General features: G+C 43.4%; 1 protein-coding gene across 3 annotated transcripts; it reads left to right on the plus strand.

Annotated features, from left to right (window-relative positions):
- The first annotated feature begins 466 nt into the window (after positions 1-466).
- Positions 467-78347, plus strand: LOC142027204 (metalloprotease TIKI1-like). Of its 3 annotated transcripts, none has more exons than XM_075020921.1 (7): positions 467-607; positions 7524-8084; positions 51492-51638; positions 53821-53995; positions 68754-68844; positions 74155-74424; positions 78057-78347. In XM_075020921.1, exons 1-7 carry the CDS (start codon positions 503-505, stop codon positions 78235-78237), a joined length of 1530 nt encoding a protein of 509 aa, XP_074877022.1. In that variant the 5' UTR covers positions 467-502; the 3' UTR covers positions 78238-78347. The 3 variants fall into 3 exon arrangements, with proteins under 3 accessions (XP_074877022.1, XP_074877023.1, XP_074877024.1); XM_075020922.1 differs by having other exon boundaries at positions 74158-74424; XM_075020923.1 differs by having other exon boundaries at positions 51525-51638.
- The last annotated feature ends 65832 nt before the right edge of the window (positions 78348-144179 follow it).

Genomic DNA, 144179 nt, shown 5'->3' on the forward strand with positions numbered 1-144179 from the left:
CGGGGGGCGCAGCCGCCCCAGCCCCCTGGGGCCAGGTCGGGGTCTCGCCCCTATGCGCGGCGCCCGCCGCCCCGCCGCCGTCTGCCTCAGCCAGGCGGCGGCGGCGGTGGGGCGCGGGGGACACCACCCCCCCCCCCGCCGCCGCCGCCGCCGCCGCCGCCGCTGCCGCTGCCGGGCCATCGCCCGCCCCCGGTGCGGCGGGCCCCGCGCCCTCCCCTTCCTCCCCCCACCGCCCGGCACGGGACCCTTTAAGAGGAGGGGGCAGCGGCTGGAGGGCTTGGCCAGGGGACGGGCCCACTCCTGCGAGGGCTCTAGGACTGGGTCGGCCGGGGAAAAAAAAATGTGGGGGGGGAGAGAGGAAAAAAAAAGGCAAAAGAGGAGGAATTAAAAAAAAAGGGGGAGGCGAAGAAGGTGTGGAAGCAGGACAAGGGGGGGGGGGAATAGAAAAAAAAAGCGAAGGGAAGCCGTCCCCAAATTGTGCCAAGTGTGGGAGCGAGCAGGGATGGTGCACCCCGGCTGGCTTTGCCTGCTTCAGGGCTCCCTCCTCCTGCTGGCCAGAGCGCGGCAGAGCCGTGGCCCCGCCGGCGCCTGCCCGCTCCGCGGAAAGGTAAGCGCCGGCGCGCGGGGGGGGGCTCTGCCGCCCGCCGCGCCGCACCGCACCGGCCGCCGGGACCAGCAGCGCGGGGGCTGCCGCGTCTCCGCGGGAGTTGCGTGGGGCGGGGCGGGGACACGGCGCGGACGTCGCTTTCCCCCGGGGGGCGGTGGCGAGAGGGTGGGGTGGGGTGCGCCGGGCCGGGCCGGGCCGCCCCGATTGCGAGTGAGACCGGTCTGCGGCGGGCGCTGGGTGCGGAGCTCGGGCAGCGGCCGCCCGGGCACGGGTGGCTGGCGGGAGCGGGGAGGGGAGGGTGGTTTGTCGGGGCCGTGCTCCAGGTGGGACGACCACCGCTGGGTGCTGACGGAGGAGGAAGACCCCGCGATGAGCCCCAGCAGGACCTTTTGGCTGCGCCGTGCGGGACCAGCTACGCCGCTCGCAACAGGACAGGCTCGCCTGGAGTGACTTGCTGTCAGCATCCCCCGCTGGGGGTAGCCTCTTGCCTTACTGCTGAACGCCGAGCATGTCGGAGCTGGTTCCGACCAGCAAACGGCCGTGCCCCTGGAGTGGAAACATGTTTCTAAGTTGTGTTACATTTTGCTCATCAGCCTGACTGTGGTAACCAGGAGCAGCATCGGCTGTCCTGGCTCCGGTGGGTGGTAAGCACAGCTGAGGGTCCCTGCTGCAAGTTAGGGTTGATGATGTTCTGGCCAGTGTGAAACTTGTGAGCAGGATGTAATTTCCATTAAAAATCAGACACTGAGATAAAACAGTTGTCACTGAAGTTTCTGAGATAAAAGTACTGAAAATCATGTAGGGAAAGCCTTCCTGAACTTACTTCGTGTTAATGTGTCTGTTAGTGTTAACAGACCATCTGTGCTGTCTGTTGGCATCTGCTTGGACTTAGAAGCAGCCTGACTGGAGGTGCTGTGTGCCCAGGACGCTCCTGGGACATATGTCTTGCCATTTGTGTTCATCTCCTGCCCCAGGCACTGTTATTTCCCCCAGCACAGCTGTTAAGGGAACTGGAAGACCTTAGAAGTTAATGCAGAGCTGCTGCACTGGGGAGGTGCCAAAGCCACAGTGGGCTCACTGCAGGGTCAGTGTGCAGGGGTAGGTGTGAGAACTATCAAGAAAGTCTGCTCTGTGACCTTTCTCTCTCTCACCTACACATGCACCTACAGGTAGCCCCTGGTCTAGGGGCCTTGCTACCTCCAGCTGAGCATGCTGGCCCCCCTGCTGCCGTTGAGGCTGAGATGTCTTCTAGGATTTAGGGCACTGCTGATTCAATGGTATGCCAAGCAACATGTGCCTTGCTGGAGGCGTCTGCCTGAGCTTGGGTTAGAAGGCTTAACCCTACGCTGGGGGACAGTGCCTCACAAATTTGCTTGTGCCTGGAACCAGTTTGTCAACTGGAATTTTAAGTGTCTGGCCGTGATGCTGCCATAAAGCCAGGTCAAGCCTCTGGAGTGGGTGCCCCCTTCCCCTTGAGGGCAAGTGCAAAATCTGTGAGCTGGCGTTGAATCTACTGCAAGGAGCTAGTGAGAGCAAGAAGGACGGGGACAGCCCCTGAGAGCCTGAACAGCAGAAGTCCTGCTTACGGAAATGGGTAATTCACTGATTTGGTGGGACATGCAGGGAGTTTTCCGCAGGAGCCATTGACTGGACTTCTGCCAGTTACCAGGAAAACTGGGGGTGAAACGTGTTAATGGTAGCTCATTATCTGTTAATTACTCTGTCATTAAAATGTAAGACCACCTGTAGTTCTGGTATTGGCAGGCTGTTTCCTAGGGTCATTAGGACAGTGATGGTAACCACACTGTCTAGGAATGGCATCGTCTGCCTTACTTGCAAAGCTGTTGAGTGTATCCTTTTGAATAATTACACCAACCCCTTGGGAAAAAATATTTTGTCCCTGCATCATCTGGGAAGGCTTTTTTGTTTGTTTTTATGGGATCTCTTTTCTTACCTCTCTAGATTACAGGTATACCTTTCTTCTTTTTGTCAGGTTGCCTAAAGCTTCTGTCATGAAAGAAATATATGTATCAGTGCCTGAAAGAGAGAAGCTGCTATTTTAAGGAATGTGTGTACAATACTTCTGAGGGCTTTCTCATCACTCCAAATTACAGTTAAAGCTGCAACCGATAATGTGCCCCATCATTCTTTTTTTTAATAGGAAAAAAGAAAGGCTTTGAAAACAGTTAATCTAAAATAAAGTGTGCTGGAGTCCTTTGGGTTATATTCCTGTTACTAAGTAATGTGGTCTGGTGGTGCTTTCTTTTTGCTTAACATAGTAGTGTACTGGTAAATTTAAAGTCAGAATCCAGGGATTAACAGCAGAATGCTTGTGGTTGTAGCTGGTTGGTATTTTATGAGGCATTACTCCTGACAGCAGGCCAATTAATTTAGATGGCTACCTTTCCCCATATATGCACTTCAGCAGAGCAAGTAATCTGTCTACTCTCAACCCTTGCCTTTTTAGTTAAAAATTTAATTTTTATTTTTCATTTCTGGCAAACAGAGACTGAATGTGTGTTCTTTTAATAGTTGGAGCCAGTACCGTGTTTATTCCCAGGCAAGTTCTGCTTACAGTCTTAAGCCGAGTTTGAGAGTGTCAGTAATGCAGGTGGGCAAAATCTCAAGAGAATGGCTATTAAAAGTGTTCCTAGTATTTCTCTGTGTGTTACTGTAGATGCATGGGACACTTCACATGGTGAGTAAAGGCACAATCTTTGCCTCTATTAGGTATAAATGAACATGACAAGATTCGACACCAGGATAGATAAGAGGGAGGGAGAAAGCCATATAGGGAGGGTTATAGGGCTGCCTGCCTGGGTGAAATATTGCATGCCACATGCTCTGGCTTCTGTAGCAAGCAAAAGAATTTTAAGAGAATATTGTGGATTGAGAATCAGTGCAATCCTGGGCTGAGGTTTGGAAGATGTGGTTGTGGGACCAAGTAGTGAGTATGAGGGTTAGGGGTCAGACAAGGCACAGAGGGCATCTACCTGCACAGTGAGTTATACACTTTGTGCTGGAAAATGTATCGTCTACATCCGTGAGACAGATAGAAGATGGAAGGAAGCAGACCAGGTGTAGGTTTCCCACGTCTGGAGTTCACATCCAGTTCCTCAGTCTTTGGACAGCAGTTTTGCTTCCCCTCTGAGCCTTCTTTCTCTTTCTCCTTTTTTGTTCCAAGCAATTTTTTGGCTGGGCTGATACTCTGAATCAGTTCACAGCCAGCTGTCATTCACCTAGGGAGGTGAGGTGGGGGAGAATGCACTGTGTCATAGTGCTGAGCATTCAGAAATACCTTGATCTGGGACTACATAGTGGGAGATTAAACTTGAGGGACAGAGGAGGTGTGGTATGGCTAGTATGATGCTGTCTTAGATCTTTGTGTGGCAGCAAACTGGAAGACCTGTGTTCTCATCTGGGACTGCTGTTCTCTTCCTTAGGCTACCCCTCCATTTTTTCCTCTTGCTCCTAGTTTCTCCCATCATGACTAATGCATTAAGTACCACCTGTAAATTGGAGAGTGGAGACAGAAATATGCATCTTGATCTATACGTGAACCTGACTTTTTGTTGTTATGGTGCTGAAAGTGAAATTCCTGGAGCTATACAACCCAGCTCTCTTAAGCCTCCAGGACACCACTTGTGACTGTAATTTATGCTGGTTTTAAAGCACCCCTTTCCGATGTAACAGCTGTGTAGAAGGATCCTACTGCAAAGGAAAATTGGGTTGTAGCACCTTTATCTACTGTACACTCTCAGGGAAGTGAGGTGAGAGAGAGGCACTGCCAGTGACGGCATATACTGCGATGCTGAACAAGTCTCTGCACTGCTACTGTGCTATCTCACAGCCACCTAGAGCATTGTTTAACAGTTTCCCTTTTACAGTGTTAGGGAGAGATTATACCCTTGCTTTTCCCTCTTTGAAACCGCGGTGAAACATGCTTGAACTCCAGGAGGTGCACAGGGATGTGAAAGTGCCCGAAGGTACAGCAGGGGATGCACAGAACTGCTCAGACACACCAAGGACTTTGGCCCATTCCCTTTCATGCACAGCAGTAGCAGGCTGTTTGCAGGGGTCTGTCATGGAAGCAAAGCAGTGCTGGGACTCCAGTCTTCACCTCCTGAAGGAAAAGGAGATGCCAAAGGAATGTGAGGCACTAGCATGTCCTGAGCAGCTGTCATGCTGCCTTTTGGAGGGAAACTGAGCTTTGTGAGCTGTGGTTGTAGCATCACCTGGTGATGATACCCAGCTGCTGGTGCTCAGAAGCTGGCTCTGCAGGGTTTGGGGAGGTTTCCTATCAATGGTGGGGGACAGGCTTGTTTGCTGGCCCCTCGTGCTGGCTCCAAGGAATTCTGAGAAGGGAGGTCTGAGTGGCACTTGGGTGGCTTGCCAACTTCATGACTGCTCCTTTTGGCATGGAAGTGCCAGCAAGGGTGCTCAGCTGCTCCGCTTTGTAAGGTCTCAGTCTCTAGGACTGTGTGAGAAGTTTTGCTAGGTCTCAGGCTGCTTTCTTCTGCCTGTGCTGCAGACTTTTTAAAGGAAAGCTTTATTTACTCTGTGCCTGATGGCCTGTGTGATTTCCTCAGTGGTACTACTAATAACTGGCAGTATTACTCTGCTTTCAGTATCCGAATGTGAAAGCTGGGGGGATTTGCAGAGCAAAAAAAGTGAGAGTGCAATGACAAACACCTTTCTAGCTGGACTGTGTGCAGTAGTCTAGAGCAGTGCTGATCTGTGTTAAAGCCTGGTACCATCAATCTGGGCTTGAGCCTTCTGGCTGGGTTTATTCAGGAGCTGAACTGAAGTTTTAAGCTGGCTGGTGAACGCTTGTTCCTCACAATTCCCTGCAGTCATAGCTGTTCTTGTGCACTGCCATGTACATGATCAGACTTGTGTGAAGTGAAGGGAGTGTTGACCTCCCGACCTCGTGCCTGTCCCAGGTGCCTCTTTTGTCTTTTCACTTGCTTGTAGATAGAAAGCAGCACTTCTGGTCCTTCCTCCTTGCTGGCTGAGGACTAATTCTAGTTCATTTCTCACCACAGGGGTGTGTCCTTCCATTCCCCCCCCCCACCCCCGACTAATGACAGGAGGGAACCCTGTCTTGTTTTCCCTTGTTTTACTTTGTGTATTCATTTTCCTATGTTCTTTGTGGGTCTATGTAAAATTTGTACTTATCTGTTGCCCTGTATCTTCTTTACCTCTCAGTGCTCCATCATGTTTGTTCTTCCTTCTTCCCATGGTCTTCAGGAGAGTTTTTATGGTCTGTAATTCAGCAGTGCATTCCAGGACTGTCCTATAGGATCCAGAGTTGTAGTATGGTATTACCAAGGTCTGGGGTATCCTTCAGACTCTCGATGTGCTGCAGAAGCATCTGAAGACCTCTTTGGAGTATACCTGGTTTGTCAGTCCATGCTAGTAAGCTGGACTGGTGGTTGTACTTTGCTGATGTGCTGCCTGATCTGTGGCCTGGGTTTGACATAGAGAGCTGCTAAAGATGGTTGTCTGGGATGAGCCATTGCAGAGCAATCTTTAAGATTAACCTTTCTGACCCTGGGTCTTTAGTATCAGAAATTTATAGGCAATGTGCTTCCCATAAATTCCTCCAAGCAGCCTGTTCTGCATTTGGCAGTCAGGCAGGCTTCTTAGATCAGCACATATGCACACTTAGCCTCAGAGCTGAAGCTAGAGTTATCTGCTGGCTAGAGGCTGACCAGATGTTTGAGTGCATCTGGAAGCCTGTCCTCTTACTTAGACATGCAAAGGTTACCTCTTCCTGTTTGTGCAGATGGATAGAAACTGCTTGTGTCCATTGCTCCAGTAAGGACCACTGCACCAGCAGGGTCCATGTTGTAGGTGATGAAGGTCATGAGTGCTGCTGGTGTAAAGTGACTTGGCAGGATCGATGCAGGATCCATTTTACCCCATCTGCTCTCCTGTCCTGCGGGATTGCTTAGGGCTTGAGCACAGCCTTGTACTCTGGTATTCCTGGGTATGCTGCAAGGCACATTTTGCAGCAGAACAAATTTCAAGTCTGATTCTGACTTCCTGATGGCTGTGGTTTTTGAGAGGTTTTAAAAGCTAATCTAAAGAAAGAAACTTTTTTGTCCTCTGTGTTTAAAAGAGTATGCCCTGGAACCACAGGCAGAGTTTGGCCTGCAGAATTTCTTTCCTTATTTTCCAACGTATTGCATGCACCTCTCTGGTCCTTAAGAAAGATGAGAACTGGGCTGTGAGGGGTCTTGACTGTGTGTCTGTCTGCCATGTGCTACATCCCTGTAAAACTGTACTTCTACCTGCTCCAGCAAGTCTGCCTGCAAGCTTTTTTTTGTGTTACTCATTAGTTTGGTGTCTTGCTCGGAGCGGAAAGTTTTCCTGAGATGCTGCGGCACCGTCTGACTAAGTGTCGCAGCAGTTTCTTTGACGAAAGGTGCCTTGCTGTGCTGAAGTGAGAGGTGTCAAGGTGAAGGTGATTGAAACCCTGCTGTCCTGCTCTGCTTCAGCAAAGTGATGCCAGCTTTTGACTTGATAAAAGGCAAAAGCTGGGTAAGTGTCTTGCCTGGAGCACAGCCTGCTTGGGCTGTGCTCCGCTGCTAGTTTTGGCAGATAGCTGGGTAATGAGCCGGTGTAGCGTTACTGTTGAGAAGACCCAGTGTTGGCTTTCAGGAGGAGATAGCCAAGGACAATCTTCTTGTGTTTTTAATTAGCGAAAATTGAATTTTGACCTCAAGACCTGAGAAAAAGGGTGGTCAACGAGGACTTTGTGTGAGCGAAGCAACTTTAGGAAAAGTCCATGCTGGCAAGCTGCTGAGCCAGGTTACATGTTGGCTTGGCACCATGTTTTCCTTAAGCCCTGTACTGCAGTGGCCCAGCATAAATGTCTGTACTTACTCAGCTGTGTCTCCCTCTCCCCCAGCAAAGCAAGCTGAACTCTTTCCTGTGGACCATCAAGAGAGATCCCCCATCTTACTTCTTTGGCACCATCCATGTCCCTTACACACGTGTCTGGGATTTCATCCCAGAGAACTCCAAGAAGGCGTTCCAGCAAAGCCACATCGTGTACTTTGAGCTGGACCTAACTGACCCCTATACCATCTCAGCTCTCACCAGCTGCCAGCTCCTGCCACAGGGGGAGAACCTCCAGGATGTGCTGCCCCGTGACATCTACCGCCGGCTCAAACGGCACCTGGAGTACGTCAAGCTCATGATGCCGTCCTGGATGACCCCAGACCAGCGGGGCAAAGGGCTGTATGCAGACTACCTCTTCAATGCCATTGCTGGCAACTGGGAGCGGAAGAGGCCGGTGTGGGTGATGCTGATGGTGAACTCTCTGACGGAGGTAGACATCAAGTCGCGAGGTGTGCCTGTCCTGGATCTGTACCTGGCCCAGGAAGCAGAGCGGCTGAGGAAGCAAACAGGCGCTGTGGAAAAGGTGGAGGAACAGTGCCACCCGCTCAATGGGCTGAACTTCTCCCAGGTGAGACGGCGTGGTGTGCAGGGTGCCAGGCTTGTTGCCTGGGTGGATGTTGCAGCAGCAAGAGGATGGGCTGGGGTGTGGGTAAGTGGTCCCTACCCAGAGGCTTGTATTTACTCCCTGCAGCCCATGCCTTTAGCTATGCCTTCAGGGGAGTTTGCTGGCCATAAGAGTTCAGGCCACGTCCTAAATTCGTTTAGGCTTGGCCTGGGGAGACCCTGTCCTCTTCCCTGGGCAGCTTTTGGCAGGCTCCACCCTAAGAGGCACTGGACCTTTGGATGTCTGCTCTCTGACCCTGGATGGGCTGCCCTGCAGGAGCCCCTGGCAGGCTGGGCCTGGGTGTCTGAACTTGCATTGGTAATAGCTAGTTAAGAAAGGTGTGATCTTCTGGGGAAGTAGGGGTGCTGTGAGTAAAGCTGAGAAGTAAGTACTGGTTGGAAAAGTATCCTGGTGGACCTCTCAGTGCCCTCAGAAATAGAGGCCCATCCTCTGCATTGGGAAAAGTGGGTTTTGGGGTTGGTTGTTTTTGTTTGGTTTTTTTTTCCCCTTCCTTTGAGACCAGATGAGGGTCAGCACAGCACAGCTTCCTGCAGGGAGCTCCACAGGCTAGGGCAGGCCCCTGTGCAAGTGCCTTTGTGTTTGCAAACCAGCTGGACTTTAGAACCGTTGTTCAGGCAGTGTCATAACCAGGCAAGTAGAATGACTTCTGTGTTGTCCATGTGTTGGATGGGGGCAGTCGTGGGCTCTCCTCTCTGAACCAAATACACCAAGGAGCAGCAACTGTTGCTGTCTTTGCCTGTCCAGCGGGATCACAAGCAGGCATAAGGTTGCTCTCTGGCCTGGGGTACCTTTGCTGCAGGTAGGTGCTAGTTTGGGAGGAGGAAGTGGCGTTTGCTTAGGAATAGATGAGATCTGCTGTTGCACCATGCCCTGGTAGTCCAAGGTGGGAGGACCTTTGGTCACAGGGCTGGGGAGTTTTGACTGATGCCTGACCCTTTCCCCTGCCTTCTGAAGCCTGTCCCATCACTGATGCAGAGTTTCCTGTGCTGGAAAGGAACGAGAAGACGGGGAGGTGCAGCCCAGCAAGGGCGATGACAGCAGTTCGGGGTAGATGTCAGAAGTGCTGTTACCCCAGCCAGTCTTGGTGGGGGACCACAGTGCAGGGAATAGCATGGCAGCCCAGGGTGGATCACCTGTGCAGTCCTTAGCTGCAGGCAGGGCATCTGCACTCCTCTCTTCCCTTGTTTGGAGCTGGTCAGCCTCTTTCGCATCTCCAGTCTTTTACTTAGCTGCTTTGAATCCTTGTGCTGTCCCTGTTTGCTTGCAGTCACGCTAGGAATAGGCTGGGAAGGCCCATCTCCTCCTCCTCTTATCTGGTTGAAGCTTTGTTAATGTTATTGCATGAATTTTTCTTTTGCCAATGCTGCCCCTCTAGTTTAGCATGATAGAAGTGCTGGGGGGAGCATGTGCTTTCTCCACTGCCTTGTAAGAAATTGGTAGGGAGGCTGTGAAATATAGGTCCTATTAAGCTCATGCAACTGTTGATGCTTACTTTAGGCCTTCACGCAGCTTGCTTCACAGAGTGGCTGTTGCTGTGCTCCTTTGCAGGTGACATAACTGTGAGCTGGGAAGCTGCATGGGGTGTGGACATAGAGCTGCAACATCCAGAGTTGCCCAGCCTGGCGACATTTATTGTGAGAGCCCAGCTGAGGTGGTCAGGCTAACCAGAACTGCTGGACAAACTTAGCTTTAGTCAGGGCAATCACAGCCCGTGATTACCCCATGGTGGGTGGACATGTGCTTGTGCATCATGCAAGCTGTGGCTCCTGCCATGTCTGCTCACTTCCAGGGGGAAGAAGCACACTGTCCCTTGTGGTAGCAGGTCTGGAGCAGCTACTGCACCACAAATTCACACCCTCACTTCTGCCCATTGCAGATTTCCAATACAGGCAGCTCGAGGAAAAGGAGAACCAGAGGCACGTGATTTTTATGTTTCTAAGCCAATTTCGTGGTTGTTTCAGAACCTGACTTGTGAACTCTCATGGTTGGCAGTTCTGTAGATCTTTGATTTCAGAGCTTTCTTCTCAGTTTGTTCAGGCAGTTGAGTTAATTATGTGCTTAATGTAAACCAAACAAAGACTTTAAAATAGGCTCTTTGAAAATTATTTCCTTTGGTATTGTGCTGCTGCCTGGGAACCCCCAGTGTCAGACCACTGCTGTGTTTGCCTTTCAAGAGAGCAAACACACGGGAAGGACTTACAAACTTACGCTGGGGAAAATGGGGACACAAAGCCATAAGGAATGGTCTAATCCTGTGCAAGAAGTGCTTTTTTGTTGCAGCAGAGTCACAGAGAGATGATTTATTTGGTAGAGAAGCAAGTTTAGTGCTCTCAGTTTATGTTTCTGCATAGGGTTTGCTCTTTCTTTCTCTTAGGACATGGTTGTACTACCTGCTGAGGAGGACTCCCGGGCCACTTACAAGCAATACATTGTTATTAGCTAGGTCCTTCTTTTGATCCATACTATGGGACAAGGCCTGGCTGGTGTGGGTATGTTATTGCAGGTGAAGGTCTGGAACAGTTTATCATTGTCTCTATGGGGTTGCACAATATTCAGTAACTGCAAAGTGCAGACAAACCCAAACTAGAGACTTTCTTTTTCTCCTTTTGAGGAGAGAGAAGAAGAAAACAAACACCCCCCCACACACACATACAACAGCTAATGCTGCCTGTCATAGCGCTCATTTTCTTTGACTCTATTGGTTCCAGTTACCTCTATCTTTTGTTTTATGACTTATTTTACCTGCCAAATCTCTCTGTTCTTGCTCAACTCAGGCTGGCTGCCCACATAGCTGGGCCATGAAAGTATCATTTCTATATGGTACACAATGATGTGTACACAATCTGTGAAATACTTTACTGCCTCCTCAATCCCCCTCTCTTGTTCCAAGATATATGCAACTTTAGGGAGTATGGGAAGATCAGTCTGTCTTCATGCCAGGGCTATGGTGTGTATTTTCCTGTTTCATGCTGTTTCTATCCTAGTTTGTCTTAAAGACTTTTTTCTCCCACTTTTTTTCTTTCATGGGTAGTGCCTTTCCTGTTGCAATACCCTATAAGGATGCAAATCTCATTCCTAGTAGCATCTGGGCTTCTAGAAGATAAAAGGCTTTCTAGATATACCCAGTCTGCCACTGCTGACTTCCAGTGCTGGAGTCAGTCCCTCAGACCTCCCAGCTCTTCCTTTCAAGTTATGGATGTGCGTATATGTTTGCTGGATTGGAGGCATTAGTGCTCCAGCCTAAAGCCTGTGCAGCTTTGCTGTTGGCTCCTGCTGTTGTGTCATGAACATCAGTTTGGTATTGGCTCAGAAAATGAGCTGGCCTTGGCCTGACCTGTGCCATGCACTCGTAAACAGGCTGTGCTTTGGCACGCTTGGGTGGTGTCCAGCCTGTGTTTCCCACAGACCTGTTTGAGCTTGAACACAAGTTTGGACTTGTGTCTACCCTCTGTGTGGGACTGAGGCTTAAATGTGTAAACACTGTCCAGCCATCACCACTTCCTAGCCAAGAGCCTGGCCAGTTTGACTTCTCCAAGCTTGGGACACTTGATGGAAGACTCCACCTGTTAGCTGTTCTTGATTTGAGAGTTATTTTCCCCACATGGCTTTCCTGTGTCCAGACCTTGCCACAACACTTTGTTCCTACCTGAGCATCTGAATACATGGCTACATCTTCAAAAGTAGTCTTCAAAGCTGCCTTGGGTGGCAGTAGAAAGCAGGGAGCCACTAAGGACTGTCTGCTCCTGAAATCCTGGCTTCAGCTCTGGGACTGAGCACTTGAAAGTTTTATCTTTTGCATGTTTCAGCCACTTCCTCATACAATTAGTTGCAGATAGAAAATGAAGCAAAGGCTTCTAGGGTTGATCATTTTGCCATTAATTAGGATATTAATTGTCCATGTTTCTACTCAAAGAGCAACCTCTGCAAGCAACAAAGCGCTGAAAGATTCCTGCTTTTCTCTAAAGGGTTCTGGACTCTTCTAAGTTCTGGACCACTAACAGGACTCTGTGAGAGCTGTAGACTCCTGCTTAGCAAATACAACCCTCCTGACATAACAGCGACATCATTTTTCTTGCTTGATCTGTGTACGTACTTGGGTGAGAGGGCCACCCTTGATAGCCCCTGGTATAAAACTACTACTTAGGAGCAGCCCACATCTGTGGGGAAAGTAGGAAGCCAAGACACTACTGCCTTGTTACGTGTGGAGAGAGCAGTTGGTTGGTTTGGTTTTTCCCCTTCTAAGGAAGTTAGAGAAACAGCAGTGATGGCTTGATATTAGGCCCAAAAGATATGATATGAAATCGGAGAGAATTGTGCTAGTCTCTTCATTTCAAATAAAGGGCTTTTTTTCTACATTGAGTTGATAAATTATAATGTTTGTTAAATTTTGGGGATGATGAGGTCAAATCTGGCAGTGTTTCCATTCACAAGACCCCAGTTCAGGTTCACTTTTGACAACAGCAGTGACAGAGAACCTTGGAGAAAGAAAGTGCCCAGAGAGGCATGCAGTGGGAGCTCTGCAAGGAGTAGTTCAGATTCAAACTTGAAGCAAAGCGAAGAGCAAATTGGATGGAACACTACTTGCGGTAACCTTGATTGCATATTCTGCCCCTGATTGCATCTTCTGCCCCAAGGGTGTAACTTCAAGATGTACTGTCAGGAACAGCCCTCTCTCAGGTGATGGGAACATCAGGGTTTTCTGCACATGAGCTAGAGCTGAAACGACTGAACTGATCTTATTTGCATCTTTGGCTGCTGGAGTCTGTGATCTAGATTTGGTTTTGTTTTCTGTTTGTGTGTAGGCACACCTGCAGCCTCCAAGTCTAGACATCAGGAATGGGGAACGGGCTGGCCGTTGGGAACCAAAATAGCTAAGGTTTTGCCTTTCTATTGGCATAATTAGAGTTTAATTAAGATCTTATTAACTACCTGGGAAGTTCAGGATTCTTCCCTCCAAGAGAGTGAAAGGGGAATTCAGTTGCTGATCTGCTGTCTCTGCATTCAGAAAGGCGGGGATTTTGTTTCAAACAGACTGGACTCTGGAGTAGAGCTTCGAAATCTCAGCTATAGATTTTGCTGTGTCACCAGCTTGCACTGGTCATATGTGCCATTATAAGCTCCTTGCATCTGCAGTCTGCACGTGTATCAAATAGCTGGATTTTCCCATTAAAAATGCCCTTTGGTCAGCATATTACATAGCAGAAGCAGAAGATGTCAGGCAGTAAATGTGGCTTCGTTTCTCCTCGCAGCTCCCATGGACTGCCCCTTGCCTGTGGCTGGCTCCCTGTGTTACAGTGTGAGCATGCTGATACACTTTCCTCTTTTCCCGGTTATTGAGGGCTGGGCGATGAGTTGCATACACTGCTCTGAGAGTGCTCGTGACTGGGTTAACCCGCTGTCTTCTGACAAGTCAGCAATAGGCTGGTGGGTTGGTTGGCAGACACACTCTGTGACACTTGAGATCCTCTAGCTTTGGGTGAGAGTACTGTTGCTGTGGAAGAGCATAGCACTGTCAGTGGGCTGAGAGGAGTCCTGGGCATCAGAGGCCACTCAAGGTGTTGTTGCAAAACGGGGTTCTTCACCTGGTGTATGAAGAGCCAATAACATGCAGAGTTGAGATTTTGTTTATTTCATGTCTGTGTAGAGATGAGTGCTAGGTGGTATCTCCACAAAGCTAGCACACACTTGAAAGGCAAACAGAGTCTTATATACACATCAGGATGAAAGAAAAAGTGGTAACAAAATACATGCTTGGTTGCAATTTATGTAACAAAAGTACTTCTATGCCTGTCTAGGTAATTACCGAACTCATAAGGTGGTCTTACATTTACATGCTCATTATGCACAAGTGGGTGTCATTTTTAATATTAAAATCAAACTAACTTAGCTAGGATCACACTTTTTTCTTGACACTACTCCAGAACTGGGCACCTGTGATATAAATCAGGAGTAAGGCAATAGTGTTGACAGAACCTCATTGTTTCACCTCTTTGCTTCAGTAGATTCAATGCAGGGACCTTCCATTCTTGTTCCTACAGTTTCAATAACAGATTGTCCTTCTGACATCAAAGGGAGCACACAGAAGCTCTGGGCTGGATGCTTTTTGCAGCAACTCAGCTGACAGTGAGGAGTTGGAGGGGATGTGGGCTTGACTCATTCAGCTGGGTGCCTCTGTGCTAAGCTTTGGTCTGCATGTTCTCAGGTGTTGGTGCAGACATATGGTGATCAGCCTGATGCTGCGGCTCCATCTGACACTTGATCCTGAGGGTTCGCTACTTACTGCCCATTACTAAACCCAAAATGTGGGACTGTAGCTGCCAGCTTTTCCCTTGGACAGCAAGGTTGCAACCAGTCTGGACAAACTAAAGGCACATGCCTGTAGAGTTGTAGAAGACATCTTCCTTTCCAATGTAAGAACTGGACTGCGCTGCTGTCACCCTCCCATCTAGAAGCTGTAGGATGGTTCCTTTTTGGCCCAGACTGGATTGCCAGGTCCATGGGGATCCCACTTGGCTCCTGCATCCCAGTGACAGGGTTTCTGTCCCATGGCAGTGGTTCTGAAGACTAATTTTTAGTTTTATTCAGCAAACCTGGACACATTTAGCCCAAGAATACAGCCCAGCTTCAGCTTTCAACCGTTTAATTTTGTGAGAGTTTGTATTCCACCAAAGAGCCTCAGCTATCAACTTTCTCTGCCTTGTGCAGGTACTGCAACTGTAATCAGTTTGTCCTTTAATGTTCTTTTTGTTAAATGAAGCAAAGGGAACCTGTTGAGCCTTTCCCAGCAGGGCACATTTTCTACATGTTAACTATTCCCTCAGCTCTTCCCAGGCCTAGCAGCGTCTGTCTTGCATCATGGCAGTCACGCATGTGCTTGGTGCAGTGGTATTGTCACTATCCTCATCTTTCTTTGTTTATGCATCTGAGTTTGTCTGTGGTTCTTTCAGGCACAGTGGTTTTCTGAGAGCTCATGCTTGGGAGATTCAAAGTCCTTTTTACTCTCACTGCTTCCCAGGAAAGAGAGTGTTACCCTTGTTGTTGTGGTCCAGTCCCTGTCTGCTCTGTGGAGAAGATGAATTGCAAGCCAGCAGACAATATTTGTTTTAACAAGAGATCCAGATTACACAGCACCTCTGCTCTTTTGCCCTAATTATTTTGCTCCCCTGACCTTTGTTTTAGCTGCAAAATCCATTAATGATAAAGTTGGGGTTTGCTGGTGGTTTTTTTCCCTCTGGGTTGTTGACATGTATGTTGAATGCTGTATGGCAAAGAACTTCCCCTGCAGAGGTCTTCAGTAGCTTACACAGTTGTTTCTCATCTGCATTTACATTTTCAGGTCTACTAACTACCATTTCTCTTTCCCATGTCTTCAGTATGTGATGTGTTGGTTTTGTATTTCTCTAAATTCCTACTGCCATACACTCTATTCAGAAGTTTGTTCACTGATGCTATTGCCTTTACCAAGTAAACTTGAAAGCTGGCAAAAAGCTATCAGGATTTTTGGGAAGGATATGGTTTCCATTACCCTTGTTGACTTGGAATTTTCTGTAATCCTGTAATTATTTCCTATAATCTTTATGAAGGCTCATATTAGCTAGTAAGAAAGGTTGATTGCAAGTAGGATGAGGAGGCTGAAACACCATTTGAAGATGTCTATTGCTTTATCTGGCCTATGCAGAAAGGGAGCAGCAGGAACAATTCTTCGTTGTTTTTGAGAACAGAGGAAAGATTGGGCCCCTCAATCGACTTATTATCATGCAGCAGGCTTAGCAGATAGATGCACATCCACACAAGACATCAGTCATTTCCAGTGTGCCTGGATAAAGGATGCTTGGACACCAAGACACGCGAACAGTTTCAAAGGGAGTAGACAGATGGATGAAGGATAGTCACACCAGGGAGTCTCATCCATGTCCCAAGTGCCATGTCTGGCTCGGAACATCCCTCAGCCCCTGACAGCTTGAACTGGGGGCAGGTGCCAGGGGAAGATCCACTCTGTAGGTGCTCTGCCTTCGTTGGAGATAAGGTGCTGGACTTCTACCCCAAGGGGCAGGTGTGGAAGGTTGTTCCCAAAACGTAACGGAGGCTGCATTTCCCAGAGGGGTAGCTGAAGTGGGCACCTGAAACAAAGGACATGACTTCTCTCTGGAGATGCTGAGCTATGCCAGCAGCGCCAGTGGGAACAGAGCGTGTACATCCACCTGGACCTAGCTAGGTGTCCTGTGCAGGACTTGCCGGCTGAGAGCGCTGGTAGCCGGCTGCCCACTCTCCTTCCTCCTGGTTCTCCCACTCGCTTTTGGAAGAGAGATGCCAGGGCAGGCTGGCCTTCTGGGTTAGTGTTGCTTTCACCCCTGCATGTGCTGTGCCCTCGGAAGGCAGCAACTCTTCCTGCCTGGCAACCTGGCAGTTGGTTGATTGCAACCTGGGGATGGTACTCCTGGGGATGCAACAGCACTTTTCCTTCCAAAGCCTGACCCTGGCACGTGTGATGGTCCTGCACACAGCGCCTGCAGTCTGGGTTATGCTCTGGGTTATGGTGCATCTGTCCAGTCTCCTGGAGCATGCAGTCTGTGGGTGGACGCTTGGAGACTTGACCTGAGACAAGTGTCAGTAAAGGTTGGTGCTCAGACACAACAGCTTTCAACATCCATCGGCTCGCTGGGAATGGGGGGTGGGCCTTGAGGTTGATAAGGGACAGGTCAGCTGACCTAAGCTTGACAGTGTCCCTGCTGGAGCACTCAGATGTTCACATTTCCTTCCTTTTCATGAGGCTTATCTTTTTTGAGCATGCAGAGGTCAAATGGGGAGCAGTTGGCTGTGCAGTCTGAAACCAAGGAGGGGTTTATGAAGGGATCCATCCATGCAATTTAAGAACAGTCCTGTCAGTTAAAACCAAATGTGTAATAGTGTTTAGTCTGTGATTTATTGTGATGACAATCTTGTCATGTAACTGTGTAAGGGAAGATTCAGGTAGCTGGCCATGTGCATTTCTCAGACTTTGCTCTAACAAGATTAGCAGGATTGCTAGCTTTGGCCATAATCTTTAGCAAAAAAAAGATACACTGTTTCAGACTTGACTTATATGAAGCAAGGAATGTTCTAGCAAATAATTTTATTTTTTTTTAATGGCAGCTTTTACCTGTTTTTCTGTTGACCTATTTTGCTTTCTGAGCACGGTTCTTTTTGCACAGAGGCTGCATCATCAGTGGACTCAGTGCTAGAGTCTGATTTTCATCTTATTTACTCAAACGCTTAATTTCTGTGTGGATTACTTATAATCTATCAGTGTGTCCCACTCCCCTTGTGTCCCCCAAACAGTACCATGTGAGAAAAATGTTTATACATCTTTATGGACCATCAGGCTGTCAAAGCTCAAATCAACTGGGTTTGCAACTGTGCATCAACTCTGGCTGATCTTGCTGCAAATAAATTGGTGCTACCAGGTGCTACTTGAGCCAAACAGCAAGCATCATCCCATGGATGTTTCTTTCTCCCAGAGGTAAAAGCTGCGGTGCTGACTGCCTGTGCTGGGTATGTCTGGCAGTGAGGTATCCTCACACTGGCTGCTTGCAATAGCTGTAGTGAGAGACCTCACTGAGAAGCGTGGCTTATGGGGAGAGCATCATGTCTTGTTGCTGTCTTGAGAGCACCCCAAGTATGGTTAGCCCCCTTCACCTTTCAGAAGTGGCACTTGTTGGCTTACTGGGATGTCACGCAGGATAAGCCATCCTACCCCCACCAAGGAGATGGGTTTCATGTGCTGCACTTGGCTGAGCAAGGAGCCTGCTCCAAGCACAGCTCAAGCCTATTTTCGTTCACACTTGAGGCAAGACAGCTTGGGACTGCATCACTACAGCTCCCTGGCTTTGCTTTTCTGGCACCTTGTGGCATTTTGAAGAGCTTTCTGCAAGCTCAGAGGAAGTGTTTGGAGTTCTTGTGGGAACGAATTACATAAATAACACCAGAAGCTCTCAACTAGCAGGAGAGCTGCAGTCCTGCAGTGATGTGCTGCTGGATGTGTCCCAGCACAGGTTGTTGTTGAGGAACCTGCTACTGATGCTACAGCCCTGGATTCCTTTGATTCAGTGTAGCCCAAATTTTCAGTTGTTTCAGGTAAAAGCTTTACCTTTGCTGGGTGTCCTGGATTAACTGCTTGAAGATGATTTTAACTGCTGAGAAAATCTGAACTTTCATCTAGACATTGTCCTAAGCATCTTCCTGCCTCTCCGCTTGCAAACCTTTCATCAGACCATTGAGTCCTGGCTTCTTGGTACCCCTGAAGAAACAGGGTGAAAAGCAGGTTTTGTTACTGCTTTGGGCTTCTTTTCTACTTGTTTTGCAGCGGGGAGCTGTCTAAATCACTCAGGTACTCAAAATCCACTGGTCTCTTTCTACAGTTTTACCCCTCTGACGAGCACCCAGAAGGACAGGTAAGTTATGTCAGAATCTAATGCTAAAGAAGGCTAAAGCAGCTTATCTTTCCACAGTTGCACAGGATCAGCACAAAACTAATTCTCCCAGGTTTTTCAGTAGGCATCTCAGGGCTGTGCAGCTTTGGGAAGATTTGACACTGTGGTTGCTAGCCCACTTGCCCAGGGCTGTCCCAGCAGGGAAGGCATGCCCTGAGCCAGCACTAGATAGTCAGAGGTTTGCTGTTGATGTTCTGAGTTCCGTTTTAAAGCTCTTGCCTTACTCTGGCCAAAGCAACCCATTCTGCTAGGAATGTGCAGCAGTTTGACCACCTGTGTGTATTGATTAACCGTAGCTTTGTGATATCCCATGCCTGTAATCATACAAGAGCCCCCCCCGACTTCCCTGTATGCCTGGGGAAGTTCCTGGCTGTGGAGTTTCAGGAAATCCACCAAAGTGCAAACATACCAAATTCCTCTGTAGGTCTTTGAGAGAGGAAGTGAAGGCCTGTCACTGTTGGTATGTCTGGTAAAATGGTGTCTGGGGATTTTTAGGACTGAGTTTTCTGTACTCAAGCAGTTGCAGACATCCTGAGGCGAGGTATATCTATATTCTTATTAAGACCATGGTGGGTACCTGGTAGACAGGTAGTGTACCTTCCAGTCTTTCACTGGTGAGAGGTGACTAAGCAGACCCATTCCTTCCAGTCTGGCTGCTTGCTCCCAGCGTCTCGCCAGTCAGTCTGTGACAGCTTGAGTGTTTCAGCAAATTGCACTGGGCACTGCATTTCCAGTTTCCTAAGTGCATTTCCAGCTTCCCGAGTGCCTGCACAAAGGCTTCACCCTGCAAAATGCAGGCATGTAAGGAGTGGTTGGGAGGTGCTGGTGGAGGCATTACTGCTGAAACAATTCCTACAGCACGGCCTAAGTCTGGGCTCCTGGACAGTCTCTGCTGCTCAGCCAGTGTACAGTGACCTGCTAGGCTAGGGTAATTTGATTACAAGTTCCATCCCTGTGTGAATTTATAAGGCATTTTTATTAAGATAAATGGGCTATTGTTACAGCTGGAGTCCAGAGGGATGAGTTGCCTGTTTGGAATGTTTAAAAATAAAGTAGCTACAGCCATGCTTTCTAGGAAGGATGAAGTGGAGAAAGAAAAGAGGGTGACACCACATATCTTTTTATTTGCTGTCAAGCTGTTGGTAAGTCAAAAGAAGACATGGAAATCTCAAGGTTGTAGCTGATCAACAGTAACATGGGGGATGGAAGTACTTCTTCGCAGTAATGCACAATGCCTGGGTGAGCAGCTCCTTGAAACTATGTCAGAGGAGAAGAAAGATGAAAATTACACTTCCATGTAGGTGTTTCAGGTATGTTTTTGCAGCACTGGAAGAAACATATTCACCTAAAACACACAGGTGAATAACGCTCTATCTAGAAGGTATCACAGCTGGCTTGGAGTAATGCAATTTCAGGCCTCATCCAGGTTAATAAAAAAGAATTAAGCACTGAACTGAAAAGGATGTTTGCTTAGGTACAAGTAATCATGACTGAACTTAGTTTGCGATGTGAAAAGGGAATATATAGTCCCAACCAGTAATATGTATGATTGGTGCTTTAAGGGGGCCTAGTTTCCCCAAACTGAGAATAATTATAGGCCAAATAAAGTGGGAGGAAGAACTTAAGCATAAAAATGTGAATAATAATTGGGATTTGTTCAAGAATCCTATATTAGGTCCCTGAGAAACCACAATTCTGCATTTGTGAAGATGAATTCTTTAGTTACAAAAAGCTGTTTTGGTTAACAGAGGAGACAAAAGCAGCAATAAAACCCCCAAAATACAATGAATGGAAAAATAGAGGAAGCAATGTGGACAAGTAATCTGCAAGGAAATGCAGACAATTGATGAGAGAATTGAAGGGTACCAATGAAGAGCCTTTGGGCAGCGGGTTTGGAATAATAAGAAGGCATTCTTTAAAATGTATCAGGGATTCATGAAATCCTAGCAGTGGTACAGGCTCCATACTGAACAGGGTTGCAAAATTGTTGCTTATGAGGAAAAAAAAGGCAGAAATAATCAATAACTATTTCTTGGTGTTTGGAAAGGAGAAGACTGTGTATTCATAGCTTGGTCATAAGGGAATATTTTCTGCTCCAGTAAGAAATTACTTCCAGTAATTAGGACAAATGTTAAATGTCAGTGTTTTTAAATGTACAAAACATTAACAATGGTTAGCTTACAGTCCAGAATATTTAGAGGCTAAGCCAAGGAGCTCTTTGAATCATTAATATAGGCACTTGAAAAACTTAAGGGGAGTGGAAAAAACCTACTGTATCAGCATTATTCTGGGACAATGAGTGGGAAGCTTGTCAGGCTACCCAAACTTCAGTTTGCTCAAAGCACAAAAAGGCTGATAGGCTCTGCAGCTGGTAAAGAGCTGAGAGAAGGCAGGGTGATGCTAGCCAATTTCCCTTGAATGGGAAACTGGCCTTGTCAGACAAACGTGATCCCACTTCTTGATAAGAGTATGACTTTTTTGGTGATGAAAATCATCGTGTTGACATAATTATACATAGGTTTGAAGGCTACTGACTTTGTTCCTGGTGATAGTCTGATACAGGCATACACATGAGACAAAATCAAAGTGGCTTGATGTAAACAGCCCAGGGGAAGTGATCATTCTCATAAAATGGCTGCAGATGGAGAGTCATCCTCCACTGGGGAGGAGGGAAGCTACAAGATGCTCGTAAAGTACTGATCTGCTTCTGGCCCTGCAATACCTGGTGATTTTGTCAGTGATGTAAATACCAAATAATTGTTTGCACAAACATGAAGATTCTGCAGATGGAGGGGAGGTAAACAATGGGTCAGTTGTGGGAGCACAGCTGAGTCACCTGGAAAGCTGGGCTTGTCTAGTGCTGTTAAATGCAAAGCTGTGCATCTAGGAGCAAAGCATGGAGGTCAAGCTAGTATGGCTGGAGGCCTTATCTGGAATACATTGATGGCGCAAAGGGCTTGGAAGATAACTAGCTAACGTGACCGCCAAGCCCAGTACTGCAGCTAAGAGAGAGATTGCAGTCCTCAAGTGAGTGGTAGGAGCAGGGGAGAAATGTGCTGGGGAGCCCAGTGCTGGAACACTGCTTAGTCCTGGTGTCAGCACTTCAGAGAGTGTTGAAGAATTGGAGCGGGGTCAGAAAAGACAATTAATTTGGGACCTGAAGACCATGCCTGTAGGACAGGAGAGTAAAGAAACTTGATCTACAAAGTTTTTTATAGAGAAACTGACAAGTCATTTCATGGGCATGCTCGGGTATCTGTCTGAGGAAGAGGGACAATGCAGCAAAACCCCAAGTCCAATGGCATAGCTGTTGTGGATACACACTATCAGAATCAATATAATTGGTTTCTAGTGAAGGCAATTAGGCCGTTGAACAAATTTCCTTAGGACCTGGTGGAATTGCCATCATTCAGGATTTAAATTGCCACCAAATAGCTCTCTGAAACAGAAAAGATTGCTAGGTAGTGTTCAAGGGCTGCTGATTCATGCATGGAATCAATGTACATTTTGTTCTGTCTTACAAAATACCAATTTGGGGCATTTAGACATCTTCAATTAAGGCTAGACAAGCAGTTTCAGGCAGCTTCCAGGTTCTCTTTTTTGTAGATCTTTTTTATAGATTTGTAACTTTGTTGTCAGTGCCAATATGAATTTCTTTATGCTAATCTGAAACCAGGCTATTTTTTTTTTTTTGACAATGAGACATAGGACAAGAAATTATTCTAAAACAGAAGTACTGTGATAGGCAGGGGCAGACAGGAGTGGGGGGCAGCTGCAGGTCAAAGCTGTGTGCTTTCTGCTGCACATCCTCTGCAAATGGGCTGAGTTCTTAGAAGCAGTGAAACACCACCACCAAGCAGAGGGGTCTACTGTCTGATTGAGGTACTAGAGGCCTTTGCTAGCCAGTACCAAATGCCTTCAGGCATCAGCCAAATGTGTGTGTGCATGTGAGAGTGACCAAAAGACTTGTAGGGCTGCATTCAGTGCTACAATACCTGCAGAGGAAGATCCCTACGAGTAGGCACCAGCTCTTCTGGACTCTGTTTACCTGCTTAACAAGGAATGAAGTGGGACCACAAAGCCATAATGCTGCCTGGAAGCCACATTCCTGCTCAGGCTAGTCAGGGGTGAGTTGTGAGTTCAATGCCTCCTTCATTTTGCTAAGCCCCTGCCTTAACCTCAGTGGTTTACATCTGTTCCAGGTGACTGTAAAGGGCAGGGACTGCTGTCCCTGCCTGGGGCAGGGCAGGGGATGGTCCCCAGGCTGTGGCTGGTGTGGAGTTGCATGCCAGGTGGCACTGAGTGCCCTGGCCTGTGAGTGTACAGCATGGCACTGCTCCCCTTACGTTCACAAAAGCCCTCGCCATACCCTGTGCTGTCAAGTGGAGGGCTGGGATTTTGGTAAGTGCTGTTGGCTCCGTTGGCTTGCCATTGATTGTGCTACTGAGCACAGGGAGCAACAGGCAGATGAAGAGTGATTTCAAAAGCACTTGTGTTGCTAGGTCCCTTTAGTCTGAGGCTATCCTGGAACACAAGACACTTTTCCTCAGCACTCCTGTGAAGATGGCTTGAGTTGGTCCCCAGAGCAGTGTTTTGAAGTAGTTGCTGCGCCAGCAACAGTGGCAAGGAGCCTGGGATGCATACAGTGGGAAACTGAGACATCAGTGATGCTGGTAAGTAGCAGAAGTCGCTCCTCTTGTTCATACTGCCTGGGAAAGCTACAGCATGTCTGCACAGTAGCATTGTAATGAATCCTCTGGGAATAATCCAGTTTCCCTTGCCTAAAATTTGGTTGTTATTTTGGGCGAGTCCAGTTTGAAACTAAGAGCTAAAATTTCCAAGCTGGATTCTTCAGTCTGCACTGAATCCTGGGCAGCTGGCCAAAGCAAGAGCTAGAGCTCATTACGGCTATTGCAAAACTGTTTCCAAAATGTCATTGTGGTGCCACTGTTACAGATAACATCACAGATAGGTGGGCATGTCTCTTCTGTCCTCCCCGTGTTCAGTGAGGATTGGGAATCTGGCCAAATGCATTGCCTTGCTCAGACAATTTTCAGCTGGTAGCATTTCCAGGCCCTTATAGTCTTTTGAAGACCTGTCTTGAACATATCTGTTCCCTGTCGTGGTGGATTAGGGAAGCCAGGTCACCTGCATAGCAACCTGTTGTCTGTGGCTGCTGGAGCGTAATGTTTTTCCAGTAGTTATGGGCTCACTGGGGAAATGTGAGAAGAGATGCCTTGAGAGAAGGCACTATTTCCTTTTTGCAGTGCCATCATATGTGATTGTGCACATGCAGTAGGTACGCAGACATCTAAAATTTAGAGGAATTGCATCCTTTGGCAGCTCAGGAACCTAAGTGAATCAGAGGCTGTGTGACTGTGAGACAGGAGAAACAGGTGTTTCCAGACACTGTTGTTTTTAAGAGATGAGTGTGGGTCCATAATTGATGCTTCTATATATACTTCTGCTAGTGATGTCTCTCTGGAAGGAGGCTCCCTGCAGGCTCTAAGGGGTTGTGTAGGACTCTATGCTGGCATAAAGCCAGTTCCCAGGCAATGTAGTGGAGTGATCGATGGTGGTGACTTGATGGTATCTGCCTCACCAGCACAGTTGTGATCCCATGTGCTGCATGCTTTTCTGATCTTGCTTTTAAGATAGGTGCTGGAGATCTCTTGAGAGGCTCTTTGTCCACGTCTGTAGAAAATGATGAATTGGCTGTAGAGCTGCTGCGTGATGCTAGATCTCCCTAAATAAGGGAGTTTGCGATGTGATGGTAGAGCCAGAGTGGTGGATCCAGAATGCGTCCCCCAAGCCAAAATAAGCTTGGCTTAGGAAAGACTCTGAAAAAGGAGTCCTGCAGCTTTCAGGCAGTCCTTGGAGGGTCCTGTGTAGCCAGACAGAAGGTGAGCTGCTTCAGATCTATTCCAAATTTTGCAGGGAAGCTGCCCTAGCTTGTGGTGCCATTTTCCTTTTCCTCCTCTGTGACTAGAGCCTGGCAAAGAGCTCCCTCTGCATGCAGACCAAGTTGGCCAAGGGTGAGGCAGGTAGACTGTGGAAATTGGAAAGGTACTGATAGTCTTGTCTTAATGGATTTTGTGAAAAGTCAGCTGCTGTTTCTTGATGCAAAACAAAGCTTGTGTAAGTCAGGAAAGGATCTTCTGGAGACATCAGTGGATTTCTGCTCCAGTCCCTTTAGAAGAAACGGGAAAACTCCTAGGAATAAATTCTGATGTTAGATCTCTTTATACAAACATGGGACCCATTGGCCTCATGGAGAGTATCTCTCTGGAAAACACAGTTGGTGTACACTGAGTTTACAGCTACTCCTCTGTGCAGGTAGTCAGGCTGATTTTTATCCCTCCCTGCACACTGCTTTCTCGAGATGTGTCCTGGCCAGGGAAAGCACCAATTCCCTATATCAAGCATGTTTTACACGTTTCTGTAGTACAACATTGCAGGATACTAGTTCTGTAGTGACATGCCGTAGTCACACTGGCTTACATCCTGAAATCTGCTGACTCATTCACATGCTCAGTGGTTGCAAATCAGCAGTGATTCATTGATTTTATTAGAAATACACAAGTTTTTCACACTCAGCTCTCACTTTTTAGTCCTTATATGGGTACCCATGCGTACAGTGCCTGAGTTTTGAATGAGCACTGAATGACTGCATTACAATGGCTAGAACCAGCTCAAATGATCTCAGCTCATTAGGAAACTTGTAAGTGACCCTCCTGTGTTCCTTCTGTTTCAGGTCAATCAGCTTTTCCCTGCTGTCCCTAAAACTTTACTCCTTCACCAGTTTATGTTGTCAAGAGCCTTAGACATAGCGTTAAGAAAAACACTATATGCTTAGTTCTGCTTTCTGTTGGCTTGCTTTTTTTCCTCCTTCCTCTCTCCCCATCTTAACATAAATGCGGTCTAGGGCAGACTTTGCTGCTGAAGCAGAAGCTAAATGAAATGTTACTTTGCACTCACATGGTTGCAGGCACAGCACCAGCCCACAAGGTGTGTGTGCAGCAGAAGGGGAAAGGCAAAGGGGTGGGGATTTGAGTTACTCCCAGTCTCTGCCTCGGGCTGTCATTCTGCCCATATTTCCACGTCCAGGGCTTGGTTTTCTAGAAACTCTCAGCCAGGTCTGACTTGCCTGGCACCCTGGTGCTATGGCACTATGTACACCCACTGCCTCTGAGCTCCACAGGCACTGGGAAATTCAGTCCTGTTCCCCTTCAGGGTGAGCAGACTTCTTTTTTTTCTCTTTCCCCCCCAAATACTGGGCTCATGCCCTTTTTTGGAGTAAGCACACAGGGGCAGAGCTAGAACTGAGTTTTAACTGCATTTCTGCCTGGCTCCTTTTCCAGTTTAATATCAACACTTGGCCAGAATTTGTTTGGGTTTTTTTTCCTTTTATTTCTTTTATCCTGGAATACACAGACAGATTTATTCCCAAGACTGTCAGACAGGTCTAACGCAAACCGGTAGTGTGCCTGAGAACTGACTCTTAAGCAAGCAAGCACTTTGACCTCCACCAGGGTTCATGTTTAAAAACAAAGGCAACCGTTAAGTGAACTTTCCTGGACCAGTGAGTGACAGCCATCAGCTCTGCAAGAGCATCACTGCTTGCGTCAAGATACTTCAGCTTTGTGCTGGAGCACTGCAGGCCTCCTGGGAGTCGGTGTCTGTTAGAGGTTTCCTTCTCCAGCATCAGGTGCAAGCGTGTGTGGTGTCCTGGGAGATGGGCGCAGAGCTGCGGGCAGCAGGTCTCCCCACTGTGCTCCAGCCGTCAGCATGCGTGCACTGGGTGGTGTGGTTCTACCTGCGAGGAGATGACTGAGAAGGAAGCCTAGATTCCTGCCCATCCAACTGCCCGTCTCCCACGACCTTGTTACACACTACATGGAAAATGGTCCCCCGGCAGGACTGCCTTCCTGGCCCGATTCATACATCTGCATGCTCTGCAGGTTGCACAGCCAGAGCTGCCGGGAGGCATCAAGAGGACGCAGGGAGGGGCGGGATGAGGCTTAGGTTTCCACTCACTGACACCCCCTTGTGAGGTAAAAAGGAATGCTCTTTCCTCCAGCTGGGAAACAGAGGTGAGGACAAGAGCATGAGCAGGTGAAATGGGTTCACCAGGGCTTATGCTGTATATAGTCAATCCCATCCCACAGAGGGTTAAAGAGCTTCCCAGGGTCTGCAGTGGTGGGAGCTGCAGGGACAGCTATCAACTTTTACCTCCTAGAGAGAGCAAAAACATAACCTGTTGCAAGGCTGGGGAAGGTAGTTGCTCTGGTGCTGCTGAGTTTCCTCTGCATTTCCTCCCCAGCTGAGGTTCCTGCTTTCTAGGCTCACCTACCTTTCTCAGGGACTTCCACAATGAGCCGCAGGTTGTCCACATGGCCTTTTTGTCCCAGGGAACAATGTAGTGCTTCTGTTCAGAGCCTGTCTGTAGGCTTTTGATAAAGAGCACTTTTCTTCCTTCCTTTCTTCTCATGTCTCCCATGCCAGGCAGAGGTGCAGCATGGCTGAATTAGGAGGAACATCTGCTTTGAAGCTGGGATCTCACACTAATTGAGCAAGATCCTCTTCAGCTCCAGCATCTCTGCTTGCAAATGCCTACCTCTGCACTGCCAGAGTGTGAGTGTGTGTTTTGGCACTGCTGATCTGCTTGAACTCTGGTTTGTTTTCTGTTCCCACTGCTTCTTAATCCAAATTGGCTTCCCTAGAAACTAGTCAGTTTATGATCCAGGGTCTAGCCATAGGTCATGTAATGGAAACCTGGAGACCCACCAATGCATGAGTCTTCACCTTAGGTATTGTAAGCGTATTATGTGGGGCTTTCAAACATCCTGTAGATAACTTACTCTGTTTCTAATTGCATTTGCCCTGGCCAAGGTGCTTTCTTCCATCCACTTCAGTCCCTAGAGGAGAGTAACTGCAGATAAGTTAGCTGATAACAAGAACTTTATCTTGGCCACAGAAGGTTCCAACAGAGGATTTTATTGATGGGCTTTCATAGCTGAGAGTTAATGCTGTTGGGAAAGCATCTTTCTGAAAGCTGTGCTGCATTTACTTTTAACGAGGGCAGAAATTGTACTGATTTAAGTAGAAGGAGTTGTCCCTTATCTCTTCTATGATTTCTAATAAGAGTGGCAGGGGAAAATTAAGGTACTATCTTTTTGCTAAGACTCACAGGAATGAAAATTGGGTCAAGTTTCTAGGTCTTAGATAGTGGTACCTGAAGACAATCTATTTCTCAGCCTTAGCTCCTACCAGGAAGATGATTTTATTTTCAGTCACATGTCATCTTATTTATTGAGGAGCGGCAGAACTGTGGTAGGAAACAGTTCTGTCCCAGCATGAGTCAAACAGCAAAGGGATTGCTGGATTAGGCTTCAAAACTGCACAGTATGAGCAGCCATGGGAAGATGGGTTATGAAATGGTTGGTGCAGGAGTGGAGAAGGCTGAAGTAAAATTTCTCAATAACAGAGACTACTAAGCCTCAGAGGTATTGCAGAGTCATGTAGTAAGGGAAAGAGTGGGCATGGAAAATAGCACAAGAGACCAGCTCCTAGTTTTGGCATCACTGCTTTTCCCTCTACCTCTCCAGACTATGCCAATAGCAGTCACTTAGAATGTCCTGTAGGGGTCTCGTTGCTCTTAAGTGTTTACACTTCGTGCAGATCTGCTCATACTATTTTTATCTAATTTTCAAGCAGTGTGTAAGCTTGTAGACTTTGGCTCCAAGGCATTTCAAGGTGGTGGCTGGTCTTGGCTTACACCAGGCTTTGCCACTGAAATGTTGTAGAGGTGAGTCACTTGTAATGCTGTGCATTATCTGGCAAATGGAGTGGCAACTAGAGAAAGCAATGCTAAACTGCAGACTTGAAAGACACAGGGTACAATTTAAGAGATACGTGCTTGATGTTCTTATCACTCTTCATTTATCCCTTAAGGTTTCAGATGTCCAGGTCTTTTGAGGGCCCCTATGGGGAGCCTCACAACTTGTCCTAGTGAGACACTGAGGATACCATGTCGCTTTGCTAGCTAATGGCTCCCTGTGCTAGGCAGGGCTTTGTAGATTCAGTGCATCAAGAGAGGGGTGTGTTGGGAAGAAGCAGTCTGGTGGTGTTGTGAGGCAGGGATGGGTCATACAGCAGAAACAGATGCAGAGGCAGCCTGTTACGGGTTGTGTTTGAGTGCAAGCTTATAATGCTAAACAGCAAGCTGGCTGGAGAAGTGTGCCAAAGATAGCCTAGCTTTGCATCAGTAATTATTAGCAGTGTGGTCTATGACAGCAGAGAGTCCTCTTACTGTGTAGCTGTTGAAAGTCTTTCTCACCTTTCATTCTCTTGTTTTGTGCTGAAACAACTTGTCCAGCTGTCCCTGATTTGCAGCCTGCTACTCTGTAGACTGCTGAATTTAACATGCACTTCTGTGTTCCATCTGATCAGGTGTGGCAAGGGACACTCCTGTTCTGCTTTGCAGATCAGTTCCCCTCTTCTGGGCTAGGGAGTGCTTGTAACTGCAAATTGTGCAACAAGACAAATTTTATTCACTTATGTTCTTTTTGGTGAGCAGTGAAACATGGAATTCCTGGACAGAGAGTGAACATAGCAGTTCCCACTGTCTCAGCTCAGCCTGACTCTTTTTAATGACAGCTTTGCATTCACTGCTTAACTATAAAAATTAGGAGTCATGGTTCCAGCTAGATTTCACCCACAGGGTACTCGGGGAATGAGCATAAGAAACACAACATACATAAATTTACTTGCCCCTGCATGATCTCCCAGTTTCTGGTTATCAGAGGCATAGATAGGGGTTGCCTGAACTAGAGGTACATTATTGCTGAGGGATGGTGAATGCGTTACAGCTGTTCTGCTGAACTTGGCTAGCACAGAGAAGATGCTGACCAGGCAGGTACAGAGATTAAGGAATTTCTTTGTTTTACTGCCTTCTAATAGGAATTAGAGGAAGCTAGCCTCCATTAGCAAGGTAGGAACAGATAACCTTTCTGGAGCCACATATCAAAAGCACTCTGGGTTTGGAGGTACAAAACACAGGCTGGAATTTTTAACCACAGGAGAAGTCCTGAGAGGAGGTTATAGGCAGAAGACAGTATGTGGGCGCAGCAGAGAACTGTGGGATGCAGCGTACCACTGGGTTGCAGGGTAGCCCAGCAGTTAATGGCCTTGAAATCCTTGCTGGCTTGTCATTTCCAAATCTAAGGTTTGGATTACTCAGAAAACCTTGCAACCATCTAGCCCTGTTGCTGCTTTTGTAGAAAGCCACACTTCAGTGGCGTACAAATCAGAAAAGGGTCCAGTGGTGACAGACAGCATGGTGGAAAACACATACAGGAAAATGCAGTCAGGAGCAAGGGAAGAAGAAGGGATGAGAGGAAGAGCCAGATATACTCTTATCAGTGGTCTACTGTTAAAATAGATCATCAAATATTCTACAGGAGAACGAGGTGTGTAACAGACTGACCCCTTCATCTGTTGTCTCCATTAATCTTTCAAACTGGAAGTGGAAAACTTCACTAGAAATGAGAAACCAGCCCATGAAAAGGGGCTGGTTTGGGACTGCATCTACAGGAGAAGAGTTTCCATTCAACTATCTTGCTTGTAATGTGATTTTTGAGGCTGCTGATCCGGACCTGCTGATAAATAGTGTTACCTGTTCAAACAAGTCAAAGCATGTGAATCAGGTCAGCTGAATTAAATAAGTGTTGGCCTTTTCTTAAATGTCTTCCAGGTTTAGTATCCTCTAAGGTGGCTGTTTTCTACCTTTTATTTTGTCTGCTGCAGGCAAGCAGTGTAGCATTTCACTAGCCAGCTGGGATGCAATGTGGTTGCACAAGAGCAGCAAGTAGGCTTTGAATTCCCAGCAGCAGGTGAGCTGGTAGCACAGTTGGTGCATCCAGCCGAGGCCTGGCTAGCAACTTTTCCTCCTGTGTAACCAGGACAAGATGACAAAGATGCAGTCCCATAAAGGAGTGAATCAAAGTGTAACAAATGCTATTGGATAATTAGCTCACTGTAATACTGTCAGAGGAACAGCATGCTGACATATCCAGCTTAACTATTCACTTATAATCTAGGCTGGCCTGGGCCTGGCACTGCAATGTGGCATGTTTTGCAAGTGCCCTACTGTTGCAAAATGCATCTGCCCTTGAAAAGAGAAGAGCATAGAGCACCTATGCTGTCATAGGACTGGAGTGTGTGAAGTAGGAGAGGAAGGATCAAATGCTCCAAACACATACTTTGGGTGTCAGGACATCTGGTTGCGTGGTCTCTTCTCCCTTACCTCTCTCTGTGTTTGTCTCCTCCGAGTGATTAGTTCTGACACATACCAGAGAGTGGCCACCAGATAAAAATGAAAGGAGGCTGAGCCCAGAGGAGGTGTACAAGGATGCCAAGCAGAGCTTGCAAGACAAGGTCTAGAGGCTTTGGTAATCAGGAGAAACATGGAGAGCTTTACTTGCAAGTGGTGGCTGGAAGCAGGTTTCTGCAAACAGGTAGCCCACAGCCCCTCTGTGGGCTAGAGGGGAAGCAGATGCTGTTGTGCTCCTGTGGACTTCCATGTATCTTGTTCAGGATGACAACGTGGTGTAGTGCCCTCCACGACTCACCCATCTTTTTTTTGTGGGCCAGCTCTGTGGCAGCACTATAATTCCTCACTGGCAGTTCTGTAGAGGGCTTTGACTAGGTTTGCTCTGAGGATTTGAGATGGACTCTTTTCTACTATAAGTTTTGTCAAAAGGTCAGGGAGCCCTCAGATTGAAAAAAATCCTGTTAAATGTAGTCTTGGTAATGGTTTGGAAGAGACAATTTCTAGGACTATCATTTGGGGTTTTTTGGCAAAAGCATTCTTTTCCTTTGAAGGATGCCATGGCATGGTATGTGATGGAAAAAGAGCCTAGTGTCTCTAGGCTGAAACCTTATAATAGGAGGACTGGGCTTTAACTCCCAGCCCTGCCACTACCTTCCTGCTTCTTCTGTGTCTTCTGTTCCTTGTATAACATCAGGATTAATAGTGCTGTGCAGAGCTGTTATGAAGGTGGTCCAATGAATACACTGTTCCAGTACTTGGAAATAGCAGTAGCAAAAGAGCTCACAGGAACAGAGAGGGTGATAGCATGCTGCTTCTGGTTGGCTTTCCAAAATGGATATAGCCTGTCCTCATGCTTTAGTCACAGTCTGCGTTCAGTGTTTTTTAAGGACTCCTGAGAAGCTGATCCTTTCTAGCTTGAGAATCCAGTTTCCTGAGTAGTAACAAGCCATTTCAGTAGCCTTTTAGAGAGGTGGAAGTGGGGTTGTTACTGCAAAGCAAGCTGAGGAGATATATGAGGTAGCAGACAGCTTTGAATGAAGGTGGATTTAGCCCCCCAGTATTTTCACATGCAGTGAAGCTATGTTACTAAAATAGATTTCAAATGTTCTTTTAGGAGGTAAGAATGTCTTTTTGAAGTGGCAAAAAGTATAAAACATGCATTAGGATTACAACAGATGTGCTTTTGTGGATGGGTACAAAATCTGTTCTGTAAGCAACAACTGAATAAGTGCCTAGGAGAAAAGGAAATACCAGAATAGGGTTGTTTTCCTTACTCGCTCCACTATTCTGTTAATGTGTCTGTTAACCTCAGGTAATGTTGCTCTTGTTTGTGATCTCTTACATTTTAAAAAATGTTTTGCCATTAAATGATTTAGTGAAGGTGGATTTTGTTAATTTACGTTGGTTTTATTTTAGCACAGATTTTATTAGGACTGACAGTAGCCCACCATTGCAGACACCCAGCTGTAGCATGTATTTATTGTGGTTTGCCTCTTAATAGATCTCTGTTCCTCTAGCAGGAATTAGATTGTCATGTTTGAGGAGATTATCTGCTAAAACATAATTACTTTAGAGCATAGTGCTGCACCACAGTGACTCTCTATATACTTGTGGTGGGGGGAGAGGGGTAGGTGATGTCCCAGGATTTCTCTATTTTCAGGGCTGTGATTAGCATAAATTATTTTGGAGTATGGAACAGCATTTCACACTTCTATCACCAATGGGCATGTTGAAAAATAGCAGGAAGGTACCTCCCTTCAGATTAGGGTGGCTTCTGGCAGATGCTCCTATATGGTCTGAACCTAATGTTCCTGAGTGATTTGTCTCCCATGGTTAAATGAGTGGCACTGGCTAATGGTAACTTTTAGTTCAAGCCTATGGGTTGTGTTGGTTGGTTTGTGCTTAGTGCAGGGAGTGATGCCGAGTGAATGCTGGTACTGTAGCAGATGCAAAACTGAAGAGAGGAGGATTTGACAATGTGTGCTAAACACCAGCTTGCAAATCAGTGCAGATGTCACCTGAGAAGTAACTTGTAAGTGCTTCTGAAATTCCTGTACATATTCCTATAGGCTTCTTGCAGTATGAAGGCAGAACACACCCTTTGCTCCTGGATGTGAAGTTTGCCAGATAAGTAAATATGTTTTGGCTGAAGCAGATTTTGGAAAGTGCGAAGTGGATTAGAAGAACAAGTCCTATTAGTCTCAATGGGATTTGGACTCCTATGTCCTCTGTCTGTGTCTGAAAACCTTTGCTTATTACGGTTGTCTGGGATAGACCAAAATCTGTATAATGCTGGATTTTGAAGCAGCTATTTAAAGCGCCCTTGTTCTTTCCAGTGATACAGTTTGTAAGAGGACGTTAGGTCTGAATCTTCTTACAGTTACTTTGCCTGTGTTGTGACAGCCCCATCATCAGTGTCACTGCAGAAGGAGCTGTGAATGAGTGATTTTTCCAGCTGTTAGGAAAGTGCAGTGTATCTGCTCAGATTCCTGGGGGTGAGAAGACTCTATGCTTCTTGTTGGTTTGGTTTTGCTCTCAGCTGTGTTGCTATGTAACAAGGATGCAAAGGAAAAGCATCAGCATACTTTTTGGCCTAGAACAGAGGTGAAGGTCGTGGATGGGAAAGCAAGTGCTTTGCTGAGTATCTTTTCCATGGATTATGATTACAGCAGAGACAGCAGGATGGACAGAGACAGATGCCAACATCTTCCAGTGATCCTGGGTGGTGGGGTTTTTTTTTGCTTTTTGAAAACGTGGGCTTGGTGTAACTCAGATCAAGGGAAATTTGAACCTTTTGCACATACAGTTCATGCTTTTTGTTATGATGTAGCATTGTCCTTACAGGAAATAAAACAGGAGGGAGCCTGAATTGGAGAAGGCAAACCATGTCCTTGAGTTCTGCAACTTAAATGGTCCTTCAGCAGTCCTGGTAGCTGATGCTTATTCTCTCTTCCTACTGGATTGTTCATAGCCCCAGGCCAAGGAATCATATTTTCTCAGCTATGGCTTTTAATGTTACAAGGGAAAGTGTGTGGGAAAGGGTTTCTTTTTGCATCAGAATTTTCCAGGCTATGGAAAGATCTCTCTGTTTTGAATAGCAGTGTGTGGCTGTAATCTCAATTTTATGAGAATTGGAGACCTAGAAGGACTTCAACTTAGCTGAAAATCCTTTTGGTAGATCCAGAATGATTTATTTTTAACTTGTTATCCCATTATATTTGTTTGTAAAAGTTAAATTTTCTTATAGAGGTACTGACTCCCAATGATTTGAATTGGGCTGAAAGAGATGCAGATTTTTGAAATGCAGTCTCTTCATATACAGAAACTTAATCATAGGTTGACTTTGGAGAACCAGTTTTGAAAAATCTCACTATGACTTTCAGAAAGCTGGCTGGATATGCCTTGTGCTGACTTCCTGGGCTTGTTCTGCAACTCTAATAGCTTTGAATTCCTTTGGTGCAGCATTTCCGAGAGCACCTGTTTGCTTGCTGTCTTGGCAGTCATTAAAAGATGCAGCTGTTGTATGCAAATTTCTTCTGGGCTTTCAAGTCATTGGTTGTGTAAGGCAGTAGGGAAAGACTGGAAGTGTCTACCTGTGAATTGCACTGAAAGTTAGTATTGAGGAAGGCAATGTGAAGTTTATCGTCTATACTGAAAGAAGGCTAGTGGATATGTCTGGAAGTTGCAAGCAATTTTGGGGAGAATTTGAAATCTGTGTAAATGCTATGGCACAGAATCCTTTTCTGTCTGTTTTTTTTCTCCCACAATAATGTGACTTCTATGATTCAGGGAAGGGTAAGAGTGGCTGATGCCATTCCAGTCAAGGGAAGCACACACATGTGGTAAGACTAAGCATGCCTACTAAATCCCATCTGCCACCAAGATTTAAACTTGAATTTTGCTTCTGCTCTGCAGCCTCTCCTGCCAGTCCCCTCCAGCAAGAGCCTTTCCTCCTGCAGCCTGCTAATTGCTGCTGACAGTGTCAAGCTTCTGGCTACCAAGCTTCTTGCATGTGGGAGCTGGCTTTGTGGCAGCATGGCAAAATGTGGGCAAATTGCTGGTTACCATTATCCTTCTGATGTTCAACCTGCTGCCCAGGTTCCGTGCAACATGGCAACACTGGCATCTAAGTGCTTGCATGGTGCACACATTCTCATCTTGCTTTTTAGCTGTCTCCAAGTAAAAACCTCAGGCAGTCTGTGCTAGGGATGCAGCTTCAGGTGCTGCTGCTGCAGTTGTGGCTTATGTGTGTGTGCATGTAAATGTAAGCTTGCCAGCATGGGTGAAGTCTTGCAGCTGCTGTTCTGCCTCAGCAGTGTTAGGACTGGCTGTTAGTGCTGGGTGCATTGCCTACCACATCTGAGTCTCAGGGGGTAGGTGAATGCGCTATATCCACCTCTGTTGGAGCTGTCCCGTGCTGGGGAGCAGCCTTAGCTGCTCCGTAACACTGCTCTGAAACGGCATTCAGACTTCTTTTGGTGGTACACGTTTGTGTTCAAGTGGAGCGTGCGAGTGCACGTGAGCATGAGTACGAGGTCAAATGTGTGAAGAGGATCAGAGAAAGACATGGAGTTGAGGGGCAGGGCTTGGCAGAGGTGATTTATCAGGAAGGATTGGAGTACTGGGAAATAATAACTCTTCTTGTGAGACTTGGTTTTTTTTGGGTTTTTGGTGTTTTTTTTTTTCTTCTGCCATAAAGACTTGTGGATGGGACCCAAGTGTGGCAGAGACCAATGCAGTTCCTTGACTGCAATCACGCTCTCAGCAACCTTTTCTGGTTGCTGGAAATACATTGTCAGTCTGTCTGTGCTATAGGAACAAGTTGGGTGGCCTATGAGCTCTGTGGATATGCACGAATGGTTTCTGTTCAGTAACTAAATTAACAGCTAATTTAACAACAATACTCGATATGTTAAGTAGGTTTATCAGTAAACTGATTTATTTAATTAATTTAATGAAATTGAAGGACCAATTAACTTCCTGCAGTTGGCAGTTATTAAAATTCCTGACTGAGCTGGTTTGCAGACCGCTTCTGTGGGTACTGAGCTCATATGATGTGGATGATTTTATTGTCACCAGGTGTCATGATCCGGAGAAAATGCTCACCACCACTATGTAGACAATCTCCAAGATGAAATTATTCTTTCATGTAACAAACAGAAACATTTCAGATCTTGTGGGTTTACCAATTTTTAACAAATTTACCAGGGAAAGTATGCTTCTCCATAGCCTGTCTTCTCAGAAATTAATCTTCAGGAAGATTATTTTATTATTTTGGACACTGACTTTTCCTCTGCATACATTTATTTCCCCCATACTAGATGGGTCTTAATTATTGTGCGTACAATATTCTGTTCTTTAGCCAGTGTCAGTTTCGTCATACAGCAGCATCTGGAACTTTTTGAATAGGGAGACACAAATATACAAAAAACCCTAGAGATTGGAGCAACCTGTAAGTTAGTACGACTGTTGGCTTCATTTCAGTTCTCAGTTTTCCAATGCTGGAAAGATCCAATATTCAGGTATCACTTGAAACAAGAAAGTTCTGGGCAAAGTAGCTAGGTCTAGAAGATGGGGAACATTGCAGAGATAACTGGGAAAGTAAGGCAACAAACATTTTAAAAAGAGAAAATCTTCAAGTATTATGTCAGTTCAAAATGGAGATGGACTTGAACAATTCAACTGATACTACTATAGCAGGAAATGCCAGTTTGAGGCGCCTTGCTTGTTTTTTGTCTGCGCTTTCTAATGCAGTTTATAAAAACAGAGCTTGCTTCCTTTTTGCCTTTGATTGGCTGGACACAGGTAGTACCTAGTATTTTACTTACTGTACTGTCCGAAATGAGCCATTTTTTGAGCATCCTTTCCTTAAAAATACAGCCTGAGGAGGATGGTAAGCAGATGATGGTTTAGGCATTAAAGCCTGAAAAACTATCACATGTATGTTGCAACACAGAAGTGTACAGTAGAAAACATTAGCAGGCCAAGTCAAGGCATCCCCTATGCATGGGGTCCTAAAGACAGGAGACAGCCTTAACCTCGTGGCTATCAGGGAAACCATTTGAGTGGCTGATAGGGAGTTACAAGGTGTGGTGGGAGCTCAGTGGCAGGAGGACTAGGTGTGTTCTGCATCCAGGCTCTGCTGAGCACACTCAGCCTTTCCTAACAGCAGTGTGTCTCTGCAGTTATTGTCTTACCTGAAGAAGCAGTTATTTGTAGCATGTGAGCATTTGGTTATGACAGCTAAAAAGACTTGCTGAAGCTGCAGAAACCTAATCCATCTTATTGTCCCAAGGCAGAAGTACACCAAAAAGATGCCTGGGAAATGAGGCTAATGGTGTCTTAAATCCAGTAGTAGAGACTGTACAGTGACTCTGGAGAATCCATTCCTGCTTCATTCCTTCCCATCTTAGTTTCCCCCAGTACCTAAAACACTTGCTGTTGCAAGCTGTACCGATGTCTTCTTGTCGTCCCCAAGCTGTGGACCACAACTTGATGTCCTTTTCTTTTGTTAACCACCTTTTTGTAGGCAGGGTGAACTATGATGACTCCTGTCTCCTTCCTCGGGCTTCTCTTTTCTGAATTGATTAAGCCAGTTTCTTCATCCTTTCCTGTAGCTCCTGTACTGAGGTAGAGTCAGGAGTTCTCAATCAATTTTATTACTTTGAGCTCCTTAGCCTATTACAGAGAGGCACATTCAGTTTGCAGCAGGAACCCCTATCCTTGGAAGACATCATGAATTAGCTTGCTTAAACATATTGCCTGTTTGTAAGTATGAAAACTCCATTGACTTCAGTGCCCTTTTGGTTTGGAAGCTCAAGGGATACAACAGACTTGAGGCCAAATTTGCCAGAAATGTGGAAATGAATTGTAATTACACATTCATTCCATTAATGTAGTAAATCCCAGAAGCTTTATTTCATGATTGCTTGGGTCTAGTTTTTGATGATGGCTTTAAAATGTGCAGTCGTTTCCATGGACCATCATCTGATGTCCTTGGATGACTGGTCTGTCTGACCAAAATTTAAATAAACACTGAGCTGCACCAAATACATCCTTGACACAATGTACTGAGGGTTGGCCCAGTGGCTTTTGAGTATCATGAGGTCATTCAAGATAAAAGATTGTGCTGACAAAACTTTGACGGCCTCTGGAGCAGAATTATGTGATCGCTGAGTGAACTGAAAACACAGGGCTGTATTAACTGGACTGTAAGTAAAATTGTCTGTATGTTCCTTCCTAGATGCAAAATAAAGGTGCTTACAATATTTCTTAAGGGCCACGGCAGAGGGGTGAGATAGTCCCAGCAGAAGCTGGATATCTCTAGCAGACAGACTTAAAATGGAACTATGATTTGGATTGACATTTGATTATCTTAATTGCAAAAGAGAACTTGGGAGAAGTCCCATGACCCAGAGCTGGGGTGGCTTTTCAGTTCCCATAGCCAAGGATAGGGAATGGGGGAGTTATTTGCCAGAATATACAGCCTTCAAGTTTTGGTTTGAAATGTTTAGGAATGTACATGCAATTTGACTTACTAGCTGTGAGCCCGGTGTATGACTCAGGTTTGCACCTCTGGACCAGTGGTTCTGCTATTTTTATGTTTATAAACTCACACTTTCCTGGTGTGTACATTAGACAAGCAGGACACTCATCAGGTAGCAGTGCTGTCTGCTTCATCTGAAAGGTCTACCGGAAGGGTTTGTAGAAGGAGGTTGCAGTAGAGGCTGCAAAGGATTAGGGTTCTGGGTTTGTTACTAAGCTTTGATGCTGACCAGAGGACATACCAAGGGAGTGAGTTGTCTCCCTTGGATCTCAGTCTCACCATTTACAGTTGGGTGTGGAAGCACTTCACTTCTCAATACTTCTTGTCAACTGGCAGAGCATCAGTACTGTCATGTTAGAAGAATCTGATGCATCACCGTTGCAACTTGAATTTGATACTGAAATACTGATGCCTGTTGCCATTGCATCTGGGAGGTACAGATAGCCTGATTATGAAAAGCAAATGTGACGACACTTAGCATATAAGGTTGAGCACTGAGCCTGTGACCATCAGGAATGGATCCTACCCTTCTCCTCCCCACCTTTGGAGCAGCAAAAACTGGGAGCGGTTAACTGAGTGAGTTCTGGCTGAGCTTGTCAGGTCTCCAGCCCACCAAGGGCACTTTGACTCAGGGGCTTATTTGGATAGTTATGCAATCAAGTTGAATGCCAGCAGGTAGCACACAAACAAGCAGAAGTGGAAGACTAAGTCTGGAAGAGGGGGCTTGGAACAGTAAAGGAAGGGAACTTATGTAGAGCTCAGGTTTGTGCAGTAGGAAGAGAGGCTTCAGCCAGTGTATCAGAACCAGCGCAATGTGCTCATACAATGCAAAATTCTATTTCTGAGTGCAAGAAGGAGAGTAGAAACAATGAAGTGAGACGCTGGCAAGAGTGTTACACATAATTTGCAGCACTGCTCAGCTGGAAGACTGTAGCTGGTTAGGACTGAATTTTTTTGACAGTAGTGTGCATGCACATGATAAAACGCTTTAATGTCCTCTATCCTTGGAATTCATGTGTGTACTCACAGTAGTTTATAGATCTCCACTGGGCTCACAAAGATCACAGTGGGGTTGATGTGCAAAACTTCCAGGGGCTTCCAAACCCTCTTAGGAAACTTAAATTTCCTTTTTGCATTAATTCCAATTAAACTGCTCAGCAGTTTCTGGAGGTTTGACTGCATTTCAGTTTTTTGGGAATTTATACAAGAGTTTGAAACGCTGTTTTTGAGGGATGGTGATTTCATTCCTTGTTTTATCAGTCACAAACAGATGTTCTTCTGTGTAAGGTTCCCTAACAAAATGTTTGTTTGATGTGAATTTACTTTTCAACACCAAGTGTGTTTAACAACATAATAAATATGACATGTTCTGAACAGGAAATCTCTGTTGTCCTGGTAGGTTTGTGTTTAGGTGTGTTTAATCATCAATGGTGCAAAGCCTGGAAAAATGGCATCATTGGGAGCAACTCATGTCTGGTATTGATTGATGAATGTTTTTGGATGGGTGTTCTTAGGGCAATGTCTAGGAAGATTCCTATACCAGCAGGGCTCTCATGGTCTTTGTCAGTGAGTTCCCTATCCTGCTTATGTGTAAGGAGGCAAAAAAAACCCCAAAGATGAGCTCAAGTAAAAAAGCAAGCTAATGCCCCTGGGAAAAGAGTAGCTACTAGAAAGGAGGGGGAGATTTGGAGCTAGGGTTGCTTTGAAAGGCAAATGAGCACCAATTTAGAAACAGAATCCTGATAGGGTGTGGTGGAAAAACACACCAACATAAGGATGCATTGTGTATCATGGCATACTAGTGTGCGTAGTCTTTGAGAAGGGCTGGGTTGAGCTGCCATTGAGCTGCAACACGAGGTAGTCCAGTGGGGTCCCTCACTGTTAATGACTGCGGTAAAAGAGTGTTGCTTCCTAATTTGGGGATCATACATTGCAGGGTAGCAAATACCAGATGTCCTGTTCTAAGGAGGCAACTTTGTCTTAAGAATTGTTTCTAGTTAGAAAGGTTAAAGATGAAGACTGATCAGAAATACCAACAGGGCAGCATTTTTCCCAAGGTGATAAAATGGGGAATTTGTAGGAGTTCATGAATATAAGAGATTGTTTCTTCTGTCTGTTCGATTTTGACACAAGATTCTCAATGCCAAGTTTATTTTCCATATATATGGGTTTGGGGATAGCATTTTAGTCCTTTCATGAATATTTAAAAAAAACCTGTAGGAGCTTTATGGGGGAGATATGTAGTGTATTTGAAGGGATGGATAGCTTCTTTTTGTTATCTGTTCTGTGTCACAATCCAGAGTGAGGTAATCGCTGAACTCTTTTAATCCTTAACCCAGTGTCACAACACTGCATAGATACATGGCTTGTGGAGCTGCATCTCAGATTTTGACTGAAGAGACATGAGCATAAAGAGTTCCAGTAGATGTTGCTTGACATAGAGAAGATGGACATTAATAACAATGTGTAATGATGCAAGAGGGAGGTGTAATCATGCATGAGGGAGGCATCCTGCTGCAGATATTTGGGGTGGATACTAGAAATGTAGCTTAACCCAAGACCTTGTATATGGTGTGCTCTCATTCAAGCTTAAGTTTTCAGACTAGACGTTTTGGAGTGCAAGCCTCATGCCTGTGCTGTACAGGCCTTCTAGAGGGTTTGTTGTCCAAAAAATGGAACTAAATTACTCGGGAGTCCCTGGGAAAGATCCCATTAGTCTTAAAGTACAGCTTAGCAGAATTTACCTTCTTGGGGAGTATGAACAGTTCAGCCACTTGAATTTTATTGCCCTGGTTACCTGCTTATTGTTTTGTTTCTGTCACAGTTTTAGCAGATACTCACCAAGCAACTGCTGTTGTACAATATTGTTTGTCTGTTATTTCCAAAACTGGATTTGGAGAATGGTGATTCACATCCCATTATGCCTTTAAAATTTTTTGCACAATTCTGAGTGCACCAGAGCTTTTTGCTTTGGTGCTGAAAGTTACAGACCTTAAGCCAATATGTTCTTGCAATTTCCATACATGGAGTTGCTGGTTGAGTTGCTACCAGTTGCATTGCAGATTTTCCACATAACTTCTGAAAAAGAATTGCCCTCTCTAGCCTAGGAAAACCACCCAGGTGTTCCCTTCCAAGGCCAAAGTATAACATGACCATGAGATAAATCTTGCCATGCTTTGTTCTTGTTTTACTACCACATTTCATCACACCCCAGAGCCTTCCTGCTTATCTTAGGCCTTTTTAATCTTAACAGTGAGACTTTTGTAAACCTGGTGACTTTGTGAAAATGATGAGCTCTTGGCAGATACTTCCGCTTTCTCAGGACTCCTTGAGCAAATGTTTATCCAGGACACTTATTGTGACAGTGAGTGTGTGTGACCTTGTGCTGGAACTGCTGTGGGGACAGTGACCTGCCCTGGCCATTAACAAAATGATTTGACTATCTAGGGCTCAAAAGCCCTAAAGGCGACCGGGTTAGCTCATTGTTGGGACTGCTGTCTACCCTGTTGACTGAGATGATTAAGAAATCTCTGTTCAGTTGATCTGAAGGGTATGAGTTCAGAGGTACTCCATGGCTTTCTTGCCTGACAAAATCTTCAGCTAATATTTCTGTTACACTTTTTGTTCCAATCAGTTCCAGGTGGCAGTGTTGGTAGATGCCTATTACAAAGCTACAGCAATCCAATTTGAGCTAGCATCCTTCTGACTTCATATTTTGATGGACTGCAGTTACTTTTTGGTGATTTAATACCTTTTTAAAAAATGTAGTCAGCAGGGTAAGGAAAATAATAAAGGCCTGTTGTACAGTGGCTAAGTCTTGGGGTTAGTAGGGGAAATGAGAATCCTTTCTTCTAGCTCTGGATGCATTGAAACTGGCACAGAAGTCCACGAGTTAAAATATTCCATACTTTCAAAGCAATAGCTTACCTGATCTGTGAGATTTCTTGTGAAGCAGTTGAACTTAGGCAGTCACTTAAAATTCCTGAGGGGTCCTTGTTGGCATGCAGCAATCCCTTTCAAGAACAAAACTGAAACAGAAAAACAAAATAAAACAAAACTCCCAGTTTCTTTTTAACAATAAATAGCCTATCTTTCAGAAGTGCCAAACGCCCAGCAGTTTCCTGATTGCATTGGCAGCAGGTGGGTTTTCATGGGTCTGAAAATCAGAGTATTTCAGATTTTTCCACAAAGGCAGCTTGGTGTGTTGGCTAAAGTAGGACATGACCAGTGGTCCCAATGTGGACAGCCTGGGAGGTGAGGGGACGTGCTGTCTGGCAGTGGAGCCAGCTGGCTCATTTCCAGAACATCCTCTCAGGAGGTATGCATAGAACAGCTGGTGGCTTGTAAATTCTCACACTACCTTGGGATACACTAATTTTTCTGTGTGGCTGAGCTCACGGTTACTGTGAACAGCACAGATTTAGGCCTGCGTTTCACTATGTGAAAATTTTGTCAGCTATTCCTCTTGGAAAGCTTTTTTCACTGAGAACTTCCAGCCTCTGGTCTGCCTGAAACCAGCTACAGCCCATTTCAGCAGTTCTTGTTTCAGGTTTTTCTTGGCAAGTCTACCACTAATATAAACTCTCCCTTTCACCCCTGTACCTTGAAAAGGTCATCTTGCTCTGCTGTGCTCCATTTGGAAGCCAGAAGCTTCTCTTAAAGATGCTCCAAGTTGCTTTTGACATAAACACTGGTTCAAAGTTGTTGTTCTGTTTAGAACAGCAGCCAGAGTCCTGGCCAAATTGTTCTGTTGAGTGGAAAAATGTTTTATCAATGTTGAGTGTTTTATACAGAACATGCTTTCCCAGCTGGCAGGACTTCAAGAAAATCCAAAGTACCTTGTTGCATGGTTACCAGAAGGCATATGATAACTGTCTGACCTTGTTCATCACATTGCAAGGCTAGATTGTTTACTCTAATAACTTTGTAGTCTTGATTTGCTCATGCTTACATGAATTATGCAAGTAATGTACATCAGTTTTACAGAAGGAGAGGGAAGCACTCAAGCCAATGAAAAGTTTATTTTCTGAATTATTCCATTCCACCAAAAAAGGTGCACAAGATCTAGTGAGAGTTGTTTCAAACTTCAGTATTCTGCTTTTCTAAGACATGCTACTTCTAGTAATCTCCCAAACTGCTGTCAAGTTTAGTCCTAAGCTATGCATAGCCTGTGGTAGAGAGGACGAGTGAAAAAATAATCAGTGCAGGCAAGAGGGGACCTGTAAGGCTTTTTCTTTCATCTAGCAGCATTCCAACAAGCATCTGTGGTTGAGTGAAAGAAAACTGGAGGCCAAATCCCAGGTCATCAATACCAAGTTTGTTTACTTTCAGTGATTGTGTTTTAGGAAGCTAAAAATTACTACTAAATGTTGTCCTTGAAGCTGTGGAGGTAGGTTGGGCTTTGGCTGTGTTACTAGCTTACTCCTTACAGTGGCAGACACAGTGATGTCTTCATAGTTTCTAATTTTTTTACATAATTTCTACAGTTTGGACAGCCAAATTGTTTCCTTTCTAAGAGAATTTTCCTGTATGGTTGTTTAAAAGTTTAAAAAAAAAAAAAACAAACCAAAAAAACCCCCCAAAACTGTTTGCTTTGGTAACATCAGCATTTTAGTTTTGCTTCCACTAAATTTAATAAGAGTATCCAGTGGAAAAGAATGAAGAGGAGGTGGACTAAAGCAACTCATATTTTAGTAGAAGCTGTTGTGTTTTTTTTTAAACAAAACAAACAAAACATTAATTGCAGGTGTTGAATTTTAAAAGTATAGCCAATTGCAGCCCAAGAAACCCTAATTTCAGATTTTTTGCTTTGCAACTCTGTTATTTTAATACAATTTTGAGATGGCTGTGTTAAGTGTCTTGTAAAATAAATAATTATGCAAAAGAAAGAAACCCTTACTACTAGTATACTGGTTAGACAGTGCTGTAAATTGGAAAGTGGGCATACCTTAGGAGAAATCTGGATTGCTAGTAACTCTTTTTCATTTGGTTAACTGTTCCCAAGTCTGGTCTTGACCTGAGTTTAGGAGCTACATCGGAATGCTAATCCAAAACAAGCTGGACATTGCTAACTGAAGAAATGCTGAGTAGGAGACAGGCAGGACTTCTAAGTATAATGTGTTGAAAGTCCACTTTTTGCTTTGAACTTCGATTCAGGACTGTAGAAACCTGAAAATTACACAAAAGGCTAGTCCCTAGTTCTGTTTGATGAGGTAAAAATGTATCTGATGAAGGTTTGATTTGTGAAGGTTTTAAAATAAGCTTTGCTAATGTTTACAAAATCCTTAACAAAGGTCGAATTAAAAAGTTTAATCCTTCTCTAGTAACATGCAAATGTGCATCACCAGTTCATTTCTAGCACAGAGCGAAGATTTTCCACACAAGGATGAACTTCACAAAAGCTTCAGGCATTCCTGTAGCACGAGGAAGAACCCCAGTGAGCGCTTAGATTGAGAGCTCTGAGGGATGAGGTGCAGCAGCAGGTTCATAGCCACACTATTAGCCCTGCAGAAAGACAGTAGCAAGTCCCAGTGAGGTCGTGGAGGTGTCCAGCTGCAAACTGCAAGCTGACCTGTGAAATGGGAACAATCTATTCAACTCCTGGTCTTATTCCACATTAGCACCTTGTGGGGTGTTTATTTCTCCTGCTGTCAGTGGAAACATAAAAGCCTGTAAATCAGTGTAAATTAATCAGGCAAAAGGCTACATATTAATGCAGTCTGCTACAAGTAAATGAGTTGCACTTCTTCCAGCAGTGCTGTAAGCAGAGTTTGTCTGATTCAGCATTATCTACCATCCTCCTGCATCAAGAGGAGGATGATAAATTTATTCACTGCTTCAGAAGTGCCTGATAAGTTATTGGAAATCCCTTGTTTTTATAGCTCCTAGTTGGAGAAGGGTTGGCTTGTGAATTCGCATACAAATATTTTACATTTCCTTTTGTTTCAGTGACTTCTTGTAATGTTCGTCTCTTGTACTTAGGGTGAGTCCCTCAGATAACCTGTCTCTTCTAGTCATCTGAATCCAATCTTTCTCACAAAAGTGGTCCAAGTTTGGGAATTTGTTTCCTTTTTTCCTCTCTTTACAAAAGCTTGCTGCAGGGGCTACAGAGAGCATCTCATCTGGTGCAACAGCCCTGAAAGTGGCTTAGGCTCCACCGAAGGCTGCAGATGGTGGGTTAAATCTCCTATTGGTACCCTCGGCACCTGCCAAAATCAGACTTGTCCTGCGTGTGTGCTCAGGCTGGTGTTTGCAGGGCTTCTCATGGCAGGTGGGTTCAGGTTTCCAGGCTCTGAGAATGCCAGGCCCAACTTTCTGCCTCGAAGGCAGCTGAGGCACGGGCACCAGACATCTAAGGAGCTGCGTCACTTTGGAGTGGGAATCCCGCTTTCTTCTCAGCACTTGGCCTGCTGGACCATTACCATGACAAAGGAGGATTATTGACTTTCATAGTCATGATGCCTTTGATTTGAGGCTCGCTTTGATTTGGGGCAGTAGTGTTCGCTGGCCTGGAGAAGCAATGGTCTCCTCCAGGTGAAGAGCAAGGAGGGAAACATGCTTTTGAGCAGGAGGATGAAGAGCAAAAGAATTGGCTGAAGAGGCTGAATGGATGCAGTTAGTTGCTGGGAAGGGCCCAAAGCAGCCTATGATTCCTTGAGACAATTAAAAGCAAATTGTCCGGCTGAGCGATCCCAGAGCAAGGAAGATGCTCCCCCAGACTATAATTCAAGGGGCTGAATGGCCCTCAAAAACTGAGAGCTGAGAGAAAAAAAACCAGAAGATGAGGCAAATGATGGAACAGATGTGAGGGCTTTTGTTGGGAAGACTTGGAGGCTAGCGGGATGGCGATAGGCTAATTTGAGGTGCATAATGCCAGGTTCCTTTCATATGCAGAATAGCTCTTTGATCCAATGTGGATGAAAGTGCTGAAAAGTGGAGAGGATGGCAGGGGGTCTTTTGTCTTTGACAAAAAAGGCATCTGCCGGGCTCTAACCCCCTTTTCCCTACCCCCTCAGCCTAGCAGGCCACTCCAACAATGCTAGCAAAGGGGACAAGTGTCTCCTGACAGCTGAAGAAATCTCCAGGAGGAGAATGAGGCTTGCAGCAATATGTATACCAGAGAGCTTAATCGATTTTTTCCACAGTACAAAAAGGGAGAGGGTTGGGGGAAGACGGAGAGATCACAGTGGAAATAGGAGGTGGGAGGAAAAAAATCCCTTTCTAATAAACTTGTTACTTTTGTTCTCCGAATACATCTTTTCAGGAGATGCTTTGATGCTAGTATGAATACACTTAATGGAGCAGAGTAGGGTAGAGTTGCTGGGGGGGAGAGGCAGGGGCAGGGAGGTGTGAGGTAAGTAAGAACAGTTTTGCAAGGAGGATGAATGTGGAGTGATTTCTGTGGATTCCAACATAGGAAAGATTTTGGAATTAGTAAAAGAGTGCAGTGCAAGAGATACATGGAAGACAGATGCATACTTTCTGTACCACCTGTTGGAGAAGCTCAGCTCAGCACAAATTCTTGATTTTGATTTCTAAGCAAAACTGAAAATTTCTCATGAACCTTTCCTCCTTTTCTGTGATCTTAACTCCATGGACTTACTAGAAACGAAAGGACTGCAGGACTCAATGGGGAGCTAGGAAGGCAAGCAGTATTAGTGCCAAGCAAATAGAGCAGCTGCAGATCAACTGCTGATCTGGTCCCTGCTTCTCATGCTCTGTCGACTTTCTTCAGCTTTTCACATCTGGTAAACAAGACTGGGATCCAGTCTGCAGAGTCTGATGGCTGTGATCTTTCTTAAATATCACTTTGCACCTAGTCTAATGTTTTCTTTGAGAAATAATGACAGATAAGTTATCAACCTGTGAGCAAGACCCACCTCAGCAAACGAAATCCTTTAAGAACAGTAGGTTCAGGAATCATCCTGCTCTTGAGATCCTGACAGTGTTTATCCATTACTGTTTACTGAAGATAACCTTCTTACCAGGGCATACCCTTAAGCAACACCTGGTACTGCAAACAGCTTTTTACCCCCACACCCCTTCTGTTTCTGCTGGGGAGTTACAGTTCCCCTAAGAACGTACAAGAGATACAGAAATGGAGAGAAACTATCATGTTCGTTTGACAGCCTCTACACACACATCGATGCCAAATCATAATGCTGTGTAGTTGTTCAGTAGGTGTGCCATGATCCCCTTCCAGCAGATGGATCCCCTTCCAGCAGATGGATCCCCTTCCAGCAGATGGATCCCCTTCCAGCAGATGGATCCCCTTCCAGCAGATGCCACCATTCTGTTCAGACCAGCTGATGCGGAGAGTATTTTTGGCAACAGCATCTCCTGCCCTCCAGCTGTGCAAAGCCCAATAACATGAGTTACTGTAACTCATTAGAGAGCGCTAATCGTCAAGGACATTGATGCTCTTTTGATTTCTGCCCATTTGTTGTATCTTGACTTTTCTTGCTCCCAGTGCTTGGGCTGTGGTTGAGAATGGTGCAAAGAGACTTGAACTGCTGCTGCTACTGTTATCAAAGGAGCTGAGAAAACTTCTGTCACTCACAATGCCAAGGTGAAAGTCTCCTTTCTGGGTGGGCTTCAGGTGGTTCTTGTGTGACTTCTCTCTCAGGTGCTATGCACAGTGATAGGGTGCAGGTCTAGATCCAAATCAGGAAAGACGTTGCTCATGGGGAAGTCTGACCTGGCAGGGAACAGCCCTCTGTAGTCCGTGCCAAAAGAAAACAGCCCATGCAGTGCCATGCAAACCCACCAACTGGGCTATGGGGTCCATGGCAGCCTGCTGGATGCTCCGTCCCCAGGCAGCTGTGGTTGGAATGGGGTATATGAGTCTTGGACAGTGAACTTGCAGACTGTTTGTTCTTTGCAGTGAAACATGAACCACCTCATTGTGAAAGGTCTTGTGCTTCCTCAGCTGGGCAGGCAAGTCCTTCAGCTGCTGCCATCCTGAGATTTCTTCACATGTCCCGTATCAACTCTCCCACCTCCACACCAGAAAGATATACTCTTAGCAAAGACCAGACAGCTGCTAAAGCTTCCTCATGAGGACAGCTTTGTGTCATGCCAGCAGTGAGGTTAAAGATATGAGGGGGCAGGGCATGAGTTGCCTGTATTTCTGTGTAAACGTGTGTGGTAATCCTCCATAAATGCAGGTAGTCATTGTGGTTTTAAACCATGCTCTTGAGATAGATTTATTTAGCTGTTTGCAGTTTACTGTGTGCTAGTTTCTCATGGCCAGTGGGTGGGCACAAGGAAGGAAGATGCCTGTGTGGCTTGACCCTGCTGCTATGGTCCAGGCCAGAATCTGTTTGGAGGAGAGACTGAATCTGTTTCACCTGAAGCACACTGCAAGGGAGGAGGGAAGAGATGTGCATGGAGCAGTGGGTAGCATGCAGAGCAAGTGACAGCAGGAGTGCAGGCTGTGGGAGTACAGCAGAAAGAGGAAGATTTGCTTTGTTAACACGTCTCACCCAGCAGGCTGGTGTTTTCTCCATGGAAGCCGGTTACCCTCCGCTAGTTTGTCTTTGGATGACAATCAAATGGTAAAAATTGTAAAGCCTCTTTTATGTGCTTATTCTACCTTGAGTCAGAGCTACCTGACCAGCTCAGGAGACCGTCGCAAGTCTTATTCCTGCTCTGTGGACAGGGACTGCTGGTCATTGTTTCAGAGGCTGCAGTGTCTAGAAAGGGCCATATTGCTGTAATGGTAAATTGTCCAAGTGGATGCCAATATGGTAGTCAACTTACAAAATAATCCATTCCCATGTAAGTGCTTTTGACTGAACTGATTGTACATACGAGAATTTCCTGGCATAACCTATCAGTCCTGGCAGTAGAAATCCCACATTTTCAGCATAGATTTGGCTTGTCTCCCAGTGAATCTTGTCTGGTCATTAACATTCATTAGGGCTTCTCTGTGTCGGAAGTGAAGCCAAACAAATGGAAAACAATGGCTTTGGAGTGCAATAAACCGCAGCCTGCATGCAAACTTTTGTTCAGACATAAAGTAGTTTCAATTTGTTTTTGTTCAATTTACTTCCAAATTAAACAGAGTTCCTTTGCAAGATGGCCATTGGTTAGTTTGATGTAACTGTCCCGAGTGTCTACCTGAAGGTATTCTTCTAATCCGGTGTAGTTAGTACCAACAAAGTGAATTCTTGCCCTTTTAAAAAACATGAGATGGCAGTGAATGTTTCTATTCATGAACACCCTTCCAAAACTAATGCTAAGTTATGTGCTTTCATATTTGGTTAAATATGCAGTGGTTTGGATCCAGACAGGTAGCTCTAGCTATAGTGGGGATGGCGTGATTTCAAGTTTAGTGGGACCTGCACCTTTCAGCAGGAGACAGATTGGTGTGCTGGAGGACGGCAAACTGTTTGTTCCCACATCTGCCCTGTCCTGTAATCCCAAGATTTGGTTCACATAATCTCTGTACATTAAGAGTATGCTTATTTATGTGTGAGTTTCATGGTGTTGGTGAATACCTCCAGTTCCAGAGTGCTTTTAATGGTGTTCGAGGCAAATATCCAGGAGGAGTTAATGACAGAGAGCCCTCATCAGGCTGCAGAGTCACCAGAGCTTGGAAAATAACCGTCCCTGGAATAACTTTTGAAATGTGTTTCAAGACCTCAGCAATATCTCATGGCTTACTGCCTTTAGAAATAAAAAAACCAAGCCAGTAGGTACTAGGAAGGCATGTTGCAGTTGTCTAGTCTTGCTGTGCAAACCAGTGGTAGCTTGAGTGTGCGTTCAGGAGAGATGGTAGTGTTTTACTTGCCACATGCTGACTGAGAGCTGCTGTCTGCACAGGCAAGTAGCCAGCTCCACGCCCCACCAGTGTGCCCACTGCATCCCATGCTCAGCCTGGGGGGTTTTTGCCCCAATTGCTTCCTTAGCTCCCTGCCTTTCTGGGGCTTGGTGGCTGCCTGCTGCAGCTGCTGGAGCAGTGAGGGAGAGGTACAGAGGTCCTGCATTGTCTGTTTGGCTCCAGAGGCCTCTGTCAACTGTTGCTCCAAATGGCTCTCCTGTGCCTTTTAAGTGGCAGTCATCCTCATGGAGTGGGTGTTCACTGCCCCAGGCAGGAGGCAGCTGGAGCTGCAGCTCTCTCTGGGTCAGGTCCTGAGGCTGCCACCCTGGAGAGCCATGCTGTGCTGGAGGTGGGGAAGCAGCAACACCTGGAGGACACCTCAGCTGATCTTCTCCCTTTCCGGTCAAGGGAGAGGCTCCCTGGGGGTAGGAGCTGTGGCAGCCACACTGGTTCAGCTTGAGGCAAAAGGAATGGGAGTGTTTGCATTCCCAGGTGAAGGTCGAGGAGGAGAGGAGGCAGGGGCAGTGGCAACCCTGTGCCTGCGGAGGCAGTCAGTAGGGGAGAGTGCTGAGCAGCTGCGGGGCTGCTGCCCTCAGACTTCACCTGCAGGGAGGGTGGCTGCCTATGTCCCCTGGCAGCTGCCATGCTTCCCTGTCCTGCTCCAGAGAGCCATTCCTGCCTGAAATAAGCTGGGTGTGTGGGAGAAGGAGACACAAAGCAGGAGATGACAGCGTTAATGTTCTTTGTGGGTGAGGAAGAAAGGGCAAAATAAGCCGTGCTTAATTTAGTTAGGTAGGTGGCTGAGGAGCTGTGGGGATAGGAGCCCATCAGGCCCTATGGCTCTATGGTGGTCAGGCAAACTGTCGTCTAGGGGAGCAAGATTGCCCCTGTTTCAGTCTGCCCCTTTGTATCTCCTGTATTAATCACATCAGGGGCAAAACCTCCTGGAGTTACGTGTGGTGAGTCAGTTCCCTATGAGCAGGCCCGTGGGACCTGAGGTGTGAGTATCTGCAGACCTGGCAGAGGTGCGGGTTGGCAACATGTGGACTGGTGTGCTTGGAGCGGGAGCAGCTTCAGAGAGCCCTTGGCAGGCAATTATTTGTCTGTGACCTTCTCAAGGGGCGAGACGAGAACTCACCAGGAACTCTGTCTTTTCCTCCCTCTCCCCCTCCCTCAGGTGGTCTTTGCTTTGAATCAGACTCTCTTCCAGCAGGAGAGCCTCCGAGCAGGCAGTTTCCAGATCCCCTATACGACAGAAGACCTTATCAAGCATTACAACTGTGGGGACCTCAGCTCCATAATCTTCAACCATGACACTTCTCAAGTGAGTCTTGCCACTGCAGCCCTTTACTACGCACATGTCCCCGTAGTGCTAATCCCTGTCTCACTCACACTTGTCTCTCCTCAGGTAGGCCCTTTGCAGGTGAGGGCCAAGGGCACGTTGCTGGCTTTCTGGTGCATCTGCTTTCCGGCGCCTCCTGTCCCAGGAGTCTGCACCACCTTACCCCTGTCTTGCTGCATGCAAGCAGCAAAGGCACACCTGGCTTTTGCTTTTGGACAAGTGCCGTGTTTGCCTTAGCGTCAAAGCTCTATGACTTAATCCTTTATTTTCTTAAGGATCCTGTGGAATTACGCTAGCTTAGGTATGAGTAACCTTAGCACCAACAGAGAGCAGCAGCAGGCTCTTTTGTCCAAGTAGTGACAGAGAAATGCACTCGTGACTTGGACGCTTGTGTAAGGCTGGGCAAGTTGCAAGCTTTTTAATCTCCCCTATCACTATGATTGTGTACTGTGGTCAAGGCCTAAAGAAGAGAAATCGAGTGAAACAAAGATCAGATAGATTTAGACTGAATGTTAAGGAAAAGAAAACCTTCTGAGGCCTCACAGACTTGGTTTATGGAGACGGTTTCCTAAGCAGCACAGTGGAATGCAATGCTCTGATCTTTAAACCACGAGAAAATGCCCAGCAGGGACCAATTTGGCCTGTTTGGGCTGTTAGATTAGCTAACCTCAGACTGAGACATCAGGCCTCTCTATTCTTGCCCGTGGGGTACTGCCTGGCAATTCATGCACATCAATGAAAACATAGGCTCTAGCCTCACAGTGCTGAACAAGTGGGTGTTGGTACCTGAGCTTTCCCTGATGAATAACCATTTTCCTATGGCCTTTTGATATATATGGTGCAGTGCTGCAGAGCTGGGAATACTGTTGTACTAACCCTAGCTTCTCCGGCACTGAGCTTTGCGTGCGTGTTGTTACCTTCCCGTCCTGCACACCCCTCAGCCTGCACACGCAGGCAACCTGGTCATTAACACTGCTTAGCTCCTACACAGTGCAATTCATTTGTAGATTTCAAAGGGCTTCTCAAAAGAGGCCAGCACTATAAGAGCATACAGATGCCGCATCACTATTCTGCTGAGGTGTTACAGACTGCAGACAGCTGGCATTGCTTTAAGGTCCTTGGAGAGAGCAGCTCTTGCTGAGACTTGCATGTCTCTGAGGGAGCAACTGCCCTTTACTCACATGAGGAACTCCACTGCAGAGCACTCTCCCTCACAGCAGAGCTGAGTAGTAATAGTCTGCAACACTATCAGCTTATGTTTTTAAGCAGAGCTTCTCTGTAAATTATATTTGACCCCATACTTGCCCAGTAGATGACCCACTGTGGGCTAAGAACACTTTGGAAACAGGCGGTAATAGTTTCTGAGTGGCTCCAGAGCCTCTTCAGCTGCTGCAGCCTTGCAAGGGAAAGCACCTGGTGTAGTGGCTCTGCTCCCCAGAAACCACTGCTTGTAGGCCCTTTCCTTAGCAGTCCCCATAGCTGCAATGCCCAAAGATACTTGTCAAGAAACCAGGATGGCTGCAACTCCAGACCCACGTTTCCTTCCAGTAGCAAGAGCTCAGGGTAGCGTGCAGCCACAGCTGTCCTGGGGGCCCCAGGGGAGGAAGCCAGTATTTTGAAAGATACCTTGAGGACAGGGGAATTGGAGATGGTAATACTTTCTGCCCTGACAAAATCTGGCCCTCTTTCTTCTGGAAAGTTTGGGGAAGTTTTTGTTAACTAGTTCAAATTGCAGTTATTCTTTGACAGCCAGTGTCAAACTCTCTTAGAAGAGTGCAATTATCATTATAGTTATGTCATACCTATCGCAATTTATGGAAGGCTTATGTAGCTAAAGATAGCCAGGACAAACATTTACTTTCTTCAGCTGAGCAATCAGGACTGGGGATCTACCATGTGGCAAACTGAGAGTATTTGTTAACTTTGCACCAAAAAAAATTCAGCTGGCTGGCTTATGAATTATATGTTGAGAGGAAAGAAGCACTATGCATATCTGAAGTTTGCTGAGTAATTTTTTAGCTTTCTTTGGGTTTTGTCATACTGGATGTGCCGTGAGGGACAAAGGCAATTGCCACATTCAGTGATGGAGCAAAATGCCTGTGCATGATGGCTGCCTGTGAAATAAATGCCCCTTTCATGAAGACATTTTTTTTTCCTACCTTAGGTCCCAAATTTCATTAATGCTACACTTCCAGCCCATGAACGCATTACTGCCCAAGAGATAGACAGCTACTTCCGTCAGGAGCTCATCTACAAGCGAAATGAGCGAATGGGCAGGAGGGTGAAGGACCTGCTGGAAGACTACCCAGACAAGAGTTTCTTCTTTGCATTTGGAGCTGGTATGTGATTGAGGTGTTCTACAACCTGAACACATTCTTCCCATGGCTATTAGAAACTTTTTACAAATGTTTGCCTCAGTACTGACTCTTCTTTAAACTTTTTACCATGGTGGACACAGAACACAGCTTTGCCCTCATGTAGGAAGACTTTTTCAGTGTACAAGACTGTTTTTCTTCAGTATGCAAAAAACTCACAGTGTATGCATTGATTGCAATATTTATTAGTTACAGACTTATTTGTTATATGCATAGCCAAAGATACTGAACCAACTACAGTGCATACACAAAAGGAACAGTTCTTAGACATACGTGTTTATGGTGTGGTCAACCAAGACAGAAAGATGGGAGAAATAGGGAGCTGAGATGAAATGTAGCAAGTCACAGGTTGCACCAGTGCTTGAATAAACCTTTCAAGAACGCATCCAAAAGAATAATATGCCAAATTGTGTGAATCTAAGGGGTTCAATAAATGCAAAGGGAGGGGAAGGCACACTATTCACCTTTCTATTCCTGTTGCAGCACCTTCCCTCTTTCACTGTGCTTCCACAACTACTAGGAAATTGTGTCTTGCCACTATTTTAGAGCAGAGTATTGGGCCCAGCTGGGGAAAACCTACTCTATTTTCTGCCCCTCAGTAGCCAGCAGAAATCTATAGGCACATCAAGCAGCTCATCAAACTCATTGAGGTTAACACCCACACTTCAGACTAGAGCTGGATCAAGGGTGTAAACAGGATTGGTTTGCCATGACTCCCATCCTTTGTTCTAGCTCCAGGGAAAGGAATAAGTGAGGACTGGTGTTTGAAAAGACAGGTGTTGATTCCCAGTGAAGTATTGCATCCCCACCACCATAAGCCATATGGGCCTTGGGAAGGGGGAGAGCTGAAACTGGTGTCAGGATCCATGTGATGTTTTCCAGTCTCAGTGGTTACTGCCTTAGTGATGATGGAAGATCTAGTCAAGGCAAGGAAAATATTTACTTAAACTCTAAAAGCATTGGTATTCGAAGTCTGAGAATCTCCTCACTTGCAGCAGGGAGTTGTGGTTACAAACTTATCATAACAAGGGTCCTGTGTGTGAGGGCAGAAAGGTAATGAAAGGTGGCTGTTAATGTCTGTTCAGGCATGTGAGAAGATTGTAAGGTGTTATCTTCCTGCAGTATCACTGCTCTGTGCAACTCCCTGTTATGAAGGACAGTGAAGCCAGTGTAGGTTATGTAGACACTGGTCATGTCTGTCTGTCTCTAAGCCAAGATCAGGGCTTTGCTGTACTCCACTGCTGTTGTTGTTCTGATCACCCTTGTCCCTGCCGGACTGATGTTCCTGACCAGTGTGTATGTAAGCCCTCAGTGCCAGCTGCGTCAGTTGCAGGTAGCTAGTCTTCTGTCAGGAGGCTAGTCACAGATGTTGGGGCTCCAGTAACTGGGTCACAACTCAGTAATGAGCAGCCCGTGCAAATGGACAGATGCAGGTGCAAGTGTCACTTTGAGTCTGCCCTGTCCCAGGAGCAGGATCCTTTGAGAGAGGAGAGCCTCTTCTCCTCCTTGTGCACACACCCTGCATCCCATTGGATAGCTGCATTGGACAAATCACATGTGTTTAAAATGCTTTTGTGTCATTTGTCTCCTCTCCCATCAATTTCCTTCTCTTCCCACTTTTCTGCCCCACACTGTCTTCATTGTCATTAGTGTGCACAGGTCTGTCCCAGAGCCCAGAATCACTGCAGGAGCAGGACAGATCCCTGCCCTTCACAATCTCTCTTGTTCTCAACCTTCATGACAGTACTGAAATCCTTCCCAGGTTTTCTGGATTCTTGTTTTCCTCCTTCTTATTATTTTCCTTTTCCGAGTTGCCCCCTTCTTTGTCTCCTAATTGCCTCTTCCAGTAGAGCAGGGTTAGGATTCACCCAACACTGTTGCACTGCAGAATTGCCTGGAGCCCTGGGCCTGTATGAATACCCTTGATCTGTGGCTTCTGTGCACATGGCTTGATCTCCAAGCACCAGGCGTGCTCTTCTCCTGCTTTTCCATCATACTTTTGAATCCAGACAGGTTCCCTGTCTTCTCTGGGGATTCAAGATCGACTTCGAAAATCTCTCTAATTACACTCTGGCTTTGATACCAGTCCAACCTCTGTTCTCATCTGCTCTTGCAAATAGCTGTGCTCAACATAAATAGCAGTGCCAGCCTCCCACTTCTAGCAGCACAAGTCCTCATTATTTCCTTGTTTGACTGCATGGGGGTTTCTTTTTATTTGTGTTATGGTTTAACCCCAGCCAGCAATTAAGCCCCATGCAGCCGCTCACTCACCTCCCTCACAGTGGGATGGGGGAGAGAATCAGAAGGGTAAAAGTGAGAAAACTTGTGGCTGAGATAATAGGTAAAGGAAAAGCTGCGCACGCAAGCAAAGGAAAACAATGAACTCATTCACTACTTCGCATTGGCAGGCAGGTGTTCAGCCATCTCCAGGAAAGCAGGGCTCCATCATGTGTAACAGTTACTTGGGAAGACAAATGCCATCACTCTGAACATCCCACCTTCCTTCTTTTTCCCCCAGCTTTTTATTGCTGAGCATGATGTCTTATGGTATGGAATATCCATTTGGTCAGTTGGAGTCAGGTGTCCCAGCTATGTCCCCTCCCAACTTCTTGTGCACCCCCAGCGTACTCGCTGGTGGGGTGGTGTGAGAAGAAGAAAAGGCCTTGACTCTGTGTAAGCACTGCTCAGCAGAAACGAAAACATCTTGGCATTATCAACGCTGTTTTCAGCACATATCCAAAACATAGTCCCATACTAGCTACTAGCAAGAAAATTAACTCTATCCCAGCCAAAACCAACACAATTTGTTTCATATTAATTGTCTAAATGAGAAGTAAAATCACAGGATATAATAGAGAAAACAGATGAATTTCTACACAGTTCTGAGGATTTAATGAGTGCACATTACAAATATGAATGCAGGCTTTTATTGTTTTCCAGCAAGCTTATTTAGCCTTTTGCTTATCCAGATTTCTGTATGCGATAGATAATTATGTGGAAGATTTATTTTTATGCCACCAAGCAGTGAAGATGAACAAATGTCTTGTGTTCAGTTTTGAGCATTGCTTGACTACTGTACTGTTGTTAATTACTGGAAAAGGGTCCCAGGAAAGTGCTTGCACAAGACAGGTTAGAATGAGCTGTAGAGGAAGAGAAAAAGAAAGGCTATAGGAGTGCAACTAAATAATCACTGCATTGTGGTTTTCACTCTTCTGGCCACCATTGAAAAAAGTATCTCCCAGCAGTGGCTGATAAACTGCAGGACAAGGTTGTGTTAAAATAGTAGTATGATATCAAGGGGTGTACAGGTTAGAAAGGAGAAAAGACTTTTATTTGTTTCTTTCCAGATTTTTTTCACCTTGTGTTTTTATTTTTAAAAGGGCTAGGCTTTTTGTAAGGGAAGTTCAATTTTTTCCATTAACTAAACACCATTGAAAAAACACTTTTATCATCAGTAATATTCAAACAAGGTCATGGTTTGTGGGTGACTGCAGTATTACAAATACCCCCTCTTGTTTTTTAAACTACTCTTTGTAGTTTTATTTTAAATGAGGGAAAATCAGAAAAGATTGATGATTTATTTTATATTCCAAGTGGATTGATGTGGTTTAGAGATGTGTAATACATTGTGCAAAAAAAGCTCCTATCTCTTTCCAGCTCTTAATACAGCTGCATGGCTATATATGTTGATTTCTTACATGGAATTACATGTTGTGATTTGGACTGTAATAGATTTGATCATTAGATTCAGCGTATTTTATGCTTTTACTACATTTTAACAGATCAGACAAACTTCCCCTATATTCTCTTGAAAATGTTTCTCAGTCAGAGCTCATTTCTGGAACTATTTTTGTTTGCAAGTAATTTAAGCTTGCACAAAAGTGGAGAGTTAAAAAATAACAGAGTTTGCTGAAACTATCCAAAAAGCTTTGCTTCTGGCCAAAGTGCAAACATGGAAAGTTTCAAGCCAAAATAAGTCTGTTTGAGGGAATTAGAGGAAAGTATGGGAAGAGAGATGTAGTTATGCCAGCAGCATTCCACTAGGTTCAGTAAGGATTTTATCTTAATTGTGGACAGGCCTTTTTGTATGGCAGCACTAGAGTTACAAGCCAGACCTACTTCCTGTTGCTAGTGGAGAACTTGTGAAGCAAAGCCAGCTATAATCTTTCACAAGCAGTGTTCCTTCTATATACATTTTTAATTTCTCTGAAATGTAAGTGGAGCATTCAGGATCTGAATGCTAAGCCAAAGTAAGTGATGGGGCATGTGATTCCATAGGCAGCCAGCTAGATAACACTATAGGTTTCTGGTTTGTTTGAGAGGTGCACATTGACGTAGAAAGGGCTGCATTGTCCTACTGTGCGGTGGAGAGTTTTGCCACTTGTACAGGTCTTGCAAGAGTGCTGCCTGCTGGCTAAACCTTCACAGAATCACAGGATAGTTGAGGCTGACAGGCACCTCTGGAGATCATCTGGTCTGCCCCCCTGCTTAGAGCAGGATCATATAGAACAGTTTTTCCAGGACTGAGTCTGGTCAGGTTCTGACTATCTGCAAGGATGGAGACTCCAGAACCTCTCTGGGCAAGCTATTCTAGTGTTTAACCACTCTCACAGTAAAGAAGCTTTTTCTTATGTTTAAGTGGGATTTCCTGTATATCAATTTGTGTTCATTGCCCCTTGTCCTTTCGTGGGGCACCACTGAGAAAAGTTTTGCTCTATCTATTTTACAACCTCCTATCAGGTATTTGTACATCAATTATACTGCCCCTCAGCCTTCTCTTCTTCAGGCTGAACAGTCCCAGCCCTCAGCCTCTCCTCATATGACAGATGCTTTAATTGTTCATCATCTTTGTGGCCCTTTGCTGGACTCTCTCCAGTATGTCTACATCTCTTTTGAACTGGAGAGCCCAGAGCTAGACACTGAACCCAGATGTATGTCACCAGGGCTGAGGAACAGGGAAGGATCCACCTCCCTCAATCTGTTGGCAATGGTCTTCCTAACACAGCCCAGGAGGCCATTGGCCATCTTTGCCACAAGGGCACATTGCTGGCTCAAGGTCAACTTGATGACCACCAGGACGCCACATCCTTTTATGCCGAACTGCTCTTCAGCCAGTTGGTGCCCAGCCTATCCTGGTGCTTGGAGCTATTCCTGCCCAGGTGTGGGATTTGGTTTGCTGAACTTTGTGAGCCAAGATTCTCTCATCATAAATCCACACTGACCGCTGTCAATCATCCACTTATCCCTAACACATTTGGAAAGGGTTTGCAGGCTAATTTGCTCCATCACATTCCCCAGGAATAGAGGTGTGGCAGACCAGTTTGTAGTTTCCCGGATCCATCTTCTTGCCCTTCCTGAAGGTAGGAGTGATACTTGCTTTCTTCCAGTCCTCAGGGACCTTCCCTAATTGCCACAATGTTTTAAAGATAATCGACAGTGGTCTTGCACTGACACTGGTAAGCTCTCACAGTTGCTCTGGGTGTATGCTATCGGAACTTGTACCTGTCTGGTCTGTTTGAATGTTCCTTAACCTGATCCTTCTCCACTCAGGGTGAACCTTCTTTGCCCTGGGCTTACCCTCTAGTCATAGGAACCTGAGATTCCTGAAGCTGGTTTTACCAGTAAATAAAGTGACAATGGCCTTTCCACTATTCTTTGTCATCAGGTCTCCTGCCCCCTTCAGCACTGAGATGACATTTGTCTAATCTACATTTTACTGCTGAGATATCTGGAGAAGCACGTCTTTTTCCCCTTGATGGTTCTCACCAGATTCAACTCTAGATGGGCCTTCCTTCTGCATAGTCACTTTTACTCCAGGATGAGCATGGCTTGTTTGCTTTAGCTTACTTACGGTTTCTGTTGAGTGGGCTAAAGAATAAGAGATAAAAAAAGAGTGGTTTGTTTTTTTTTTTTATGCAGGAAGAAGCACACTTAGTGACACGAGATCCTGACTTCATTATGAGAGGCAAAGCCTCAGGTTGTTACCGAAATCTCGGAATAAAGAACTTATCAACACCAATTTAGTGTAGATAAGTAGACACTTCTTTATTGACGGCCAGGTGTGCGGGCGAGTCCTCTCACAAACCACGCACACCTGTCACCAAAACAATACACCTTATATTGAACTTACTTATGCATATTTATAAGATTACAAAGATGTCATTTACATATTCATCAGATTTCCAGGAAATCATTTGCATATGTTAATGTCCATCATGCAGGCGCACTAAAGGTCTCTGGTGGTCTTCTAGAGTCCTCTGGCGGTCTTTCGTAGTCTTCCTCACTCGTCCGCTTCTTGACCTCTCAGGTGTTTCCAAGCAGCAAACTGGTGTCCATAACGGTTTCCTTAGCCTTTAAAACAAACACTACAAGACTACCAATCTTTGTCAAAACTTCTGTGGTTAAATGATTTTGAACAATACTTAAATTCTTATGGTTACACATTATACATTTTTTAAGCTCCTAAGTTCCTAAGGCTACATTTCAAACTTAACACTCCCATACTTGTGCTTCACAATTTTCTACTTTTTAGTCAAACCAAACTCTTTTATAATCAGATTTTAATTTTCTTTTCTCTTGTTATCTAAGTTCTAAATGTTCCTACTACATGATTTTAGCCAATTTCTCCGGCCTTGGTACAGGGCTATACAGGGGATTTCGCAGCAGGTACTGGTTGGTGGTTAGATATATAAAATACAACATACATATGATTTTGCTAAACTATTAAAATTAAATATGATTTTACTAAAATATTTCCTATAACTCTATATTACTATTAATATTAATATGATTAACTCTAATCAATAATAAATCAGTGACCAATTAGTAACAAGGTGAAGCCAGAGTTTCTAGGAGCCACTTTAAATTCCCTCCAGTCTCTCCTGCCTCTTTGAACAGCTGAGAAACTCCAGAAGTGCCAACTCATGAATAAAAAGTACAGAAGGATCTAAGATGCCTTATATCCCTGTGGATGAAATGACTGACTTCACTGAGAGATGCTGACTGATGTGACAACTTCAGAAGTTGGTCCTCTTAATCTTGTAAACACTGGCAAATTCCTTTTTCTCTCAGAGCTCTTTTTTCTTTGCTGCTGCTGAAAAAAACCATCATTCTGAGGCTTTAAAGTATAGTGGATGTTGGCCAGCCACCATTAACACTAAGAAAAGAAGGTTGATGCTGAAAAATTCTTCAGCTACCATGTCTTCTAATTACTAAAGGAAATAATGAATGTGTTTCTTTAGCATTAATTACTCAGACTGTATGGATTCAAACTTCCAGGGACTGGCTGCTTTTTCCCCACTTTACTCCCCTGCCCCCAACAAGACCTCCCAGAAAGAAGAATTGTTATGAACAGACTGATGAACCAATGTCTAAATTAGCAATCCAGCTAAGAGCTCCAGATCTTAGTTGTCTTCCTCCCAGCAGCTGAGTCCACTGATTGCTGCTAAACTAAAATTAACTCTTGGATGGTTGATGTGTGATCAAAAAAACATGCAGAAGAAGGATTTGGACATCGTTGTAGAAGTGTAATTGACCCCATCTGAGCTAAGATGGGTGTGTAAACTTTAATCTTAGCCACCTGGACAAGGAAAAGAGAGAACATGCTACAACTTATGGTTACCCCAGAGTCTGCCATAGTCCACCAAATGGCTTCCTCCAACTTCTCTAGGTTTTGAGGTAGTCCTTGGGATGTGGGGGATTGGTCAGTTATGTGTCAGCCTTGGGTGCCAAGTGCATTGGACTCACAGGTATGTCTGATGCCTTTTCCCTTGCCCCTTATGTCATAAAAAGCAAAAAACCCCCAACAAACAACAAAAAACCCCCACCGATTTCCAGGGGAAACTGGAATTGGGCTGAGTCTGTGTCCTGAATGATGTTAGGTGATGTTTTTTTCCATATAGAGCTGTTCACTGTTACGTCTTGAAATTTGCTGTTCCATCTGGCATTTTTTGGATGGAAATTATGCAAGAGGAACAAGACTTATTGTCTCTGGTAAATAAAAGATTGGAGAAAGGACCTGTCACCAGTAAACACTGGTAAAAACAATCAACAGTGCTAAGCCTAGGATGTCTTTGTCCATCTTGTGTAGGTGTTTACACCTGTAAAACAAAACCAAACAAAAACCTGCCATGGGAATATGAAAGTTGCCCAAGTAAATGGGTATCAATTTGCCCTTGAAATTCAGTGGGAATTCAGAACACAGTATGGAAACTTTGAACCTGCCATCAGCACATTTGGGACTGGAGGTGTGGATGTGCACAGGGAATGTAAATTTATCTATGCCTTATATAAAGGATTTGAAATGTGTAATGAGGAAGTTAATGAAAAATCTACAGGAAGCTGAATCTTGTCAGATTCGAGAAGAGAAAAGTGGCGGGCGGGGGGGGGGGGGGCTGGGGGGAGGCTGGCAGGAAGATAACATAATGATAAAACAGATTAAATGAGTTTTGTGGGGCCATCTGACTTCTCCCTGGGTACAAAGGGCTTGCTGATTGCCTGCTTGCTTCTTCTGTCTCTGGAATGCAGCATCATTTTAGCCTCTTTGGGTGGAAGAAAAGGCTGAGTCCCTGAAGGTGTGCCTGTACCTCTGTAATCTGAGAATGCCAGATACAACCCAGCAGCTTTGAGACCGTTTTCCTTAGTAGGCTCTTTGAGTCTGCAGAATGCTAATGACAGGGTTTATTAGAACAACAACCCCCGAAGGGGATAGATAATGGTGTGTGGAGGCAGCACCCACATCCAAAGCCCCAGGGTTCACATGAAGGGCACTCCTCCTGACATCTCTGACACATGAAGTGAGGAAAGCTTTACATTTCTGCATTAGAGGCAGAAACCTCTGTTCCAATGTATTAGTTCAACTGTCAAAATTGCCCAGGTCAAACAACTGTGTGCTGTTTCTGCTTAGGTACTGACAGTCTGGTGATCATCAGCTTCTTATCAGTGCTGGGGTCTACCCATTGCTACCTTTATTGGGCAGCTACAGTAGGAAAACTTTCATCTTGTAAGGTATGTTTTAAGCTAGTGGGGTTTCAAGTCCTTAATACCTTTTTTTCTGGAAAGGAAGTAGTGGTGTGGAATGGGAGCAGGTCCAGCAGCAGAGGTGGCTCTGAATACTGCAACTCAGACATGGCACTGCTATTTCCTTTCCGTACTAGTCACATAACGCTGGCTGCTAGCATAGTCACCTACATGAGGGTCTCCTTGCCTAATGAGCCTAGGCCTTCAACAGTGGAAAACTCTCAGTAAATGCCAGTGCAGATGGAGCCCCAGTGGCTAAGGCTGCCTGAATGGAAGCTGTTTCTTTGAACTTGTTTTTTACAAAATAAGAGTTATGGGTTTGTAAACTTTTTCCTTATGTTAACTTTGCTATAAATTTGGCCTTATAATCAGTGGAAAACCTTTTTCTAACTTCAGTTTGTGTAGTTATCAGGGGTTTGACTTTGCCCAAAGGTAAAAATGGGAATCCCCGGGACCAAAAATACTCACGTCATAAGTTTAAGAGACCTAGTTTTTGACAGAACCAGGTAGATAAGAGTGTCTGGTTGTCTTTCACAAGAAAAATGCCAATTGTAACTTCATATGTTTCTTTTCTGTGGTATTAGGCAATTTTTCCCATGTTGTGCAAGGGCTTCAACATCAGCTATTTTTAGAAGAATTTCATGTTTACATAATTCTGTTACAAACAAATGTGGAAAATGAATCCTAGTAATTCCATATAGGTGAGTTAATTAGCAAAGCACATCACTTTTAAAGAAATGGAAGGTTTTTTGTTTCCTCCTGAGTGAATACAGGTTTGAGGCACTTTTTTAAAGTTTCTCTATGTATAGTGAAAGTATTTTCTTGGGCATAGAGAATGCCACTGTTCCACAGTCCTGACCACCAGATTTCCCCCCTTTGAGAGTGGTGAAGTATGATCCACTAAGATTTTATACTAAAAAAGTGATTTCAAGGAAATCATGGTTTTTTGAAGACAAACACTTGTCCTGGCCTCAGTGGAGTAAAACCTCAAGTTCAATGTTTATGGAGTAATATTTCGTTAATATTTCATCTTACAGGTCATCACAGGAAGGAGTACATTTGGAAGTCTGCAGTCTCAAAAAGATTGGAGGAGTAGGATGTCTGTTTTGCAGTTTGGCTTCCATCCAATGAAATGATTTAAGACAGTAACTCTGCCTTCTCTAGATCATTCGTTGCATCTGCCACATGCTGAACTTTCAGCTCTTCACTGCAGATACCTTTGGGACTGACTTGGGCCATGTATGTCCCTGCTCTCCAGGTCATCAGAAATTCTCCTTTGCTTGTGTTTGCATCCTTTGAGGGAGCACTGGCAGTTTTGAACCCTTCTCCATGGATTTATTGGCTCACAGACTGCTATGGGAGGATACTTTGATTATTGAAAGGGTAGAAGAACCCTGCCATGGGAAGCACATAGAGAGGGATGATCTGTCCATTGTGCCTCATGGTTAAGTGATAATTTTTCCTGAAGTTCCTCTTTTTTTTTTTTCATGGGTAGCAGCCTCATATCATGCCTTTTCTACAGGCCAGTAACTCTAATTCAGTTACCTACAGATGTCCTGTTCACCCTTCTGGGGTATATTATATGAATTTATCTATGTAATTCTTGGAAGCAGTCTAAGAAGAATAATGATAGATGATCATTGCCATGGGCATTTCCAGGCAGTTTCTAAATAACTGTAAGATCTGTACCTCTAAAATGTTCTTGAAAAATATTTGTTTCAGTGACCCATAGAGCCTTTGGCACCAAAAGCCCATCTGAGCACTCCCAGCCCAGTCAGAGATAAACATCCTGCTTTATGATGTCCCCAGTGGCTAGAACTGTTTGTGTCATTTTGTGGTTGCACTGTTATGATCATGTGCTGTAGCTGTTCTCACCACTTCTTGGAGGTCAGCAGTGCACATCAGGTTTCCTAACAGTTTTGTTTCTTTACATGTATGTCCAGTGATTCATTGTCTTTGGATGTTTTAGATGGTGAGGTCCTGGCATGTTTCTGGGGCAGATGGGAAGTGCCATCTTTCTACTAAGGAAAACACAGCAGACATAAAGAATTATGTGGCCTTGGGGGTTTCCTTTTACATGACTCTAAGAGAAGGTCAAGGAAGTTTGTGTATCAGCTTGGAATTGTGGATTTTGTTGAAATTTAGAGGAACAAAGTTTTCTTCAGTCTTACAATCTTGCTTTATATGAAAAATAAAAATTCAGGAACAGAAACAGAACTTCTGTTGTGCAGTATATCCTTGTTCATTTTGTTAGATGCAGAAAATTTTCAGCCTTGTGATGGCTCAAATTTAGGTTCATTAACTTCTGCTGAAAACCACACTCCTAGCACAGTTGCCTAGATGAAAACACTTCTGTGTGCCCTGGCAGTAAAAGCTGCAAGCAGGAGACATGGATTTCATGGCAATAGTAGTAGCCTGTGTTCTGCAAGATTGGGTATTGCTACTGAGGAAGGTCAGGAGTGCTCAATGCATGTCGGAGTGTGTGGACTGATGTGCAAGTGCACGTTAGTCAAACAGCATTGTTGTTTGAGCATATTGCCTGTTGTGGTCCCTGCATGCCATCTCCTTTCAGTGCAGATTAAAAGCTAGGGTCTTATTTACTCTCCAGTAGAGTGCATGGCTGAGCTGGTGCACACAACAGCTTCTTAATTTCTCTTTGAGCTTGAACACAGAAGAATAGAGATTCATGGCTCCCCACCCCCTGCCAGAATAAATTGACCTCTCAGAAGCATCTCTTCACCTAGTGGTGTGAGGATAATGCAGCTCTGTGTACAGAAAGAAAAGAGCAGGCTTTCTGATGGGACAGGGCCCGGGGCTTTTCTTTTGGGGGGCATTCAAGTATGTTAGGCTAAAACAGAAAACAGGTGGAAGAGGCCTACTCCCCATCATGTGACTTTGGGCTAAGTCTCCCTTGCAGCATAGCTGCTTAATCTTAAACCTTGTAGAGTGAATCTTTCTTGTGTTTCTTACAGATGCTTTTGGTGATAAGGTCTCTTGCACACTACAGAGCTCTTTCTGTGACAATTCCCAGGGAAGAGGCAAAAATGCTGACCCTAGAGAGGCTTCTGGTGGAGTCCTGTACATGAAACCCTCACCTTTCTGTCTTTTTTTCATTTTGCACTTAGCTCAGGTTGACCCTGTAGGTCCTTTGGGCCCCAGATCAGCTCAGTCTCACAGAGCACACATAGCCCACCTTTTGGATAGCAAACACTAACATCTCCTAATCCTTTTACGTACCTAGCCTGAGCAGCTCCTGGTTGAGCACATCTTATGAACAATCTAATATCACATGCCTGTTTGTATTTGTATGCATCTGTTTCACACATATCTATTCACTTGGTCTGGTTTTTTTTGTGCAATATTAGCACAGCATTTTTCTTTCACATGCAGACATAACTCATTGCATTGGCAACAATGAGCAAAGGCTCTCTGTGAAGGCCTGTACCTGTGACATAAAAGATACTCTTACCACTCTATCAAATTCCAAAGATTAAGGCCCACCTTAAGGAAATTACTCAAGCAGGTTGACTGATTGAAATGAGACTCAACCATGTGCTACAGTAATTTCCTACATACCAGTCTAAATCACTGCTCTGAGCAAGGGAAACTGAAGATCAATGGGGGATAGTACATTTGATGGTGTGATGTGCACAGCCATTCACTCATGAAATGAGTGAGACTGTAAGCTCTTAAACTTATTAAGACTGTAGATTGCCCTATAGATTGCTTATCTTTATGTCTTGTCCCTTCTTCCTGAAGGACTTGGATTAAGAAAATATGAGTTCAGAGCCTTGGCACTGCTTTTCAGTGCTGAGGATAGGACTCGGCTCATCCAACATTGCCCACATGAGATGGATGCCTAGTCTGAACTTGCAACATACACTACCCCTATCCTTATCAATAGAGAGGCACTTCTCTAAAAGTCTCAGTTGTCCTACCTGACTCTCACTTACAAGGGGTGGACCACCCTTTGGAAGCACCCCTTTCGTTGCTGTCTGGAGGCAGGGGAGGACTGAATCCCCTCTCCCCTTCCTTTTGCACATATCTCTCCTCTGTGTCAAAGGTGAGAGAGAGCAACTAGGTCTGCCACCTTATATACCTAATGTTGGCCTTCCAGCGGCTAATTTTACTCAATTACAATGTTTAATTACAGTCATTCCTGTTTCCTGCTGCATCAGGTCTTTTTGCTGACATGAGGAGTTCTGAGTTAACTGCACCTGGGGCTGAACCTTTTGCAAGCAACAGACACCAACAGTATTAGGTTAGGTCCACAAAATGGTACATTATCTTTACTGTTTCTGAAGTTAGGCTGAGGACCTGGGGGAAAATCCAGTTAGCAGGTGAGAAAATACGGCACCCAATGGGTGTGCACTGCAGTGTTTGGTTAAAAAGTTTCATTTGAGCTAGATCTGTTTGTGTTCTTAGGCTCCTGGGGAAACTTCATCTTGATAAATGTCTATACTGAAATGATACCATCCAACTATCATGCCTTAAGCTGGTAATTCATGAGCCCTTTGCTGTTGTGGCATAAGAAACTGGAGTTTTGTGTTCCAATTCATTGAGTGCGTTTGGGAATGAAAAAATAATAAAAACTCTTGGGTTTAGTTCCCTGTTAATCTCATTACCATTGGACTTCCCTTTCTATCTCCTTGCTTTTCCTGGCTACTAGAATAATTTTGGTGGTTTTATTGCCACGTATTTATGAAGAATATTAGCTGAAAACAGTTTTTCTGTAGTTATTTATCAGTTTTAGCACAGCTTACATCTACAGAGGCAAGGGACCACACTAATAAGTCATGTGCTCAAGTCTAATTCTAATTAATGTAGGCTGTTAAATGAACAAATGTTTTCAAGAAAGCTAGATCTATGAGGGACTGTGCAAGGCCTCTGCTGTCCACCTGCTTCTCAGCAGCCTTGTCTGATGAGGTGTTAGAGTGATGGTGGAAATCAGTCAGCGCACAGATCATATAGTCCTTCAGAACTCCTGCACCCTTAGAGTAGTCATTTATTCACTATGAAGCCAAACTATGGGCTAACCAGCCACCACATCTGTCTGAAAATGGAGTGGAGACATAAATCACAGAATTAGGGCAGAGCTAGCTAAATCCTTCCAAAACTTTTGTCAACACGGCTGAAGTAGAGTTTATGTCCCTGGTAGCTTATACTGAAGGAATGAAAGGGGATGATCTAAGTCATTGGCTCTCAGAGCTGTTTTCTGTTCTCTGCGGTTGGATGATTCTTAATCATTTAAAAATTGTTAATGATGTTGACCAACATCTCAGGTAGTGCCTTTATGATGCCAGAGGATGTTAAAATGATGTACACACTGTGGCCAGATTCTGGCCTGGTTTGCACCACTACCAGTTGCACACTCGGTACTACTCCTGAACAGGTGTCTCCCAGCTTCATCTCTTATTGCCCCAAGAAAGCCATGGGGGCCTGATAATGCAACAGCCTGTGGGACCAGAGTAATTTCAGTCACATTTTAATTTTAGAAAGGCATAATGTGGTAATTGAAGTGACCTTGGGAAAGTTCAATCATTCGTTAGAGATCCCGTGTTTCCGGTGCATGCTGGTGGGAAGTGATATAGCACTGCCTGCCCTGAGTGTGGCACACCTCCTGTGATGAGGAAGGACTTTGTTGTTCTTCCCTCTCTTTCCCTGTGCTCGTTGAGTTCTGATGTCATTTTTCTCTCAACTGCAGGTCACTTCATGGGCAACAACACAGTGATTGATGTTTTGAGGAGAGAAGGGTACGAGATAGAACACACTCCAGCTGGACAAGCCATCAACAAGTAACGCATGCTTTTATCTAGCTGAGCAGCCATTGGGAGGGTGGGTTTATAAGCAGTCATGAAGAGGTAGTGGCAGCTGGAACTATACCTAACACTGAGCTAGGATCCCTCTCTCCTCCCCAGCGGTTTGCTTTTGTCTTCTATGAGCTAGTTGGGAAACAGGATTTGATTTCATTTGGTTTTTTTGTGTTTTGTTTGGGCGATTTTTTGGTTCTTTGGGTTTTTTAATAAGTATTTCCCCCCTGTAAGTTTTTAACTCTTAAACTAACAGCCATAGACTATGCATGCTTGGTTCATCAGATCTGGATGCTGCCTCATACCACATAGGCTTCCAGGCTCCTCCCTCCTCCCTTTTAAGTGTTTGACTGCCCTGCCTTTTAACACTCTCCTTCTTTTACACTGCTATTTTTGATTCTTTGTGGTTACTCTCTCTCAGCCTGGAACCTGACTGCCCAGAGTCCACCCATCCTGTTTGCAAGCTGTCCCCATAACTGATTGCTCTCATGTCCCCTGCTCTCTTCAGCAATTTTAAGCCACAGTGCTTGCTGTTGTGAATCATCTTGCAGCTGTTCTTTGGAATATACCCTTACTGCCTCTTTTTATCTCTCACTGGGTGCCTTTATCCATCTCCATGGTTTCAGTAACTACAGAATGCTAACTAATCTCTTCCTCCACACTGCCGAGAATTACATGTGCTCTTGACTCACCTCTTCCTGGACTTCTTGCCACCAGCTTTGGGTCTGCAATCCTTGTTTCCCTCTACTCCAGACTCTTGCCAAACACGTGCTCTTACGTCTCTCAGATATCCCCATTCTTCCTTACAGTCACTGCTAAAACACCACAGTGGAAAAAAGGTTTGATCTCAATTATGGTACTGTTTCCCTTTTATCCTCTATGCCAGGCATGCTGTCCCTCACTGCTTACACCTCTGTTCCTCCTCCCCCACATTTCTGATATGGGGCTCTCAGGCAGGATGATCACCTTCTGTGCAGGGGGCACAGTGCAGAGTCTTGGTCTGTGCCAGGGGCTCCACAGATGTGGTGCAAAATAATAACAGATGTTTTTCTCCTATATTGGTTGCTTCACCTTTCTCTTTGCACCACTTTTGCGGCCTTTTTCTGTCCATGAGATTCAAACTCTGGCAGGTCATGTTTTTGCTATGATTCTTGACATGGGCATACATCATTAACTATATGTGCACTGAAATAAGCTGAGCCAAGACTTATCCCCATGAGTACATGAATGCAATCCCTAACCCTGTTGCCACCAATGGGCAGGTAGTCTGACATGGAGAAGCCCTCTGTGCTTCAGCATAGAAATTAATGATCCTGTAAACACTTGAGTCATGCTAGACAATCCAGTGTATCAGTGTTTACAGGGATAATAAAAAACATGCCTGCACTGATATTTTTGTGTTGATTTCAACCTCCCCCCCCCTCCCCCCCGCAGAACATTCTTAGCTTAAGGATTCCTAAAACCATCCGTAGCAGCTTCTTAAAGCTTAATGAAAGAGAGCTTAATATGTACTTGAGAATAAACAAAATCTGATACTGCTCTTTAAAGATGTAGCAGAAAGGAAATCAAGGGCAGACAGCTGTGGAAAGGAGGGCTAGATCTTCACCCATCAGGAAGGTAGGTATCAATGATACTATGGGTAGCTGGACATCCAGTTCTCTGACCACATCATGGGAGTTCATTGTCCAGTCAGTGACTCTTGTGCCTTTGAAAGCCCTCAGTTTGGCACTGGTTGCATCTCAGACCTTTCATTAGGACTACTGGACAGAATGTCTTTCCTGGAGTCTTGATTTTAAAGCTGGGTGAAGAAGCTAAAGAAGATAGCACTTCAGTGTTTTCTTTGAGAAAAGGTGTTACCATTTTTGGATGACTTGGAAACATTTAAAAATATGAAACGAGTTTCAAGAAAAATGTGAGTTCTGAAGGAGAAGAGCATTTGGGGTGAGGGAAAGACCTGTGGCAAGAGTATGTCAGAGTCCTGGGGGCTGGATGGAGGGTTTCACTTGATTGGTATCCTGGGCGTGTTCTAGGAGCAAATACCAGGGCAGTCTGTGTCAATAAATGCAGTCCAGCCCAGGTAAATGTGGAACCATATCCAGCTACTGTCCTAGATAGCAGTGCTGCATGCAGTCCAGTCAGTACCTGTGGACTATTTTACAGGACAAAACTGACAAGAGAAAAAAACTGACAAGTGGTTGAACTGAGACAGTGCACTCAAATGGCTGTTTTACTGTTGGATACAGTAGGGGGGGTTAGCTGAGCGGTCCTAAAACAAGAGGATGAGGAAGTCTGCAATTGTCTCCTTTCCCTGCAACATGACATTGTGCAGTAGCAGCACATTCTGCTGCTTCCTGTGTTCTGGCTAAACAGAAAGTCCCTTCTGAGGTATCTGTGTGTAGGAACACAGAAAGACAGGGGATCATTATGCATGTTTTCCTGTAACGAGGAAACTGCTGGGTGCAGTCACACAATTTCACCTGCAGACAGGGCTGCCTGAGGTGTCCTGCCCATCTGCAGTGCAAAGGGGTGAATGTCCGTAGTGTAGTATGGAGACAGGAGGACTCCTTTGTGGTGTCACCAAAGCAAGGAAGGCACAAGAAAGTGCTCCAACTGTGCAGCAGTGCAAAGGACAGTTTATAAATAGTGCCACAAATTCAGTCAAGCTTCTACTGTTTTATTTCGTGCTTTAACTGTTGTTCCTGATTTTAGAATGCATATGTATATTGCAAAATATTAATCATATAATCACAGCTGTAATTAAGGTGCTTCCTGACTCCTCCCTTAGCTGCTGTGCTGGGAGAGGGAACTGGCCTTGGGAAGAAGGACATGCTTTTGCATTGTTTACCTTTTCTTGTGGTTGCTTAGTCGGACCATGGAAGAATTACCTGCAGAAAGTATTGCGAAAGAGGTTATGTATATGAGTGTCTGTTGTTAACAGTGTTCTGAGGCTGCAGGTGTCAGAATAAATGACTGGCCATGCAGGATGGACATCATCCTGGCTGTGCCTATAGCAACGCTGAGCTCCAGCATGGTATGGCCGTGAGTTTGGTAGGGAGGCTGCAGGCAGCAGGGCACACTAATCTACAGGGGAGGCCTGGTGCCCACTCTATGACTTTCACAATTAAGGAACAGATACAGAGAAGAGAAATTGGGGAAAAGGAAACCATAAGCAGAGGACCTTCAGAGAGACAAATCAGGACACTGGAGACAACTGGGGAGGGTCACTCTGTAAGGCAGAGTTAAAGAGTGGTGATGTGAATATGTTGTGGAGGAGAGCCAAAGGGTTGTGACACTTCAGAGATGATAAAGTGAGAGTGTGACAATTACAAGGATTTTGAAAGAGTTTGATAGCCCAAAACCTATTCTGCACCAGTCTGTTACATAAAGGTCACCATGTGATCAGTCTGTGATTTTCCTTGCAGGAAATAAGATCAAATTCTCTTCATTTTCTATCTACTCTCTTGGTCATGTTCCAGTCCACAACTTCACTTCTCCTTCTCCAGGATGGACCCTCTTTATTGTCCATCAAGGAGATGTGCCCACAGTGATGGGCTAGCTTGAAAACTACAGCCACGCTGAAACACATCTCCTCCTGGACCTCCTCCTTTGGATGCCATTGCAAGGCAGAAGGGAGACACACTACAGTTCTGGGAAGGTTTCACTGATTGAAGCCAGGTTTCTGCACAGTGGTCTGTGGTCTTCTGCTACATTCCCAAATTTCAGCCCAAGCCAGGCTCCAATTTTGCTTTGTTACAGAAGACTGCTGCATCTTTTCACTTTATGAAGTAGCCATAAAGATCAGTCAGATATTTTTGTTGTCCTCTGTGTATCCATAGAGCGGATTGAGTTTGTGAGTTTGTCCCAAGATGCTGATGAACAAGTAAAGAGGGGGAATCTCTTTGTTCCAAACAACGAGAAGTATGGGCCAGCAAAGCCATCAGTGGATAGGAGACTGCAGACTGCCTGCCTTGGGGTATAGATGAGGAGATGTTGCTTGCACTAAGGATAATGAAACAGAGCTTAATCAGGGTGGAGCTGATTGTTTCTTCAATGTATCACCTTCGCCCCAGCCTGGGTAAGCATAGCCCTTAGAGCTTTTTCTGAGGGTTCCATTGAGTGTTCCTTTGGACTTCCAAGATTTGTCTTGTGAGAGAGTTTGTATGTGCACATAGTCTCACTGCAGTATCTCACTTGCTGGAGCTGCTTTGAAATTCCAGATAATGCTGCCAGCCTAATACATGATCTGTGCAGCTAGAAAGCTGAAGGCCTGACTCCTACTCCCTCATTACTTCCTATAAATGTGTGCAAAACTCACTTCTGTGTCGTGGGAGAGCTGCAGTTGCTTAGCCTCCTCCCATCCATGTGGACCTCCATACTTGTCTGATACAATCCTTTAAAACCACCATTTCATGTTCCTTGGTGTGCTTATCTGAGTGGCAGGACAGCATTATGTCCTTTTGCAGATCAGCATGAAGACAGTAAATGCTTACACTAGAAGTCAACGCCACAATAGTGGGTTTAGCTCTGGTCTCTTATGTGTCAGACACGTCCCCTGACCTGATGTTTTATAAAGGCTATGCATTCACTGCTCTGTACCATCTGGCTTCATGAAAGAGAAAATGAGATGACAGTGAACTTGGCACTGCCACAGCTAGTCTGCTTCTAGTTGCTGCAGACTAGATGGCCCAAAGGGTTCCTTAATGGTATATTGAGCCGTTCCCTTCAAAGACAATAATTTGGAAGATCCATTTCTGCAGCCATGACCACAGTCTGTGGACTACCTTATTACTTACCTTCTCCACCAGTGACAGTTGCTGATCTAGGACTGGTTCCTTCAGCTAGTTTGCCTTAGTTATCCTGTCCCTGCCCCTTCCCCCTGCTCCCCAGGTTAGTTGGTGCTGGGCGGATATTGCTGAAAGGAATAATCCAGTCTGTTCTGCAGTGCATCAGGCTAGAGAAGTATGGTTTGACCTCCTCTGACTTTGAAGGTGATTCCTTTTTTGTCTCTGTCTAGTCACGCAAAGTTATTCCCAAGAGTTATTCTGCTCTGGGACAGACTGCATTCTTACCTTAGTTTCAGATTACCTCTTTTCCAAAGCTTTTTTCATTAAAGAGAACTATTTTGATCAGAATATTGACTTAAGGAAGAGGGGGCAGGAATACAAGTCAGAGAAATCAGCGTCAAGCCAATATGCCAGGGAGAAACACCTGTTTTATATATGTCTTAATAGTATCTGTACCAGGATTCTGCCTCAAAGCCCTTTCAAAAATTTCTGTTTTCCCTCCTCCTTCCAGCAGAAACCCCCCCAAAACCTTGTTAGCCTTTTCATCGTCATCACCGGCACACAGCCCGTATGTTGCATCCCAGGAACTCCCACTGCCATTGCACCCCCGGAAGGAGGAGGAGGAGGAAGAGGAGGAGGAGGAGCTCCTGCCTCACCTGCTGCTCCCTGACAGCATTGATATACTGGAGAAGATAGACAGGAAGTACAAAAAGAAGAAGAAGCAGCAGAAGAAGCAAAGACTGCGACAGTTTAACGACCTCTGGGTTCGCCTTGAAGAAAGGTAGCTAATGGCTGGGAAGGGAGGAGGGTTTGTCATGCAAACTGGACTTTAATTTAGACTGATTAATCCAGTATGCCAAACTTCTGCAGGGGCTAGATACATGCTGAGGGCAGGATCTGACCTTCTCCCTCACTGTGATTCTTGCTGAAACATTTACTCAAGGCTGCTTGTGCTTTTAGTGACAAAATAGCTGCTTCTGCATGGTTAGGTTTGTGGAAAATTACGCATAACACAAGTGGAAGCCTTGTCTAGACCATTTTGCATTTGGGCTTGAGGAACTGTGAGCATATGGTAGTCCTCTTTATCACAGAAGGCTGGGTCCAGTGGTAGATGGTACAGATCAAAGCCTTGGACATTTATCCAAGAGCTGCTGTGTATGTGGAAACTGTCGTATCTGGCATATGTGCTCCTTGCATTTGGACAGTATTTATACAGTATTTCCAGTCTCTCTATTCTTGCATATGAGCCCCATGGCATTACTGGAGATCTGGAAAGTGGGATGGAAAACTAATGGATGATGGAGTTAATATAAAAAATGGAGTGTGTTGTGGGGCAAGGGTTCACACATACCACCTAGTTTCATCCAGAAGAGCTTACTCACCTACAAGAACTACAGCAGCCTGCAAAGAAAAAAGCCAACTTCTTCCTCACTAGCTATACTTAGGCTTGTGGCTGAATGTGTACCTTAATGTTTCCCTCCTGTCAGATAACACACAGACCCAAGTCTGCTCTCTTTTGTACTTTGTGTCTCTGTTTGCATCTCTGCCATACTCAGGTTGAAAGCATTTTATCTTTGTGGCACTGTAAATAACTAGACAGGTCAGGATGATGCAGAAAAGCCTGTAGCTCCTGAAATGAAGCCTGTATATTCTTTTTTTTTTCCCTCTGAAGAATATTTCTTTCTGCTCCTCAAGGTCCTGACTATATCAGTGTTCTCCTATGCCTCTCCTATCACATCCCTTGGCCCCAGCTGTACCACTGCTTTGAGTAATACATTGCTCAGGCTGGCTGCAAGTGGCTGCAGCAGTTGTTGTTCTGTTCCATTCAGCCATTGTCAGACTTTTTAGACCAGAGTCCTTTTCCTCTTTTGTAGAGTAGTTTTGTGCCTTCTCTCTGGTCCTTCTTCCAACCTAAATGTGAGTACTTTGGAGAGAAAGGGAGACAAATGCACATGGCAGTTTGCATGCCCACTGACAGACCTACACACAGTCCAAGATTCATCAGTACAACAAATCCTCATATTGATCACATTTGATTTTGTTTTTTATTGTATCATTTACTTTCTATTAATGCAGTTGATACTAGCTGCTTGTAAATAGGTTTTTGGAGCTTCTGTTGACAGCCCGATTAGTTGAAACCCTGAGGAATGATCTGGGGTCTTTTTGATCTCAAGCTCCCACCCTGCCTACACACTGCCATGTTCAGTTTTCACACGCAGTTGTTCCCATGAATCTCAGGGAAGTCAACGGGTGCCCTGATGTGAGATAAGCATACGCTTGCAGCATCAGTGCCTTCAGAAGGAAAGGGAAGATGGGAGGATGTGCTACTGTGCCTAAATTGGATGTATATTAGGGCTACATACTGGATTGCAAGTACTGCAAGGCAATAGTGAGGTAAAAGCAAAGCTGATGATGACAGCTTTGGAAACTACTGCATAAATACGGAAGCAGCAAATGCCTCCTTTCCTATTCTTCTTTTGTAATGTTTCCTTTCTTCCCCTACTAATTAAGTCATCCTTTGTACTAGAAACTTACCCAGGTGCTAGGTGACAAATTCTTTTTAGAGGTGAGTCCTTAGTAGCAGAGAGCTTGAACGTCTGGAGATGGAGCTGTTGTGTGATAGAACCGGGAAAGACAAGTGATGCTTATTGCTGCCTGGGAGACTGCTGCACCCTTACTGCAAAGGGAAAGCCGCGAGTGTCAGAGAGGCAGCTGTCATTCATGCACAGCCCCGGCCCGTGCTCTGGGTTTAGTCTTTGTAAAGCCAGGGGAATCGCCACCCTCTCTGCCCCACCACCCGCGTGTGCAAGCAGTCTGTGCCGCTAAGGGCTGCCCGGGCAGGCGTGGGCTGAGCTGACAGCCCCACCTCGTGGCACAGCCGAGATGTGTCCCCACGGAAATCCAGACCCTCTGGGCTCAAGCTCGCACGTGGGCAGGGCACGTGTCACTGCGAGTCTCAGCCCTTGCTATAAGCGTTCCCCGGGGTGCCCAGGTACAGGTAAAGCTGTCGCGTTTCTTATGCGTGGGCCATTCACAGCTTTCCTCCTGTGAGCCTGGAAATGTGAAAAGCGCAGCTCAAGTGATTTGATACAGTCTTGTAGCAGGCTTGGCAGAATTGCTTTGGTTCGTGCTCCTGTATGCATCAGCTGTCAGCTGTATTTCTTTGATGTGCTGCCAGCTGGCTTCTCTCCAGTTACTGTTCAAACCTTCTGTGGGGGCCTTTTGGGTATGGAAGGGTAAGTGTTTTTAAAAAGGGTACTAATTGCCTTCAATTTCCCAAAGCATTTTTGCTTAATGTAGCTGACCAAAATAAGGCGAGAATGGTGCACAGCAGCTGGGGAGTGGGTGCAGGAGAAATGACTCTCCTTTTGTGTTTGGCAGGTAGACTTGCTTTTAATTTGTCCAAATTTGTCTTCTGGTTCCACACAGCACCATGAGGCCCTGGGGTGTATGTCAGCCTTAAAGCTGTGGGGTCAAGAATGGCTTTCAATCCATTGCTGAAGAGAACACCACCTGTGTAGTATCAGCCCTTCTGATTATTGACCTGCCATGGTGTGGGAGCTCCCCCAATTCAGGATAGTTGGTGTCAGCAGCCTGGAGCATTCAAATTTCTTTCCTCCATCACCTTGCCTTAATGGGAGTTTGGCATCATGTAGGCTCTGACTCAGTTCTTGTGAACCACCACCTCAGAGTCCTCAATGCCACTGGGAGATACTCTGGGATGTGATGATGTTTTCCCAGTGACTCTAGGATGTGTTTCTGGAAGTGGCTCTCTCCTTAAAGCATGTAATGTAAACCTTTTGTAATTCCTGATCTGTGGAAGGGATCATGCAGTATTGGAACAAGTTTGGTCCACGCTAAGATGCATGTACAGAAACATGACTGGGGAAGATGGATTCAGCTGAAAGCAGGTGCCTCACTCCTGCTGTGCTCAGCAAGTGTCGCTGCAGGGACACTCGTCTGCAACAAAACTTGTTTTGTTCTTCTTAATGTATTTTCTGCTTAGCTGAAATGCGCTAGGAATATGGTCATCTTATCCACCTGACTGACTGTGTGGGAGCAATGAGCAGGCTGGCTGGGTAGACCTGAGTACAGGGCAGGTGTTTTGGTGCTGTCTCCACCCTCCTCAATCTCTTCTCTGTTCCTGCTCAAGACTGCTTTGCAGTTCAGTTGGGCAGCGCCCTCGTCCATGTGGGCTGGTGTAGGAGCTGCCCATACCTGTGAGGAAGGGTCAAGTCAGTGCTCTGCCATTAGGAGACACAGTCCTTTGGTGAGCGTGGAACCAGTACAAGAGACCGTTGCCAGGAGCCCAGAAGACTGACAGTGGGGCACAGAGGCTGACCACCTCCTGGTCTGTGGGCATCAGACAGTTCTGGGCTGGGTCTGGACTGACGTTCTTCTCTTGCCTTGCAGTGCTACTGACCCTCCTCCCCGGATCCGCATCATTAACGGCTACATCACAGTCGAACCCCAGCCCCGGGGCCATGGACGGTCTAGTCACTCTCATGCAGACACCGGCAGCGCTCACCAGCTTTCACATTCTCTCTTCCTCCCGCTACTGATTTTGACTTTCCATATGATAAGACTGCATTGAAACATAGGGGGAGCCAAGCTGCAGGGCTCTCACCTTAAAAAGCAAAAAAGAAACTTATGTGAAAAAACAAAAATAGAAGACTCTGAGTGGGACGCCTGTTCTTTGGGGTGTTCTTAAACTGCCTCCTTTTCCTGAATCTGGATCATTAACACTATTAACTGGTTTGACCTGCCCAATACAGGAGAAGATATTTTAATGAAAGTGTTATTTATCCTTCTCTTGCAGAAGAATGATTTCATGTTGTCCCATAATGCTTTGGGGAGATTATAATGTCGCTATAACATAGCTGTTGTTTAGCTGTATGAGCCCAGCTAATTTACATTTTTTTCACCTTCAGTGCCTTGTAAGAAGATTTACACACCACTAACTTGTTTATTAGAACTGAATATTTTGGTCACATGAGCACAGCTGGGAAAGAGAGGTTGGTATTTTAGGTCTCTACTGGTAATGCTTTAAATTCTTGCTTGTTAGGGCTCCAAATTACATATAAAGGTTCATGACAAAACCTTCTACAATAGAATAAAACAGTAGAGACTTGTGAACAGAATGTTTCTGCTGTCTGTTTGGTGCTGTTGTAAGATGGGTACACCTGAACCTCCAAAGGCCAGACATGTCTTGTAAGCACAAACCAGTGTACATATAAGAAAAAAAAAATTGCCTGGGGAGCTTCACAATCATACTGTTGGATGCTTCCAAGTTCTCAAAAGGTGATTTGAGAAACCCGGATGCAGGTTTTCTGTCTCTTTTTAAATCATGAATATAATTGTTATTTTATAGCTGGATTCACTTTTGGGGAGAAAGGGCTTTCTTTTCCTTTTCTGCACAGTTAGACTTCATTATAGGAAATCCTTACAAGTTTTCCACTGATTTCAATGGAAATTCTCAGACCTTCCAAATTGTTTTAAGCCCTTCGCTGTCAAAATGGACATGCTGTTGACTGTTGGATGTAAGAAGCTTGGAAGTCATGATGAATGGTTTTCTGTATTCATACAGGACATCCTCTTGTGATCATACTGACTCAAATTTTGTCAGCAACATTCCCTCTTTCATGTTATGGGGGTTTCATTGCCTGGGAAGGTCTCATAAGATTCATCCATGGGAGGATGTGGAGCCAATGTGCTGAGCCTGGTACCTTGGAAACACAGCAGTCACCTGCCCCAGTGAGACAACAAACCCTCAGGCTTCCCTTCCTGTGCATGTACTTCACTACTTTTTTCATTGCCTATATAAAGTACCTCTTTTTCTCATCTTTCTTCTGCACATTGGAGGAGGAGCAAATGGTTCTAGCTTTCCTAACAGGCTTTTCATCACTTAATCTCAAATTTCAGGCCCCCTTCAGAAGGACTGAACCTGAACAAAGCCTCTGTTTGCTGAGGAAAACAGAGAAAGGAGAGGCTAAATATTGAAGTTTGCAGCAGCACTGCGGGGAATGAAATATGTCTGGGCTGGGGTAGAAGATGGCACCGTCTCATTGTCTCCCTTCTTACAGGGAATACTACAAGACGCCAGGGTCCCAAATGCATTCTGGCTTCCTTGGCTTTACACAGCAGCCAGGCTGGTGATGCACTCTCCCCTGTCTCTCTCCCTGGTTGATCTTTCACTGGTGTAAATTGTCATGGACCTGGTGCATCCGGAGCTATTTTCCTTAGCCTGAATATGACCTGAGGGGAGCAGACTGGATGGGGGATACCTTAGTTAAAAAGATGCATTGCAAGCCTGACAAACTGAGCACATAACTTGTGTATTTACATCTGAGGGGGCCACCAAAAACATTACATCAGAGTGTGTTCTGCCACTTGCTAGCCTATGCATTGGTATTGCTTGTCCTTTCCCCATCCTCTGCCCTTCAGAAGTGCATGATGAGGTGTGTGGCACAGGTCCACAGGGCTCTGGAAGCACTGGGAGAAGGGGCTGAGGCCGAGCTTCCATCTCTTTTCTCCATTACAAGACAAAGGCTGCTGTGTAAGATACACCCAGGCTGACTTTTCCCATTGTTCCCTCCTCTGTGCTTGCTCCTGAGCTTTGTCTCTGTGAGGGGACCTGAGTCGAGTGGAACAGCCACCAACGTTTTTCTTATGTTGGCATGAGGGAAGAGTAATTATACAACACTCAGGAACAACAGAGACCTGAAGTAGCACTATGGATAATTCAGTTCTGGTGATGTAACTCACTTTGTAGCCTGTTTCCAAGTGCCTGACTGTGTCAGGGAAATAAAGATGTCCTTAAATGGTGGTGAATTATGTGCCTACAGAGGCTGCATCCTGGGAGTCTTTCTGCAAAGTAGTCAAATTCTTTCAAGGCACTTTTAAGGGTCTCATGGGCTTGGCTTGATACCTGTGAACTAAACTAGTGGCTCATACTCCTCACTTTTTCCTCCACACCAGTCATTGCTGACTGGCCATGGGACACTGAAATCTTGAAACTGTGACTGGCATGGAGAGCTGAACCTTACTCCAGCTGCACGTGCTACTCAGCTGTTTACAGTGACCACTGGGGAGTGCTGGGTTTGGGTCCAGTTGTTCCTCCCTAGTTCCACAACAAGAAAAGTTTGCCAAAATTGGAACAGCCTGAGGAGCCATCTTAATGGCCAAGGTCTGCTCAGGTACCTCCCTTCTCTGAGCCACAGAGCATCAGGAGAGCAAGCATTCCCATCATGTGCCTGGAAGACTTCACTGTCCCTCTAGCTGTCCTTCCAAGAATCTGAGGTAGCTTTTGTTGCCTTGCAATTGAGATTTGGTCAGGCTTGTGATGAGTAGCAGACTGCATCAGAAATCGCTGTGAAGGAGCAGGTATTTCTTTTCTTTCAGTGCAGGGGCTGAAATCTCCTGCTGTCTCCTGAGCTAGGTGCTTTCACATCCTGTAAGTGCTATAACAAAGTGTTCTTTCTTCTATCTGAACAACCTGGTCTCCCTTTTCCGTTCTCTTTTCTTTGTACTTACTAATTAGCCTGTGCATTTTGCTGTTCCTCTCCTTGCTTAAATTGTTTTCATCTGTTTTGAGATGATTGAGACTCGTGCCATGGGTTCTTTGTGGTCAAGATTTCTTTCTCCATTGGGAGGCTGTTATTTGCAAAGTTATTAGCAGAAATCAAAAACCTACCCACTTCAAAATGTTCTGGTTTGATAATATAATTCCACCCCTACCCCCCCGATTAACTTGTAGTGTTGGAGAACATAGGTTATAACCATCACTGATGTTCAGCAGTGTATTGTGAATTCTTGTGAATATTTGTTGCTTGACTATGCTTAGCTAATGGACTATTGTGTTATGACATATATGCTTTTTAATTATTATAAAACTTCACATTTATGTATATAGCTAGGAAAAACAGGCAGACAAACATCCTCTGTGGGCAAAGGGCTTGCTCATAAATTCCTGTTTCTTGAGGTAGTCAGTACTTGCACTTTATTTCTACTTGCTCATGAAATGGACCAGGTGTTAGACACCATTTATTTTGAACTTTCAGCTACCTCCTGCAATTTCACAGCTTTTCCTTTCTGCTGGTGGTCACTTTTAACACATTGAAGTTTTATTTTCTGATACGATATTTGATTAGCAACTTGGATTTCTTGTGAAGCATTGCAGGAGGCATGAGTTCACTCAATGTGCTTTCATACACAGTAATGTGCTCTTACCTGACACAGCTTTTCTGTGAACTGTGAATGCCCCTTAGTGAGCTGGCAATCCAGTGCTGGTTTACTTACAAACCTTTTTAGATTAGGATGAGAAAAATACAATTACTGAAAGAAAAAAAAATTCTTGTTCTTCAGATAGGGTCTAAAAATGTACACATCCTCCCTAAGCAATAATTGTAACAATGTGAGAGGGGATGCTTGAAATGTGTGGATTACCTCACTCCAACCTCTGACACGCCTTAAGGACGTCCCCATGCTTGTGTTATCTTAAAGGTGCAGTAGCATAAAAGAACACAGAATAATGCAAAAAACCTTGCTCAGTGATCCACTTTTCTTTCTTCTCATTTTGAAACTTTGGAAAGAGGGTGTTTTTTCAGTTTTTAGCCATTCATATAGCGAAATTATACTGATAAAACAGATCAGAGGGAAAAAAGTGCAGGAGTTACAGAAGGCAGGTAAATAAATAGAAATGAAGAAATCTAAGCATTTGGTTTCTCTTTTTTCTCTTTTTGTAGCCTCTGCAACAAGGCTTCAGGGCAAAATACAGTGCTCTTCAACTGGGGAAAAAAGAGCCAGGCACTAGAAGAGCAGAGCCCTCTCTTCAAACACCAGGGTAGTCTTGTGGCTGGTCTGTTCTCTTCCTGGTGGAGTTGAAGCTCCAATTACTCCATTAGTAAGATAACAGGCTGGTATAGTTCAGTAGGTTGTTACGGTCCCTTTTGATCAGCTATTTAAAACACTGTGACACAGTCAGCATGTAGAAATCAGGCTGAAATCTCTTACTTAAGATAACCAAGGAATGTGCTTTAGAAGATGTATTTCTCCAGCAGCTTGCTGTCTAGAAAATCTGGACAAAACATGTCATTTACCCTTTATCACAAAAAATAAAATCTAAGCCATGAAAATTAATAAAAGAAAGGGTGATCTTGTTATAGCCATTGTGAAACTGATTACCATTTTCTGCCATTCTACTCTGCTTCATCCAGACTGCTATCCTGTAACCACCAATGAATGCACATGAGGTTTATTCAGGTCAGGTCTCATGCTGAATTTAATTTACCTTTCAAGATCACAGTTACCCCTGTTACAGCGCAGGTTTGTCGTTATTGAGAAGACTGTATGTATCAGTAAAGGCTGAAAAAAGTCCCTATCACAATGTATTAACATTCCTGCCTGCAAGCAGGTCTCAGCTAGACTGAGTGTGTTAAACAGAATAAAATAAGAAGCACACTGCATTGCTGGGTGTTTTAGGTGCTTCAAAATGGTAACAGTCATCCAGCATTTATACTCTGAAGACTGCTCGGAAGATACCTATGGTCTAGGCAAAGAATTCAGGCTCCTGCCTTTGGTCCCCTGAATCTTTCTGAGGTGTGTATGTTTCCATATGGGTATTTCCAGCAGTGTTCAGCTATACCTTTTCCAAAAGCTAGGTTTTCCAGTCCTCAAGCAGCCAGCTATTTCCTGTTGGTGTACAGGGAACCAGGCATTAAACAGTTCAGAAAACCTCCACCGCACAAACATTCTGTTTGACTGTGGCTAAATTACCTCTGATTATATGACTTGTATCTCAAGTCACTTAATCCTTCAGGTCACAAAACCTATGGAGAATTAATTCCCTCCTCCACTGCAAAAAGCAAAAGCTTTGGATTTTAAAACATCATTTGTATGTGTCTTGATATCATTTGTCTGTAGATGCATAAATAATTGAATAGCCAGTATGACTAATCCTTTGCTGTCATAGCTCTCTCCCTGATGCTTGCTACAAATGACTACAGGTCTTTTGTGCATTCTCTTTTATTTTGTTTAACACCCTCCCTTCAAATCACTATAAGTTTATGCAGCTGAAGACAAGGAACAGTATTTTGCCTTTGCTTCCTGACAATTGTTACTATTTGTGCATTATCTCAGTTATCCCTCCTCTTCCTCTCTGCAACTCCCACCTGGCTCTGAATCAATTTGTGCAATTTTAGGCAGTATCAGCAGAAGGTCAGGGGACCTGCTTTCTACATGTAGACACCCTGTGTGGGAACTGCCTCTGGGGACCTCACAAAACAGGGAGCAGAGCTAATGCCTTTTTGCTGTCAGGTAGCTCTGGCATTAAAATATTGGGTAAGACCTGTTTTCAGCTCTCTCTCTGCAGGAGGGGGTTTGAAGCCACAGCTACTCCACATGCAGTTTAGCACCCACTGAGAGGTTAACTGGGGGGAGATAGTTACTCTCTGTTTAGGGTGCATGGAATATATCTCTTCAGCAGTGGGTGAGCATGACTTAAGAGCTTAAGAGCTGATTACCAGCATCTGCCAGGGATAGCTGTGATCAGCCGCTGGAAGGCCGCCTTCCTGCAGCCATTTCTGTACTGTGTATTTGATAGTCATTGGATACAACATGTAAACATTCCTGGGACGTGTTTGGGGTTATCAAGTGGTGGCAGAGTATCTCAAAAGATGCACACAACACTGATGATCAGCCCTCTGAATGATTCAAACCTTGCATACTTGCAGTATTTACCGTTCTTGGTTAGTGTATATGACACAACATACACTGGGAATATCAACTCTGTCCAAAATGGTTTTGCCTATTGTATGTCTTCTCAGTACAGTAAGCCAGGTTGAGACTGGTCTGATTAGCTGCTGGTGGAGCCAGAGTCCTTGAGGACTGAGAGCTGGTGCTCCCTTTATGGAGTTGCACCAGGTGGTATAGATACACTTAGAGGGACAAAGCAGCTCTGACCCTGTGATTAATAGGGAAATAGAGCTCTTAACAAAGCTGCACTGATCACTTCAGATAAAAAAAAAAAATAGTGTTCATCTCTTTCTTCCACCTTCTAGAAACCAAAGCTTTGAATTTTTTAAAGCCCCTTTTATTAAGTTAGTATTCACTATAATCTTATAAACATTTGTGTAGAGTTCAATGGAAGGAGGTGGCCCCTTCTAAAGAAATCGTAGAAATCAGATATTTTGATTATATTCAAATTAGCAATAGAAGAAAATAAGCCTGTCTTTTCAAGTTGCATTGCAATAGATGTGCTGCTGCACGCAGTCACACCTTATGTTACTGTGATTGTCCATGTGGTACGTGGCTTTTGAAGACATACCAGGAAATGCATTTCATGTGTCTGGTTTGAATATAGTGGAATGTTATAACTAACTATGAACTCATTGGCCTGCCCCAGAGTTTGCTAGAGGGCAAGGCAATTTTCTGACATCTTCCAATGGTGGGTGCTAGGCCTCAGTTCCATGTGGAAGGCACATGAAGTTTTGTGATGGACTTTTGTGGATGTAACTTCTGTAATATATTGGGTAGTTATTTTCCCAAGGATATAAACTCACACCTAAGTGGCTCAAATGGACAAAGGCTATTAAAAGAATTGGAGCATAAATACAAGCCACAATAATCTTGAAGATCAGGCTCCTACCCTGTCATGAAAGGAAAAAGATGTGTAATGTAAGTAAGTACAGCATTTACACATCTGTACTGAGCAGGCCACGTAAAACAGCCATCTGACTTGGGGCTTTAATGTTTCCAACCACTTTGCTACTATACAAACACCCCATGCATTCAGAAGAACTTAGGCATTTCCATTACTAAGTAGACAACCCATATCCAAGTTTCTGTGAGATGTGCATGTACACAGGCTGTTTTCCCCACATCAGACTTAGGCTGAAATGTTAGCTTCTTAAATGCCATGGACCACTATTTCTTTTCTGCAGTGTTGTGTACTTCCTCTGTAGCTTACATTGCTCACCAGTAAATTTGTGCTGCCTATGGCTTTAGAATATAATCATGAAAACAGTGCTTTGCAAAGGAATTTGATCTCTAGAAGATAGCTTAGGACCAGTGTCACTCCGGTGAAGTGTCTTCTTATTCACAATGATACAAGAAAATATGAAGTCTTTGTCACCAGAAGTCACCAAATGTGGCCTAGGATACATTCATATTTTGCTGAAAGGTCACAGGCTACCAGGAGAGCCTCTTCAAGCTTGTTCAAGCCTGATGGTTGAATTGCCTGGATGTGTGGGAGTTTAAACAGAATAAGAGTACTCCACTCAGCTGAATTCACAGCATTGTTTATTTATTGATTATTGTGGGTGCAGTTGCCCATTATCTGCTTGGGACGTAAAGCCGTAGTGCTGGAGTTGTTTTATGTGGTAAGAGATTTGAGGAAAAATCAGTTGTGTTGAGAATTCTGAAAATGTCACTTGTAGTTAGCCCAAGAACTCAATAGCTAGGAAGGAAATTAGGCAAATAAAGCAGTTTACAGAAGAGCTGACAACCTCTGTCTCAACAGTTCAAGACCTAGACAGCAGGAATGGAAACTGATAATGCAGGAAACATTTAGGTGTACCACTGTGGACAAATACACAATAATTTGTCCAAGAAGCCAGGTGTCAGTGATGAACTACAGAGTGGTTTACAGCTTAAAATATGATAAAATTTTCCAAAATTTCAGTGGTGGCTGCTAATAACAAACTGAATATTCTTCAAATACCCAATTCTTTACTGAATTTGTTACCTATTTAGTCTCAGTGACTTCTTCCTCTGGCAATGTGTTCAAGATCTGACTTGGAATTTCCTACACCTAAATTTCATTAAAACTCAAATTTGTTTTGAAATTTCTTCATTCTTGCAATTTGGGGACTGCAATTCTTGATGTATTAGTTCTGTTTTTTTTAATTCAGAGTGAGTGTGCTGTAGAACCAGAGGTGTTTAAAGCCAGTCTGTTCTTTGTGTGGAAACACATAATGCATTAGAGGTCTCTGTAGCACCTCTGTCTTGCTGCACATATCCTGCCAGACCTCTCTGGCAAATCTGTTATTTCATGACCCCCTGTTATCCAAAAGAATTAGGGTTCAATCCAGACTGACTGGTGTACTAGCAAATTAAGGATGAAGGAAGTTTCAGTGAATTTTATATCCTCTGATATGATGAAGTTAGCCTTCAAATTGGGAGATGAAGAGGTGAGTTAGAATTTAGGCTTGAAATGCACAGACACGTACATGTTAAGCAGTATTATAAGTGGCCACCTCCTCTAGCAGCTCCAGATCCTGGGGATTCCTCCTGCCTGGCAGCTGGAGCCTGGTCCAGGGACCCAGAGGTCTCTGTCCCAGACTGATGGATGCTGCTGCTGCTTTCCCATTTGCAGGTTCAACCAGTGGCAAAGCTAAGCATGTATCACAGAGGCAGACAGACAGCCACACACACACAGACAGAGGACACTGACACACTGCCACAGATGAGGCGCTGCCTTCAACAGCACCCACATACAGTACTCATATAAAACATAAGCACAGACAGCCAAGTCCCCTCCTCCTCTTCAGCTGGTAAAGGTGGAAGTTCACTGCTGAAAGGGGTGCACTCCCGCCCCCCTCAATTCATAAGCACACACACAGCTGTGGCTTGTACTGGCATGGCCCACCCCTCTGTCCACCACCCCCCCGCCCCCATGCAGATCCTGACCCCTTTTATGTGCTTGACAGGTCTCCTACTCACCATCTCGTCCAGCTAAAAAGGTCCAGAACTCACACTCCTATCACAGGTACCCCACACTCATGGGTCCCCTCAGTTACAGGCATAGACCCTCTGCCTACTTGTAACCTCTGCCCAGACCCAGCACCTCTTACTCACTGGCTGGTACAGCTTGAGGTTTGCCAGTGAAGTACACCCCACCCCTGCACACAGCAGGTTTGCAGAAGATACAGTCCCTCTTTGGCCCCACAGCAACTGGTGCCTGGCACGTGTGCCTGTGACTTGAGGTCCCACTCCAGCTGCTGGAGCTGAGCCACTCACCTGCTTCGTTCTCCCCAATTCCTCATAGTTACTGGTTTTCAGGACACACACTGTTCCAGTCCCAATGGCTGGTGGCCAAGACCCCCACCCACTGTAGTTAAGAAAATATTTAATAAGAAGATAGGACCAACTTCAGTGATCAGGGACAGGATGTGGTCAGACAAGCATACTGACCAGCAATGTTTTACATGCAACCAGCCCCTTTTATACCACTGTCTATTCCCCTGCTTTGTTCCTCCCCAGTCCCCTTCCACTAAACATTCCTTTGTAAATTTTGCATAGTCCCGCAGACGCGCTCCAGTATCTCAAATCCTCACAGTCCTCTTTTTTCCCCTTTCTTATCATTTACAAAGTCCAGGTGGCCATCTCCAAAGCTGTGCCTGGAAGTTTCTTTCAATCATCCAGCAATTAGTAACTAGAGACTTTTAATCCTTGACATCATCTCTGTATCTGTTTTCTACCAGGTTTGTGTCTTTCTGTGTTCTTGCTTATCACTTCCGCTTTTATTTATTATCCCCTTTGCACTGAAAAGGTCCTTGATCAGATAACCTTAATGAGGCAGACACTCGTACCATCCACATACCCTTACAATACCTACTGCACAGGACATTCTCTAAGTAAATGACAGAAAGACAAGTGATTTTTTGGTTGTTGGCAGCTTGTATTTGTGTCACAGCAAGAGCACAGTCCAGCGCACAAAATGTATCAAACTCTCACCTTAAAGCTTCCTTTGCCAAAACCAAGTCCATGGTGCTAAAACCAAGAAACAAAACTGTATCCCTGTCTTTGGAAATGCAGCAAGGAAGGATAAACTTCAGGTGATACTGTAAAGATGGTGACACTTGAAGCTATTAGCTTGTCTGGCCTCCTGATGAAGCTGTAGTGACCAGCACCTTGCACTGAGCCAAATGGGCTGCATCAAGGTGGTGTAAAACAGGAAGCTGATGACAGCATCTCAAGATCTCTATTTGTAGCTTACTCCTAACTTGCAAACCATCTATGGCTTGCTGGGAGTGTGGCTGCTAGCTAGCTCCCAGAGCAGATACAGGGATAAGTCTCTTCATGGACAGGGAGTGAATTCTGATCTTGTCAACAAAGCTGTGGGATTATCCCCAGCACCTCATACAGCTATAGTTTGCCACGGAAGCAGGTGCTTTTGTCTGAACATACCACATGAGCAGCATAGGGGATGTCCCTGCTGGAGGCAAGTATCTGTATATCTTGGACTTTGGGACCTGTTAGTTTCAGGCTCTAACAACACATTTTGTTGTCTGGGGAAATAATACCAGGTAAGCACATCCTGCCTTCTCTCTCCCCACCAATTTTTATTTTGGAAACAAATGGCAAGGTAAAGATCATATTCTTCTCCTAATTGTGAACAGAGCTGTGATGTAAAATTAGTGAATATGGTGTTTGACCTGACCAGATTGTTGGGGTTCAGCAGACAAACACTGTCAGTATAATGTGCTGCTGAGACAACAGATTCTAGCCTAGTTTTGAGGCCTGGATAAAAGTTTTGGGGTCCCAAATATCTCCCCAAGTCTTAGTACTTGGTCCCCAGACAGGGCAGGGGAAAGATTCTCACCAGCTTAGACAACTGGTTGTTCTGGAGCAGCAGGGGAAGGCTGGATCCATACAAGAAAAGAAATAAGCATCCCTTTCAGCCACAGCTTGATTGTGATCTCACCAGTGCTAACCCTCTTCAGAAAGTATGTACACATTTGCTGGTCCTAGGGCCTTGTTGTCACACTGTGGCAGAAAGATGGTAATTAGAGAAGTTGGGTCACAGATGATGAGGGACGAAAGCAGGACAAAATGGGCTGACTGGTACCTCAACAAATGGGGTAAAGGCTCCCGTGGTAGCAGGAGGGTCTGAGCTGTGCTGACCTCTGCATGCCAGCATCAGGTGGCTTTCGACTGATCTCTGCAACACAACCTCCTCTCATTCTCCATCATCCTAAAGAGCATGTCTGGAGAATGCACATCATCCCCTATGATCTCTTCATTCCCTGCTTGAAGCTCTGGGCACACAGAGCTGGTCTGCAGGTCCTGCTTTCTTATGTTCCTTCTACTTAATCAAGCCATCCATCCACTCCTATTCAGTAATAACCTTGTTCTGCATGGCAGTAATTCTTCTCTCAAGGAGGACCAGCGTATTTCTGGCTTCTTGGACTGTGGTCATCACCATAGACTGATACAGGAGAAAGAAATTCTCAATATGCATGCCTCCACATAGACTTTCTAGGATTTGCACGCTAAATGATGGTGAGACCTTTGCTATTCATTTTAGCTAGTCCAACATAGCATTACTCATGTGGATAAGGAACTTGTTTGTCTAAAACACATCACTTCTGGGTCGATATTGTTCCTTTAGCCTGCTTTCCCAAGGCTCCTGACTGTTTGTTTATCACTAAGTCTGAATGGGAGGGATACCAACAGAACTGAAAGTGCATGAACAGCATTCAGGCATTGAGGAAAAGCAAGCAAATACATGATGTGTGCCTTTTGTGGTAATGCCTGCCTGGTCTTTGGGATACGTCATCTTGACCTGAGGTAAGAACACCTGGTTTTCATAGAAACTCTTTTATAGTCATTGATTCTGAGTGATTCAGATGTTTAGCCATTCATGAAGATGCCAGAATACGCAGTATCCCTAAACTAACACTAGATGTTGCCCATGTGCTTTAGAAGCTGATACTCATCATGCAAAAGGGAGCAAAACTTGCTTGAGGGCTTTAGAAGAGCTAACCTGAGTACAAGCTACGGGCATCTTATTCCAGCATTATTTCAGTCAGCAGTACATATATCTCAGCCTCACTTTATCTGGCAGTTATTTCTTCTTATTTTTCTCACCACTCTTCAGGCCTGGCTAGTCCCATCTGAATGGTGATTTGGAAGGAAATCCTTAACTGTTTTTTTTTACACCTGTAGGAAGCAGTGCTACCCAGGGTGGAAATATCTGCACTTCAGGTGAATATGCCAAAGTTGTTACTAAGCCTCCAAAATATCTTCACTGTTTTCTATACCACACAGAGCATCTTTGTGCTATGTCTGTTGTTCCGTTTGTCATGTTGTTCCCTCTGGGACAAGAAAATGTGTATGGTTAAGACACTTAAACGGGATGTTGGAGTACTTTGTTCAGATCCTTGCTCATGCACAGGTCTTTTAACTGTTTTGGATAAGTAGTTTTGCTCTGTTTGTGCCTCGCTGTCCCTTTTCTTAAGAAGGGACCCAGGGTGCTTCCTTCCCACATGGGGGTGTTACATTCTTAAATATATATCTAAGTACTTGGATGGGAGGGGTAAAATCTTGTGGGAGAAAAGTACACTTCAAGACTAAACCATTAGAGGCATCATCTGTACTAAAGATGGGAAGTCTAGCTCAGAATATTCAGCTTTCCAGAGTATCATGTATTTGGGGGAATTAATGGCCAGTGTACAGTCTTGGCAGCTAACTCCCCTGAATCCTGGCCAGACCGCTGCTCCTCTTCTTTGTGAGGGATACCTTGAAGTGAAGTCTTAGCCATCTGCAAATCCTTCAAAGTGCTTTTATCATCACTCTTTCAGAGAAAATCAAACTAAACATGCTCTGAATTCCATCCTGACCATAAGGAGGCATCAGGCTGGCTGTATACTCATCACCCTACTTTAGGAGACTCCAGGCTATTCCTGCCTCTCCCCTTGTGACAGAAAGCCACTTCCACTCCCAGCCCTACTGCCTTTCCTGATGATAAATCAATTTCTTCCTGATGCGCTGACAAAAGGTGTCAGCTGTGCTTCTCTGATTTTACTGCTCTTCTTCCTGGGTTTTATATCACTTTTGGTTTTCATATCAGTTGTTCACCCAGTAGAATTGTACGCTGCATCTTGATTCTGTATGTCATGCAGCATTTCAAACACAGCCTCTCTGGGTGAAATCTATGCATGCTGTCAGAAATGCTCCAAGGCCTAAGCAACTGGGAATTAACAGGCAAAACATATCTACGCAGTGCATATCCTCCTGCCCAGTGCTGTCTTCTTGATTTATGTGCCTTCTCCAGGTCCTTTGAATTTCAGAGCTCTGGGACATGGGGTGTTCTGCCTTCCAGATGTGGGGTAAACACTGTCCTCCATCTTGAAACAAAAGGCAAGGCTGCAGTGTTTGGCCACACAAATGCCATCTTCAGCACACTTCTGATGAGCCCACATTAGCTCCACTGAAGCCTCTCAAGATGAAAGAAAAGAGGTGGAGCTTTTTTCAGATTTTAGAAACCTGAAAATATGGCCGGTCTTGAAAAATAGCCCCCACAAGTAATTTTACAGAGTGTTTTTTTATTGGATTAATTAATTATTTTAATTCTTGTGGTAAGCACTGGTATTCTGTCACAGGCAAGCGGTCTCCACAAGGGGGTTCCTAGATGTGTGTTTAGTCCTATGTCCTCAAAGCTACACCTGCCAAGGGAAGGCAGGCCTGCCTGTAACCGAGGGATCGAGGAGCTGGGCCCTGCCCAGAACCCCTCTGCTCTCCAGAGCCTCTGTCCTCGGCTCCCTCTGGCGGTACCCAACACTTACTTCTTCACCAGCCCTCACACGCAGCCCCTCACTTCAGACGTCCACGGCGGACGGCTCAGGCCAGCGCCGCCGTGCTCGCAGTTTCCCAGTACTTCCGCCACCGCAGGCCGCCGTCGGGTGCCACCTGCCATTTCAGACGCCAGTACCCGCTACAACACTAGTAGGGGCTTGGGCGGGGCTTGTTGCCAGGCGGCCCGAGACGGGCGCCTCTGATTGGTTGAAGGCGGCAGGTGCGTGATGAATGTGTTTTACCGTTGCCGTAGGATAGCGGATCCTCCGCGAAGGCTGTCGGGAGCGATGAGCGCCGTTGCCTGGCAACGGACGGACTGTCCCCGCAGTACGGGAGCGGAGCGGCCTGGGTGGGGACCACCCGCACCTCGAGCCTCCGGGGCTAGCTGCTGCGGAGAGGAGGTGGCCGGTGTTCCTGTCGTGAGAGACCCCCGCCGACATCCTCGGGGGAGTGCCCCCGGGAACTGTAGGCCTCCTTCTCCAGTACACATAACTGGGAAGCTCTGCGCCACCCCCCCCCGCTCCGCGACCCATCCCCACCCCGAGTCAAATGGGATACCCACACCTCGGTGGCAGACACGGTCAAGGTGATGAGGGTGATTACCCTGGTGCTTTCATCTCCTGTGCCTTGCATATGTAGGCAGCTAGGCTCTCTGCCCCCACTCCCAACTCCCCCTGCCCCAGTTTTTGGGTGCTCCAATTTCCTCTTAACTTTCAAGCACTACCTGCTGACCTTTTTGATTCATCTCGCCTACAGAAAAAGGTCCTTAATAAGGTGAAGTCAATGTCCTATTAATCGAAATTGTCTGACTTTGCAGACATCTCTCCCAGGTTATTCTGTTTCCTCTGGGCTGGGCTGTGAGAGGCTTCTCTGTAGTCATAAGAGGTGGAATTGGGAAACCTACCAGCATAGGCTTCTACTTAAAGAGAGAAGAATAATTGACATTTAACTGCTGCAAAATTAAACAGCAGATGTTTTTGAACTATTGTTCTGGGTTAGCCCTGCAGGCAGCTGAGCCACACAGCCACTTGCTCAGTCCCCTGCAGTGGGCTGGAGGAGAGAGTTGGAAGAATAAAAATGAGAAAACTCATGGGCTGAGTAAAGACGGTTTAATGGGGAAAGCAAAAGCTGTGCCAGAAAGCAAAGCAAAATAAGGAATTCGTTCACTAAGTCCCATCAGCAGCCAGAAACAGGAAAGCAGGGCTTCATTACATGTGATGGTTATTTGGGAAGACAAACACCGTAAGTCCAAATGCCTCCCCTTTCTCCTCCCTTCTCCCAGCTTTTATTGCTGAGCATGATGTCATATGGTATGTCATATCCCTTTGGTCAGTTGGGGTAAGCTGTCCCAGCTGTGTTGCCTCCTAGCCTCTTGTGCACCCCCAGCATACTCACTGGTGGAGCAGCATGAGAAACAGAGAAGGCCTTGCAAGCACTGTTCAGCAATATCTTAAACATATCTATGTTATCAACACCATTTGCAGCACAAATCCAAACCATAGCACCATACTATCTACCATGAAGAAAATTAACTCCATCTAGCCAAACCCAGTACAACTGTGGAGAAAGAGAGTATCTAGGCATTTAAAGCTGTACAGATTAGATTTGAAGTTGCCAAACCATCGTTATTTTTTCTTTAACAGACAATGCATGTTTGATTTGTAGGTAATGATGTCTAAGAAGCTCTCCCTGCCATCCTTCTCCCCTTAGTCATCCATGAGTGAGAACAGCAGGAGTAACAGATATTAAAATGAGGAGCTACTTAGTACTGTCAATAATGCCAGCAAGCCAAGGGAAAGGCTCATTTTTGTGGCTCACAAACACACAGCAATGAACCCAAATGCTTTGAGATTTGCGCATAGCACAGAACTACAAGACAGAACAAGGAAGAGACAGCAAGCTGTAAGTGGGGAACCCTTGGATGTTAAAGGCTTTAATATGGTTTAAAAAATCTGCAGTGGGACCTGCTGCATTTATAGTCTAAAAGTTTAGGACAAATGTTGTCAGAATGGTTCTTTTAAAACTGATGGTGACTCACGGGAGGAATATTCCCTACTGAGGTGTGAATGAGGATGACCTGGTGCTACCTTCTGGGAGCTTTTCTCTAGCTACTAACAAAGGTCAGTAGTACTGATGATTTTTTGTATGTATAATATTCAGCAACATGTTGATGTTGTCTTTAGTATTTCTTAACAGAATGTCTTTAGCAAAGGTTAACTGTGAAAGTATTTGCCCTAACTTTTATTTTTCATTCTAAACTTGGATCTGTGCTGCTGCTGGTGTCTGGCTTTTAAGTGCTTTCATAGCACATACAGTGCTACCACAGCTTAGGTATCTCCAAGGGAATGTTTTTGTCAAACAGAGGTAATGGTAAAGTTACAAGTTACCTGAAAACAAAAGTTTATAATGGAATTGTTAAACACTATCAATTCCAGCTACTTTTGTTTCCTCCATTTATAATGTTTCCTTGGGTTTGTAAACAAATATTTATCTTGTTACCTGTATGAATTAATTCAAACACTGCATATCATTCCTGTGTATTGAACCACTTTTTTGTTTCTTGTATTTCTCTGCAAGTTTATGTATTTTGCTCTATTTTTAATGCACAGCTGCTAAGAACAAATAGGATAAGACTTCCAACACCTCCTGAACAACTTCACCCTGCTTTAAAGCCAAATGTTTGTAAACCATCTTTCTTTCTCTCTGCTCATGTATTTGAAGATGCAGAAGATGTGATTAAAGCTAATATTACGGATCCTCTAACAATTATTCAAGTTACTTGTGAAAATGAAAAATGTTTCTTTCTTTATAAGACTGGTCCAGTCCCTAAATTGTCAATTCAATATAGTACATTAATCTGAAGTGAGTTATTTTTCAAAACATAGGTTCAGTTTATATGTCTCAACTTGTGTTTATCTCTTGTAGTTCTTAATTGTAAGCACTATTATCCATTCTGTAGCTAACTGTCTTGCTAAAAAAGGCATAAATCTTTACGTATGTTTTACTGTTCCATTAGTTTCTTCAGATGTTATTTTAGTTCTTTAAAGTCAGGTAATATTATGAAAATGCTATTTATTGGGAAAGATTTTTTTTTTTTTAATATGTATAGGAGCATACGAAGTGAAAGCCAAAACTGCAGTCTTCATAGATAATACAACAGAAAGTTTGTTAATGTTTGAAGAAAAGCATACCTCTTTTAGGGCTTAAGCAACCCAGGGCCCCCCAAAATTGTACTTTAATTAACCTGGCCACAAACTAACAAACTATTGGTCTGCACATCATTCATTAAGCTGTAGTGCTACACATTTCAAACACTTGAACATTTTGTATGATATGGAGGCTTCCTTTCTCCAGGTTAATGTTTTTAAAAATATATTTAGTGAGTTTCCTTTCAACTGTTGGTTGGTTCTCTGTGATATTATGCTTTCAGACCTTTTTGATGTGTGTTTCCCCTTTTTGTCAAAAGTCAGGTGAAAAAGGTTCCTTTGTCTTCCCTCTACCTTACATGACTACTAAACGAAAATTAACCACACAATCTATATTTAGGTTTGTGATCTGGGAGATCAGTGGCAGTCAGCAAACATCCTTCAGGGCTAAGCCTGGCATCTATGCTCAAACTGAGATTCTGGACACTAAAGTCATCATCTGCACTAATATGCAGACAGAGGGTCAACTCTGTAGGCTGTTTACAAACATAGAATCATAGAATCATTTAGGTTGGAAAAGACCTTCAAGATCATCAAGTCCAACCATCAACCTTGCCCACTAAACCATGTCCACTCGCTTTTTGAATATCTCCAGGGATGGTGACTCAACCACTTCCCTGGGAAGCCTGTTCCAATGTTTGACAACCCTCCTAATATCTAACCTAAATCTCCCTTGCTGCAACTTGAGGCCATTTCCTCTTGTCCTTCTCTGGACACACTCCAGCAACTCAGTGTCTTTCCTGTAGTGAGGGGCCCAAACTGCACACAGTACTTGAGGTGTGGCCTCATCAGTGCCGAGTACAGGGGAACAATCACCTCCCTGCTCCTGCTGGCCACACTATTTCTGATACAGGCTAGGATGCCATTGGCCTTCTTGGCCACCTGGGCACACTGCTGGCTCATATTCAGCCGGCTGTCAACCAGCACACCCAGGTCTTACTCTGCTGGCCAGCTTTCCAGCCACTCTTCCCCAAGCCTGTAGTGCTGCATGGGGTTGCCATGACCAAAGTGCAGGACCCGGCACTTGGCCTTGTTGAACTTCATATGATTGGCCTCAGCCCATTGATCCAGCCTGTCCAGATCTCTTTGTAGAGCCTCCCTACCCTCACCTTGCTGAGGGTGCACTCAATCCCCTCATCCAAATCATCAATAAAGATATTAAACAGAACGGGGCCCAACACTGAGCCCTGGGGAACACCACTTGTGACCCTCCACCAACTGGATTTCACCCCATTCACCACAACCCTCTGGGCTTGGCCATCCAGCCAGTTTTTCACCCAGTGAAGAGTACATCTGTCATAAATCACAAAAATTGGCAGTTTGTTTCTAATTCAACCCAGAAATGTTTGAGTGGTTCAGTTGTGTATTTTAATGTTTGCGATATTTTTCTAACAGACTTTTTTTTATTTCCCATATTGAACAGACATCAACATTTTCATATGGTGTATCATCTAGACCGAAGGTCCATGTTTCCAATTCTGTAAAAAATCACTGCAAGGAATCAGCTGTAAAAATTATCTGTGTGGAGCAGGCCATCAAAAGATCTTGTTGCAGGAGGTTAACCTGGTTAGTGGTTGCTGCTCTTCTTAGAAAAACCTATTTTTCTGCTTTCTTCTCTATTATTTCATTATCATTAAAGTATAAACATAGTGTTCTTTATAAATTGCACAATAGTAACTGCTGAGCTGATTAATTCTCTAAATTCTGAGCTAATTAATTATGTAAATAAAACGTGTATAGTAAGTCAAACCACACACCAATTTAGTCTCTGAAAGGACTGAATATTAAATACTTCCGAGTGTCTGTGTGGTTAAGATTTATCAAATAGGAACGAGATTCTCTCATAATATTTTTAACCAGTTCTTCAAACCTCATGTAGATGATAGAAAACTACACCCTGATCCCCTCAGCTAAGAAACAAGGTCCTAAAATATGTTGATGTTGTTAGATGAGCTCATAGCTGCAAAGGTATGTTTTGTGCTTTATTCCTTCATTTTATCACAAAATTCTGTATGTGTATTATATTATTATTTACATTAGATTTTAAATGTCCAAATGACTTCTGTAATTAAATTTGCTCCAGTCTCTGTTTTAATTACAGCTGGGAAAGGAAACTAAATATTGCTGTGGTTATATATCTCTGCATAACTATATTGAACACTGCACTAGGTTTCTTTAAGAAACGCATTTCTGTGTGGTCTTGTAAAAACTATGGTGAGATCCTGTTCTTCACTCCTGAAGTTTACAGTCATGATCTGGGCTAACAAGGACTTTCAGGTCCCTGGTTCTGAGTTTCACTAAGAGATAAAGACATTTATGGTATGAGTTAAACTTTACTATGGATCTAAATGACAGTGGTTTTGGTGGGCAGCCCTTTGAGTGGCAGCATGGCCTGGAAACTGCAGAGCCATGACCCTGACTATGGCATTCCTTGTATCTATAGCTGCACATCACTGAGTCTTCTTAGTGCACACTCACTCTCCGAATTTCAGAGGTCCTTCAGAAGTAGCATTATACCTGTCTTCTGCCTGTACAAATGGTCAGAATCCTCCTCTTCCTGGAGATGAAGCTTTCAGAACCTCTGCTTGTGGTAGAGAGGAACCAGAATATGGCTGAAGATATTACTCTGTGATTGCCTGATAAGAGTGCTGAGACTCCAAAGATGAGATTCAGACAGTTTAAATCTTCTCTCTGCCTGAGATTTTCTATTGCCAGTGCTTCTGAAACCTGGAACCAACCTGAATGAAGTGTAGTCAGTGGAAAATCAATGACTGACTGACTGACCGTGAGGCTGGTGCTTAAATTAAGTAGTCCTAGCACTTGAATCTCTTGGGGCTTCTCCTACTTTCTCCCTTGCTTCCTCCCTTTCTTCTGTTGTACCTCTAGTCCCAGACTGCATAATAAATTATGTTAATTTTTATGTTACTTAGTTTTGGTTTCCATTATGTCAGACTATTTTATCATCCTTGAAATCCTCCTGGGTATTTCTGTCTACATTGTCCTCTTGGACACTTTTGTAATCCACGTGAGGGCAGTGTCATAGTTTTGCCATTGCTTTGTGTATCCTGTAATTTATGTAATTAATCCTGTAATAATCCTGTAATATCCTATATATTTCTGCATTTCTGAAATCCTGAATCTTTCTATCAATCACTTTTTAACAATGCCAGGATTGTGTGTTAATGTCTGTTTGTGACTATACAATTGTCTAACATACTTTTGGTCTTATGCTACCACTATAAATAGTAGTAATTAGGTTATTGTAATATTTTTAATAAAAAATATTTTGAAAGTCATTGAAAGCTCAGGAAGGATAGGTCACTTGGCATCTATTTAATATAATGGTGATGCTATGTCTTTGGTACAGGAAGTCCAAAGGACTGGGAGAATATCACAGAAGAATAAAAATAACTTTCCTTCAGTTTTGTTCTGTATCTATGAGTGTTTGGTGCTGGAAATAATATCCAAAGGGATCTTTCATCTTAGCAAAGTACTGGGTTGCTTATATGCTTACCACTTACATCTGTATAATGACTAATGGGAGAACCAGGGAACTTTTTACACCCTGGTGGAAATTTCAGACTCTGGGTGGTTTGGAAGACCTTTGCCTGCCTACATGTTTTCTTCAAAAGCACATTTGGCAGTCCAGTTCTGCAGGTCCTTTATGCTCGTTATACATTAAAACTGCCATCATCTACTTCTGGGAACAAAATAAATTCATCTTATTTTGGAGATGCTCAGCACCATATGATCCTAAAACAGTGCTATGAAGGACTTAGCTCTCATCTCACCCCTGCTGGGCTTCAAAGGTTACATATTTTTCTGCCTATTTTTGTCAGCAGTACCCATTTGGATGAACAGTTCAGAGAGTGCCTGAGAGAATGCTCACTGCCTGCTGGGGCAGCTATCCTCTTTACCTGTTGAAGGGGAAGAAGAAGTAACGCTCACTGGAGCTCAGCTCAGATGTGTTCCCCTGGTGGGTACACCTGGCTGGAAGGCAGTGGCAGAGCATTAGAATAACTCAATTCCATTACTGGGGAGTTGGTGAGAGATTTCCATTTATGTCAACAATCTTTTGGACTTGGGGGCTTATACTTTCAGTAACAACATTTTTGGATGAATTTTTTTTTTTTTTTTCTGTAAAGATTTTACATATACCTATTAGAAATTCTTCATCTTTGATACTTTGAGCAAGCAATGATATCAACACATACCTGGTCTAAAGTTTAGTTGTCCATCTAAATTCATCATGTCAGTAGACAGTTACTGGTAGTTCTTTACAAATACACTACCTTGGTCCCCAGATTTTTAGTATGGTATTCTTACCTAAAATTTTTCATTTTTCAGATTTCACAAACACATAGGAACAGTAAAAAAATGCTCAAAAGAAAGAGCTCTACTATCATGCTTTGAGATATCAACCGCTCAGTAATTCCCTTGGGTAATGCTGAAGCTTACTTTAGGAGTAGGTTACTTCAGAGTACATTTTCAATGTTACTTTCCTCTTCTTTTCAAATATGGGGTGAAGATCAGTGCTGCAGAAAGAAAGATATTAGAAATGAGTCCCTAATCTGAAATGGTAAAACAGTGCTAATGCTAATATCATAAAACCAATATGAAACCAAATTGTGTCTGGAATTGCTCTCTTCAGAATTGTGTAGAGCTGTGTCTACATAATATAGTTGGGGTTTACTTCATGCAGTTTATATTGCATGATAAAAATTCACTAGGTAGCTACTCTTCAGTCACCCAGTGGGAAATCAGCTTCCAAACAGGCTCTCACATATGGAAGGCCCATAGAAGATCTGTTCATAATAGGATACATTTTCTCATGAAATTAATACATTACTAGCATAACAATTATTAATGTGACATCCCATAACTCCTTTTTTTTTTTTTTTTTGTATTATTTTTCTGTATACAGCTTTAGCTTGCTCAGAGCTTCGGAACTAAGATGATCTTTTTTGGTGTGCTTGCTTGTTTGCATGCTGCAAGGGAATACCAGGCTAAATGAACCACTGGCACTGCAAGAAGGATAAAATTACTTTTGCCAAACTGAATGCCAGTGTTATATAACAAAGAATAAAAGTGCAGCCTGGCATTTCACCAACATTTATTATATATATACATTCTAATAATAAAAAAGAACTACAAAAAGTGCAACTGAGCTCAGCTTTCCTCATGCTTTTATAGCTACTCTGAACTCTTTACTATTCTGTTCTCACCATCCTAATGCAGTACCACAAAAGGATGTTTTTGATACTAATTCATGCAGTATCCTGCCATGCTGCTTTCTTTGGGGGAAAAAGGCCCACTGCAATGATGCCATTGTGAAGGGGAAAAAAAGAGAAAAACAACTTCTTTTTTCTTTTCCTGTAAATATCAATATAATCTTCAAGACTACACAAGCTAACAGACATTCCTTCTATCAGCCTTCCCATATTGAGAGAATAAGAGATGATTCTTTGCATTGTTAAGGAAAAGATAAGAAGAAATCATCCTAATTAGCAAAAAGGAAGTGTTACTTAGCACACTAAGAAAAAAGTCTTCTTTATGGAGAAGGTGACAAAATTCCACTCAGAAAAGTGTGGAATTTTCCTTCCCCTAAGCTTTTCTGTTTTTCTTGTTGTTGTTGTTGTTGTTGTTGTTGTTGTTGTTATTATTGAATAAATTTTGTCATTGTTATGAATAACAATAATTCCTAACAACAACAATAACATATTAGACAAATGATTGTTTGGAAGATCTAGCTTTTCTTAGCTTTCTTCAGAGCATGTTTTGGTTGGGTGATTTCTATAGCCCCATGTTTCTGTTTATCACCACACAGGAAGTATATGTCAGAAGTTTTTCTGCCTACACATGGGCTCAGATTCTCCAGCTACATGAACTTTCTGAAGAGTTTTAACATGAATCCTGTGCCAGTGCTGAGTGGTTGTGAGGTAATACAAGTCCCTGCCTGTATAAAGAAATGGCCAGAGCTCATCTATCTGGATGGCTGTAAGGGCTTTGACACAGTCCCCCATAACATCCTTCTCTCTAAACTGGAGAGATACAGATTTGATGGGTGGACTGTTTGGTGGATGAAGAATTGGCTGGGTGGCCATGTCCAAAGAGTCACATGGATGGACACATCCAGAGGGTAGTGGTCAACTGGAGATGGAGATAGGTGACAAGTGGTGCCCCTCAGGGGTCCCTATTGGGACAAGTAATGTTTGATATCTGTCCTGGTTTCAGCCGGGATGGAGTTAACTGTCTTCCTAGTAGCTGGTACAGTGCTATGTTTTGAGTTCAGTATGTGAAGAATGTTGATAACACTGATGTTTTCAGTTGTTGCTCAGTAGTGTTTAGACTATGGTCGGGGATTTTTCAGCTTCTCATGCCCAGCCAGGGCACCTGACCCAAACTGGCCAACGGTGTATTCCATACCATGTGACGTCCCATCTAGTTCAGGAACTGGGAAGGGGTGGGGGGGCAGGGATTCGCCGCTTGGGGACTGGCTGGGTGTTGGTTGGCGGGTGGTGAGCAATTGCCCTGCGCATCATTTGTACATTTCAATCCTTTTATTACTACTGCTGTCATTTTATTAGTGTTATCATTATTAGTTTCTTCTTTTCTGTTCAATTAAACCGTTCTTATCTCCACCCAGGAGTTTTACTTCTTTTCCTGATTTTCTCCCCCATCCCACTGGGTGGGGGGGGAGTGAGTGAGCGGCTGCGTGGTGCTTAGTTGCTGGCTGGGGTTAAACCACGACAGTCCTTTTGGCGCCCAACGTGGGGCTGTGTTTCCACCCCTGGGGCAATCGATTCCAAGTGTACTGGACACCCCAGATGGGACTGTCGTGGTTTAACCCCAGCCAGCAACTAAGCACCACGCAGCCGCTCACTCACTCCCCCCCCACCCAGTGGGATGGGGGAGAAAATCAGGAAAAGAAGTAAAACTCCTGGGTGGAGATAAGAACGGTTTAATTGAACAGAAAAGAAGAAACTAATAATGATAACACTAATAAAATGACAGCAGTAGTAATAAAAGGATTGAAATGTACAAATGATGCGCAGGGCAATTGCTCACCACCCGCCGACCAACACCCAGCCAGTCCCCAAGCGGCGAATCCCTGCCCCCCCACCCCTTCCCAGTTCCTGAACTAGATGGGACGTCACATGGTATGGAATACACCGTTGGCCAGTTTGGGTCAGGTGCCCTGGCTGGGCATGAGAAGCTGAAAAATCCCCGACCATAGTCTAAACACTACTGAGCAACAACTGAAAACATCAGTGTTATCAACATTCTTCACATACTGAACTCAAAACATAGCACTGTACCAGCTACTAGGAAGACAGTTAACTCCATCCCGGCGGAAACCAGGACAGTATCTTCATCAATGACATAGACAGTAGGATTGAGTGCACCCTCAGCAAGTGTGCAGACAGCACCAAGGTGAGTGGTGCAGTTGACATGCCTGAGGGATGGGATGCCATCCAGAATGACCTGGACAAGCTTAAGAAATGGGTCTATGTGAACCTCATGAAGTCCAACAAGGCCAAGTGCAAGGTCCTGCACCTGGGTCAGGGCAATCCCCACTATCAATAGAGACTGGGGAATGAAGGGATTGAGAACAACCCTGTGGAGAATGACTTGGGGATACTGGTGGATGAAAAGCTGGATGTGAGCCAGCAATGTGTGCTTGTAGCCCAGAAAGCCTACTGCGTCCTGTGCTGCACCAAAAGAAGCATGGCCAGCAGATCAAGGGAGGTGATTCTCCCCCTCTACTCTGCTCTTGTGAGACCCCACCTGGAGTACTGCATTCAGCACTGGAGCCCTCAGCACAGGAAAGACATGGACCTGTTAGAGTGGGTCCAGAGGAAGGCCACAAAAATGGCCAGAGCACTGGAAAACCTCTCCTATGAGGAAAGGCTGGAGTTGTTCAGCCTAGAGAAAAGAAGGCTCCGGGAAGACCTTATTGTGGCCTTCCAATATTTAAAGGGGGTTTATAAGAAAGATGGGGACATACTTTTTAGCAGGGCCTGTTGTGATAGGACAAGGTGTAATGGTTTTAAACTAAAAGAGGGTAGATTTAGACTACATAGAAGGAAGAAATTTTTTACAATGGGGGCAGTGAAACACCGCAACAGGTTGCCCAGAGAGGAGGTAGATGCCCCACCCCTGGAAATATTCAGAGTCAGGTTGGACAGGGCTCTGAGCAACCTGATCTAGTTGAAGATGTCTCTGCTCATTGCTGGGAGGGTTGGACTAGATGACTTTTAAAGGTCCCTTCCAACCCAAACTATTCTATGATTCTGTGATTCACTACTGAGGCTGCCCTGCAGCTGGAGTCTGTTGCATTTGTTGTGAAGATTTGGTATGCTGCTCACAGGGTCAGGAAAGTTGGACATCTCTGTTGCATGATGTTGCTACTGTGCAGAATGTAGCTTATATTCTAAATGAAAGGGTGCAATAATTGTGGGCTTCTAAGCTTTAGCTGATGTGATTTTCTTTCACATTTTTCCACAGCCCGAAGCTTCTTAAATTTTTCGAAATTCTGTTTCTATTTGTTCATTTTTTAATAACTCACAATACCATGTTATATGATTTACCATTAACTACTTGTGTTTGTTTTCTACTTTATTTCCAGTTTGATGTGATTCATCACTTGGGAATAAAAATACAGTAAAGAAAATGAAATAAATAAATAAATAATTTCTGTACCTCTGTGACATGTTCAGTAGCACAAAATTCGTTTGAACATACCTCAAAAGAATTGACCTGCCCAAATTGCTGATACTTCATGCTCTGTCTTGATTCAAGAGGTAATGGAATGCATTAGAGAAAGCATGTGCAGAGCTGAAAATGAAACAGCTGCTTTTGGATTCTGTTGCTAAATGGGAAGCACGCCAGATAGAAAAAACATAGGCCAATTAAATACACTGATTCTTGAGTGAAATACTATGCAACAATGTATACTGAAGTCAGTAGTATGAAATTATGTTCTATTATACATATAAAATTGAAAAGCAAGTACCATTTTTCTCCAAAAATGTCATTAAAGGTTTTACATCACTGAACCAAATAGAGGTTAGCTTTCCAGATTATGCTGCTTAGATTTCTCTCTGACCTAACTGATGTTCCTAAAGCATAGTTAGTACCTTAGAATGATTTAGGCCTGAGTAATGGAGGTTACTCTGTGGGAGTCCAACCCCACACTCCAAGCAGAGCCAACTTTGAAGGTAGATAAGGTTGCTTAGGGATTTCTCCAAGTTTTGAATCTTTTGAGGGATGGAGGTCCACAGCCTCTCTGGTGCACTGTTGCAATGTTTCTCAATGCTGGCCATGAAAGATTTTTTTCCTAATATCTAATTGTAATTTGCATTTTTGCAGTTGTGCATCTTGTCCTTTTGCTGTGCTCCTGTACGATGAGACTGTACTTTCCCATTAAGCAGCTGAAGAGAGTCAGAAGATCTCCCCTTGGCCTTCTCTTCAGCAGGCTGAACAAACCCAGTTCTCTCAGCTTTTCATCATGTGTCGTGAGTGCTCCAGCCCTATCTTGCTGTTGGCCTCCACTGGGCTATCCGATATGTAAAATTTGTCTTGTATTGAGGAGCCCCAAACTGGAAACAGTCATCCAGATGTGGTCTTGCAAGCATTAATGGAGCAGAAGAATCACTTCCCTTCCACAGCTGCCTGCAGTCTTGCTGACACAGCCCAGTGTGCAGTTAATTTTTACTGCCGAAAGGGCACATTGCTGACTTGTGCACAATTTCTTGTCCACCAAGACCCCTAGATTCTTTTCTGCAGATATTCTTTTTAACAACTCAGTGTACAGCCAATCCTATTACATGAGGTATTCTGTCCCAGATGCAGGATTTATCATTTGCATTTGTTGTTCAGCTTCAGAGATTGCTGTAAGTCTATCTGTCCAGCCTGTCAGAATCCCACTAAAATGCAGCTGTGCCTTCCAGTGTTTCAATTACTCCCCTTACAATTAGCTGCCATCTACAAACTGGATGTACTCTCCCACTACTCTAGTCATTAATAAAGACATTAAACTGTGTTCATCCCCCTGTAAAACTTAGAGATGCACATACAGATTGCTGTAAATTAAGTGTTATAGACAAGTAATATTTATTCCAGCTGTTTAGAATATAAGTTCAGTGTGTCAGTCTAGTGTTTCTTGATACTTCAGTGCTTCATACTCACAGAGGGGTGGGGGGAAAATGCACCATACCTGTAGGGTTTGTTTCACTTACCTAAGGGTATCTTTCTTTTGCTTGTATTCGGAAGTAAAGAGTTGTGCCATTTTTAATACCTTCTGGCTCCCTTTTCTCCCATTGTGTATTTTGACAGACCAAGCTTCTGCAGCAGTGAGTTTTGCAGAGAGATTACACAGGTTTCTAAAGAAGCACCGTTACCTATCTTTTAAATTAACCCAAATAAGGCTGTCCACTTCACAGTTACTATGCATGGTTTACTCTGCAACGGCATTTCTGGCCATGTAGATATACTGTTACTGTCTGTTTGGTCAGTACCTTGTATTGATCACATGAAAGTACAGGATGCTACTACAATAAGGCCCTTCTTTTCAAGTACTATTACACCACAGAAATTTATTACTATAATGTGACAGCTTGTGAAGCCTCCATAGTTGTAATAATTCTTCATTTTTGTGTTGATATTCCTTCTTCCTTAAAAATAGGAACTGCATTGACTTTGTAGTTTTGGGACAGTGTCCTGGGTTCAGCTGGGATAGAGTTAATTTTTACAGGAACCTGGGAGGTGGGGGGCATAGCCGGGGCAGCTGACCTGAACTAGCCAAGGAGCTATTCCATACCATGTGACATCATGCTCAATATATATATATATAGGGAGCAGGCCGGGGGGTGGTCTCTTCTTTCGGTGGGGGAAGTGGCGGAGCGTCGGGTCCCGGGTGGTGAGCAGTTGCACTGTGCATCACTCTTTTTGTATACTCGTTCATTAGTACCGTTGTTGTGGTTGTAATTCCTTTGTGTTGTCCCAGTAAACTGCCTTTATCTCAACCCTCGAGGTTCCACGTTTTTTTTCTTTTCTCTCCTCCGTCTTCCCCCCATCCCACCGGAGGGGGGCGGGAGGAGTGAGCGAGCGGCCGCGTGGTTCTTTGTTACCGGCTGGGCTAAAACCACGACAGACAGACCATTCCGTCTCCCAGCATATGGGATGTTCTAGCTGCAACGTGGAGAAGCCCATAGTCCTTCAGGTCCCAGCCCCTTTTTCACTAATAACTGTGAGAGAAGTTCCCCATCACTTGCTGCAGCTGCACCCACCTGAAATACCCAGCATTTTATCTGCTTTAAGGTATTTATTACAAGTTTTTCCTCAGAATTTGCAGTAGTTTATGTAATTATCTTTGATTCTGCCTGTGGAAACACAACTGATATAAAAGGGGGGAAGGTAATTATTTTTCTGACTCATGTCCCTTATACATCTCCTAAACCAGTGTGCTATTGCATCAGTCTCTACATTGGTGTTAGTCTCTTCAGCTTTCTGAGATCAAATCTCAGAGAGATGATGTGGTTTTGCGCTATCATAGCGAAGTAGATTTCTAATGGTATAGTGAACGTTCCTCACAATAAGCTGTCTTCCAGAAGAGCTCAGAGATATTAAATATCTGTGTAATCTAAGATCTTAGTCATCCAGTTGTATGGGATAGTTGAAGTAATCGTGTACTTACTTGTAGTTATTAATTTCTAACTAGTCTTGCCCTGTATGGTGTATAAAGTTCTTGACTAAGCATGAACCTAGTAGATGAAAAAGGTGGTCCTGGGACTTGGATTTTTTTGAAACCTCTTTTTATCTGTGGTTTCTTGCAGACATAAAAGCTAAGTTTCCATAAATTGTGACTGAAGAAACAAAAGAGGCTTTGCCTACCATCTCTCAGAAGTTTCATTTGTTTATGAAATTCAGCAGTTCAGGAATGTCTGTTCTTTTCTAGTCTTCTATTGTAGTGTGTTGTTGAACCACTTGTAGTTTTCAACTTTTAATGTGTAATAAAATAATTATTTACTTTACCATGCACTGTTTCTGATGGTCCTGAAAAAATGCATAATTTAATTTGTATACATTCTTATTATGTACAATGTTCAAACAAAAATGTTTGAATGCACAGGAATTACAGGATCTGGCTCAGAACCATAAATATTGTATTCACTTTACTTCAACTTTTGGTACTCTTGCTCATGTCAGTCATACATTACTTTGTGAATAATTGCATTTATTTCTGTTGTTTCCTGGTGAATAAAGTTTCCATTCAAAGTGGATTAAGGTGGCAAGTTCTTATTCCATGATCATAAATGAATACATTTGTGTATGTGTTTCATTTTCTAGAGTGTAAATTTCAAAGCTTGGATCCAGAACAGCTAAATTCCCCAGTTTCCAAATATGCCAGATTTGTGAATCAGCTGGATTCACACTGCCTAATAGGGTGCCTAATAGGGTTGTCACCTAATAGAATCATAGAATCATGTAGGTTGGAAAAGACCCTCAAGGCCATCAAGTCCAACTGTTAACCTAACACTACCAAGTCCACCATTAAACCGTGTCCCTAAGCACCACATCTACATGTATTTGAAAGATCTCCAAAGATGGTGACTCAACCACTTCTCTGGGCAGCCTGCTGCAATACTTGACATCCCTTTTGGTGAAGAAATTTTTCTTAATATCCAATCTAAACCTTCCCTGGTGCAACTTGAGGCCACTTCCTCTCATCCTATCACTTATTACTTGGGAAAAAAGACTGACACCCACCTTGCTACAACCTCCTTTCAGGTAGTTGTAGAGTGCAATAAGGTCTCCCCTCAGCCTCCTTTTCTCCAGACTAAACAACCCCAGTTCCCTCAGCCACTCCTCCTAAGACTTGTTCTCTAGACCCTTCACCAGTTTCGTTGTCTCTCTGACTGACAGGCCTACATAATAAACATAGTGCCACAGCTTGAAGCAAGGGTAGAAAAGATGCCGAAATAGAAAAATTGAAATTAGAAATTAGAATGTTTAAGATAAAGTGTATTTTTAAATATACTAACATACAAGGACTTTGGAGAGATTTTCTGTTTGTTGTTTTGTGGAGAACTAACTGTGGAGAGCAGAGAACTTGCCAGCTTGTCACATTTTGAAGGTCAATTTTTTTCTAATTGTGCTCCAAATTGTAAAACAAACAAACAAACAAACAAAAAAACCCAAACCACCTACCCATAACAACAACAATAACAAAATGAAACACAAAAAGACCTCCAACAACACATACCTTGCTCAGTTTCCCTCAAAACCGCAGTCTTTTAAAACTAGAACTACTCTCAGTTCTCAATGCCTTTTTTAAAAAGGGCTGAGTTTTCTAGGTGGTCAAGGCTGTAAGCAAAGCTATGTTATATGTGTTGTTTTACTCTTCCAGGTGCCAGTTATTACAGACATGAGCAAACCTTTTTTGGAAACTGAGACATTGTGCAGTTTTGGACAAATAGTTCATGTTGCTTTGATTGATGTGAAAAAATTAACTATCCTTAGCTTGATTTGTTGAGCTCAATGCTTTCAAATTTGCTTAGTACATTCAAGATATTTCTAGTGAAGCATCTGGCAAAGCTTCTCTGGAGTCAGTTCTCAAAAAGGTACTTTTAGCAGAGATATCTTTGGTTTTGATCTTTGTGGTTTTCACAGTTTTGGATCATAAAATATTAACACTACATTGATATTGTGATTATTATAGCTGAACAAACAAAAACCCCCAAACCAGTTTCTGTTATTGTACCTGAAGCTGTGATGAGGGAAATTTACAGAGAGTGCTACTACCATCCAGATTTAATCTGTAGTTGCACAGTGTTACTGTAATTAGCAGTTTCTCATTAGAGAATTTTTTTTTGCTTTTTGCAGTTGCTAGAGCAACAGAACACCTACAATACCTCTAAGTCTAAGTCACAGTTGTGTTTTGGACTGTGAAGTTCCTATGTGAATTGACATTATTGCAAGTGGACAAAAGCAAGATGCATGCAACTTCTTTGCTTTGCAAATGAGAAAATGCGGTACTTAGTTAAAGAGAACAAAAGTAGCTGTAATTTTCCACTGTGTGTTCTGACAAAAGGAAACAGAAAAAATAACAATCTTTTTAGTGTCAGTTTAGATAAAAAGGGAGCGTTTCAGTCATCAAAAGATTTTGTTACTTATATATAATTTGTAAAACCTAAACATTTCAAGATTATAACTAGATTTAGAGATCCTGTAATTTCCTCAGGTAGGTGGAACATTCCTTGGAAAGCAACTGAATTTATTGTTCATCCTCACCATCATTCTGCAGTTGTATTTATCTTTGGTGCCACAGACAATATCCAGGCATGTAAGAAACATTCAGAGTAGGACAGATGAAAGTAACAACAGTAGTTATAACACGGTAGCATAATCCAGTAACAACACATGTTAGCAAAAATTTTCTTATCTGAAAAATACAAAATTTAAATGCATGGAGTTCCTCATAATCATATGATGACAAAGTATTTTCATAAGGCAAAACTTATTTTCATAGTTGTCCCACTGTTTCATTAACAGTTACGGTGCTCATCACAAAATTACATTTTTCTCAGTTAAACAGAAACACAGTGACTAGCATTGAATGTTTGCACCAAGAGAAAGAAGCAGCAGTTTGCTGACTCAGAGGCCTGTCTGAGAAAGCTGACTTCAGTCCTGTGCAGACTGACCCTGACCACCTGTAGGCATTTCCTTCTGTCTGGGCAGAGCCATTCAAAGGCCTGGAAGCAGATCTGCCGTTTCTCCTTCTTGTTGATTCCTGTTAAAGTTTGAGGACCTTGGAATGAAACTGAGAACTGTTTACTGCTTCCTGAAGGTGAGTCTTGATAAGCACTATTAAAATAGCAATTATAGCCTCCTCAAGATATATGGGTCCTCTTAAAGCACACGCAGATGAATGGCAGAAACAGCTCCTCTTCTTTTTCAGTCACTGGCAGATTACCAAGGGGAAAAAAAAAAAGGTTCATCATTTTGGGGTTATTTTATTTCATAAAATCAACTGGATTGAGATGACTGAAAAGAAAGTACTTTGCCTTCTCTGACAATGGTTTTACAGCTAGCCTCTGCGTCATAAGAAACGTGTTCATCTGAGGAAAGTAAACAATCCTGTAAAGCATGTCATTGGCTTTATATGAAGTAATGGTGGGATTATTTATAGTTAAATTTTATCTTAAGAAGGTTCCTTACCTGGCAAGCAAATGGCTCTGGAAACTTGTCATATGTGCTGATTGTAGAGGCACGGAATTATTGTGCAGTTGTCTTTTCAGATGCTGTAATTGGTAGGTAGGTTTGCCTGCTTAGATACAGTATGTAAGTTTTATAAGTATGCAGTGTCTTAATGCACAAATGGTTGAGATCTGGTCTGTATGAAATACTTCATATTATGAAGACCTAAGTACGTCATGGTACAGATGCTTCTCAAATGTAGGATTCTTGGAAATTAAGTGATTTGAATGTGTGACATTTATAGGAGAGTGGTGAAGTGAGACATCAGTGTTACAATACCAGGAAAAATTAGTTTTGTACTGACAGGGTAAGTTAAAATTGTAACCATAGGGAATCGTGTTATGTGCAATGAATCACATTACGTGTAATCACAGAAACCTCATATAATTTCTATTGAACTTTGTGTTTGACTATGGAACTAATGTTATGATTGAAACAATAGAGGTAATTATAAAAGTGTTGTCAAGTGATTAACTATTAATTACTCATAAGTTTTGCAGTTCTTTGCTCTCATGACTAGATGTTCCTGTACCTTAGATGAGAACAATATTGGAGCTGACCACCTGTGACTGAAACTGTGTTAAGCTTCAAGATCAAAGAACAAGGACAAGAAACTAAGGAGACCATCATGGACACCAGTTATGCTGTTTGGAAATCCCTTTACCCTTCCCATCCTGATTTGAATATCAAGGATTCCAATCAGTAGAGGTAGGTCTGAGTGACCAATGATTGTTTTTAAATAAGAATATTGATAAGGTTTTGTAATCAAAGGACCAATCATTATAAATGTTAAATTTAATAGTGGAAATAGTATGCATTTTTATGTAAAAGAACTTATGTAACAATGGCTCGACAGAAAAAGTATATAAAACCTGACGGATTTTAATACTAAGTTGGATACTTCTTTGGAGGAGCAATCCCCCACGTACTCAGCGATGCAATAAATGAAGTGCCTGCTTTTTAATGTCACATTGGTGTTAAGGACCTTTTATTCCTGATTTCGGTAACATGAGGAAGTAGAAAAATATTCCGCTCTGCAAGAAAATTCCTCAAATGGGAGAGCATAAAAACACTTTGTTTTCGGAATAGTAAAACAATTTTGTAAATCTGAATTTTGCAACACCCTTTGCTGCAACTGGAAATAACAATAACAGAATGGATATTGAAAAGGATAATATATTTTTTTTTAAATGTAAGAAAATGCAAATCATTTTTTTAACTATGAGCTCTCCCACCAATATTAGTTATCTAGCTGTCAGAAATATTGCATAGAACTTATGCTTAATATTAGAAACACAAAAATCAGGTTCTATTTTAAGTTATCTTCCGTGTAAGACTGAAGCCTGGGAAGTAATTGCCAGTTTGTTTGCTTGTTTGTTTTTTCTCTTTTTTTTATCCTTCTTTAGGAAGAGTGGTAGAGATGTCAGAAAAATTGGCTCTACTTAGGAAGTATTTTTAATGCTCCTGATATTCAAAAATACCTTCCTGGCAAGGCAAAAATGTTCTTACACATCAATAAGTCTTGGAAGGAAATAATGACAACACTTAATCATCTACCAAGTGCTCTTCATGCTGCTATTCAGCCTGGTATAAAATAATAGCATGACATACCAGTAGATGCATTATGTATTGTAGGCAGTGTTTATCTTTACTCAAAACCTACAAGTTTCAGGCTGAGCCAATCAGAGATGAAAAATCCACAGACCATTTTCTTTGTGACAGTTCTTTTTAGGGCTTGTATCCTGTTCATTGTTACTTGCGTTTCATTACCATGTATTTCCAATTATCTTTTTCATTACTTTGTTTTTAAAATTTGACTTGTTATACTTCACCCATCTCATGATACAGTTCCTTTTCCTAATGGGATTTTGATTTTTTTCCTCTTCTTTCTTATTGCTACTGCATGACTGCATGCATATTCAGGTGTCCTGTCTTTCTTGCCTTATACCCATTGCTCTCACTTTTTCTTCCCACACTGTGTATTTTTGACATCCTTCCTGTGCTCCTTCAGGTTATAGTGAGTTGATGTATGATATCAGGAATGTGATCCCTTGTGTTTTCCTTGATTTTCTCTCAATGTCTTCTGGACTACTTGGAGGTTCCCAAACTGGTTTTTGTAGATGTTCGTGGAAGATCATATGGAATGGGAGACCACCCTCTTCTCCCAGCTAGTGAAAAATTACACCAAAGGGTGGATGTGGTATTTCAAAATAGTATGGGCATGTTCTTTCTTACTATAGAATCATAGAATCATTTAGATCAGAAAAGACCTTCAAGATCATTGAGTCCAACCATCAACCATGCCCACTAAACCATGTCATGGAGTACCCCGTCTATGCGCTTTTTGAATACCTCCAGGGATGGTGACTCAACCACTTCCCTGGGCAGCCTATTCCAATGTCTGACAACCCTCTCAGTAAGAAATTTTTCCTAATACCTAACTTAAAACTCCCTTGCCGCAACTTGAGGCCATTTCCTCTCATCCTATCTCCAGCCACCTGACAGCAGAGACCAGCACCCACCTAACTACAACTTTCCACTCCTTTCAGGTAGTTGTAGAGAGCGATAAGGTCTCCCCTCAGCCTCCTCTTCTCCAGACTAAACAGCCCCAGTTCCCTCAGCCGCTCCTCATGAGACTTGTGCTCCAGGCCTGTCACCAACTTAGTTGCCCTTCTCTGGACACACTCCAGCACCTCAATGTCTTTCCTGTAGTGAGGGGCCCAAAACTGAACACAGTACTCGAGGTGCAGCCTCACCAGTGCTGAGTACAGGGGAACAATCACCTCCCTGCACCTGCTGGCCACACTATTACTTTTTATCTGAAGTTTATTATTATTGTCCTTTAACAAACAGATCTTATTTTTAACTGAATGATGAACTCCTGGAAATTTTGACTGAAACTCCTAATCCCCAAGCAGTCCAGATGCAATTGCAAGAATGGTATTTGCCCTATAAACTGTAGGAAAACAGGAGAAAGTTTTCTTGAATGATATTTTAGAAATGGTGTCACTTGAGGTTTAAAAAAGAAAAAAAAAAAAGGTTTCCTTTCTGGTATGTTAATTTGTTACCACTAACAAAATAAATACTGTCTTTGTATATTGTATCACAAAGGAAAGTTACAGACAAACTATTAGAAATGTGTTAAAGACAAACTTCCAGAACATCACTGAAGCATTCTATCCTTAAGCTGGTATGAGTCTCTTAGAATAACATTTTTTGTTAGTGAATTCCATTATATTTGGCTTTGTTGTTAATATGTTTTATTTTTAGTGAATGAACAGGGCACAATGTTCACAAGGTATTAAGTAGACAGAAATATGTCTCTTTATAACAAACTTGGAAATTAATTTTAAGTTAGCTTAGGCAAAGGACTAGGGGCCAGAGGAAGTGTAGAAGACTGGCTCATTGAAGTGGAAGAAGCAACGCACACTTCTGCACTCCTAAGTGTCAGACCAGATTATCAGACCAGAACAAGAAGGCAATGGTTTGTTCATGGACACTCATCTCAGGTAAGACCTGACTTATTTTTCTGTGCAACCTTTTCTTTTAAATTGTGAACTTAGCCTTTGATCCTTCAAGAACTTACAGAAATGTTTTAAGCATACCAGCATTTGAATTTAAACTGTGCATTGCTTCCAACATAATAACATGTTTTTGTATGGCACCCTCCATATATAGCATTATAATGCTTGCTCTGTTTACATACCTGGAATCAGGCCCTTGCACTAGGAAGAAACAGCTACAAAAGAAAAAAAAAGGCAAGGGAACAGGAGGGAGAGATTAGGTAGGGGCAGGATTCCTTGAACAGGAAAATATGTCTATGTGAGAGGATCTGCACAGTAGAGTCAGGGAGCGTAGTTTGATGGCTGTTGTTTTCAGCAGGTGGTTTGTAGCAGTTCAATGCAGAACTGGACAGAGCCATATAAATAACCCTGTATCAAAACTTTCCTAGACGTATCAGTAATTCTTTTTATACTTCTTTCATACTTATTATACTGACTGTCTCACACTGCTTGTGGTGTCTTGATTTTACTCAGTGTTCAGAAGATGAACATGGTCATTTACAGGATTTGATAGAATTTGAAAAAATATTTCTGATGTATTGATGTTCATAAGCTTTTTCTAGCTTCTAAAATGTTTAATGTGTTGTGTTGTGCTTCAGTTCTGGATTCATTTTTAAACAGAAAGTAGTCATATTTCCATTTAAGTGGATTAGAATTTAGACCTAGTTTGTTGTGAGCCCACTGATATTCACATGTCTGAATATCTCCGGGTTTACTCCACTATGGAAATTCTTAGTTGCACTATTGTGTGAAAGTTGTTGAGCTGCTTTGATTCCAGGTGATGGCAAGAGTTGCGTATTGGGTTTGCATGGCAAGGTTTTGGCAGTGGGGAGCTATAAGGGTGGCTTCTGTGAGAAACTGCTAGAAGCTTCCCCTATATCCAACAGAGCCAATGCCAGCTGGCTCCAAGTCAGCCCAACCTCTGGCCAAGGCTGACCCAATCAGCAACAGTGGCAGCACCTCTGGGGTAACATATTTAAGAAGTGGAACCTCTGGGGTAACATATTTAAGAAGTGGAACATCCAGCAGGGGAGGAGATTGGAATGTGAGTGAAACCCCTCTGTAGACAGCAAGGTCAGTGAAGAAGGAGGGGGAGGAGGTGCGCTGGAGGAGGGGATGCCCCTGCAGCCCATGGTGAGACGGCAGGCTGTCCCCCTGCAGCCTATGGAGGTGAGCGGGATGAGCAGATGCCCACCTCCAGCCCGTGGAGGACCCCATGCCAGAGCAGGGGGATGCCTGGAGGACACTGACTCCTTGGGAAAGTCTGCACTGGAGCAGGCTCCTGACAGGACCTCTGGACCCAGGGAGAGAGAGGATCCCATGCTGGAGCAGGTTAGCTCGCAGGACTTGTGACACCATGGGAAAGCCTGTGCTGGAGCAGTCTGCTCCTGAAGGACTGCAGCCCACAGAAGGAACCCACACTGGAGCAGTTCATGAAGAACTGCATCCCATGGGACAGACCCATACTGGAGAAGTTCATTCAGGACTGTCTGCCGTGGGAGGGACCCCATGCTGGAGCAGGGGAAGAATGAGGAGTCCTCCCGCTGAGGAAGAAGGAGCGGCAGAGACAATGTGTGATGAACTGACCCCAACCCCCATTCCCCATCCCCCTGTGCTGCTGTAGGGAGGAGGTGGAGAAAATCAGGAGTGAAATTGAGCCAGGAAGGAGGGAGAGGTGGAGGGAAGGTGTTTTAAAATTTAGTTTTTATTTCACATTATCCTACTTTGATTTGATTGGTAATAAATTAAGCTTATTTCCCCAAGTCAAGTCTGTTTTGCCCATGACGATAATCAGTGAGTGATCTCTCCCTGTCCTTATCTTGACCCACAAGTCTTTCGTTATATTTTTCTCTCCCCTGTCCAGCTGAGGAGGGGGAGTGATAGAGTGGCTTTAGTGAGCACCTAGCGTCTAGCCAGGGTCAACCCACCACAAGTTGATAGGGATTTTGGAAAGGCAGGTATACAGGGGGTCTTCAGGTATTTGACCTTTTTCGGGAAAATCAGAACTAGCTAATCTTGTGTGTTGCTTTAAAGAATATGATGGAAATGCTTTAAAAATAAATTTTTTCTCTAGTTGCTTTTACCCACAGATTTTTCCTCCCTTCACTGGTTTTCAAAGATGAGTTCAAAGGAATGGCTCTTGACAATACCAAGCTTGAGATCATGGTTAATGCCACTAATAGCCAGCATTGCTCAAAACCAGGAGTGCAAGCTTCACTTAGGACAGAGCTTTGGAGATGTAGTTATGCACAAGCTGGTTTAGGGAAGAGCTAGTAAAATTGAGCGTGTGAGGATCAGAAAAAAGTGCTTAAATGTTCAAGGTTAATTGTTATCCTATGGCACTGTGTAGTATTTGCTTTCTAATAAGGAAGGTATTACAGAACCCATTTCTGAATAGTAACTGCCAATTCGGTTTTCTCCTATTTCTTATAGTGATTATATACTTTATAGGGGCTATATTTAAACATGTGGTTTTACTTTTCTATACTTAGAACCAATCCAAATATATAAAAATTGCAAGCAGCTTTATTTTACTACTCTCTGTACAGTATTACTGATATCATCAGAAAAGTATCAGTTTTATTTTTTAGTCATGAACTAAACAAATGTTTCTTGCTGACTGTATCTGTTGAAACTTGGATAACCTTAAGAAAGCTGCATTATGCACTCTGAAAGAAAATTACCTTATAATGTATTTCTTCATTTCTGGAGACATATTGACTGAATTCATTCTTAGTAATCTTCCTAAATTACACAGAGATATTATAACAGCACTGTTAACTATTGACAAGCATGCCAGAGGCATTGTAACTGGGCTTTTGACAGAAAAGGTACAGTGTTTCTTCTTGTACAAATCTGCCCAAGATAACAGGGTGTTTCATTTCTGTAGGTGGACTCTGCTGCCAGTTTTGCATGGCAAAAATAGCCATGTTACTACTGGGACTTGGGTCTGGATAACGATACGCTTAGAATGGGTTTATCCCAGTATACATATGGTTATGACTACCCGGGGGCATGTCTGTCGTGGTTTCAGCCCAGCCGGTAACAAAGAACCACGCGGCCGCTCGCTCACTCCTCCCGCCCCCCTCCGGTGGGATGGGGGGAAGACGGAGGAGAGAAAAGAAAAAAAACCTGGAACCTCGAGGGTTGAGATAAGGGCAGTTTACTGGGACAACACAAAGGAATTACAACCACAACAACGGTACTAATGAACGAGTATACAAAAAGAGTGATGCACAGTGCAACTGCTCACCACCCGGGACCCGACGCTCCGCCACTTCCCCCACAGAAAGAAGGATCCACCCCCCGGCCCGCTCCCTATATATATACTGAGCATGATGTCACATGGTATGGAATAGCTCCTTGGCTAGTTCAGGTCAGCTGCCCCGGCTATGCCCCCCACCTCCCAGGTTCCTGTAGAAATTAACTCTATCCCAGCTGAACCCAGGACAATGTCCAAGTTTGATTATAAGCCCAGATACTATATGGACTTAGTTATAATTTTTGTTATTGTTTGGTTAATGTAATGTTGGATTTTTATTGGATACAGCTGTAGATAGTTTGTATTTATAGTTTGTAACCAGTTGTACCATTTAGTTTGATAGTTTGTACCCATTAGTATGACACTGATTTGCAGCAGGAAAAAAGTGGGATAACTGTGTAGGGTAATCAAAGATTGTGAGCTTGCAGTACTTTTGCTAGCTGTACCTTTAACTAAATAATTTAAAATGTCCTAAGCTTACATAGAGGTGTGTAATCCATCCAGTCTTTAACACCTGCATCACTGTCATATCAGATGAACAATTTATGAAAACATTCAGCTTAAGGTTACAATTTCATTCAGACTAAACTAGTCAAACCTACATTTGTAAAAACTATCCTCATGTATAGTAAGAAATGTCATGTTTGTACATATGAGCATTTAAACTCAAGCTGAAGATGTTTTTGTGTACAGAACTATTCTCAGATATACATGTGCTCTGTACCTGTGTGAATCCCTGTGCATGCCATTCCTGGGGTTTGGCATATGTAACTGCTGGACCAGCTCAACACTTTAGTTCCCTTTTTACTGAAGAAATTCTCAGTGATGACCAGATCATTGCCATTCTTAACTTCTTGAACAACACAGAAGCAATGAAATAGGGATTGCAAACTGTCATCGCTTAACCCCAGCCGGTAACTAAGCACCACGCAGCTGCTTACTCACTCCCCCCAAACCCAGCAGGATGGGGAAGAGAATTGGAAAAAAAAAGTAAAACTTGTGGGTTGAGGTAAGAACAGTTTAATAGAACAGAGAGGAAGAAATTAATAATGATAATAATAACAGTAATAAAATGACAATAATAGTAATAAAAGAATTAGAATGTACAAAACAAGTGATGCACAATGCAACTGCTCACCACCCATCAACTGATGCACAGTTAGTTCCCAAGCAGTGATCCCCCCCAGGCTATCCCCCCCCCCCCCCCAGTTTATATACTGGGCATGATGTCACATGGTATGGAATACCCTGTTGGCCAGTTTGATTCAGCTGCCCTGGCTGTGTCCCCTCCCAACTTCTTGTGCCCCTCCAGCTTTCTCTCTGGTTGGGCATCAGAAGCTGAAAAATCCTTGACTTTAAACACTACTTAGCAACAACTGGAAACATCAGTGTGTTATCAACATTCTTCTCATACTGAACCCAAAACGTAATACTATACCAACTACTAGGAGGAAAATGAACTCTATCCCAGCCAAAACTGGGACACAAACTCAACTTGTTAGGCATCCCTTAACTGACAGATTGGGACTACTTAAGTGTAGTAGATTTTTCGGGTTTAGTTTTTCCCAGAAGATGGCAGTATACATACACCTGTCCATAGGTTTCACAAGTTTGCCATTCTTTGGAAAAGTTAGTCTATTCTTTAATAGTATAATTCTGTAACATTGGAAATAGTGGAATTCACTCAGTGAAATAAGCTGGTTCTGCATATAAGCAGCTTGATACATTACCTGTGACAATAAAGTATCTATCTGCAAAACTTTCTTCCCTGCTACCCCATGTACAGTAATAGTTCTCAAGTGCAATCTCTATGGCTGTGTCTCCAATTTTAAATCTCAGACTTAAATTGCATGGCAATATGCTATCTTTTGCTGCAAGATATCCATCCTGGCCATGCACGGCTGATGTATTGTTGGAAGTCTGTAGAAACCAGACTTTTGTTTTGGGCTTGCTGGGGGAGGAAAGAGATCTGTCATATCTGCCAGGTTTCTTCTGCTTTCTTTTTCTGAAACTGACTGAGTTCCTACTGTAAAGCAGTTGAAAAATCTAACACTAAATTCCTAAATAAGCCCTGAAAGTGCTTCCTCTCAGATAATGGGATGTTTCTTCAGTGGTTTGGCTCAGTCTGGGACATAGTGCTGCATTGATGTATTTAATTGCATTGATATTGAAGTTATTTCTGTGATTGTGCAGTAGCTGATTACCTTCAGGAATGCTAAAGTTACAAAGGTGGATTCTTTTTGTATTTCCTATTAAAACAAATAAGTATTTATGTACATCATAACTGTATTTTGTACTCGGAAGACCGTCAGAGTTGCTGATACCATGGTAAACTGATTTTTTTTTTATTTAGTCAAAGAGTAAATGACACATGGGGAGCATCAGGGAAATGTTTTTATCCACGACCAAGCCACAGCCCTAAGGGTCTGAATCTCCGGTCTCTGTACTCATTCAGTCCTTATGTTTTAATGTGAGTTTATCAATATAAGCATTAATTGTTTGTAATTAATGATCTTATTCATTGCACTTTGTTTGTAGATCTTGTCCTTTACCCCTTCTTACAGGCCTGAAGAAATCTATAGGATTATGCACATAACCAGGAGTATCTGAGCCTAGTTTCATTGAGGACCATCACTGCAGAAAGCTTCTTGTTTCCTGTGGGTTGTACACAAATGAGGACAAGGCATGAGTTCATGCCCTTTCCTCATCTGGAGACTGTTACTGTGACAGGAAGCAATCTGTTCAAGAAACAAGTATTTGGCTGTTTTAGCAACATTTAGTCCTTGAACAGTCAAACCCTCAAGGAATAAGAGAGTAATCTTTTTCCTTATTTTGACATATCATTTGGAAGTAGGAGTCATGCTATTACTGATGTACATACTGCAGTCAAGAATGGCCGGACTGGAGAAAAAGATAGAGTAGTTGCTGTTTCCAGCATTGCACCTGTCATGGCATCTTTCTTGGTGCTGAATTGAAATCAACCAGGTTTTATGGCATGGGGAGTAACTTTCTGTCATCAGTTTTAGTTAATGGTTTTTTTATTTGTAGATTATACAGTCTTACAATTTCTTACTTTGAAGCCATTTTCCAGAGAGTCTGATAAATTATTCTCCAGTCTTACTTGTTGCCCTAAGCATCCCTGTGATAGTAACCTACAGCCTGCCGACATATCACCAAATTGTGCAGTGCAAATTGTCATGGGGAGTGTTTGCATATACTTCACGTTTACACGAACACACATGTGTACTTGTGTGGGTGATGAAGCCCCAGTGTGTGTGACTTTGGCCACCAGTGCATGAGAAGTGTCTTTGTGGCTGCCAGACAGCTTGCATCTGGTTAAGCCACTACCCAGCAGTTCCCTCCCTTCAAGCTATTCATTTGCTCCAGCTAAGCCAAAGGCCAGGTTTAGCAGATGCAGCTTCAGATTTCAAAGATTACTAGATACTTTGCTGTAATCTGCCTTCATCCTACACGTTCCATTCCAGAGTATTAGGGTGCTACCCTACAGGAAAAAGAAAGGAAAAAAAATTGGTTACTATTGTTGTTTGGTATTAATGAATTACAAGAAGTTTTGAAACTAGTCGCCACTTCTCCATATATAGTTTTACACATTTACCATTGCTGTCAATGAATTTACAAATATGCCTAGATATCTTTTTAAACTATTTTCTTGAAAGTTGAAACTACTTATTAAAATAAACTGGTTTAATTCTTCAGAGAATGCATTTTTCTGTGGACAAAAATGTACTAAATATCATTTAGATAAACAAACCCAGAAGTCTAATTTTTTTTTCCTAAGTTGACTTTTAATTGTACTTTTACTAGGCTGTCTTCTACAGCTGCAGTTTGAAACATTTACTTCTACTTTTGAAAATTGAAACATCCAGGATTTTTAATTATGATATCCTGAAATGTGCATGTAACTTCTTATCCTGACTTGCAAGTTTAAATATTAATCAGCTTTTTTTTCAGAAAATATTAAATCTATTTTCTTTTTTGACCCTAGTATTTATACATGTGAGAATATATAATGGTTAAAAGTGCCAGCAGAATTAATAACTGCAAAGTCTCTACTATTGAATGTACACCTGTCTCATGTGAGATTATGTTCCTCTTAGGGTAAATTCTGTGAAAAGCATGAAGTCTATATCTACAAAATCTTTCAGATGTATACAGAATTATACATGCCTCCCTTCTCTCTACCCCCCCCCCCTTCAGATGATATTATATATTGTATTCTGAAGAATTTGAATCTAGCAAACCTCTTGCAAGGAAGATGACTCAAATCTACAAACTCTGCAGTGAACTGCTCTATCAGCAAGATCACTATGACTTTGGAATGACAGCAGGTAGGTCTGTATTAACAATGGCCAAGTAGGTTTCTCCATACACTGCAGGTTATAATAACCTTATGAAAATCTGAAAATGTTTCAATTCAGCTTATTTTTTCAATTCAGATTTTTTTTTTTAAGCCACAATTTTCCATTATCCAAAAGAAGAGGACATTTAGATGCCAAGGGAAAGATGAGTAGTATTTACCTTAATGGATCTCTCAGAACTCTGTTAGGTAGCATTGCTTTGTTTTGGTAACATTGTTAGCTAACTTTGTTTCCTTGTTCAGTACTATTAGAAAATTAACAGATAAGCACCAGCCAGTCAGAAATGGGAATCTGGAAAAAAAAAAGTGTTTTTCTAGCTGTTTACAGCATTATTATGTGAGTATGTGTATAGAATCAGGTCAAATCAAATCCAAATAAATAATAATTTTGACATTTAATCCATTTTTTAGGTATTAAGTAATCTGTTAAATATTTATAAATAATAGTGTATGTAAGTCTAAACAATTAAGTAAAATTAAGCCATCTTTGTTCATTTTTTTTTGTTCTATTTCTCTAGATAACTGAAGAAGGAAAACTCAGATCTGAATGAAGACATGATTTTAGAAAGGGCTTTAAAAGAATCTAACTTTAAAAAGTTTCTTCCAGCTGATGCACTATTGTTCAAGCATTTTTTTAAAGATGTAATACTTTGTTTCTTATTGCATAATCGTGCTATAAATGTTAACATAGTAAAGCACTACTACACCTGTCAATCTAAGTTTAGTCTAATGTGCGCCTAGTTTAGCTTAACTTGTTTGACAGGAAAAGAGTTACATTTTTGTCTCATACTATCCTGCCTGACACTGTTTTTTGTTCATTGTAACCCTGAGAAAATCCATCCAGTCCTTTTGGTCTTTACTTTTTCAACTTTGGATTTTGGTATCTTAAAAAGATTTTAGCAACCTCAAATAAAAAATTACTTTTGTCAAAAATAAGTACTTTTAGGAAGGTTGGATATTTTTCCACCTTTTTTTAAGCACCAGGTTTATTGCTTTGGATCAGATTTTTGAAATTCAGCATAGATACAGGTCTGTGTCATGGAAGTGTCATTTTGCTTCCTATTAATAAAAATATGGTTCAAATTTTTCACATTGCAATTTTCTAAAAATTGTTTGTGCATATGAGGGTTGTGGTTTAATGCCAGCCAGCAACCAGGCACCATGCAGCCACTTACTCACTCCTCCCCCTCCTAGTGGGATGGGGAGGACAAGCGGGAAAAAAGACTTGAGATAAGAACAGGTTAATAACTGAAATAAAATAATATATAATAACAATAATAATAAGACAAAGATAATAATAATAATAATTGTAATGAAAAGGAATATAACAAAAAAAAGAGAAATTAGACCCACAAAAAGACAAGTGATGCACAATGCAATTGCTCACCATCCGCTGACCAATGCCTGAGCAGTAATCGACCCCTCCTGGTTTCATCAGAAACAATTCTTCATTAATCTGGGTAATTCTTACTGTAATATCATTGATATAGCATATAAGAATTATAACAATGATGACATAAAGTGGCAGGGTTATATAGCAATTAACATCATACAATTTAATCTATCGGCTGTTCTCCTCTAAAACCAAATCCCCTTGAGGCACACATCGGACTTCCTCATCCTTCCACATCACCCACCAAGTGCATCCAGGTCGTTGAGCAAAAGCAATCCCATGAATGGGTTTGTCTTTGCCTGAAGCAGGAGTAACCCAGACTGTCCTCCCTAGCGTATTTTTTATGTGCACTACAGGGACTTTATCCCCTCCTACAGTAGATAAAAGTTCTGACTGGGCAGGGCCAGCTTGATTAACAGGTCCTCTAGTGCTGAATAACCAGATGTTTTTTGCTAATTATGTATCACCATGTTTAAAGGTTCCACTCCCACATTGCTCTCAATGTAGTCTTTAACAGTCTGTTGTATCACCCAATTTTCCTGGAGTGTGGTGCATGGTAGGGGATGTGATATACTGACTCAATGCCATGCTCTTTGGCCCAGCTGTCTATGAGGTTGTTTTGGAAATGAGTCCTGTTGGCTGACTCAATTTTTTTCTGGGGTGTCATGTCACCATAAGACTTGCTTTTCAAGGCCCAGCATAGTGTTCCGGGCAGTGGTATGGGGCACGGGATATGTTTCCAGCCACCCAGTGGTTGCTGCTACCATTGTAAGCACATGGTGCTTGCCTTGACAGGTTTGTGGGATTGTTATATACTCAGTCTGCCAGGCCTCCCCATATTTATATTTCAGCCATCGTCCTCCATACCACAGAGGCTTTAACCACTTGGATTGCTTCATTGCAGCACGTTTCACATTCATGGATAACCTGTGTGATAGTGTCCATGGTCAGGTCAACCCCTCGATCACAAGCTCATCTATATGTTGCATCTCTTCCCTGGTGGCCTGAGGTATCATGGGCCCACCGAGTTGCCAGTCCAGATCTACCTGAGCCACTTCAATCTTAGCAGCCTTGTGTTCCTGTCGGTTGTTTTGATGTTCTTCAGTGGCCTCACTCTTGGATTCGTGAGCTACGTACGTTCTACATGACGTACTTTCACAACCAGATTCTCTAGCCAGGATACAGTATCTTGTCACAGTGTGGCAGCCCAACCTCTGTGCTGCCAGTTGCTCTGCTTCCATTGCTGTAACCACCCCCACAGAGCAGTTGCCACCATCCATGAGTCAGTATAGAGGTAGAGCACTGGCCACTTTTCTTTTTCAGCAATATCTAACGCTAGCTGGATAGCTTTCACCTCGGCAAACTGACTTGATTCACCTTCTCTTTCTGCAGTTTCTGCAACTTGTTGTAGGGGACTCCATACAGCAGCCTTCCACCTCCAGTGCTTTTTATTATATAGTGAGGCCTCTTCAGCACCCATCATTTCCCCCTCTGGTGATATTCCAAAATCTTTGCCTTCCGGCCAGTCCATGATCACTTCCAAAATTCCTGGGTGGCTGGGGTTTCCTATTCGAGCCCATTGTGTGATCAGTGCAAACCACTTACTCCATGTAGCACCTGTTGCATGATGTGTAGAGGAGACCCTCCCTTTGAACATCCAGCCCAACACTGGCAGATGGGGTGCTAAGAGGAGCTGTGTTTCAGTCCCAACCACTTCTAAGGCAGCTCGAACTCCTTCATATGCTGCCAGTATCTCTTTTTCAGTTGGATTATAGCAGCCTCGGATCCTCGATATCCCTGACTCCAAAACCCTAGGGGTTGATGTCGGGTCTCCCCAGGTGCTTTCTGCCAGCGACTCCAGGTAGGGCCATTCTCCCCTGCCACAGTAGAGGGCATGTTTTTAACATCTTGTCCTGCCTGGACTGGCTTAAGGGTTACTGCATGAATAATCTCCCATTTAATTTGTTCAAAGGTTTGCTGTTGCTCAGGGCCCAATTTAAAACTGTTCTTCTGAGTCACTTCATAGAGAGGGCTTCCAATCAGACTGTGATTTGGAACATGCATTCTCCAAAACCCCACAATGCCGAAGAAAGCTTGTATTTCCTTTTTACTAGTTGGTGGAGGCATAGCTGCTATCTTGTTGATCACATCCATTGGGAGGTGGTGACATCCATCTTGCCATTTTATTCCTAAAAACTGGATCCCCTGTGCAGGTCCCTTGACCTTACTTTCTTTTATGGCAAAACTGGCTTTCAGAAGGATTTGGATTATTTTCTTCCCTTTCTCAAAGACTTCTTCTGCTGTGTTGCCCCATACAATGATGTCATCAATGTATTGCAGGTGTTCCGGAGCTTCACCTTTTTCCAGTGCAGTCTGGATTAGTCCATGGCAAATGGTGGGGTTGAATTTCCACCTCTGGAGCTGTTGATTCCAGGCATATTGGATGCCCCTCCAAGTAAAAGAAAACTGTGGCCAGCACTCTGCTCCCCAAAGGATTGAGATAAATGCATTAGCAATATCACTTGGCTGCCTTTGACTCCAGTTTGTATTGAAGTTCTAGCACGTCCAGCACGGCAGCATTCAGCGGTGGCATGACTTCATTCAGGCCATGATAGTCAACTGTTAGTCTCCATTCCCCATTAGAGGGTTGCACTGGCCATATGGGGCTGTTAAAGGGTGAATGAGTCTTCTGATCACCCCTTGGCTCTCCAGTCAATGAATCAGCATATGGATGGGAATCAGAGAGTCTCAGCTGGTGCAATTTTGCCACTGGTGCACTGTTGTGGTAGCAATTGGCACCTGTTCTTTGGCCCTCAGCAACCCCACAACAGAAGAGTCCTTCGAGAGACTGGGCAAGGTGGACAGCTGTTCGCTATTCTCCCTCTCCAAGGCAGCTATACCGAAAGCCCACCGGCACCCTTTTGGGTCACTGAAATACCCTCTCCTGAGAGAGTCTATGCCAAGGATGCACGGAGCCTTTGGACCACTCCCAATGGGGTGTTTCTGCCACTCATTGCCAGTTAGGCTTCTTTCAGCCTCCAATACAGTTAGCTGTTGGGATCCCTGTGTCACCCCAGAAATACAAATGGGTTCTACCACTTTATAGCTTGACAGCATTGAGATACACTGTGCAGTGGTGTCTACTAGAGCCTTATACTCCTGTGGGTCTGATGTGCCAGGCCATTGGATCCACACAGTCCAGTAAACCCAGTTGTCCCTCTCCTCCACCTGGCAGGAGGCAGGGCCCCTCTGGTCTTTATCATAGGATTCTCCACTTACTTTTTGTAAAAATGGATTAGAATTCCTTCTCATAAGATCAGGAGTAAGATCAGCCCTTCTACTCTGTCTGGCACACTGCTCACACTGCCCACTGGAGACTGGAGCAGCAATTTTCCTGGAAGAACCCTCATTTGTGATTGTTTTTCCTTGCAATTAGTGTACCCATGCATCTAGGATTGAGGTAAGTTTTCCATCACACTTCTTCATGTTGTCTCTGTGTTCACGCAGGTAAGACTACAGGGTAGCCTGTGGTGTATACCTTCTATCTCCTGTCTCTTGTCCAGAGGAATGCCTGTTCCTAATAGCTGAGATACTGGTCCATACAGGTGGGATGCTGAACTTATCCTTAAATTGCTGGAACTCTTGGGACAGCTTCTGAGCTAGTATGTCTGGCTGTTTCACCACAGTTGTGATGAGGGAGGAAAAGACATTTTCTTCATATTGCTGGAGTTGGCACATCATCCACCATCAGTGCCTCTTCATCTCTCCAGTCCATTACTGCCAGTGTGTTGTCATATGATGATGGTGTGCTCTGTACAAACTTCTGCTACATGGGTCACGCACACTGGACTTCATCTGGATCTGTGGGTATCTGCGTATTGTCTGGGTCATAATAAACCACCTCCCACATGGCTAATTCCCTCAGGTACTGGATACTTCTCTCCATGGTGGTCCAGTTGCCTAGTTGACATACAACTTCTTCCTTGAAGTGATACCTTTCCCTCACGCCTGACAGAAGTTGACTCCAGAGGCTGAGGGCTTGTGTCTGTTTTCTAATTGCTTTCTGAATGCCCCCTTGCCTAGACAGGGATCCCAGCTGGTTGGTTTCCTTACCTTCTAATTCCAAGCTATTGGCCCCATTATCCCAGCATTGGAGCAGCCAGGTAACAATGTGCTTGCCCGGACAACGGCTGAAATAATTTCTTATATCTTGCAGCTCACTCAGGCTTAAGGACCTGGTGATTACCTCTGGTTCTGCCTCTTCCTCCTGGTCTCATGATGACCCTGGTTCCCCTTCATCACCCACTATATGAACTGATTTTTTATATTTCTTCTTCTGTATAGGGGCAACCGATACTGGCACAGGTTGATTCTCTGGTTCAGCTGCATTACCCATCTCTGGGGTTTGAGTAGCCACAGTCACGGATGTTGGAGTAGTGGCAGTGCTTGTCACCAGGGTGTGAGTAGCCATGGTACCTGTTGCAGGGTTTGATGTCTGGGTGGTATTTTAAATAGTTGTTTAACCCTAAAAAAGACCTGAACTACATTCAGGAATGTGCTGGTTCCTAGTAATAGGACCATGTGTCATGATTTAACCCCAGACAGCAACTAAGCACCATGCAGCCACTCACTCCCACCCCCCCCCCCCATCCAGTGGGATGGGGGGAAAAAAGGGGAAAAAAAGTAAAACTCGTGAGTTAAGAACAGAAAAGGAGATACTAATAATGATAATGATAATGATAACACTAATAAAATGGCAATAGTAATAATAAAGACTGGAATATACAAGTGATGCATAATGCAATTGCTCACCACCTGCCGATTGAAGCCCAGTTAGTCCCTAAGCAGTGATTCCCCCACCCCACTCCCCCCAGTTTATAGACTAGACATGACATCATGGTATGGAATACCCTGTTGGCCAGTCTGGGTCAGCTGTCCTGGCTGTGTACCCTCCCAACTACTTGTGCCCCTCCAGCTTTCTCACTGGCTGGGCATCAGAAGCTGAAAAATCCTTGACTTTAGACTAAACATTACTTAGCAACAACTGAAAACACCAGTGTGTTATCAACATTCTTCTGATACTGAACTCAAAAACATATCACTGTACCAGCTACTATGCAGGCAATTAACTCTCTCCCACCTGAAACCAGGACACCATGCTGGGTTCAACATCCCAAGAATATTCAAAATTTGCAAAATCCTTAAACACTACTGTAATTAGCCCGGCGGCGAAGGGGAAAATGTCTTCGCCGTAGGTTGGCTCCCTGACGAAAGGTAAAAGGTGTAATTATTAATAGTCTCCAGGAGATGGCACCCGAAGCACGAAGAAGTCTCCTCCATAGGTTGGCTCGCTGAGGAGAAAAAGGAAAGGGTGTAATTATTAATAGTTTCTAATAGATGGCTCCCGAACAGGAGTGACGGCAACGGTGAGTACAAATACCAGATTAGTTTCATGACCAGCAATTCTATCGTGTTATAAGCCAGTGTTACGAAGAACAACAACGTGATAACTCTAGCCCAGTTCCCACAGGTGATAAACAGCACAACAGGGAGAGCATGTACTGCAAGTAAGGTATTACATAGCACAACTTTAAGAATAACCACACCAGCTTTGTCAGCAAGTAAATCAACGTTATGACCACTGACTATTAAGCCAATACAATTAATACTTATAAAAAATTTGTTTTAACACACTCTGATCAGATCTGTCGTTCTCATGACCCTTCTCACCCCACGTTGGGCACCAAAAGGCACTGTGGTGGTTTTAACTCAGCCTGCAACCAGGCACCACACAGCTGCTCGCTCACTCCCCCCCCCCCCCCCCAGTGGGATGGGGAGGACAATTGGAAAAAAAGGTAAAACTCATGAGTTGAGATAAGAACAGTTTGATAACTAAACTAAAAGAAAATAAAATATAAGAATAACAACAATAATAATACAAATAGAATGATGATAATTGTAATGAAAATGAATATAACAAAAAGAGAGAAATTAGACCCAAGAAAAGAAAAGTGATGCACAATGCAACTGCTCACCACCTGCTGACCGATGCCCAAGCAGTGATCTGCCCCTCCTGGCCAAGTCCCCCAAGTTTATACACTGAGCATGATGTTCTATGGTTTGGAATATCCCTTTGGCTAGTTTGGGTCAGCTGTCCTGGCTTTCCCAGCTTCTTGTACACCTGCTTGCTCGCAGAGCATGGCAAACTGAAAAATCCTTAACTTAGGATAAGTGCTACTTAGCAGCAACTAAACCATCAGTGTGTTATCAACATTATTCTCACGCTAAAGCCAAAACACACTGTACCAGGTACTAGGAAGAAAATTAACTCTGTCCCAGCCAAAACCAGGACAATGAGGCAGCTCCCACTCCTTTTTTTTTGAACACAGTATCTTTTTATTTAGAAGAAAGTGCTGTACGGGGCAAGATGACTTCTTATCTCTTCTATTGATTGGATGCTAATAACTGAATGCCATTCACTGCTCTTATTGTTAATGTTTGTGGCATCCCTGTGTTATTAAGGAAAGAGATGCCTATCCTTGCTTTCTCAGCCTCATTCAGGAACTGATTGAGGGCTTAGGTCTTTTCTAATACGGTAGGAAGGAGCTTTCATTCTAATGTATATCTGCTTTGAGTCTCAGTACCATAATAAATTTGCTGCATCTGTCTGTGTGCTTGACAGTGTTGTCCACAAAACTGAACTCATACATAAGCAATTTGGAGCTTCACAGTCATGCATGTGTTGGCTGCCTCACAAGACTAAGCACTTTACTGCTGTCTGCAACTCATTAGCATGTTGTCTACAGTGACAGAAATTTCACAATTGCACCTGATTTTTTTCCCATTTTATTTTAAAAACACATACAAAACCCCTTCTTGCAGTACAAAAACATGTAAAAGAGATTGAAAGGACTAACTTACACTCTGAAAACATAACAAATGGCCAAATTAGTTTTGTTACTTAATTTTGACCACGTTTGCTTGTGCATTTCATCAGTTTTTCATGGAATCATGATTATGAACTACTTCACAAAATCCTTCATTGACTTAATCTGATTTGAAGGTCTGCAGTGTTCATAAAAGCATCAGGTTTATTTTGTAAACAACCAGTTGCTTGGAGGGATTATATCTAATTCTATTTAGTACCTGAAAAGCATGTAGCATGATGCAGAAACATGATTAAACCTCTTGCCTGTGCCTGCAGAGATTTGGATTCTGTTGCTAGCTTGCTGATCTCCTTCCTAAAATTGGTGACCAAATCACATTTAACAGAAATGCCAATAATTTCTCATTTTCTGAGGACCTGATTTTATATATTGTGAGCTTAGTTTCAGAGAGATAAAAAATTTCAAAAGACTGTCACATGGAGGGGTATTAGTTGTGTCTCCTTAGGTCAGATTTGATTTCAGATTTTGCACTCACCAGGCCTCCATCCACAGTAAGTGCACTCAGGGTTGGAAATGGCTGTCTTAAATAGCACATTCCACTCTTTTAGTGCCAGAGTCAAAGGTGCTTGAATCTTTCATTCTTGCACCTCCCTAAATGTTCCTGCAAAAGAAATAGTGATACAGGAATGATTGCACTACCTGATGGTGCTTTCTTGGTGTTCTTTCATGTCAGTGGAGGCAAAACCATCTCAGAATGTTGGGGAGGAGGACCCAACAGAAGCCTCAACTTCTTTGAGACCTATGGTGGAAAAGCTATATACTATGCCTGCTGTGTTTACGTTTTCATTTCAGAGAAGCCCTTCCCTGCTGATTTTGCTATTTTAGGAGAGACTATTACTCATAATTACTTTACTTCAGTTGCAGGAAGGAGGTTTATAGCACAAGTGAAGGCATTTGTCAATTTCAATCTGTTGATTTGTGTAGGTCTTAAACCATCACTCCAGGCAGGCTCTTGGTCCTGTGTAATCCCCTCCAAGGCATCAGGGAAACCGATCATGCCTTGCTGAGCAAATCTGTATGCCAACTTGTGCAATTTTACTGAAAATATTCAGGGGAGCTCTCAAGTGGTTTGTTTTTTCTTTTGCTTTCATTAGCCCTGGGCTTTGATGATCTACTTAAAGTACTTGCCATGTAGTTAATAAGTAGTTCACCTCATTCATGACAGCTGGATCTTTTTCATATGATACTCTCCAGAAAGATACTGTGCAAAATACTTTTAAACCAACACTTATTCCTCAGTGGGGCATTCAAAATAACATACCATTATCAGCCTGACCTTTCTTTCTGCTTCTCATGGTCAGTGGGTGGAAATTAAACTAAATACTGCTGGGATGATTTTGATGTATATGTGAGACAATTGTTTGAGGAAAACCCTGAGGCCAAAGTAAAGGAACCCCATGACTCAGTGGAGCAGAATTCTGGAAGGTCAAAGTAATAATTTTGAAGGCAGAAATAACAACAACAGTTTTATTTTCTTACTGAAATACCATGTCTCGGGTACCTATAGTCATTAGATGTCCTATGTTAGTTTTTAAGCCTCATAGACTGGTTATTTATTGGCTGTATGTTGTATATTCACATTCACCTATACATCTATCAATTTATAAAGGCATAGTTTATACCAACATTTGTAACTTCACATATCAGGATGCTGCTGTGCTCATCATGGGTTTTTTCTTTTTGAGAACATTCACCTGCTCTGCAACCCTGCTCAGATTATCTCATAACTGTAGAAGTTCTGCTGATGTGTGTTGGTATTTTTGAGCACTGAAACAGCTGCTGCCCAAGTTCTAACAGTGCAGAAGTGTTCATCTTCTGTTCCACACTCACAGTCAGAGGAGTCCCTGCCTAATCTTCACCTCACCTATCTTATTGGCAGAGCCCTACAGTCCTTGTCTCAGCAATGATGATAATAGGGAAACCGGTGAAAAAAAAAGTCATGGCAGAGCTGCAGCTTTTGGGGGACAGCTTTAAGAGCCACCAGTGAGAAATCTTCATTCTCCTGAAGGGAAGTGACTTGATACTCAGGGGAGGCAGCTGCCAACTGTGCATTCCTTATGCTGTCTGAGACTTCCCAGGAATACATGCATAGCAGTGGCCTTTTTCACTCCCTGTAGTCCAGCAGGCTGGTTTCTAGTAGTCAGGATTTCTTCTTGGCACAGTGATTTCCATCTGATGTTCATTCCAGGGTTGTTTATCTGTTAAGTGATATATGAATACATCTGGGTTTGATGGAAAATGGCTGTGAGATTAAAAAGTATAGCAAAGAGTATTTATTTAACAGTAGAGTCCTTCAACATTAGCAAGCACTGATCCTTGAAAAATTAATTAGCAATCTTAAAAGTTGAAGGTAGTTGTCCAGGTTTCTGGATAGTAAAATTATGGAAGGCAGAATAAGAAAAGTATGTCAGAGAGCTGTAATCAGGAGTTTACAACTGTTTACAACTGCAAGGAAAGGAAAGTGTAACTTCATGGCACAGGAAATTCAATGTTGGCACATGCAAAAATGTTCCCTATTCATGCATCTTACTCTATGTTATTCTGACTGTCTGTTTGTCATGGTTTAAGCCCAGATGGCAGCAAAACACCATGAAGCTGCTCGCTCACTCCTTCGGCCCTGGTGGAATGGGGAGGAGAAAATATAAAGAAAAGCTCATGGGATCGAGACAAGGACAGGGAAGGACCACTCACCACTTATGGTCATGGGCAAAAACCAGACTCGACTTCGGGAAAAAAACCAAAATCAATTTATTTTGTTACCAATCAAATCAAAACAGGATAATGAGAAGTAAAACCAAACATATGGTTCCCACCCCTCCCTCCTTCCCAGCTGAGGTCCACTCCTGGTTTTCTCTACCTCCTCCCCCCACAGTGGCACAGGGGACAGGGAATGGGGGTTGGGGTCAGTTTGCCACACCTTGTCTCTGCCACTCTTTCCTCCTCAGCAGGAGGAGGCCTCCTCATTCTTCTCCCACTCCACCGTGGGGTCCCTCCTATGGCAGACAGTTGTCGATGTACTTCTCCAGCATGGGTCTTTTCCACAGGCTGCAGTCCTTCAGGCACAGGCTGCTCCAGCACAGGCTTTCCCATGGAGTCACGGCCACCTTCGGGGGCATCCCACTGCTCCGGTGTGGGCTCCTCCCCAGGTCGCAGGTGGGCATCTGCTCCCCTGCTCACGTCCATGGGCTAGGGGGGGACAGCCTGCCGTTTCACTATGGGCTGCAGGGGCATCACCTCATCCCCCTCTTTCTTCACTGACCTTGCTGTCTCCAGAGGTGTTCTTCTCATATTCCAATCCTTTCACTCACTGCAGGTTCCCCTTTTCATGGTTTAACCCCAGGCAGCAACTAAGCACCACGCAACTACTCACTCACCCCCCCCATCCAGTGGGATGGGGGAGAAAAATCAGGAAAAGAAGTAAAACTCATGGGTTGAGATAAGAACAGTTTAACAGAACAGAAAAGAAGAGACTAATAATGATAATGATAACACTAATAGTAATAATAAAAGGATTAGAATATACAAGTGATGCATAATGCAATTGCTCACCACCTGCCGATTGAAGCCCAGTTAGTCCCTAAGCAGTGATTCCCCCACCCCACTCCCCCCAGTTTATAGACTAGACATGACATCATGGTATGGAATACCCTGTTGGCCAGTCTGGGTCAGCTGTCCTGGCTGTGTACCCTCCCAACTACTTGTGCCCCTCCAGCTTTCTCACTGGCTGGGCATCAGAAGCTGAAAAATCCTTGACTTTAGACTAAACATTACTTAGCAACAACTGAAAACACCAGTGTGTTATCAACATTCTTCTGATACTGAACTCAAAAACATATCACTGTACCAGCTACTATGCAGGCAATTAACTCTCTCCCACCTGAAACCAGGACACCCTTCTTAAATCTGTTCTCCCAGAGGCACTACTGCCGTTGCTGATGGGCTCGGCCTTGGTCAGAGGCGGGTCTGACTTGGAGCCGGTGGAGCTTCTGGCAGCTTCTCACAGCAGCCAACCCTGCAGCCCTTCCCTGGCTACCAAAACCCCTCCACACAAACCCAAAACAGTGTTCAAGATACAGGCCTTGGCATCATGTGGCCAAAGATGATTTTAGGATACATCAAGAAGAAAATATATTAAAGTAGAAAAAGCAACCAAACTCAATTTAGTTTTAAGAAAATATACCTGGAGCAAATTATTCTATAGATCTTTCTTAGCTAAATTTCCTCTAGATTTGGGTTTGGTAAAAAAAGGTTGCTGAATTTATATGGTAATTCACTGTTCCTAAGCAACAGGCATTACAGATGTTATGTGAAATATCCTGGGTATATCAGTTTGTGCTGCTATGTCTCTCTGGAAGTGGAGCGGAGTAGCATAACAACCTGTTGCAAGGTGAACTGGAAAGCAGAAGGAAGAGTTGGTACCTATTTCACTTCTTCCATTCCTTTGAAATAGTTCATTGAACTTTGTACACTATTGCATAATGAAGCATAAAATGGATGCATGTAACTATATACAGGTAGAAATAGGCTATAGTTGTTACTAATAATTTTACATTTCTTTCTCATATGTGTAGTTGCAATGGGACTACTAAAACAAATTCAAGATAAACAGGCTGTGTGCAGTTTATCTAAATTTCGCTGCTCAGACATTGTCAAGAACACAGATTATCGAATCCAAATTGGAGAAGAAAAAAAATTTTGTAATTTTTAGGTAATTATTTTCCTAATTATTTCTTTATTTGAATGGCAACATTCTGAAATACTTTCTGCCACAGTTTTTCACATACTAGATTTAGGTCCAGTGGAGGGCCACCAAGATAGTCAGGGCACTAGAATACCTGATATATTAACAAAGGCTGAGAGAACAGGGTTTGCTGTTTAGCCTGGAGAAGACTTATGGGATATAAAGATTTATTTTTTCTTTACCATGTGGGTGAGCAAAAACTGGAATAGTTTGCTCACAGAGACTGTTGAGTCTCCATCCTTGGATGTGCTCAACACTCTACTGGATAAGTAGAGATGAGTGCTCTACTGGATAAGAAACCTAATTTGATTAGTCCTGCTTTCAGCAGGAGGTTGAAACACAAGATCTTTGGCGGTCCCTTCTGGCCTAAATTATTTTATGAATCTATGGTGCAGTGATTCTAATGACATCTTATGGAGCCTGGTGACTTTGAAAATTAGCTTCATGATCAAATTACTATTAAATTGTAACATAGGGAAGGAAACTTCAGATCTATAATTTAATAGATGTAGTTCTTTTAGTTTTACAGCTGAGCACAAAATTGAGGTATCTCATACTTCAAATTTATTTTAACACTGAGCTTGTTTTATGAAAAAGTTTTAAAAATTATTACCAGTATGATTTATAATGTGATATTCAATCACACCCATATAGTCTGACATTAAAAACCTATTTTAGGATTATGCTTGCAATATATTGCCTATCAGCGAACTTACTAACAGTGATAGAAATAAACACTATCCATATCTAGTTCACATCTAGGCTTAGCCCCTGCTACTACAACTGAACAACTACAGACTCTTCTGCTGAGCTGTAAAGTGGCTTTTAATATCAATATTTTTGTCTGCAATGCAAACGTCCCTTGCTTCACAAAGTATATTCACTCCATCACCCAAACAGCAAATACCTACCCATAAAAAATAAGTTGGTGTAAAATAAACAATAGATAAGTGACATTTTGGTGGAACGCAAGGAACGCAGCTAGAAAGAAATAGAATTATACAGCCCTTTACTTCCTTTATGGAACTAATCAAAATCTTTCATTGGTCAACTCTGCTTCCCAAAATTTGGCAAATCATCTTGCCCCATTTATTCTTTTTCTTCTGCCAACTCTGATGGCAAAATATTGAGCTGTAGCAGTGGAGAAACACTACATATTTATTTGAATAATTTGAATTTTTACTTCCAGAAATTAACCAATGTAGACTTTTCTGAAGGCTGAAACTCTTTGAAGTGTGGTTTATTTGGCATTGCTAGATTATAGAACTTTGTTAAGATGTCTGGAATAGTAAAATGTCTTGCCATGATTAACGAAGACTTTAAACCAGACAACGTAAAAAATAGTGAGAAAATTTGTGTTCATCTTGAAGTTATCTATGATTAAGAGTGATGGATATAAATTACTTGCCTGATTTAAGTACTTACCAGCTCTTTCAGCTTCTAGATTAAATGCCATAACCCCCTCATTTTTTTCTCCTATCTGTCCTTAATTTACTTTTTCTTTCAGATACACCCTGCTTTCATGCCATTTTTTTCCTAAGTTTTTTCTACTGACCTGGCAGGTTTTGCTCTTGAGTTTCATAGCATGAGGGTGTGAATAAAACTGTTACCTAGATGTCTGCATCATGACAAGATCTGTAGGCTGGTATTCCTTTGATCTAAAACTATCCCCATAGTGGAAACTCCAGAGGTCCTGCAAAGTTAAACAACGAGAACAATAAAGCTTTTGTTCTTTGTTGTAAACAAACAGTTTTCAGACAAAAAATTTAAAGTGTTACTCCAAAACTGTAATTTTAATTTCATAAATGGAAACTACAGTCAATTATATGTGTCTCTACTAATTCATTCCTTTTTTGTTTCTTTCCTAGGTGCACCAGGAAACAAAAGATTTGTTACTTCTGTGGATGCTTTAAACATGCATAAAATGGGTCATTATGCATCTCAGACTCCTTCTGAGCTGCTTCAACAGATTTTGGAGGTGTCTATCACAGGCATAAACTTTTTTGGAAAGAAATAAAGGTCACATCAGCTTCTGAATTATTCATGTGGTGAATCTGGGAAGGTTATTTGGATTCCACACTTCTATAGTTATGGGGTTATTACTGTTTACTGTTTCTAAACATAACATGAATTTTGTTTTTACTATTCTTTGCATTTATTCTCCAAAAGTCAGAGATTTTATTCCTTGTCTGAGTGTATGTAAGGATGTGATCTCAGGTACTCTGTGACCTGCACTTTTCACAATGGCATTTGTGTTGTGTATCACTTCTGTCTGAGGAGGACACATTTATTTCTGATACCAGCTATCCCTGCTCCTTGAAGCACACTCACTGGAACACTGTGAAGTATGTATTTTAACCTTCTGACCTTTACCAGCCCAGGGACTGAGGCAGCAAGATTGTTTTTCAGCAGTGCTTAATGATATACATAGAGGAGTCAGTTTCTGAATTTAGCCTTTCTCTTCAAATGGCAATTCTAATATTATTATCCAGCAATTATTTGTTTTTCCTAGCTTCTTATTTAGTGTCTGTTCCTCTGCCTGCACCACAAACCAATTTTATGAATTAAAGTTCCAGTCTTTTTTTTTTGTCATCTGTTGTGTACTGAAGATGGCTAGAATATTTGCTGAGATGGCAAAGGCATTTAAAGAACTTACAGTTGTTTGATTATAGGGAAGAAGATTGCAGAGGGTGATGTGCTTTAAAACTGCCTCTTTCCTGCAATTGACTGAAGAAGTCTCCACTGGGTGCTCTATAATATATGACACAGATCTGTCTGGGGTGGACCTGACCATCCAGAATCTCTGTAAAGCACAGGAAATTCTCCCCTGCCAAGGCAGGTCCATGGTCTGTCAGTGGTGATTCTGTAGCACAAATGGGCTGTAGTGTAGATTATGAGAACATGATATAAACAGAGGTGTGTAAACTGCAACTGTTTCAATCTTCAGTGATTTTCACATATCTCAGAAGCAATTTAGCTGGCAAGAATGCTCTCCTTGTGATGGCTTCCTTGTTTCATTGCTTTTCCAAGCTTAAATGAGAACTTTGTATGCATAATAATAATAATGGTGTGTCAAAACCATCTGTTCAGTAACCTGCACAGATACAAGGGAGGAGAGGTAAAATTCCATAGACAGCCTCATCTAATTTTGAGGCCTTCCTTGTAAAGCTCTTAAATCTATAAGTCTGGTAGTATACTGTATGTTATAGTATATATCTTCTCTGTGGATACTCAAATTTTATGCCACACATAGCACTAAAATGAATATGCTGGATCTATAATATGCCTGTGAAGGCTGATAAAATAATACTGTAACCATTTCAAGGACAGAAAGATAGAGCTGTGCAGAGTGTGAGTGATCTGGTGCTTCTTTCATAAAGCACTGGTGGTACAGCTGAAGCTAAAGTACAGGAGACCTCTTTTTCAGAATTTTCCTCTAGAAAGAGAGCTTCATTTCATCATGATGTGGAGGAAAGCTTGAAATTAATTTTTATGATAGGGTGACCTTGTCATTTCCAAACTGAAATCTGAAGTGTATAATTAACAAGGGGATTTGCCTCTTTTTTCTGTCTTGTTCTTCATGCAAATTAGTGAACATTTGCCTTTTTGCTTGTGCAGCCATTCATGATGGGCAGTAAGTTACGATTTTAGCATATTGTAAAACCATTGTGAGCAAACAGTAGATTGTTCTGAAAAATTAGTAGAGTCCTTATACAATTTTAACTGTCTTTGAATAAAAATAGACAAGTACACTCAACCACACTGATTTTTTATTAATTTGCCTGCGATGCATCAGTCCCACCAGCCTTCACTTGAATCATTCTTAGGATGGCAGTAGCAGTTTGCATTGCCCATATTCTCACCAACCTCAAAATAAAAAAAATTCTTCCTTATATCCAGTTTAAATCTACCCTCTTTTATTTAAGAACCATTGTTCCTTGTCCTGTCACTACAGGTCCTGGTAAAAACCTCTTTCTCTGACTTTCTTATAAGCCCCCTTTAAGTACTGAAAGGCCAGAACAAGGTGTCTCCAGAGCCTTCTCTTCTCCAGGCTGAACAATCCCACTGTCTCAGCCTTTATAGGAGAGGTCTTCCAGCCCTGTCATCATTTTTGTGGCCCTCCTCAGGAACTGCTCGAACAAGTCCATGTCTTTCTTCTGCTGGGGACCCCAGAGCTGGATGCAAAACTCCAGGTAGAGTCCCACAAGAGCAGAGTAGCAGGAGAGAATCACCTTTGACTGCTGGCCATGCTTCTTTTTAGGCAGCCTAGGATATGGTTGGCTTTCTGGGCTGCAAGTGCACATTGCTGGTTCATGTCCAGCTTTTCATCCATGAGTACCCCCAGTGGTCTCCACAGGGCTGCTCTCAATCTATACACTCCTCAGTCTCTATTGATAGTGGGGATTGCCCTGACCCAGGTGCACGACCTTGTACTTGGCCTTGTTCAAATTTGTGATGTTCATATGAGCCGAATCCTCAAGCCTGTCAAGGCCCTCTGGATGGCATCCCTTCCCTTAAGCGTATCAACTGCACCACTCAGCTTGATGTCATCCACGAAGTGTGCTGAGGGTGCACAGAGACTCCCACTGTCTCTGTCACTGATAAGGTAATTAAGTAGTGTTAGTCCCAGTATGGGCCTTTCAGGGACACCACTCATTACTGGCTTCCACTTGGACATTGAGACATTGACTGTAACTCTTTCGACGTGGCCATCCAGCCAATTCCTTATCTGTTTAACAGTCCATCCATCAAATCCATATCTCACCAATTTAACTGCAAGGATGTTATGGGGGACCTTATCAAAGGTCTTTCAGAAGTCCAGGTAGATGACATCTGTAGCTCTTCCCTTGTCCAGTGATGCAGTCACTCCATCACAGAAGGTCACTAGATTAGTCAGGCATAATTTGCCCTTGGAGAAGCCATCTTGGCTGTCTTCCATATGTTTTGACACAATCCTGTAACTCCATGTTTTATTCCAACGTTTTGCTGTGCTGTGTCTTCTAACACCTTCAGATCATAACCTAAACTCATTTTTTTCAGGTCAGAGCCCTTACATTTTACATAAAGGGGAGAAAATAATCCTGACAGTACTATGTCATATTGCAACATAATTAAATTGTCTCTGTTTCCCTTCATCCTTCACATTTATTTTTGTTTCAACCCTTCTTTCCACATTTCTTCTTTTCTGTCCTAACTTTTTGCATCTTTCAGCCAAGGAGATTCTGTGCTAAGGAACAAGAGTGTGAGAGAATTCTGGACATAAGGAAGAAGGCTAAGGAATTGACCTCTATCTCTCCACTGGGTCAGTGCGGACCTCATCACATATTTGCCTAGTCCTTGGGCTGCTTTTGCATCTATGTGCTTTGCCTAGATTATCTGGACATAGACAGCTTTTAAGCTCAGAGAAGATGAAGTGCAAAGTACACAAGTGCTCTTTCCCAAGGCCTTTTCCCTCTTGACACAGACATTAATTTGTTCCCTGCAACCCAGTCTCTTTCATATGTAAATATCTGGCTATGAATTAGAAGACTAAGTGCAGGCACCTTCCAGTTAAATTCCTGAACTGAACTAATATAATTCTTTAATTAACACTTAAATTAATTTACTACAGTTTTGTGGTTAATGGGTGCGTCTTCTGTTACGTTAAATGTTTCAACTAAGATTCCTTTAAATGATAACAGAATGGGACCGCAGGTATTTGAGGATCAAAGTAAAAGTAAATTTCCTGCATATTGCATTCTGAGTGTGTTTTATTCTTCTGCTTCTGCTTTGCACACAGACTATCCTGAAGATCTCAGCAGAATTTGCTCAAGCGGTAAAGCAGGCTGCGACAAACTTTGTGGATGCTGCTGTGGAAATTTATCAAAACATGAGTATGGTCTTCTTCCAAGACCAAACAAACCCCATTATGTTTTCAATTTATATGATTTCTCAAAGTGTGTCCAAGGTAAGATAAAGCTGTTTTTAACCTGATGCCTTCTAACATCTTATTATTAAGTTGGTCAGGAGAATAAAGGGCACTATGCTATCCAGCATTGACCTTTGCAGTGCTCCGCTTTCTCATGTGTCCTGGTTTCAGCTGGGCTAGAGTTCATTTTCTTCTTCTTAGCTGGTATAGTGCTATGTTTTGGATTTAGTAAGAGAATAATGTTGATAATACACTGATGTTTTAGTTGTTGCTGTGCCATGCTTACACTAAGGCAAGGTTTTTTCAGCTTCTCATGCTGCCCTGCCAGTGAGGAGGCTGTGGGTGCACAAGAACCTGGAAGGGGACACAGCCAGGACAGCTGACCCAAACTGACCAATGGGATATTCCATACCATATGATGTCATGCTGAACAATAAAACTGGGAGGAATTGACTAGGGCGGTGTGTGTGTGGCAGATGTGGTGGCCCACTACTCGGGTACTGGCTGGGCATCGGTCAGCAGGTGGTGAGCAATTGCATTGTGCATCACTTGTTTTCTATATTCTTTTATCATCATCATTATTATTTTATTTTTCCCTTCCTTTTCTGTCCTAGTAAACTGTCTTTATCTCAACCCATGAGTTTTACCTTTTTTCCAATTCTCTCCCCCATCCCACAGGGGGGAGTGAGCAAACAGCTATGTGGTGTTTAGCTGCCTGCTGGGTTAAACCACAACATCACGATTGCATCCTCAGAACTCTTTTTTTTCTCTTTCCCCCATGACGTAATTGGATTTTCTAAGGCAAGGTAAATTATTTTCAGTTAATCACCCTCGTACTTCAGTCTTTCTCTGCTTGCAGAATAGATGAAGCAGCTTATGGTTTCCTGTAATATTTTTTTTTTCCCCCAGAAGGGAAAGGTGTAAAAAGAAGGCAAATGCAGTGGAAACACTTAACCTGAAAGGATTGTGTATAAATTAGTGTAAATACATTTGCTTTCTGGAGATAATAGGGTATATATATTCATATTCTGTCCCTCTATCTCATTTGCTTCTTCAGCTGCTTAGGTATCTAATGTATGTTGCCCAAGCCAACCCCTTTTGATTTGTCTTTCACTCATTTACTTCAAAAGAGATATGTGAGTATGTACAGTGAATACTTTAAAGAGAAAGCATAGGCTTCTATCTTCCTTCTCTGGTTATGCTTTCTGTTTGCTTCTCAGTTAATTCTGCCTCTGCAGTTTGTTCCCACCAGATTTAAAATATTATTTCAAAAAAAACATGGTCCAGATTGGTAAAAGCCAGAGCCAGGCAATGGATACTGCAAGAATAGAATTACATATAGTATATTAGCTTGCAGGGACAATGATTGATTAGTTCATAAAGGAGAAGAGTCAATGTAAATCAGCTGAGATGTCCATAATTCTGAAAGTGACACTGAAAAATTATCAGTTCTTTATTTTTTGCTTTTCCCATAGCTAGAGGAAGAGTAGATGTAAAGAACAAATTGGATAATAATTTTTAACTAAAAATGTTTCATTTGGATTGTAATCTACCAGTTGGATTCACAGTCATCAGACACTATTATGACAGACCAGTTTTATTACTTGAAGTAACATGGATAGTTCTCCAAGCTAAACTAATCAAAATAATCTGGTTGTGCTTCACGGCACTGAAAGAGGGGTTGCTGAAATTAAGCATGACTTTTTTTGTAATGTAACATATAAATGGACTTGATAGATATCTTAAGAGAACTTACTGCACCTCTGAATCATCCGTCACTGGCCAGGATTAAAAAAAGAAAAATTTTCATAGGTGTCCACTCTACATAACCAAATATAAGATTGCATTTTTTCCCTCCCTGCTTATGTCTGTGCACAGAATGTATTTTTATAAACATCACAAACATTTTAAATAGCTTTTCTTACGAGGTAAGTTGAAAACATTGGTCAATAACATATGCATGCTGTAATATTGAAATTAATAATGTTAATAACAAAAACACACATTAGCATTGCCTTTCCTTTTTTCTTGTTTTCACTATAAACAGGCCACTCTGTCCAGTTATGATTTCTATGCCATTCCATCTCAGTTCTTATTTCCATTCCAAGTGATGGCGAAATAGTAAAGGAGGATTAGGCATTTCACTTCTGAATTTGAGTTTTTCATAGGCTTAATGTTTTAGGATTTCACAATCTCTCTCCTTTCTTATTCCTTTAACATTATTATTCCTGTGTTTTCTGCCACAGACATTTGCAGGTACTGTATGCTTTTGTATAATGTCTCACTTTTTACTTTATTCTGCTTTTTTAAAATTCATGTTCTGATGCTGTTGGATTACTGAACACTCTTCACTGCCAATAAAGCTTTCTGAACAGACCTGACAAATTCTTTTCCCACTTTTAAAGATTTTTAAAATTATGTTAACATAGAATGAAACTTTCTGATTTTAGCCTACATTGTCATGAAAGCCAAAGATTTTTCCACGACCACGTCATTAACAACAGAGACTAGCAGTATTTCCATCCTATGCTGTCTGAAATAGCTAATAAGGAAATGAGCTCACTTTATTTGTGTTGCAGTAGGTATGCAAATACATCCTACACAAACCTGTCTACCTTTGAATGTTGCTTGGAGCCAGATGGTTTGGAATCCCAGAATATATTTTGTGTAAGCCAATTATATTTTGTGACTTTCTTAAGGCAAGCATATAATAAAAATAATTATTTTAAAATACCTGATATAACTGAAACAATGGAAAACAGAAGCAAGTGAAGCTGCATGTGTTCACAAGCCAATGGGACACAAGCCTTTCATATAGCATGGAAATTATTCTTTAGCATATGTTATGAAATTTCTGTATTAATTAAATTAGAGTTTTGCCCAGCTGTGGTCTCAGTCTGCCGAAAAGCAAGTTTCCCCTTGTAAATAGGCTGAACTACATAAAACACTGTAATCACTGTATCACTAGAGATCTAAAGACTTATGAGGACCTCTTTGAAATTCTGGAAATGAAGAGATAAGCAGAAGTTTATCTTCTGTTTGAAAGTCTGTTTGTCAAAGAAGCAGCTGATCTATTTTTCAGTAAAGGAAGCTGCTAATGCATTTGGACTGTTATTAGTAATGTGTTTGTAGCAGCAATGGCAAGGGTTTGATGGTGTATCTTCTCCAGCAGCAATGCTCTTAAGACATTAAGACAGTCCCATCTTCCTGTCAGCTCTCACTGATTCCAGCACACACCAGTTCTTCCTTGACACCTATTTGTGGAGCTGCACAGTAAGCTCATTCAGCAACCCCCTTTTCC

This window comes from Buteo buteo, chromosome Z (assembly GCF_964188355.1).
Source record: "Buteo buteo chromosome Z, bButBut1.hap1.1, whole genome shotgun sequence".
In the NCBI taxonomy this organism is placed as follows: Eukaryota; Metazoa; Chordata; class Aves; order Accipitriformes; family Accipitridae; genus Buteo; species Buteo buteo.

Bases quoted from the DNA above. Each gene is read 5' to 3' on its own strand.
- LOC142027204 (XM_075020921.1), top strand. From the start codon at position 503: ATGGTGCACCCCGGCTGGCTTTGCCTGCTTCAGGGCTCCCTCCTCCTG. The intron at 608-7,523 runs GTAAGCGCCGGC...CCTCTCCCCCAG, and splicing joins CCTGCCCGCTCCGCGGAAAG to CAAAGCAAGCTGAACTCTTT. The intron at 51,639-53,820 runs GTGAGTCTTGCC...TTCCTACCTTAG, and splicing joins TCAACCATGACACTTCTCAA to GTCCCAAATTTCATTAATGC.